Source organism: Protopterus annectens, chromosome 6.part1 (genome assembly GCF_019279795.1).
Source record: "Protopterus annectens isolate FY-2018-M chromosome 6.part1, PAN1.0, whole genome shotgun sequence".
NCBI lineage: Eukaryota > Metazoa > Chordata > Ceratodontiformes > Protopteridae > Protopterus > Protopterus annectens.
The window spans coordinates 291,823,035-291,967,213 of NC_056738.1; the positions used below are offsets into that span (position 1 = coordinate 291,823,035).

Consider the following 144,179-nt stretch of genomic DNA (forward strand, 5'->3'; position numbering starts at 1 on the left):
TCTGATATAGCTACTATTACTTCTCGTAGTAAAACTGAAAAAGCACACTCGGCTTATCAAACTTTGCTTTCCTTTCTCACCAAAGAGAATTGCAGCTTGTGGGTTTCTACATATCACTCTCACCTGATGCAGTTGGAGGAGCAGTTCAGGATCGTCATATAGATCACCTGACCGCAACCTCCAATTGCATCTCCGAAACGTCTTTCACTGGAAAAAAAAGTTTGCAAGTTGAAAGGGAAAAGCGCACCATTTTGGTGGCATATTTTCCAATTAAAACAAAATGGTGCAGTGCATTTTTTCTAATAAGAGTTCCAAGCAGCTTTAAAAAGGGGGCGGCACACACCCCTGCACCAATGCCTAAATCCGCCACTGACTGATAAGTTCACAGCCTAAGGCATAAGGGGAGGTAATATATACTTCCTCCATAATCTGTCTAATTTATGATGATTGTGCATCCCTCTTTTTATTTAACCATAGTGAGCCCCAGCTGCCCTGACCATCTTAGGTCCTTGGGTTCATGTTTGAATAGGTTCTATTTATAGATCATACTGACTTTCCTATCCTGCTTATCAGTGCATTGATACTTTCTTTTCAATAGAATCATGAACAAATCATTGATTGCTTTAATGATAGTACTATCTCAGATATACAGCTATTAGGGCATCTCCAGATTTTTTTTCCATATGTTAAACCTACATTCACACTAGTTCATTAATCCTGCTATCTTCATGGATGTATCTTTCTGCTCAGATACGTTTCATCTTTGCCTTATGTCTCTGGGCCTTGTATTGGTCTGATGTGCAAGTACTACTGGAAAATCTATTTCTGCCACATCAACCTAACTCTCCTAAATTTAGCCGGGTTCCTCAAATTTGAGGTGGGACTCACGAGTCACTCTGCCCGACAGCTTTCCTTATGTCTCATCACAGCAGTATATGAACCAGTCTACAAGAGCCATACAAATGAATTAGAATTTTACCTTAAGTTTAATCTGCAGGAGATATATATATATATATATATATATATATATATATATATATATATATATATATACACACACACACACACACACACTTATATATATATATATATATATATATATATATATATATATATATATATATATATATACACAAATGGGTCTACTTTAGAACCTCAAATTTACACAACGTTGAGCTTCATAAAGCTGGGACCAGAATGTCGGAAGCTCAATACATTGAAAAGACATTACACTGAGTGACAGAACAACGAAACAGTGAAGTCAGAAAGTTGAAAATAACATTGACTTACACAACATTGAAACTGTTAATGGAATAGTATGTGTTATAAATAGCTCAATGTAACTTTAAAAAGTCATACCAAGTACCTGCAACATGGCAGAAGTTACATTTGAAAGTCCTGGAGTGCTAGGATGGCTATATACAGCTACAAAATCCCAGAAGGGTAAGGACATCCTAATCATGGATGGATATGTTTACAGCTTGGAAGAACAATAAATAACAAAAAGTACTGGTGCTGCAAAAGAAAACATACAGAGAAATGTAAAGGTAGAACAATTATGATATCTCTCTCTCTAATGGCGAAGAGCTATGTAAATCTTCTCCGCAGCATCATACAGGTAGTCCAGCAGAGGTAGAAAAGTACCTAATGAGTTATGAATGAAAGCAAAAGGCTGAAATGTCTAGAGACACTCCTTGTTTAATTGTGCATGATATTATGGTGTCTACATCTGTAGAGTTTGTGTCAAGCTTACCTAACCAAAAAGCATTGCTCCAGGAAGTGGGTAGAATTCGTAGAAAATGTAGCAGAGGTCAGGCTGATAAGAATTTAACTATAGAGAATGTAAACTTGACTGAGTTCCTTTGAAGGATGGTGAATTTATTGAGAAACGTGTGATAGACTCTGCAAGTGATTTAACTGTGTTAGTGTGTACAACTGTTTGTAACCTGTATGATTTAAGCGGTGCTGCCATTTGGCTTATGGATGGAACATTCTTTTGCAAAGGCAAAATATTCAAACAATTATACAGCATTCATGGTATTGTGCAGTACGGCGGATATGACAAAACGGTTCCACTGCTTTATTGTTTAATGTCTAAAAAATCCTTGCAGTCTTATAATGTTATGTGGAACAGTATTTTTCAACTTTTACATGGACATGAGTTTGAGCCATCCATAAAGTATGTTATGTGCAATTTTGAAATTGCTGCTATAAAGAGTTTGCGCAGCAATATTTCTGGTGTTACTCCCAAAGGTTGCTTTTTTCACTTTGGGCATAATATTTGGTGTAAGGTGCAGGCTTTAGGCTTATCTACCTTGTGTAATTCTTGCCAGGAATTTCAAGTCGCTGTTATGTCTAGTGGCATTAGCTTTCTTAGAAGAGGAGGAGGTTATCTCTGGATTCAATGCATTAAGGGAAGTGTTTCCTGTGGAAGGCAGAGACCCGTTGAAGTATTTTAGCAACTGGTACCTATTCGGTAAGCAGGAGCGGCCTTAGAACAACTGGTGCCCTGGGCAAATGAGCTTCACAGCAACCCCATCACACCACCCAGTGCCCCCATCCTGATCTACCTACACCAAATAAACACTGAAAAAGCACCCCTGCTAGAGAGGCGTCCTAGGCGGCTGCCTAGTTGGCCTATGCATAAGGTCAGCTATGTCGGTAAGGCAAGGAAGTTTACCACTAGAAATACACCTTTTGCCCACTTTCCGCCACTATTCCCTGTTAGCTTTTGGAAGGTATCTGAGTTGAATAACTTATGTCTGCCTAGAACACAAAATAGTATAGAGGCGTGGCATAGGAAACTTAAAATTCTACTTGGGACTCGGGCGCAACGGATTTAGCTGTTTTACTATTTACACTTGCACAAGAACAAGACAGGGTTGAGGAATTGAGAATTTGTTTAGCTGCAGGATTTCCTCCTTCACTTAAAAAAGAGAAAACTTGTTGTACGGCACTAACAATTTCAACATGTATTAAATAACAAGGCCTCCTATTCTATGGTTAACTTTTTGAAGGCAATCAGAAATCTGCTGAAATTGTAATGTATATAGTTGTTATCACAGTGTTGTAGAGCGTGGTATGGACACAATTTGTTTGCTATGGATGTCAGAATGTTTAAGTTTCACATGTTCAGTTCCATTATTATGGACAAAAATTTTGTGTATATTGATGGGACCTGCACGGGTGTTACTATTCTCCTGTTCCTAGGTTCAGGAGCTGGCACTTCAAGTTGTTGTTCTGGTTTGATGTTTAAGTTTTTAGAGTTCTACACAATTTCTTTTACAGTATGCACAACTGGAAGGACTACAATGTAACTTATGCTTGTTTAAATTCAACATTTTGCATTTTAGCATTTTAGTCTTTAGTTTTTGTTGTTTTGTCACTCGATGTAATATCTTTTCAATGTATTGAGCTTCCGATGTTCTGGTCTCGGCTTTATGAAGCTCGACATTGTGTAAATTCAAGGTTTTAAAGTAGACCCATATATATATATATATATATATATATATATACATATATATATATATATCTATATCTATATATATATATATATATATATATATATATATATCTATATATATCTATAATTTCATTCAGTTATAATGATGGATCAGATGAATATAACTGTATCAACCTTTGAACAGCATCAGCAATCAAGACCATAGCAACTTGACTTATGATGTTATGAGTTTGTTAATGGTAGTATTTCTATAACAATTACGTACACTGGGTCATGGAAAATTGAAGCACGGATGGCCAGTTATCATTGTTTGTGCCTACATGCACAGCTGTGGTGAAAAACCAAACAGATTAAACTAGAAATATTACTCACCTAAAATGAAACTAGCTATGTTATTTTTTGTTCATACAGTGAGTTCATGAGACTCAGTATGACTCTTCTTTCAGATATGTTGTGATGCTACAGTCAAACTTAATGTATTGAGGGGGGACTTCTAGGTCAGTGCATCAGGCACTGAGTTCTCAGCTGCATATATTTACTGAAAATGCTTAGACTGCAGCTTAAGCAAATGGGGAGAATTAAGAACTATGAATACTCGTGTCAAAATTAGTTTAAATGTAGTCTAAATTGAGTCTCTGTATACCTGCATTTGTTTTTGCAAATTGCAGGAATTTCACAATGTGTTTATGGTGTTCAGTCAATAGTAATACATTTCTGCATCTTTGCATGGAGCCATGGCTTGTGATGATGAACTCAGGATGCTTGTAATTGTCATCTGTGTTAACCCCATTTAGTGGGTTCAGTAAACTCTGAAGTCTTCCAGGGCAGCCGCGGTGGTGCAGCGAGACGTGTTGCCACCTCACAACAAGAGGTTCTACGGTTTGATGCTTGGCTGCCTTCTGTGCAGAGTCTGCATGTCCTCCCTGTGGTCGCGTGGGTTTCCTCTGGGTGATCCAGTTTCCTCCCACATTCCAAAGATATGCTGTAGGTGAACTGGACACTCTAAATTGGCCCTAGGTGTGAGTAGCGTGTGTGTGTGTGCCTTCTGTGGAAGGTTGGGCACCAGGCTGGCAACTCGACACAGTAAAACTCCACTGCCAATCATGAGAAGACAGGTGATCCGCTGTGGTGACCCCTAATTGGGAAAAGCTGAAAGAAGAAGAAGTAAACTCTGAAGTCTTCTAAGTTTACTTTGTCAAAATGCTTGGATGTAGTAATGGTGAAGGAAAACTCAACATTTATTGATGGGCACAACAGTAAACTAGCTGACACTGCAAGTCCCATTCAGGAGAGCTATTTCATTTATCCTGGGAAGGCCTCTGACTGGTGATGCTGCTGTTGCTGGGGATAATGGCACTAGTCCATCTGAGTCAATATTTTCAAGTAGCAGGGGTGGTCAATATGAACTGTTTGTTGCTGCAAATGATCTCATGGCTAAGGAGATTAATCATCTCATGGCAGGAACTGCAGTGACTGGATAGCAGACAAAAGCCCTTCTAGTAGAGTCACTTGCAAAAAGACTCTGCATTACATTCATAAATTGAGCAAAAAACTTGAAACTGGGCAAGACGTAAGTCTCACATTTTGGTTATTAAGGCATCAGAAGACAATGTCCTGCAATGCCTACATTTTATGAACACGATATTTGCTGCACAGAAATAGAAGTAGTAATTAGGGATTTGGGGACCCAAGTAGATAGCAATCTCTCCTTTGACAATCACGTTGCCAAAGTGGTTAGAAAGACCTTCTATATAGCCCACATTATCATGAAAGGGTTCACATCTAGATCAAGAGAGGTCATTGTGCCCCTCTACTCATCACTCATCAGGCCCATAATTGAATACATTGCCCCATTTGGGATGTACCTTACCCGACACCTGCAGCAACTGGAAAGACCCCAAAAGTACCTCACCAAGAGGATCAAGGGACTCAAATAGATGCCCTACGCAGTTAGGCTAAAGAAACTCCAGCTCTACTCAGTTGCTTACCGCCTACTCAGAGGCGATCTGTGCCTGACGTATAAAGCCATGTCCAACCCAGAATTAATGGACATGCTCCACCTCAGAAAATCCAAATCCCTTAGAGCTACACGCTCCAGGGACTTAAACCTCAGCACAGAAATAAATAGGACATGCTGGAGGGACAGATTCATATCCCAGAGGCTCCCCTCACTCTGGAACAAAATCCCAATCCATGTTAGGCAGAGCCCCTCAATGACCCTCTTCAAGAGAAATCTTGACGAGTGTATGGGAGATCATAGGTTTACCCCTTGGATCTCTTCTGTGTCCCTACTAGACAGAGGCACAGTAAACTAACCTTAAAAGGGCTATCTTCTGTGACCTACTATACAGTGGCACAGTCAGCTAATCTAAAAGGGTGGCGAAAGCCAAACACACTCTGGCTAGGCTTATAAATGCCCTAGGACAACCTATGAACCTATGAACCTAAGAACATTCTTATTGATGCTTGGGTGTTGGACTCTGATTATGGACCTCTGCAGCAAGCATGTGATATAACAGGAGGTTTATACTTGAAGATTCTGCAGATGCATCCCCTCTGCAATATTTACTGTGGGTGTTCTACCAGATCCAGACCAAATTTCCCCAGCTGGTACTTCCACCACCTGTCCATGTTGACTCTTGATCAGCTTGTTTCTACCGCAAGAAACTTATTGAAATTAGTTATGTCTATTCATTGTGCTTGTCAGTTGTTTGCAGTTTCAGTCTTAACTGCAGCATGTGTGAGACTGCCTTTAAAATCACTCTGCCACCTGTCTTTAAAGCTAAGAAAAAGAAAAATGAAGTAAATTACTTAATGCAGTTTACCCTCCCCCACTTGCCTGAACATCATTTTTAAAGCTGCAGATGGAGTGCTGCTTGCTGACACAGTATAAAGGACACTGGTTTGCTTATGTTTTGATAGAATTACAGAGTTTGAGGAAATTAGATAAACATCTATTTCTATGCCTTCAACCCAATGATTGCACAGTTGTATGAATGATTGTTTTTGGACATCTCTTCTTACTGTTACAGCTGAACTGTGTTGAGAACATCTATAGGCTGTTCATAAAATTCAATACTGCAGCTAGCTAAACTTAAATATTTCTGATATAAGTATACAAAAAGTTTGATAATTAAATGCATCTATTCTTACATTTGCAGTATTGGAGAAATGTCTGAAGCTGACCGGTATTTGGCAGTATTGTAATTGGTAAAATTTAGTTTCAAAAACTAAAATACTGTATTTTGAAAGGAAATGCTTATGAAAATACATAGGAAAATATAGCATTTATCCTTTAAATAATAAATGATGTATGTTGGTCAACATTTGACTCATTTTATTTATGTAATATATTAGAGATTTAATAGAATTTCTTAATATTTATTCAATATTTATTGTGTTTTTGCTAACTCATCCATTTAGAAAGTTTATCATATAGTAAAACATTTCTGTGGTGGTGCAGTGGTAGCATTGTTGCCTCACAGCAAGAGGTTCTCCTATTCGATTCTCGGCTTGGGTTGGGAGTGCCTACTGTGTGGAGTCTGCATGTCCTCCCCGTGGTCAAGTGGGCGTTCGAAAGACATGCGTTGAATGGGCATGCCTTCGTTGAAGGTTGGGCGTCGGGCTGGCAACTCGACACCATAAAAACCAACTGCCAATCATTAGCGGACCGGAGTTCCACTGTGGCGACCCCTAACCGGGAAAAGCCGAAAGACAAACAACAACATCATATAGTAAAGCATCATGAGTAGCACAAAAAGCAAGATTTATTTTTAATTGGTCTGTTTAAAAGAGTAATAAATTGCAATATTTTCTGAAGTACTAAGAAACAATCAGTAGCAAATAAATGAAGACTAAAATGAGCTAAAGGCATAAAGACGATACCCACCGAAGGAGGATTGCTTAGTGAGTGGTTTATATCTAGAATAGCAAAATACATGTTCCGCTATTTAAGGCTGAAAATTAGATGGTTACAGAAAAAAACATCCTTTTGAAATGGTAAAATCACTTCCTCCCAATCATCATTCCTTCCATTTAACCCTTTCATCTCCACCCTCCCTCTTAAATCCTACTAATACATTTATCTAACCCCTTTCTGAAGATGTTCCTGGACAAATTGATTCGTAGCCAAACCTCATTTATTTGGTTTGGGGGTTGGGAGTTAACTTAAGGGAGTAGACAGTTGGCTTAATGGTTAAGGTGTTTATCACAAAGACACAAGGGGCAAGGTTTGATTCTCACTTAGGAAAGAATAGCTAGGCATAAATAGATCCTGGGGACATTAGCCTAGTAATCACCCTAAAATCTTGCATAAATCGAGTTGCTAGTTATGTGCAGAGCAGCTAATTCCTTAAAAACATTTGCACAATGTGTTAGGAGATTTTCTGACATGAGCAAAATAGTCGATATGCTATTTTCCAAAGAGGAAGGTTTTACATTTTTCTGTTATAAGACTCTATGAGTAAGTCAAGGTTGATATTGCTTATTATAAGGAGAAAGAACCCAAAATGTTTATTTGATTGAGTTTGCAAAATGATTAATTTTATCTGTGAGATCTAAAGATAATTAATGTCATCTTGGAAAATAAAGACAATACTGCACAAGGAAGGGATACAGTTATTCCTGCAAGTGGTCATGCAGTATGAAGTGTCTAAAATATCTCAGGATGAATAGATAGTAATACAAAATAGTACCATTAGAGCAAACCACTGGTTGCATTACTTTTTATTCACAATTGTTTTACTTATTACTGTTCTGCTGACTCTAATCATTCGTCTGTCTTTACAAGTTCATTGATGAAAATTCATGGAAGACTTTATTTTTTCTAACTTAAGTTCTTTTCTATGTTTTGTGTGGTTTTGTGTCAAACTCAGACTGTTTACATGTGTGGATCAAGGACTATCACTCTCACATTAAAGGTATTACACCTCTGTTAAAATAGTGTTCTGATGTATAAAGTGCTTGAAGTAATTGAAGGAATCTAGGTAACTTCACACTCACAAGTCAGATATGACTCTTATAGAACCGTATAAACTGCCATTGCTATCTATGGAGTTTAAAGTGCATGCTATGAGGACATTTGTTGTGTCACATCTTACCGCAAGATGAAGAGGCAGAGTGGACAGCTTACCCCTTATTAACGGAAACAGTTCTGTTTGAAGCACAGGCCAAGTAGGCAGGCATGCAATTTGGCTGAAGAAATGGGTCTCTTTACTGCATACAAGAGTCTTGTGACATAAAAGAACTGGAAAATTCTACAACTAAACTGGAGAGGAGTTTTATGGAGAGGGGCAGCCTTCTATGGAAATGAAGTTTTGAAAAAATATGGGTAGGAGACTGCAACTCTGAAGAGATCATGGTTATCTTCTGGGACCCAAGTATGCAAGAAGACTACAGCAAAAGACCATGGTTATAGCTACAATATGACCAAGTGCAGAAGTCAGAAAACTATTGGAATTAGCAGTTAGTATTGCTGTTAGGTGTAAATGCATTGACAATCAAATGTATTGTTCTAAATGCATGTGAACATTAAAACTCAGGATAAGGGATCAAGTTAGGAAACTATGACATTATGAGACGGTAGTGACAGACTCTGTAGTTAAGAATAACCTGAACAGGCTTGGATGGCAAGCTGAAAGCAAGAGAGTTCTTGAGCTCTGTAGTCTTCATTTTTCCTGACAGGATTTTTTATTTAATTTCTCCAACAAAGACCTAAAACTACTAAACTCAGATTCTGGAATTTGTAAGCTACAAATTGGTGTCATTTTTAAGCTAAATTTTCATATTTTCTTGTCAAACGTTCAAATAGAAGGAACATTGAAACCACATTCACAAAGGAAGATGAGCAGCTCCAAATTTTTTCAGCAAGAAACTCCAATGAAGAAAGAAATACAGGCAATCCATACTACATTTCAAGACTTGGTGGGTAAAATAGACAAATTAAACTTAAAAGTGGACAATATAAAAGAAGATTCCACGATACAACATTATTAAATTAAGTCCTTAAAACACAAACTTCCCAGATTCTATAACACATATAGACTACAGGTTAACAGAAAGAGATAAAAACATGGACTTTCTTCTTCAAGAAAACACCAGACTCATTGAAAAGATAGACAACATTGAGAATAGAACCAGGAGAAACAACATAAGAATCTATGGCATCCCAGAGCAGATGGAGCAGGACAATATAATTCATTTTCTGACTTCTTGGATTCCTAAAATCCTAAACTTACCTGAAGCACTATCCTTCAGGATAGAAAGGACAAACAGGTCTTTAACTACAACTTCTGTATCCAGTAAAAACAACTGTCCAAGATCTATTATGTAAGCTTTATCTCCACTCAGGACAAAGACCTTGTTTTAAGAACTGCCTGGTCCCTTGCTCCATTAAAAATTGGTGACCAAACTACCAGATTTGACAACAACTTTACACCCCTTGTAATGTCCAAAAGAAGAGCATGCATTCCTCTAATATAATCATTAGAAAAGGAAGGAATCAAAGCACAACTCATATTCCCAGCAAGAATAAGACTATCCTTGCCAGAAGGAAAGAAAACATTTGACTCTCGAAGAAGCATCCACATTTGTCCAAAAAAAGAACCTTTTTAAGTCAACTTGGACCCATGGATTCTTCAATAAACTTAAAAAGACAATCTTCAAAAAATAAGTGGACTGTTAAAAAAAGAAACCCAGAGACAAATGATTATACATAACTTTGCATTTCATGCGAGTTTTTGTTTTCTCCATTCTAAGTAATGTGGAACCATACACAGAAGGTAATGTAATTTTTTCTCTCCTATTATCTTTCCCACAATAATGCTAACTGTATGGATAATATGTATTACTCAAAATTCAAGTAAATTAAAATCTTATCCAACTACAAACTGCTATTTTATACTTTTCTCTCTTTATATACATGGCATAGCACTTGTGAAATGGTATAAAACCACTTACTAATTTAATATATTTATTTTGTATCCTATACTGATTTCATCATGTATGTGCCTTCCCTTTCTGTTTTAGTACTAGCATCATAGTATTTAATCACTGCAGGAGAGAGACATCCTTACTGTGTTACTGTTAAGTAATTAAAAAGTGGTGACATTTTATTATTATATATACATTTACTACTTAACTGAACTTCTGCAATGTACTCCATTTAGCTAATATATCTTATAACTGTGTATGATTGATAATTTGGAGCCTTTATTTTAAATCTTCATCATTTTATAAGTTCATAGGTAGGTACTAAGCTATCTGCCCGAAAGCATTTATAAGCCTAGCCAGAATGTGTTAGCTTTCGCCGTCCCCTTAGATTAATTCCCTGTGCCTCTGTCCAGCAGAGCCACTGAAGTGATCCCCGGGGTAAACTTTCTGTTTCCCATCCACTCGTCAAGGTTTCTCTTGAAGAGGGTCAGCGAGGAGCTCTGCCTAATGTAGATCGGAATATTGTTTCAGAGCATGTGAAGTCTCTGGGACAGGAATCTATCTTTTTTATTGTTGTGGTGAGGTTTAGATCCCTGGAGCGTGTGGCTCGAGGGGATATTGTTTTCTTAATAATAATAATAATAATTATTATTATTTATTATTATTATGTTTTTTTAAGTTATGTTTAAAAGCTTCACTTCAATAGAAAATGCCCACCTTACTTTTTGGATAGAAATTTGCCAACTTTTGTGAAAAGCTCAAGCTCCTAAAGGCTTCAGTTAGCTCACAGTCTCATGAGAAATGATCTGTGCTGTGATCCAAGAAGTAGGCATGACCTCTGAACCTGTTTCTCTTCACTGAACTCTAACAGCCAGTCAGATTCAAGAATAATTGTTTGAACCGTGTTTTCATTCATTTAGCAATTTTTTTTATCTAAAAAGTCTTATAAGCATATGTTTTACTGTAAATAGTGATTTATTTAATCTGAATTACATTTATATTTAAATAAGAATTACAAATATGTTTCTGACAGTGACAGTTTTAAATGCATTATTTTCCTGTCTGCTTTAATGACATTACAGTCCTGTATTTACTCATAGCAACAAACAATCAAGATTAACCAATTTATATTAGTCTGTTTAGATAAAAATAATTTTAAGAAATTGTATACAGCTTCATGTTCTTAGTTCATGCATACATAGTATGTTAAATTGAAAATTTCCTTTTGTATGTTTTTAATGTACATGCAGTTTCCCTTCTGCTTGTTATTAACCTGCAGTAGCTAGGAATTCCCACTAGATGTCATGAGAGGGTTAATTTGTGGCTTCTTTGAGAGCTATAGTAAATCTGGATATAGTATATTCACGCAGAATGTTATTAAAATATATAGTTTTATTTTCGAATTTAGAGTTTTTATATTGTCCATGACAGTTTTAAAAATGTATTTGTCATAATGAATCAAGGTAAGCACTTTTCAATGTTACTTATAATAGCAGTCTTCATCAAATGATAATATTTAAAATTATATCTATTAATGTCAGTGGGTTGAACAACCCCATGAAAAGGAGTAGTGTCAACAAATATTTAATGCTACATAAAGCAGATTTTTGCATTAATTCTGGAATCCCACTTAGTAACAGAAGATCTAAACAAATTAACCTTTAAGGATTATAAGATTTTGGTAAATTCAAAATGTAACCACAAAAGAAGAGGCATCCTAAATTTACACAGAAACTCAATGAGAATTCCAGAAATAGTTGACTCGTACTCAAGCAATGATGGTATGCTTGCTTTATTCATACTAGAGGTCGATAAAAAGATGTACATTTTTGCAAACATCTACTGGATACTGGGTATTGGGGCTGAAACTGTGAAACATTTAGACACCATAACATTAAAGTCTAAAGGTGAGTTACTGCTAGCTGGTGGTTGTAATTTTATCTTGCCCTGCACTGAGCCCTTTAAGATGTCCCCTGTTGGCAAGCACTTGAACAACTACATAAAAGACAGAAACCTAATTGACATTGACGGTATAAAAATATTATCCTCCCTGATGTATTCTCACTACTCCTACAGATTTGGTACACAGACCAATATAAACAAAGCCTTTGTAACCATTTCTTTACTGGCCAAAATTGATAGGGATTGATGTCAGCATTACATTATGGGCCGGATTCACAGAGTCTAAGAGCAGAGTAAGCCGGCAGACAGCCAATTTGTCTGCCGAGCGATCCAGCAACAGCGGGTAGGGGCATACATAAGAGCTCCTAAAACTACTCTTGCACGTCATGTTATGCAAATTACCTCATTTGCTGCTGAAAGCTATGCAAATGAGGTAATTATGCGATCCAGGAACACTAACCTGTCCGTGGAAGAGTAGATTTATTTGCAGAAATGTACTCCATTGGTAACGGAGTACCATTCTGTAAATAGCAGAACAGAGCTATGACAGCTCCAAATAAAGGATGCATCCAGTTGAGGAAGCATGCCAATGGCCAAATATAAGGCCATTAGCATTTTGATCATTTGAAAATTAATAAAAATCAAATTTTTTCCCCGATCCCCAATGTGTGGCACTTTAAAAAACAGAAAAAAAAAATAAAAAGCCAAAAATAGGCATTCTGATTACAAATATTCTTCTGCTATGCAGGTGAATGGCAGGCTGAAGACATCATGGCTACTGAGTAGTGGTTGCTAAGGGGGGAAGCTCAGTTTGAGAGATGTAACCAAGCATTAGTAGGCAATCCTATGCAAATGAGGATAAGGATAGTGAATCCCAATTTTCCTTGGCATGTGAGCCATGTCCCTGGAGTATAAGTGTAGGAGTGGGGGAGTAGTAGAGTAGAAGATAGGTAACATCATGAGGGGGTATGTATGAAAGACTGTAAGCTCACTGGAGCAGAGTGCCTTGTGTTTGCTGTGAGTTACTCATGATTGGAAGAGGCATGTCTACAGTAGTTTTAACTAAAACCCAGAAACAGAAGGTGTATGCCGTGGCTATCACTGAACTTTCTTGCAAACCTGCTTACACCGTGTGCGCGTCTGTAAACCCGTCTAAGTTTGTGTGCGCATGTGTGCACCCGCCTAAGCCTGTGTAAGCCTGTGTGCATGCGTGTGCGCGTGTCTGTGCATGTTTGCGCGGTGCTGCCTCCTGTGGAAACAGAAAGGGAAAAGGAAGGAAAAGAAGTAGTAGGAAGTTACTCAAGGAGAACTAGCAGAGCTGCCAGGTGAAATCAATCAGAATCAGCCAATTACACAGGCAGTACACTAGCCCAGCCCAGCCCAGCACTTAAAACTCTGCAAACAACATTCCCCCATGTTTTTCTCCGAAACACTGCAACACTGCAGTATACAAAGAGAGGGAAAACTTAAAAAGCTTAACTCAGACAAAAAATGTTAGGGGCTGCCATTGCTATTATAAGGCAACATATGCAAGATGCTGAGGGTGGTGCCATTGCAAATGCTGCTAAGCAACCCACAGTGAGGAGACGGAGAAGAGTGTAGAGACCCAGGGTAACCTACCAGGGGCAACATGAGCTGGAGATAGTGGAGTGATATAGAGTGGACAGAGACCTCCTGCAGCAAATTGCTGAGCTGCACAGGCCACGCCTCACACACAGAACCAACAGAGGGGAGCCCATCCCAATGGAAACCAAGGTATGTGTCGGCTTAAGAATACTAGCAACAGGTACCTTCCAGAGACCAACTGCTGATATGATGGGGATTTCACAGTCATCAGCATCCAGAGTACGGCACCAGTTCCTGAATGCCATGTCAGCAGATGTCAGTGATCATGTATATTTCCCCAATTCCCATGAGGCATTGGCCAGCAATATGCATCTCTTCCATCAAATAGCGGAATACCCTGAGGTAGTGGGTGCAATTGACTGTACGCAAATGCACATCAAAGCACCAGCCAGTGAGCAGTGTAGGGCCTACATCAACTGCAAGGGCTTCCCCTCCATCAGTTGCCAGGTTGTGTGTGATGCCAAGGGCATAATACTGAATGTGTGTGCTGGCTGCCCTGGAAGCTAACACAATTCCCATATCTGGCATCTGATGCAGCTGTACCAGATATTTTCCAATGGGGACATCCCAGATGGTCACCTAGTGGGGGATGCTGGATACGCACTGGAGCCGTGGCTAATGACAGCCATCAGAAATGCACACACAGCTGAACAAGAACACCATAATGAGGCACACGCACAAACACGAAATGTAATCGAGCGTGTGTTTGGGATGGTCAAGTCATGGTTCCGGTGCCTGGACACATCTGGTGGAGCCTTGCAGTACTCACCAACTACATGTACCCAAATTGTCATGGTATGTGCCATGCTACACAATATGATCCTGCAAAACCAGCTGCAGCAGGAACAGCATGAGGCAGGGCCAAACAGCCCCCCACCATTGCCAAGGCCATCACAGGCACAGCATGACTCGGATGAGGAACAACCTGAGCCTGCCCCAATAGGCAGAAGGAGGTGTGCCCAGTATGCCTTGGCCTTGGCAAAGAGGCAATGCATAGCACATACACTGGCTCAGTAGGAACCCTGGAAATGATACCTCTCTCTGACTCACACATAAAATAAAAGGGATGCCTAACTTGACACTACCTGTTTTCAAACATGTATAGGGAGTGTACCATGTGCATCCGACATAGGCAGTCCTGCAGCACCACCTGAGGCATGATTGCCATGTTTTAAGCAATATAAAACAATGCTAAGCAGCTTTTACCACTATTTTGTATATGTAAACAAAATTTCCTGTGCTAACTAGCGCAACATCGGGCAACATTGAGCAATGTTGGGCAAGGCTGAGCAAAGTCAGGTAAACATGCTCAAATTTGCAGTACTGTTCCTTAAGCAGTCTGGTCTGTCCAGCATGAAAATAAAAAGCAGTGACAGGGCTCAAACCCAGGATACTGTGCACTACAGTCACACTACTGAACCACTAAGCCATGACAGCATTACGCTGGGACAGACACAGCAGGACAATTGTACACTAATGCAAACAGAAAGAAATGTTGTATCATGACCCTAAAGAGGCATATGGGTAACCTCCCCCACAGGCCTATGCAGACAGAGAACAGCAGGCCAGGTGGTGTGATGTTGGGTTGGGTAGGCTATGAAGTCACAATCTAATATATGTGACATTGGATGCTAAGACCCGTAGTACTGTAGTATGCCTCAAGCCAGTACGATAGGCAACAGTACAGACTGAAATGGTGTACCTTACATAGCAGTGCAGGCCTAGCAAATGTGTATAAATGTCAGGTGAACCCCTCATCCTATGTACACCCACAGTAACAATCAGGTGTGCCCCCGGGTAGAAATGTACAAAGAATAGCTGTCCCTCCTGTATGTAGAAATGTTGATAAGTCTATGCAAAGTGTCTCATGGAAGCCCTGCAGGCACAGCATGATCCCTGTTGAGTTATGACACAAAGGTGAGACCTGCAGTAAAAATACAACTTGATTTTCCACACGCATATAGTATAAATGTGTATACAGGGCGTGCTCACACACTTAACAAATGTAGTGGATTTCATTCAGCAATACACTGAAAGGTCATACTGGGCATGCTCACACACTTCAATAAACGAAGCAAATGTCAGGCAACAACATACTGAAAGGTCATACTGGACATGCTCACACACTTAGGTCATGTCTGAGTACAGCAGTGGGCCACACATATCTGGCAGTTGCATGTTCCACCCCAGGAACCTGTCACTATTCACCAATCCTGCCTTGTGTACACAGTTATATGAAAACAGACACATATAATATATTGGAACCCTGTCATAATCAAACTATGTACCACAAGTACTTAAGTTGTTCACAGAAAGTGAAAAAGCAAAGAAGATCAATAAACCTGCAATCAGTATTATCAACAGTGTGCACTCCAAATATTATCCAATCCATGTTCTGGCAAAAGAATCTGTGAAGGCGTCCACAGAGAACCATGACGCTTCCTTCCATAATGTCATAAATAGCAATGTACACTCATATATGTCCTGAGTCAGTGCAAACTGTAAATGACTGACATTGCCAACATCCTGTCAGACAGGCCCATACATACATACCACCCTCTCACTGACAAAATGCCCTATCATCATACCTGGAGACTGTGAAAGCACAGATATCACATATAGAATGGGTAAACAGCTCCTTCCAAACCTGAAAACACGGCGTCTATGGGATTACATTGTTTCCCTCGCTGTGTCATAAGTGAACTCCAGAACAAACAGAGCCTGCACCTGAACAGTCTGTTGAGACTCACCCTCTGTACAGGATATGAAACTGTTGAATGTGTTACAGCAATGTGTGACACACTCCAGAAGTGTTGGTGCACAACAGAACATGGGAACTATTGTCTTATAAGCCTATTAAGCTTGATCTGCAAGGCTGTGGAATCCATCATGATGGAACTCATAAACAGAGCTATTGGGAGCCTACAAACACCCAACCCTACTAATTACGGTTTGGTCATCGGCAGATCATGGTTCCCAAACCTGCTAGACTGTTTACAAGGCAGTCACCCAGGACATACATCAATGAAATGAACTACACACATCCCACATAGACCTTGAAAAGCCCTTTGCCAACATCCCAGACACATGTCGTATCCACAAAATCAACAACCTGTGCATCTTTATGTCTGTCATCTGATGGATTGCCAACTGGGGCACAGATAGATCACACAAGGTAAGAATTGTGGTCTCCTTTACAAGCTGGTAACAACTGCTGTCCCCCATGGCTCAGTCCTGGGACCCCTCCTGTCTGGTGTATACTTTTCAGAAATACAGTCAAACACATGAGGGCTATGTTTAGCAACGTTTGTGGATGACTGCCAAAATGTTGTCATAATCGATGTTTGGGACAACAGATATATCCTTAAAAAGGTGTCAAATGTATGTCCTCGAGCTACAGTCATACAAATACCACATAGGTGCCAACACGCTAAATATGGAGGTGATAATAAAGGATCTATGGACAAATGTGGATAGTCATCTGTACTTCCAGAAACACATTCACAAAGTGGTCAGAAAATCATGCTATGTGTTCCCACAAACTGCCAAAGTCTTTGCATGTAGGTCAAAGGAGGTTTCCTCTACTCATCAGTCATCAGACCCGTCAGAGAGTACCACAACACACCTGCGAAGAATCTGACTAGGCACCTTCAGCAGCTGGAAAGACCAATGAAGTACCTCAAAAGAAGGATTACTAGCCACAAACAGTTGCCCCATGCAACAAGACTGAATTTAACTCAATCTGTACTCTGTTGCATACTGTCTACTCAGGAGATCTCTGCCCAACAGACAGGTCCATGTCATGGCACTCAGATCTGCTCTGAGTTACAGCTCAATGGCACTAAATATATAGACCCAACTGATATTGCCAACATCCTGGCAGATAGGATCAGTGTTAACCTTACCCCCTCTCACTCATGAAAGAGCACATCTCTATAATGGAAGACTGCAAAGTTGCTGTCATCACGGCTGCACAGGTAAAAAACACTCTTCAAAGCCAGTATCACAGCATTGATGGGACCAATCAACTTCCCAGGCTGTGTTCTACACAAACTACAGAACGAACAGGCACCACACCAATGTACCATGTTCAGTCATAGCCTCACCTCAGGCTTTGTACCTGCTGAATGGTGCACAGCGACAGTTATTCCACTACACAAGGGTGGAGACACCACAGACCCCAGGAACTAGCACCCCATTAGCCTGATGAGCCTGCTCTGCAAGGCCATGGAATGGATCATCATACAACTTATAAAAAAAGACATTGGTAAACTCCAAACTCTGGACCACGGCCATGTTGTGTTTGTAAAATGCAGATCATGTCTCCTAAACCTGACAGATGACATTGAAGCAGTCACCAGAACCGTAGACAAGGGTAAGGTGGTTCACATAGCCGATGTAGATCTTGCCACTGCTTTCAACACCATCCCACACTCTGGAATTATAGATAAACCCACTAAACTAGGTATAAATTGCTATGTCACAAGATGGGTTGCCAACTGGCTTACTGACAGAACACACACTGTAAAAGTAGCAGACTCCAAGTATGACTTTGGACCAATGACGAGTGCAGTACCTGTCCTGTTTTGTATCTACTTCCCTAAAGTAAACTTTACCATGGAAGGTCTGTGGCTAATGAAGTTTCCAGATGACTGCAAACTAGGAGCCATAATTGTAAATACTAAAGATGTGGACATCCTACAAAAGGGCCTCACTGAGACAGATGGCTGGTGTCAAAGCCATGGGCTCAATTTCAATGCCAGAAAGTGCATTGTCATCCCCTTTGGTAAAAACTCTGTAGCCATGAACTATAACATAGGCGGTAGTATACTTAACACTGAAAGTGTGATAAGAGACCTTGGGTCACAGGTGGACAGTGGACACACTTGTGATAATCACATCCCCACAGTAGTCAGGAAATCCTTCTATGTGGCACACCTCATCACAAAAGGTGTCTCATGCAGAATAGAAGAGGACATTGTTCCCCTCTACTCATCACTCACTAGATCCATAATGGAGTACAATGCCCCTTTTGCTATGTACCTCACAAGACATGTACAACAACTGGAAAGCCTGCAGCAATACCTCAGAAAGAGCATTAGCAGCCTGAAATACATGTCATACACAGACCATCTCAAAATGCTCCAGCTGTACTCTCTCGCATATCACCTACTCAGAGGTGATCTCTGCCTAACATACAAAGCTATGTCAAACACAGAGCTGTTGGACATTCTCCACATAAAACACTCACAAATTCTCTGATCTACGGACCCAAAACCATGAGTGAAATACAAAAGTAAGGGGTGTATCCATTTACCTTATGGATACCCACACCTTCAGGTTTGTGGCACAGCATGAGGTCTTGGAGACCATGCAAGTGCAACTAACACTGGGCAAAGCTGCTAATCAGATTGTAGCCTGCATCAGGAACCTCACTCAGTATTCCTGAGAACAGTGGAAAATATAAAATTCCTATCAAACACCACTATATGATGAGATTACAACTACCCAAACATTGGGTGGGAGAATTACTTGTGTACAATGTCCTTTGCCCAATGTTTCCTAGAGTTAAACGCCCTGGAACAGCTGGTCACCACGCCCACTAGAGGTGACAACATACTGGACCTGATCATCACCAACATAGGGTACCAGTGTTCCACGACAGAGATAAACCCCTCTCTGGTAATATCAGATCATAAAGTAATCACACTGGACATCCACATCCTGTCCCCCTCCCAGTCAAGGAAACCACTGTGAAGATAATGCTATACAATCTGCCAAATCATTTACAAGTGCATTCTATGAGCTTCTACAGGGATGCAGGGATCGAAACATGCCAAATAAAGACAAGATGCACTCCTCCAAAAACAAGAAACCAATCTGGTGGTTGTCGCCCATAAAAAAGCTATACAACAGAAGGAGGAAACGAACACATGATAGAGCAAACTTCACAAAAGGAAAGGCATCACTGATCATTATTAGGAGGACACAATGATCGGTCATAAAATAATCCAAGGCCAGTTTCTAAAGACAAATTGCCAAGGAATGTAAGAATAACAACCACAAATCCTTTGTTAGCTATACCAAACATTTAGGTGGCAACTTCCAAATACGCTGTCAGCTACTGACAAATGGCAAGAAATACACTGAACTAACTTACATTGGCCACATCCTGGGGGACAGGTTCAATGCAGTCTCCACCACCATCACCCCCAAAAGGGCCTGTGTCCATCCCGGAAGAATGCAGATCCTCAGACTTCATGGACATGCAGGTAAAGACAGCCCTCACCAAAGCTACAAACACCGCATCAATGGGACAGTATGGTGTTCCAGGCTGCGTCTTACACCAGCCCCAAAAGGAACTACACCTTCACATACATTCACTATCCAGACTAAACCTTACCACAGGCTATGTACCCAAAGAATGGCATACACCAACAGTCATCCAGCTCCACAAAGGGGGTGCCACAACAGAACCTGGAAACCATTGCCCTATAGGTCTACTCAGCCTGGTCTGCAAAGCTATGGAGCACATTATCATGGAACCCATAAACAGAGACATTGGGGACCTGCAGACACTGGACTATACCCAACTTGGCTTTGTTAAAGGCAGATCCTGCCTCCTAAATCTAGTTGACTCATTTGAAACAGTTACCAAGGACATAGATGGAGGTGAAAGTAATCCACACAGCCCACCTGGACCTCACAAAGGACTTTTGACACCATTCCCCACTCTGTCTTACCAGCTTGAACATTAACAGCTATGTCACAGGATGGGTGGGCAACTAGCTCACAGATCAAACACAGATGTTCAGAGTTGCGGGTGCCATGTCCGACTATAAATCAGTCATAAATGGCATTCCACAGGTCTTGGTCCTGGGACACCACCTGTTCAGTAGATACTGCTCAGAGGTACAGGCAAGCACAGGAGCAATATGGCTGAACAGGTTTGCAGATGACTGCTAACTGTGGTCCATAATTGACTCCATGGCTGACACAGACATCCTCCAGAAGGGTCTTACAGAGACAGATACCTGGTGTCAAAACAATGCCCTCAAGCAGAATGCCAAAGAATGCATAGTCATCCCCTTTGGATAAAACAAAGTGCACACAAATTACCACATAGGTGGTAATCCAGTATGTACGGAGAAAGTAATTATGGCCCTGGAGACCCAGGGAGATTGTAAACTCTCCTTTGATGATCACATGGCCAAGGTGTTTAGGAATTCCTTCTATGTAGCCCACCTAATGTCACCTAACGTAACCCACTTTGTCTAGTCTGATGATGTCAACATCCTGCAAATATACCTGTGGAAAGGAGAACTCACAGTAATGTGTATAGTGCATTGTGTAAATGCGTACTTTTCTAGTATATTAAAGTAATTAGGTAGGGGTTTGAATCCTGTTTTTGACAACTGTGTATGATCTCTTTTGAGAGTAGCGACCTTTTTGTAGACTACTAAAACACCTTAAAAGTGGTGTACTCATCTTTGTCAAGTCTGATGATGTCACTATCCTACAAATATACTTGTGTAAAGGAAAACCTCCAGTAATATATATAGCATGTTGTGTTAATGCGTACTCCTCTAGTATCATAAAGTAGTTAGGGAGGGGTTTGAATCCTGCACTTGACAGCTGTTTGTGTATGATCTCCTTGGAGAGGTGCAACCTTTTTGGAGAGTAGTAAAACATATTAAAAGTGGTATACTTATCTTTGTCACGTCTGATGATGTCACCATCCTACAATATACCTGTAGGAAAGAGAGCTCCCAGTAATGTGTATAGCATGTTGTGTTAATGCATACTCCTCTAGTATCATAAAGTAGTTAGGTAGGGATTTGAATCCTGCACTTGACAACTGTGTTTGTGTGTGATCTCCTGGGAAATCAGCAACCTTTTTGGAGAGTAGTAAAACACCTTAAAAGTGGTATACTTATCTTTGTCAAGTCTGATGATGTCACCATCCTACAAATATACCTGTGGAAAGAAAAACTTCCAGTAATGTGTATAGCACGTCGTGGTAATATGTACTGCTCTATTATCATACAGTAGTTAGGTAGGGGTTTGAATCCTGCATTTGGTGAGTGTGTGTGTGTGCTTTGTGTGTGTGACACTGTTGGTCAATGTGTTGTGGGTTTTGCTTTTACTACTGTATAACATATCAGTATGACAACAGTATGTGCATTGCACATGTCAGGTAGCTGTGTGGCAAACACATATACGTACATGTGACCTCAATTATTTCATAGGTGGGAACCCTGCTTTCTCCATGAACACATCTGTCATCTTTGCCAGATTGTGCTGCCACTTTCCAGACCTTATATCTGTATGCTTTTGACAAGCCCAACCACTGCAGTGATCTCTGGCCTAGGTCATCCATGTCACAAACACTAATTACAGTTTCTATTGCATAGTGTGAGTGAGGGTTTATGGCTGAGGTATATTTCAGACCTGTTCAAATGCAGCAAAATCTGTCAATGACGGCTATTCATTATAGGTGTAGAACAACCTTTGCGGATATGCATGCAGACCTCTTATTGCTTATGTAATCCACCAAGGGATTTCAAAATACCTTTGGAACTGTGATTACCAAAGGAGAGATGACGTAACACTTGGCTGCATGTACACATCAGTGCCTGTTCAACATGTTGGTGGCTACTACCTATGTTATACTGTGGGGATACTATGTTTTACAAAGGTGGATGACTATACTTTAGTTGGCTTATAGCTTTATAGCATGGGTTTGACAACAGGTATCTGTCTGTATGATACCCTTGTGGAGGATGTGTGTGTCATCTGGAGAATGCATTACAGGCCACAGTATGCTTAAAGGATCCAAATGTTACGTGTCCTATATCTGTGTGTCAGTTGTCAAGACATCATCTAACGATTGTGTATGGTCAGGCTGTTGAGGTTATGTATACTACCAGACTGCAAAACAATGTCAGATAGTAACAGTATCACCCACAGCACAGTGTCAAACCATGTCATACACACGTGTACTCAAGTTCCACAATGTGTGTAGTACAATGCATACTGGCCACCAATAGGAACTATGGAGTGTTACTGTGTAATACAGGGCATGTCACCCTGCCCATGTGTCCGCTATGTACGTAAATGAAGACAGTGCACCTCCACCATGTTCACAAATGTACACCTGCAAATCTGTGCTACACACATCCCACATGTACTGTCCACTCTCTAACACATGCTGCCAATACTACACACATCGGCCAAGTGGCACGTGGGTGGACAATACACTATTGGAACTAACACTGGTGTAAACAATACTACATTGACAATCATAGCTTTAATGCATCATGCCTGCTCAGCTACACCTTCAAGGATATCATTACACTTTACTGCTGACAACATGCTAACATTGCTATACTGCTATAAAGTCACCCTGTGCATCAGCACCATGGTAGCCTGCTCCTGCATCAATGTTACAGATGACAGGAGGTGGCACAGGTTTCATCATATGCACAGGGTGTGTTGTTGATTTGCCAGAGCCCTACATTGAGCCATACAATCGACATGTATGTGTGTGTGTGTGTGTGTGTGTGTGTGTGTGTGTGTGTGTGTGTGTGTGTGTGTGTGTGTGTGAGTAAGAGCCAAGAGTACTGCTATCGGCCAATGTTTATGTAATGTGTGTTGGTATGTGTTAGCCCTAGGTGTCTGGTTTCTGTGTGTGTGTGTGTGTCTGTCTGCATGCACACAGTTCCACCATGTGGCTGCCATATACAGGGATTTGTGGGACAGCCACAGACTGTACCTGCCAGGCTTTACAGATCACTGTCTCTGGCCATGGATACGGTACCTGTGCCTGGCAGGTGTGCTACTGACAGTATCAGGTACTAAGCCAGACTGGGTACTTTCCTCAGAGGTGGACAGATGTACACTGGACCCAGATCCCTGCTGGGTCTGTCCAGAGCCACGTGCACGTAGTCTTCTAGGACAGTCTATGGACAGCCCACCCCCAACATTGCTGGGGCTGGTACTGGCACTATGGGAGTGGCTGTGACATGAGGGACATCCGTGGTGACTGCCATCCCGCACTTTCTTGACACATGGACATGACATTGCGGAGGACATCTAATGTCTCACCCCAACGTCTATCAGTGACCTCAGTGTAATTACGGATGGCACCTGCTAGGTCACAGATACTTTTAATTACAGCGGTGTTATGTGCCCTCTGTGGCCTTAGTCCCTGTCTGGTGTACCGTTCCATACATGCCTGTGCCTCCATGACAGCCTGGAACATGCGTGAGGTTGTAAGACCTGTGGCACGTCTGCCAGGGGCATGATGAGTAGCAGTGCTCTGACGAGAACCCCTGGAAATCTGCCTATTTGGTACCTTTCCAGACATCTGAGTATGGCTGCTGTGTCGGGATGCATGTGCCATTGATACCACACTGTCCTTGCCAATGCCAACTGTACACTGTCCCTCAGCTAAGGGCCTCGGTGATGGATGTATTGGCAGTATGACTGTGTGCATGGATGGGGTGGACACTTGTGTACTGTCGATTGGTGGCCCAACGACAGACCCTGGCAAACATGCCTGTGCTTCAACACACCTATCATCATTATCACTATTTGGTTCAGTGACATCGGGTTCCCTGCTGCAGTGAACCAGCCCAACCTCAGCACCTGTGATAGGAAGATAGGAACACACACTTTACGACCTGTACATGATGTCGGAACACATGCACACATGCACACATGAACACATGCACACAAATACATGAACACATGCACACATGAACACAAACACACACACACACACACACACACACACACACACACACACACACACACACACACACACACACACACACACACACACACACACACACACACACACACACACACACCACCAGCAATCCAGAACATACTCAATAGCAGTTGATGGTGGGGTACAGTATCACAAGCCAAACAGTCATATCACACGTGTCAGCATGCAGGACATGTTTTGCTCAATAGCGTGCAGTGTGAGTGTAGACAGCCCTTGCTAATAACAGTATACATGGCTTTGATGCATGTGTGTTGTTGTTCAGTGATTGGCCTCACCCTGGAACTCAATGTGTACATGGACACAACATTGCTGTGCAAGTATTACAAGCTCTTCAATGTGCTGTGCACCATCACTCACAGGTACACATACCATGGCTGGATGTTTATTTGTGTGTCACATAGATATCCGTTACTGATTAGAGCATCTGTGTCTTTAGCAGATAATTGTGGACACAGGTTTAGCTCATGCATGCTATGTATACACACAGGATGAGTGGTGCTTGTATACCTGATGGAATACCATTGTTCAACATAGCCATTGTACAGTAGTTATGGTGGGTGTAGAACATATTGTGGACATGCCAGTACCAGCTATGACATGGCATGCTACAACACAACCGCAACATTAAATATCACACATACCCAATGTGTGTCATGTGACCTATACACTCAATAGCATTATAAGACATATATGTGTCACTTTGTGCAAATGGTGATTGCTATGCATATTGTGTATAGGTGCATATGTTTGCGCACACACAACATTGAGGTGTATAGTGATGAATGCTATGTGTAGTACTGTGGTTACTGTAACTGGGTGGGGTGTAGTACCATGAGCCATCATCATGCAGCATCATGTGGTCACTCAAGGCTACTAATGTGTGCCAGACCGGCACCTAGCATGCTGTACCTGAACTGCAGTACCATGGCTACAGTCACCATTTCACAGCCAGTTGTTACATGGGTTTGTAAGGTGCCAAATAGGGAGCATTGCCTAACATGAATGTGTTATGTGTTGAAGAGTGTCGCACAGCCCCATGATAGGCCTCTACACCTCAGGTATATTATGTGTGCTGTGTGGATGACATTTGGAATACTGGAGTGTGACTGTACAGCAGGTGTCTGAATACGCCATGTGTAGCATATTAACTTGTACTGCGTATGACAAAGTTGCGTATGTTGTGTGCATGTGTATCGACTCTGCCTATCCAATGTCCACTACAGTGTTGCCACAATTGTGTGGGATGTTCTGTGTATTGCATGTGTTTCAGGCAGCTACTCACGTTACTGAGATGTGCATAGTCTCACAGCAAACATGCACAGCATGCATTATGCATAGGTGTGTTACGTGTACATGGCCTATACCTCACCTATGACATGCACATTTAATTTGCAATATTAAATGTAGAGCACACTCACCAGCATGGAGCTGCTGCCTTGCTGTCACACCAGAGGGACCTACAAGGATATGAAACAGTTTGTCAGTGGCAACAACTGTGGCATTGCTACTGTGGGTTTGCAATCTTACAGTAGTACAATGGTTGACAGTCACAGGCCTACAGATTATGTTACAAATTATCAGTATTGCACAACACCAGGCTCCACATCTTCTAACTACACAGTACACATCTCACATATGCATGATCTACCAATAGAGGTAACAGTAGTCTACAGATATGCCATGTTACCTGCACGCTCCATGTCAACTCACTGGGTGGTTCTGGCCTCCATGATGATACATGTTTGCTGTTGTTGTTGTTGTTGGCCAGGAGGCACCAGACTCAGGAGCAGCTCCTCCACTCTGGTGAGGGGGGGATGGATGGCTACCACCTGTGGCAAGCTGTTGTCTATGGACATCAGACACATGCTGTCGGACATGTCTAAGTAAATCACTGCAGTGATGGCGTACCTGCTCATTGGTCTGGTTACGCATGCCTATGTCATTTACCCTACTGACAACATCTTGCCACAGTGCAGTCCGCTCATGCTGGTCCTGGCTGGTTCATGAGAGCAGCAGGTTGTAGTGCTGAACCAGGCTAGTTGTTATCACTTCATCCTCTGCCTGGCTATAGGTAGGGTTGCGATGGTAAGCCATGACCCTGGAAGACAATGAAACAATATGTGTGAGCAAGTCATGTGGCACACTTAACATTCTAAAGTACAAATATCACTGAACTGACATATATAACAACCTATTGGCTGTCAGAGGATACACACTTTCAATACCACATATCAGTGCTCAACCCACAACTGCCTGACCATACCTGGCACACTCTATATATCAAACCATCTTCTGCACAGCAACAAAGAGAAACCAGTATGTAAGACTATACAACAGTACATGGCACACTGTATGCGACACAATGCACCACCTAGACACAGGAGGTATATATCAAGCTAATGCATAAAGAAATATGTCATCCATTGCAATGATTATAAAGTCCAGTTACAGTATTACCAGTATACCACACTAGTTGTTGATGGCAACCCCCTGCCTAACATATGTGCACGTTCATTAATATGGGTGGCATACTACTGTACTAGACTATACATGTTGCTAGATATGCACTTATATCCTGTGACACACATATGACTGAGAGCATGTTACAGGCATACCCACACACACATCAGACATACATACAAGACACACAGGTATGGCAACCTAGATGAGCTTTACCTGTGTACCATACAGAACTGTCTGTCAGTACTTACAAAACCTTATGCCTGAGGTATGTAATCTGTGAGGACTACAGGGAACACACAAAACAGTGGTTACAAGCTATGTGGACATACACCATACTGTATTGTTTAGGCCTACAGCTTCAGGTAGTACTACAGTTCATACGGGATTTGGATTCATCAGCAGTACCAGTCAATAAGCATGCATGTACTGCTTTAGCCTACAATGGCACACCCCAGTCAACACCAAGGGACTACGTCAGACCGTATGCCATACAGCTTTTTCTGCCTAGCAATAGCATACACATCTTTTGCTGGGATCAGAGCTAGGACACAAAATACCATGACAGAAACAGTTTCCCACTAAGCTATCACACATATACAGAACTTTGACACATTCACCAACAAATTCACCATCACACTCAGTCAACCTCACATAGCAATTATTGCAACAAGTACATGTGGGTGTGTATCGGTTCATAGGTAGATAATAGGCTATTGGCCCTAGGGCCTATAGAAGCCTAGTCATATGCTACCTTGGCCTTTGACACACATGTAATTTAATTTCATGTGCCCCTGTCAAGCAGAGACACAGAGGTGATTCCCAGGGTGTATTTCCTATCTCCCATCCAATCATCAGGATTATTCATGATGACTGCTAATGAGGTGCTTTGTTTGCTATTGATAGGTGGTTTGTTCTAGAGTATAGGATGTCTCTGAGATAGGAATCTATCCCTCCAGCATGTTCTGTTTATTGAGGTGACAAGGTTAGGTCCCTAAAGCGAGTAGCTTGTAGGGACTGTGATCTGTTTATGTGGAGCATGTCCAACAGCTCTGGGTTTGACATAGCTGTGTATGTTAGGCAGAGGTCACCTCTGGGTAGGCGGTATGTGACACAGTCTAGCTGTGGTTTTGTGGGACGGTCTGCATAGGGCATCTGTTTGAGGCTGGTATTACTGTTTGTGTGGTATGTCTGTGGCCTTTCCAGTTGCTGTAGATGTCTTCTGAGGTACATACCAAATGGGGCATTGTACTCTATAATGGGTTTTATGGGTGATGAGTAGAGGGGAACACTGACCTATATTTCCCTGGATGAAACACCTTATGTGATGAGGTGTGCCCCGTAGACAGATTACATGACTAATGTGGCACTGTGATTATCACAGGGGAGACTGCTGTCCACCTGTGTCCCATGGTCTCTTATCACACTTTCAGTGTTAGGTACACTACCACCTATGTGGTAGTTCATGGGTACAGAGTTTTTGCCAGAAGGGATGCCAATGCAGCTTCAACATTGAGCTTGAGTCCATGGCTCTGTCACCAGGCATCTGTCACAGTAACTATGACCCTGTCTCTCTCTCTCTCTCTCTCCATATATATATATATATATATATATATATATATATATATATATATATATATATATATATACACACACACACACATACATATAAATATACATTGGTGTACATATAGATATACATATGGGCACATATACAGTCCACCACCTTTCATGGTGGGAATATCAATTATGCGAAGGTTGTGAGGTATACAGTTATGTAATAATATTGCACAGTCTTGTGCGGAATGCATTGAAGTTGTTCTCAGCCCATGTAGCTTTAGCAGGCCTCACTGGCTGCAACACTGCAAACCTGACAAATCATACCCACAGCGTTTAACCACCACATGTCATATACAAGCACTGTATGCTGTCTTGTTTGCCACACACTACAACCTACATAGAAATATACACATAACAACCTTCAACAACATATATATATATATGTCCCCCTTCACAAACAGTTGCAGTATGCCCCTTGCTCTATGCACATGTACAGATGGTAATATATCTGACACAGAAAGATCTCTCTGTATGTGTGTGCCATACACACACAAGGTCCACACTGTTGTACGTCCGTGGACCTCACGGCTGAACTGTTGGGCCTTGCTGCAACATGAACAGGTGTCACTTGTGAGCATACAGTAATATTAGAGGGTGTATATATAGCTGCAAATGCTAGATTAGCATACTAGCCTGGTACAGCAGTTGCCAATGCTAAGCTACATGTTAATTTGACTATCATGCATTTGTTACTCTGTCACATCCATGTTTTTATAGCTGTATGTGCTACTCCCCCAAACAGCCATTGTACACACTACTGTACAGAACACAGATAACATGGATCAGATGTTTGACATTTAATGCTGAGCTACATATGTCACAGTTATATCCCACTGCACAGAGCTACACACCGATTTGTCCATGGCAGTAGTTATGCAGGGCATCTGTGCATAGCTACATACTGCTGCCACATATGGATGATTCAAAGTATGTAGAGTACTCTTCAAAAACATCTACAACATGCCAGTAAATACATATCTGTTACATACCTTTCCTTTGTATGTGTTTGTAAATTTCAGTTCCGCGTGTCTTTTTTTTTTTTTTTGGTCTAATTATATATATATATATATTTTTTTTGGTTTAATTATATATATTTTTTTCTGTTGCTCTTGCTGTTGATGTGGATGTTGGTGTCTGTCTGTCTGTCACTGTCTCTGTCTCTCTCTGTCTCTCTCTCTCTGTACCAGCAATGGAATGATTGCATGTGTGGACAGCAAGTACAGCCTGCTTTTATAGGAATCTGCACATGTGCATGTGATGGCCTCTGCACAAATTGGTGGCCACCATTTAGTAATTGCATGCAGCCTGCTGTGTGGTGATTGCAGTACTCACTGTCATAGCAACCCAATGCTATAAATTGCTAAGTCAGGTAGGTGTAGCCCTTTCAGCTTTCCAAAGTGGGGCCCATGCTTGTCTGCTGTGGACACCATTGTGTAAGTCAGAAGGTTGGTATACATCTTATATCTGAAGCTAGGGGTGTAGCCAGTGATTTGAATGTTGTACTCAGACCTGAATGTTGCCACTTCCAGTACACAGTTATCAGTGTAGAATTGTACTCACCCTTACAAATGCTAACTCAAGATATGTGGTAGTATGTATTTTCTTTTCTACTTATACAATTAGCTGCCATACATAAGTAGTTATTGAGATTTTTTTCATTTGGCACATGTACTGTTTGTGAACTGCTATACTGTGAATATTAATGTACTCACTTCTGCATAGTTTCTGCTTTTTTATTGTTGACATTAGCACAGGATGCTCAAGAAAACTAGACAATTCCAGTACTGAGTATGCCTACCTACATCCTTGGTGGACCCTGAACACACAGGTATTTCATACATTTGGGTGGGGATTGTCCTGCTATGATACTGTGTGGGGGTTGTAAAGTGCTGCTGTAGCATTATTTACTGCTAGAATGGCTGCTTCTGTTATCACAGTCATGTAATGCAATTCCACAACAACTGCTGGTAAAGTTCCACAGAACAGGTTTAGTGTTATGGCATTCCTATCTTTCCTTTACATTCAGTCATTCTGATGCATGATATATCTATTTCAGCAACAACTTGCTGTATATCTGTTGTGGCTTAGTGGTACTTCATGCAGTCTAGTGTGTCCAAGGTCCAGGGTTTGAGACTGACAGAGGTGTTTTATTTTACTGCGAGCAGAACAAGGGCCCTCACATACAGGGTGACTAATGCACTTTTAGGCAGTTGTAAGTGGGTTTGTGTGGGTTTGGGCGATGCTTAGCAGTGCTTAGCTAAGTGCACACAAGTGCACACTCGCGCAAATCCGCTAACTACTGCTTAAAAGTGCTTACTCCCGCTAACCCCTGCGCTCATTTCTTTGAAAGAAAAGAAAATGGGGAGATAGGAAAGTGGTGAAAGAGGGGCACAAAAAGGGAAAGACAGTAGGGAAAACAGCTCGGGATGTGCAGGACTAGTGTAGGGAAGGTCTATAGCTCCCATTTCTTTAACAGCAACAGCTGTGCATATGCTACAAATTTGGAGGGAAATATAAAACCTTCCACCCCTGAGAGAGGGGTGAGGACAACAAAGTATGTTGTACTACCAATTAAATATCAGTTTATGTGTCCAGCGGACATGTTTGCAAAATGGGCAGCTATGTATGGGGCGTAATTTTTTTTGGGAGCAGATTGCCCTTTTTTTTCAGGTGAGAGTGGAATGTGTGGTAGGGGAAGTGGGTATATATGGGGAGGTAGAGTGGGGAGGTAAACAGACAAGACAAACAAGACTCATACAAGGGCGGAATATGACACATGTGGTGGGTGAACACCATTGACGGGGAAGGATGTTTGGAAATCACAAGCCCATGAACCCATAGATGGCAACAGTGGAACTGAGATCCCCACCCACGGGCAGTCACCACTGCACCTTCACAGAACAGAGGGTGGCTGTGCTGGGGGCTGTGTAGGAGGGGCAGGCTCACCCGTGAATCACGCCACACGTGCCTCAAGCTGGAGTAGAGGATCAACGACTGAACGCTCGATCTTCCTACGCACCACAGCCCGGACCATTCTGAGGGTGATAAATGGCTCTCCTCTGGCCATGCTTGCACAGGGGGATGAGCCCCATCTCCTGCAGTGCTTCCACCTGAAGGTGGCACAGGACCAATGGAGGAGGAGCTCCCGGGCTGGGCACCGGACCTGCTGTTGCCAGGTGCCATCGCCAGCTGAGGTGGGACAGGTGGGTCCGCTGGGACCAGCCTTCCCATACATTCTAAGTTTAGGAGGATTTAATGACAATATGGGTTGTTAGCCAACAGCATTCCAAATTATTTGTAACAGCATGCAGTAGTATTCCCATTAACCCAACACACCAGAGTTCCAACAGTTGAACAGCAAGCATAACACATGCATATATAGAACAACAATGGACATTCCAACAGCATGCAGGATTGATTGGTGGCAACAGGCCACCAAGACTGTGGTATTTGAACAGGGCACATGCATCAAAGTAAATGCAGATATTTTTGAACCAATAGGACATATGTCTCAACAAATATTTTGAGATTAGACATACCCATTGATGTGTGGAATTGAATTGTTTATGCACATACAGTAGGGTGTAAAAAGATACCTCCATTAACAACTTATATGTACTTATAGTTCACACTACATTCCTATTGACTGCAGGTATATATCCCCTACATGTATTATTACACTTGTCAATGTCCGTTAAATTGTGAAATGAGTTTTGCTAGTTCTTTATATACCTGACCTGTATCTGACATACAGACTGTCCAGGATGCAGATGTTACTGCTACATATTTATATATTTTATTTATATTTATATATCTACATATCTGGATGTGTTCAAGTGACATTATCAATTATATTTTAACAGCGTCCTATATTTCTAGCAGCACAGTGACATTTCTGGCGAACGCAATAACAGGCTACTCATGTGCCAGATTAACCTATACATGCCGGCCATTAACCAACTGTTGAGGACTGTATATATGCTTAACAGCTACTGGCACTCCCTTCTTCCACTTTATATGGACCTACCCAAGTGTGGGTTGACAGCGCTTAATACAACAGTAATATTTCTATAATGCAAGAGTACAACAACATATTGAAGAAAGTGACACAGACACACTCCAGGAATTATACCTTTATTAATTACATTACACACTTTTATAGAGGCTCTCTCATTTATTTGATATTACAGAGCATGCAGAAGACTTATTCAACAGTATTATACCTTTACTAATGGGTTACAACTCTTTTTTTCATGCTCTCTCACTTATTTTATGTAACAATACATGCAGAATAATTACTAACCTGCCTGGTGGCACAGCCTTAGAGCCTATCTGCATAAGCTTGCTGATTCGCAGCATGGACACCTGCAGCTGTGAGGTAAATGAAGTGATATTGAGATATATACCTATCCATAATATAGACTACAATAGCAATTCTTACATACTTCATTCCATGGCTACCTACTCAGTAGTGGGGCATTTTCCATCTCATGGGCCTCCTGTATCTGCTGGTTCAGTTGGTCCTGCTTCCGTCTCTTCAGGTCTGAGTAATTGTGTCTGACCTGCTCACCAGTCTGAGGGACACCTGTGGTTCTGGTGAGATCATGTGCTAGACAGTTCCAGGCTTCCACTTTGTATTCAGTGCCCTGGAACCGGCCCTGCAGGAGTCTGTCATCATGATTATGGATGAGGAGACAAACCATCACTTTTGACTCCTCAATGCCCCACCATTGCACTCGAAAGCAAGAGCCTCTCCAACACCAGTCGTGCTGCCTGCAGATGGGAGCTACAACCAGTTATGGCAAGTATTCCCACCTATGGGGCTTAAATATGCCTCATTTCCCGCAGTTATTTGTGATTGGCCAGTTTTGAAAATCTCAGCTGAAAGCACATCTGCTTAGCACTGGGTAAACTTTCATTGATATATATGTGTGTGTTGAAAGTGCATGCATATAAAAGCTGTCATGGCTTAGTGTTTCAGTACTGTGATTATGGTGCACAGTATCCCTGGTTCAAGGCCTGTCATTGCTTTTTATTTTACTACTGGCCAGACCGGCTAGGAGGTGTCGTTGTGTTTAGCCAACTTTGCTCAACTTTGCCCAACGTTGCTCTACATTGCTCTATGGTGCTCTACGTTGCTCGAAGTTGCACTAGTTAGCGCGGTGTGCAGCTACGCGCAAACATGTTTTGTTTGCGCTAGTTGGTGCGATGCGCAGCTCCGAACAAAGCTATTGCACTAGTTAAAGCAGTGCTAAGGTATGAGCAATTACACTTAAATGTGCTTAATACTGGTAAACTTTGCTTAGCAGTGCTTCACATTGCTTAAGATACGTTACTTATGCATTCATCAGTATGCATAACCATTTCGCCTTCTTATATATATATATATATATATATATATATATATATATATATATAAAATATCGTTCACTACTACATAGGCCATTTCAATGCTTTCTACTAATATTTAGAAGATAAATGTCAGGAATTATTTTTCTATACAGATTTCCTACAGAAAATAGAAAGGGGAGGGGTGGGACTTGAACCGGGAATGCCTCCGCTTTGTGCGAAGGCTCTACCACTAGGCTACTGCTATTTGGCTTAATTTGCATATAAGTTTCTTATTATCCTCTTTGGGCTCTAAACTGCTAACTGTAGCTAAGCATTGGGCAAACCCATGCAAACACACGCAAATGCGGGCAGCAATATCGGGAATAATAAAAAAAAAAAAAAAGGAAAGTTTTACATTTTGGAATTGTACAGGGATTTAGAATGTGGGGAGTGTAGTGTTCGGTATGTACACATTTGAGCGGACTCGCTCATTTCAGTTGACATTTGCAGATTGAGGGACTTGCAGGGGCGTGGATTTTTGGACTGCTCGGCAGTCCGACACGCCCTCTGCACTCGTGCATGCTCCGTGTTAGCCTTTTGAGTCAGTGCGCCCTCATGAATATGCATGGCACACTGACATCTTCCTCTTAGGCTGCAGTTTCCGTGTAAGACTTATTTAGTCTTACACGGAGGATTAGTGAATCCTGGCCTATGTCTTACCACAATGCTATCACCTTCAATGTAACACTTAATATTGACCCCTTAAGCATTTGCCAAAGACTACCTACTTATCTAGTTACAGTACATGGATTTAAATAATGGTTTCTAGATGAAATAAAGCTTTACTTAAATGCCAATAATAATTGAGAGGTTTCAGATATTATCCTGTGGGACACTTTAAAGGTAGTCTTACATGGTAAAATCAAAAGTTGGTGTATAAATAAAGGGAAAGAATAGGATTAAAAAAATTGGTAAAGAGACAAAAAGAAATTGATGAACTAAAACCAAAACTTACATCAAATGACAAATCTGCATTAGCTGACATGTGTAAACTGAACAAGGAATATAAGGATATCATGCAGCATAAAATATCAGTAAATGTGAAAAAAATCAGATTGCAATCCTACTCAGTCCTAAGCGTATGCACAGGATTGCAATTAGATCTAAATATTTAAATGAGAAAAGTCATATAAAAGAAATAATATACACTAGAAATAATCAGACTATCAAAGTTAGAGATCTAAAAAATATCTTACTGTGTTTTAAAAACCATTCCAAGAATATTAATAATAACTCATCTGCAAGTGATGAAAGTATAGAGAGCTTGCTTGCTAATAATATTCAAAAGAAGCTATCCATACACAATATTAATAACATAGATAAACCCTTTCCCTTTAAAGAATTTAAAGAACAAATAAAAAATCTTAAGACAAAAAAGGCACCAGGGCTGGATGGTCTTATTCCAGAACTTTTCAAACTCTTACCTGATAACACCTTGAAAATCTTACTCAGTGCATTCCAAGAAGTTAAAACTACAGCAAACATCTCTACCTCATGGAAATATTCTATTATCTCTCCCATCTTAAAACCAAATTAACAGCCCAACCTTTGCATATCATACAGGCTAATCTCTTTGCTTAACATTGACTATAAGATATTCATGTCTATCTTAGCAGACAGATTAAATAACATTCTTTCAGTATTAATTCATGAAGAACAAACTGTGTTTATCAAAAACAGAAAGGTACAAGAGAATGTAATTAGATTACTGTCCTTAATAGGCTTAGCAAATAAGAAAAAAAATGAGCTGTCTATTTTAAGCCTTGATATAGATAGAGCTTTCAACTCCCTATGTTGGCCATATCTGTTTAAAGCTCTGCAAAAATACAATTTCTCTCCAAACTTTAATGGATTAATTAAAAAACTATATGAAAAGTCCATAACCTATGTAAATATTGGATCTTATCTATCTAGCCCATTCAAAATATTAAGAGGTACTAAACAGGGGTGCCCCACTCCTCATTACTCTTTCCCCTAGCTATTGAGCCTCTTGCAAATTGTTAGAAATAATGACAGCATTAAAAGATATAAAGTGTCAGACAAATTATCCCCCAAGATGCAACTGTTTGCTCATGACCTATTAATAATTTCTAATTATATTGAAAATATTACATAATCTCGACTTCTTTGCAATCACCTCTGATCTAAACTTCAATCACAACAAAACTTAGGCACATCTAGTGAATAAAAATGTTACTATGAAATTTGGATCAAAAAGAGACATAAACTGGGAGGGCATGCATATTAAATATCTAGGTATCATTATTGAATCTAATTATAAAAAAATCACCCACATCTAATTATCAGCAACTTATAAACTCAATTACTAGTCTAATAGACAGTTGAAACAGACTCTTCTTCACATTTGAAGACAGACTAACTTTAATCAAAATGATACTGTTACCTAAAATTCATTGGCCAAGCTGTAATACTTCCCCCACCTGTCAAAATTAAACAGAAAATTAATAACTTATTACTTAACTTCTTTTGGTATCCCCCCCGACAAAAAAAAAAAAAAAAGAATTTCTCTTCTCTGGCACACTGCAAGCTGAGATGAAGAAGGTATAGGATTTCCAAATATTGATTTTTATTTAAACTTTGCATTTATTAACATAGAGCTGCTTTGGAATAATACTTCTTATACAGCATATTGGAAATCAATACATAAGACCTTACTTCTTAATAGTAATAGGACATTGCTTACACCATATACTCAAATACATACAAATCTGTTTATATGGATTTTAAAAATATACATTCAAAGTGAAAGGTCAAAAACCTGTTCTCACACCTCTTATAAATCAAATATTACTGTTAAAATGCTAATGTTTTCTAATCAATTAATTAAGAATTTATTAATAATTATGTTTCCTATTGCGTACACAAATGAATGATATCTTTTGATACTTAGAAAATGTTAGAATTTAAGAAGAGTGACCTATTATATTGGAATCAATTTCTCTCAGCTAATAAAGTAAGTTCTGCTGACAATATGATCAGCAGATATAATTTGCAAAATTGCAATTGGCTGGACATCCAAACTTGTAAGGATTTTATACATGCTAAGCTCGTACCCTCATTAAAGGCATGCAATAAAAGTAACTTGAAAATCTTGGACTTTATCTCAACAATTATTAACAGCTCACCAAAGAATACTTCATACATATCTGTTATTTATAAAATTCTCAGAAATGATTTTAGCAAAACAGATGTTTCTTTTTGAAATTATTCAAGTCAAGTTAATAGATAAAGGATTCTCAGAAAAAAGATAAAATAAAAACTTTGTTTACAGTCAGTGAAGGAATCCACATCTTCCCTGTTCTGGCATGTATACACATGGAAATTTTTAGATAATGTTTTTTCACTCCACATAGACTAGCAATAATGTACAAGAAAGATGAAATGAAATGCTGGAGATGTGGACACCCTGATGCTGACTAGATACAATTTCCTCATTTTGATTAGACTTTAAATATCTTTGCAGAGCTCTATGGAATGACAACTGTATAATTTCTGATTCTCTTATTCTTTTCAGTGATCCTGTTCCTGAAGTCATTCCTAAAAACCAAACATGTTTACTATGGTCTATTCTCTCTATAGCAAGGAACATTGTTACTAAAAATTGGAAATCCAATCTACTCCTGTCTTTAAAGTTGAGTTTATTCATCTTGTGAAATACATTTGTAAGAATGAGATTGCTACTATAAAAGCAAGGACTAACAATGTAACCCATCATTTAATTGCTTGGAAAAATTGTCTATTCTGTTAGAGAAATATTAAGTGTCCTATGTATATTGCTTTTTTTAATTGTTATGGACATTGTATATAGTTTATTTGTTTTATCTTGTTAATATACTGTTATTGTGTTATAAAATTAATAAAAACATTTTGGGAATAAACTAATACCCTGAACAATTCATATTGGAAGGAGAACACAAGTAATTTAAATAGGCTTTAAAATGGTGTAAGAACAAGTAACAAAGATAAAAAAAATTACCTACTATATGTAAATACTATTCCAAATTGTCTGAAATTCTTAAAAATGAAAACATTTTATTTTTTTATCCTTAACATTAGAGTGATTCTGCTAGGTGGACAAAGTAGTTATTATTTTTAATGGACCATCCTTTGCTTTGCGAGAAATGTATGAAAGAAGGTTGGTCAAGAGTAAATAAATGCAAAAGGGTATGTAACAAGCTAGTATTTGTGTATGTTAAAATAACCTGTATGATGAGTGTTATATAAACAAGACAGTTATTGTGATACTTGTTACTGGTATATTTTAAAATATTCCATGAGCAAATCTTTACATTTCTTTAAAGTTATTTAAAGAGGTATACATCTCATGGTAACCATTTGTGCTTGAGAGACCACTCTATCATTGTGTTTTAGCACAAAAACATTGAACACCAAGGTAGGCTATCCCTGTGGCTGTGATAAATCCTAGAGAGGAATATGCTAATTAGTCATACAGTCTCACCGGAAATGCCTGCAATAAGGCAATCACTCATCTGAATAAAGTAACATAGCCACTTATGGCTGCTTGTGTTCACCCATTGTAGTAGAGTTAAGTACCAGTGTGATTAACTGACAGGTAGTGTTAGGGAGTGTGTGCATGTGTGTCTGTGTTTGGCTGCATGTGTGAGTGTATGTATGAGTGTGTTCTGCCTCTGGGTTCTCAGTGGTGATGGTGATAGGTTAGGGTGATTTGTTTGTGTATACATTTTCAGTGTGTCTGTGACACAATTGGGTGTGGTTGAAGGCTGTGTGTGTGTGTGTGTGTGTGTGTGTGTGTGTACGTGTATGTGATGACTGTGTGTGTGTGGGTTGGACATCATACCTGCACACCTCCCAAGACTAACAAGCAATTCCTGCAAAATTGTAGGGGGTATGCAATATAACCATAAATATATTCTGCATATTGTACCTTAAAAGTACTTAGAAAACAACAAACTCTCAGGCATTTTCCAATACTAGACTTGCTGTCATATTAGTTACAAGTTGTGCTAGCGGAGTGGACAATGTTTTGCTTCATGTATTACACTAGTGGTTAGTCCAATATCATTAATAACTGCAGCTTCACACCTCTTGTATAGCTTACAGGGGAAGTGACTCACATTTCCACATCTGCCAGGTGCTGAGTACCCAACAGGGCTTTCAGCACAAAACTGGTCAGGTTAACCATCTGGTTTTGTGTACTGCTTCAGTTACTGTCTTAGAAGATAAGACCAGGGTTAATTTGTAGACTGCTAGAGAGGTGCTGTATTTTCTTTGCTTCTCTTGCTGACATATGGTTATGAGTATAATTAAAAGAAATAACTGGAACAGTCAGTCTCAGAGGGCATGAAAGTAACAAGTACCCATAACAGAAAAGAAAAAATAGCAGATAGTGTGATGATTAGTAACTTCTGATGGGTAAGAACTGCATGTTAACCAGTTCAGCAGTATGCCAGAAAGAGGTTTCTGCAGTCAGAGAGGGGACCCAAATAATCCAGAGAATTGAAATGCAAGGTGTGTGCAGAGTGATGGAAGGCATGGGTGGACAGAAAAATAATTTACTTAGCTTACAGTGGAAAACAGTAAAATAAACAGATTGACTCAAATATGTATAGCAGTATCATAGTTTGTTGGGGGGAATGTACTATAGCAAGTTGAACAAACTGAAGCTTTTCAGATTCGCCATTCAGCCATATGGGTTTTACTAATGCATCTAGATTTCATCCCACCTGCCAAAACATGATGAATGTCTCGGGACTGGTCTAGCTTATTCCTGCATGCAATCTTTATTGTTAAGCTTGTGAGCTTGTGACATGGCTGGAAATTATGTTCATATTTTAGTCCATTTACATGGTTTAACAAATAATTGAAAAATAAAAATAAACTTTGTAAGGCTAACATCTCTAAGGAGAGGCTTTAGATTATTGCTATTATCATTGTTGATCATTCTGAGTAACTTCAACAGCTTTGCGTGGGCATGTAGAAGTATATTGACTGTAAAAAGATATGAGAATTAATTTGGTAAGGAATTCCAGCCATTTAGAGCGGGTGAAGGAGATGAGTGGTAGTTTGTGAATGAAAAAGTGGATAATATGAGATCAGGATGTATGATCAAAGCTAAAGAAACATTTCATGCTGTTTTTGGGTCCCTAGTCTTTTCAAAACCATTAAGTTCAACTCCACTGACACATTTGTCCAGTACTTCCTGGCATCAGAGGACACTGGTCATGAAAGTGACAGCTGGGGACTGTTAAGAGCCAGAACATTTTACTAGGCTTCATGTTTAAGAAACAACTTCACCCTATTCTTGATAAAACTGGGCATGTGCTTTGAGATACTAAACATTTTTTCGGGAGTTTTACCCAATGGATGAATACTAGCTCTGTTGACGACTATTTATTGGTGACAATTGATGTACTCTTTGTTCACTTTCATTCCGAATGAGACTGGTATAGAGTATGTGAGACTATTCTTAACTAAGCATTTAGCATACACTACTGAGCAGATCTATTTGACTTGTTTTCTGCTTGATTTTATTTTTACTAGTAATTTATTTTTGTTCGCTGATAGATATATTCAAAAGGTAGGAGTAGCAATGGGCACCAAGTGTGTGAGTAGTTATGCTAACATGACGCTTGCCTACTGGGAATCCGGGTAGGTTCTTAATATTAGGAATAGTTTTTGGAGCTCACTTCTATATTACGCTCATTTTGTTGATGATGTTTTTCTTGTTTTATCTGGATCAGTGAAATCTCTGGATAGCTTCATTGATTATCTGCATGAAATGATTAGAGTCTTGAAATTTATTTTGGAGCATTCCAAAAGTGAGATTGATTTTTTTTGATGTATGCATCACTAGGACTATGAGAGGTATTGTGATGTTGGTGCATAAGAAATCATGCAACAAGAACAACCTGTTAAATGCCCATAGTATGCATCCTAAATATTTGAAAAGGAATGTTCTGAAAGGGCAGCTTTTTCGGAATGCCAGATTGCATAATATGGATAGTCAGATGTATTCTTCTTTAGATACTCTTTCTGGTGATTTTTGCCAGAGAGGGTACTGTGATTTTGAGATATCCTGGGCATAGAATGAAGTTTTCTCTCTTAGGCAAACTAGGGCTAGACCATATTCTATTAATGGAAGTGATGTTTCCCCTGAAGGTAGGGAGGCAAGGTCTGATTATTCAAATAAATCAAGCACATCCTTAAATTATGTGCATTCTGTCTGTAATATTATTAGGAAGCAGTGGGTGATACTTACATCTGATGAAAGGTGTAAGCATATACTTGGGAATTATCGCTCAATTAAACGGATGCTGTACCATAAACCTTTGACTAATGGCAGGAATAATTTTGCTGTGTCTGATTGAAAAGGGACTATTCCCTGTGGGGGGTGTAATATCTGTAGATACATTAAGGAAGGGGACAGTTTTATTCGCCCTGACTCTGGACAGTTGTTTAAATTTGATTTTTGTGTGGACTGTAGCCCTCAGAATGTTGTTTACCTTGCTATTTGTGAAATCTGTAATAGCTACTATGTAGGAAAGACCGAGCGCTGTCTTAGAGATAAGGTCAGGGAGCATCTATATAGTATCAGTAAAGGTGATGTTAGGAATGCCTTAGGTAATCATTTGGTTAAGTGCAGGTGGTTTTCGTGTTTTCAAATTTTTGGTGCTTGATCAGTATTTTACACAGCAAAGGGTGGAGATGTAAGACTTGAACAGAGAGCCTTGAGTAGATTTTGCTACTCCATTGGACTAAAGGTAAGGGGTTGAATGACTCTAACCCTTTAAGACCTGCTCTGAAGTCATGAGGTCTTAGGCACTACTTTTGAATGTATTTAAGTATTAGTTGATATTTTGTATTCTGATCTGATGAAGCACTTCGTCTTGGTGCAAAATCACTCATCAAGTTTACTATATTATTTTTGTGCGTTTTTAATGTTTTATTTTGCTAAGTTGTTTTATTAATCTTTAAAAATAAAGACTGCTAGTCAGTGACAAGGTGTGTTTGGTATTGGCTGCACCACCTCCCACAGAGGTGTGTGTAGAGTACTTAACTTACAAAGATATTTTTTAGTATTTTAATTAATTAATTCATTCATTTATTAATTTGTCTGTTTGAAGATTAACTAATATAAGCCACTGATCCACACAGACTATTTTTAGGCTTAGTAAAGTGTAAAACAGCCAATGAAACAGTCTGATCCACATCAGTGCAACAGGAGTAATGTAAGAACAAGCATGCATTGGGGTACAAATTAGGATAATATGTTGTACAAATGAACACCAACTCAAGTAGACTTATTACAAGAATTCAGTCAGTAAAATAGGTAAGAGTGCCTAAAACATCATATAGTATGATGTTTCTTTGGAGAAAATGTTATACAAAGAACAAAGGATTTATAGCATATGAAATTGAAGGGCAAGGGATCCAAATGAGAGTAAGGCATGAGCCAAATGAGGAAGAAGAAGGGGGAGGAGAGAGAGAAAAAAAGAGAATGTGTGGGGGAGGGGCAAGAGGAAAATGTGCAGCTAGTTCCTACCCTTGTTAGAAGAATCCAGGCAGAACTACAGACATTGGGGATATGTTTACTGGTAAACCAGGGTGCACCAACCTGATGAAGCACAATGTAGACAATGGAACATAGTCTCACATCAAACAGGCCCCTAACAGTGTGCCTGAGTTAAAGAACAGTGTGAGAACTAGAACAGAAGAGACATGTTGGATCTGTGGGTAAACTAGGAGTTCATTAGTTTTTCTGTTTTAAAATATTGTTTTAGTTTTAATACACAGTAATATACATTTCTGATACCTAATGTAAAGCTAAGTTCAAGAAATTAGCGAGGGGAGGAGTGGTGTGTGAGATAGGAAGACAGCTGAGGAGCCCCACAAAAATGTCTAAATTGGGCCCCACAATTGCCAAGACTGTCCCTGCTAAGTGAATGGAAGCGGTCAAATTAAGTTAATACTCTTTTATTCAAAATTCATTGCCATCTGTAATGGAAGTGAAGCTGAACTTGAGACTTTTTAGAAGAATAAAATCAAAATACTAAATAACTTGTGAAATCCATGGGATATATGGACAAAGCCTTGACTACAGGTTATGGACCATGATTCATTTAGTGGCTGTGGTGCAATTTGCGTCCAACCTGGAGAGTGGGCATGCACATGGGTATATCTTGTGTTTGATCTTCTGAACAGTTGTTACATTTGAATAGTGGTGCTGTCTTTAGGAAGGCAGGGTATTGGCTGAGTTTACATACAGGTAGGATAATATACCAGCATGCCCATTGCACATCCATCTTGAGAGAGAATATGTGCAGGTAAGGGTAGGGAATTTAAGGGAAAAAAATTCCTCAGGCAGCATATGTGATGCTGCTGTCAGGTGCCTCAATCTTCTCACGGGCCAGAAAAGGTCCCAAGGAGGTTTGTAGAATTGAATAATCACAGTAAATGAGGACTCAATCTTCTCATGGGCTGGAAAAGGCCCCAAGGAGGTTTGTAGAATTGAGCAATCACAGCGATTGAGGAGAGTCTCTTGGATTGCAGCTCATGGTTAGCTGCAAAGTGGGGGTGGGAGATAAAAAAATCAAAGTACTAACTTAGTTTCCTTTTCTGTGAATTACAGTACTTGAAAGGTCAGCTGTTTTACTGAAATATTCATAACAAAGCCACTATTTTTTAATGATGGTCAGGCTCAAAGCAACTACCTGATCACATCAAGGGAAATGCTATAAATAATAAAACTATACATTTAATCATGTTATCCTCTACTGATGTGTTTCTTGTCCTAAAATGTCTAAGTTAAAGTGGTGTTTTTTTGAGAGAGATGTAATATCCTTCAAGTTGTGCACTTGACTCCACACAATAAATGAAGATGGAAAGAAATGCATAATATCCCTGTACATTAAAAGATAAGTCAGCCCCTGCAGTGGTTATTCAATTATTTATTTCAATAAAAAACTTTAATAATGCTTTCTGTGTAGCATTTAGACAAAGAAAAGATGACATAAACTTTCCTGAAGTAAAGAAAACTTCCCAAGGTAATCTTAACTTGGTCCATAACCTTGGTGTGAGGTCTCAGTCTTTATAAATAAGAAAAGTTTCAACTTGAAACCAATACTGAGAATGATTATCAGAATCTACCAGTGCCTGTTATGACTATGCCTTCTGATCTGTTAAGTTGTCATGCAGCTTCTGTTAATATTGGCATTTTATTAACGGTGCAGCTTCTGTTAATATTGGCATTTTATTAACGGTGCTTTATGTAGAACTGCGGTGATGGTGCTGCGGTAGCGTTGTCGCCTCATAGCAAGACGTTGTCCCGTTCGATTCTTAGCTAGAGCATCTTCTGTGTGGAGGCATACATGAATGGGGCATGCCTTCGTTGAAGGTTGTGCATCAGGGCTGGTAACCCGGTACATAAAAATCCACTACCAATCATTAGCGGACCTGAGTTCCGCTGTGGTGACCCCTAACCGGGAAAAGCCGAAAGGCACAAACATTAACGGTGCTTTATGTCTTAGTTTGGCACATATGAACATGCCAAGAGGATATAAAAGAATATTTTGACTGTGAAGGTGCAGTGTATTTAGTAATCTGCTAAGCTGTGAATGCCTCTAAATGCCAAAAATGGCAAGGAAGGGCTTTAATAGAATTTATGAACACTGTTCTAGTTGTCAAATCTTTCAGAATTGCTATATGTGAACATTCGTTAAGTTCTGCTAGTTTCTCAAAAATTTTAGCCTGACTCTGTTGCGTAATGACTGGTTACATGGCAAAGAGAGGAAAATACCCTGACCATCACTTGCATGACTGAAGTTCAATTAGCAACTTAAGCAGTGGGATACACTGGTGGCAGAGGATGGAGAAGGCTCCCCAGTCTTGGGGAAGAGAGGTAGTTTATTTCACTGTGATATAGACTTATCATGCAGGAATGGTGTTCTGCGTGTAACAATAGTTGTGCTTAGTATCAGACAAGCAACACATGTTAGCCATCTTGTATTTTCTGCATGACGTCAATGGAAGGCTCTGCATACCTTCACATATGCAAATGTGCATCTAGCTGCCACTGGGAGCAGATAAGCCCATTTATAGTGAACTCCCAGATTACTGCCTGGATGACAATCTTCTACAATTTTCCCACCAGGGAATGATGGTTCCATTTTATCGATTTTTTCTGGTGGAGGGAGTTAATGATTAGCAGGCATTGGTGAAAAGAATGGCAAAAATGTGTTTTTGTGTATGTTAATGCATATGTGTTTGATAAGGATACAAAGTATTAAAAATGCATTGTCATTGCATTTATCAAGGCAATGTTGATTACATTGTTTACATTGTTTTCATTAATTTTAACATTTTTTTTTCTTGCAGAAGCAGAGCTTACTCTATTTTGTAAGGTTTTAGTGTGACTTTTTAACAAGATGATTATGCTCATTCTTTTTTCATGTGACTTGCGCAGATCTTATTTTAGCTTCATGTTTACAGTTTGTTTTGATGAAGCCTTTTGGAGTATTTAATAGTTAACACACACATTTATTTGTCCTAAGTGTCCTTTCTGTGTGTGCTTCCCCCTTCCCCTGATGGATGTTAGTTCTAATCATTCACTCCAATTTGCTTGAAATGTATTAAACTAGCTATTCTCAGCCAGAGCTGGTTGAAAATTGTATAAGAGGTATTCAGGTCAGAAGAAGCTTAGTCATAAAGCACAATGTTTCCTGTAAACTGCAACACTATTCGCCCATTTGAATATACATATTTTCTAAAAGGGTTCCCATGTCTTTCATTTCTTTTAATTCTTCTGTGGTTGGGTGCTCACCAATGAACCCATCAGAGCCCAAATTAGAGAGAATAATCCCTTTCACCACAAGTTTATTGTACCAGCTAAAGTTCTGGTGCTGAATCCTTTACAAATGGAGCAGCTTCTATTAATATGCTACTGTCCTAGACAAAAAAGATGAAAATCATGAGTCCTGAGGAGACAATTTATGTCTATACCTTTTTGCATTTTCTAAATCTTTGCTTTGGATTCTTTATTCATGCCTATCACCTTAACGTACTAGCAACAATTCTGCTGAGAAGTAGAGAGGAGTAAGTGAATAGGCTGTAGGCCTAAAAATTAGAATGGATTGGAAGGTTGTCAGAAAAATATGTATTAGTGTATGTAGTAGTTATATGCTTAGTGCATTTAAAGCTTGAAAAGGGTTAACACATTTATTTGGTTGTTTTTTTTAGCTATATGTTGCAATGGGGTTTACATAGCGAGACAGTTACAAAATAAGCAAACACATCCGCTGTTTATTTATTAACTATCTCGCCATGTTTAAACCCATTTAAATAAAAAAAAAAAAAATCTTGCTTTTCTTGCTTTTCTCCGCTGTTTTTTTGCTGCGCGGGCTGTAGTAGGCGAGCAGTACATCAGTGATGCCAGACATCCAGATGACTGCGATGCCAGAAGGGGCAGTAAACATATATTATATTAAATTATTATTTAAGAAAAGTAATTTTTCTTCAAAATAAAATCATAATATAAATACCTTGACGTGGGGGGTAATGTGATTACCCCCGGTTTGCTTTTTTTTTGGTCCTTGGTCAGGCCCAAACCACGCCAAACCCGTAACCGGTAAAACCGTGTACCATTAATTCAGCGGGGTTATTGCTATATTCTATTTCACACTGCATAAATCTGTGCAAGTTGCAGAAAGCTTTCTAACCTTGAATTGTCATGAAATACGCACAGCTATTGCTTATGCTTTTGGAAACTTACAAGGAAGCAGATAATTTCTGCTTGTGTCAGGAAAATAATGACTAGAACAATACCACTTGTATTAACATCATGAGACTTAAACAAGGAGTTGCGCTTGTGCTGTGAGAAAATACAGAACTGCAGAAGCTATAGATAATCAGAACAAAGACTGCTTGAAAATATGAACTGCAATCAGCATTTGCTTGTGTCTAAGTTAGAGAAGTACCTTGAAATGTAACACATGTATTAGAACTATACAATAGAAGCTTGTAACGGACTAGGGCCAACCAAGGCCAGGTTGTTTTTCTCAAAATATTTTTCATAATCCAATCATGCCAGCAGAAAATCTGAGTAACATCTGCTGTAAAACAATACTGAAAGTTGTGTTTGATTAAGCCAGCCATAGAAGGCCATGTCTTGTAAAATAGTATAAGAATAGCATACTTCCTGTTAGTAGTTAGGCAAAATCCTGTATTTGCATGTTTTTGCCTCCTTGCAGCAAGTTATTAAATGTGCCTTAACTGAACCTTACATGTATTGGTCTTTGAAGTTTTTTCCTTTAACAGATTAGTCCTTCAGACCGGAAACCCTCACTTCGCCTCGGATTAGATGGGCCAGGTGGCTTGAAACCGTACGGGGATGAAACCACATCGGTTCATCTTATTTGAAAAGCCATCCGACTGAATTGTCGTACAAAAGAGGCCAGCCACTTTCTGATCTGCGACTGAAGGACGGGTTTTCACGAACCAGGTGATCAATCAAGAAGGCTCAGGTAAGGTGAATCTACCTTTTTTTTTCTGTTTTAGATCAGGGACTAGATTTGTATTGTTTTTGTCAGGACTATATTATTATAAGTCAGGGACAAAAAAGATTAATGTCTTGTCATAGATCAGGGAAACAGAGCAGGTAGGCAGTCATTCTGAAGAGACTATAACAAAATCCGTGGTACCACGTTAAAAATAAGGAGTTACGTAAAGATTAAAATGGTAGAACAGAATGGGTAATAATTGCACAAAAAGACCCCAAAATCCGCCGTTAACCGAAGACGCAAAATACATGCAGTCACAGCGTGCTGATAATATTAAATACTATTCAAAATGGGTTAATAAGTATAAATTTGTCAGTAAATTAGAAAAATCCTTGCTTGTTAAACTTGTCAAACAGCTTAAAACTGATTCCAAAGGTCGGGTAAAAAAGCAGCGCCAATTAGGAATTCCTCAGGCACACAGGTGGATTGAGGAAGTAAACCGTAGGGAACAAAAAAGTAATAATTCAAAAGCTATGTTTTTAGATAAGGAGGACAATAACTTTGTAATAGCATCGGCCCCTCTGCCTCCCTTACCAGAATATGAAGCAAGTGAACAAGTTAGTCTGCCCCCGCGATATCTTACTGTTACCGTAAGCAGAGAAACTACAAAAGCAAAAACGTTTATTAGAGATCCCACCGAGACCAGGTCTCGAACACAGGCAGGTAATTCAAAAGGGGACATTGAATTATATCAAATGGGTAGAAATTCATGATATATGAGTGAAGAAGAAATATGCCCACTTATAGAAGTGCCTAATCCACAGGCAGGGCAAGAAGGTCAGGACCCAACTATTCTAGTGTATAGACCCTGGACTCTGGAAGACATCCGGAAAGCCACTGAGGGAATTCCCCATCCAAAAGTTAATTTCAGAAAGTTCTTAGAAGATTTACAAGGAATGAGGCTGAGTTATAATTTAAACAGAGAAGAGGTAGAAAAACTAGTCAGACAAATTGTGGGGCCAGATTGCCACATGATTAATTTAGTGGCAACTGGAATCCCCGTGACACTGCGCTCAGGCCCCTCCCACATAGCAGCGCAGAGTTAGACAACAGAGTAAAAGGTCATACAGACCGCATCTCTGAGAAATGGAAGCCTAGGGCAGACTGGACTTGCATTAATCAATGTATCCATCAAGAAGGTGAAACTATTGACAGATATTATGCCAGACTGTAAGAATGTTTTAATAACCATTGTGGAATGCAGGTTCCTGAAGATCAGACACACGATTCCCCATATAAGCAGCAGCTAAAGAATGCATTTTTGAAAGGCAGCATTGCACCCATAAGCAGTTTTATTACAAAGCATATGGTAGATCATCGTACAAGTAGGTTACAGTCATTACTTGAATATGCTAGGCATGCCGAAAGGCACTTTAATAGCAAAAAGAAAAAGAAAGCCCAAGTATTTTCTGTAGAAGATAGAGCAGAAGTTTATGTAGTACAGTCTGGGAAAAAGGGCAAGAGAAATGCCTAGGGAAACAAACAATCTGATCAGCGATCAGAGAACTTTGAAGGGAGAAAGAAAGGGGGTGAATGATTTAAATTTGGCAAAAAGTGACACTTGGCAAGGGATTGCAAGAAAAACAAGAAGGCAACCAATGAAGACAAGCAGGGTGAGGACTGACTATATGATAGTCAGGAATCACTAGAAGGGGATAGCAGAGAAATGACAAATGAGAATGTGATAGAGGGAGTAGAGGATGTGACAGAAGAAATAGAGGAAGTGCAGGAAGTTATGGATAGTGAAGAGAATGAAATATTGGATTTAGCTTTACTGAGCTTAGAGCTCTATTTAGCAGACATGAAACCAGAAGTTACACTCCTGGTAGAAGGGAGGGAAGTCAAATTCTTGTGTGACTCAGGGGCATCATGGACCCTGATACATCCCTCCAAACTGCCAGAGAATTCAGAGTCACTTGATTACATATTAGTGAAAGCAGCTAATGGACAGTTGTATCGGGAGCCCCTCTCCCATAATATTGCAATAACTGATCCTGTTTCAGGATTGACCCAGAAAAGCAAAATTGTTGTTTCTGCAAAGTGCCCAGTGAATTTCTTGGGCAGAGACCTTATGCAGCTATTTGGTATAGCAGTAGTTCTGACTATGCAGGGTATGGAAGCACAGCGACAAATTGATACCTTTGCAGTGCAATCGGAGGGTGAAATGTTTTACTGGTACAGCCAGGACTTGGTTACGACTGGTCCAGGGGCAGTGACCGAAGAGTTGATGAAAGTAGCCATCAGCAAGTTCCCCTCCCTTGACATTAATAAACAACATTTGTTGCACTGTACTCTGTATTATTGTAACACACCAGGACCTGATAAGGAATATGAGCAAGAATTGTTTAGAAATCGTGCAAACAGATTGATATTACGTAATCTGTACTGGGACATGGAAGGGAACAGTGTAGCCAGCTGTTCATTGCCCCAGGAGTTCTTTGCACTCTATAAATCTAATCAATTACCAGATGTTAGCTTAACTAAGGACAAGACTGTAAAATGGGTAGACCTAGGAGAAAAAGTCACGAGATGGGAGAAGCAGACAGAGTTAGAAATGTCAGAACAAGGAATACAAAGGCAGAAGTTGAATTGGATAACTCAGACCCACCCAGCTGTACACTTGCAGTCTAGCAAGGACAGCTGATTAGCACTCCTATTAAAGGAGGAATAGAATGCCTTACAGAATATACCAGAAACCCTTTGGTCAACAGGAAAGTCAGATGTAGGACTAATTCATACAGCGGGACCAGTTACTATCACGCCAAAATCAGCATTTAGACCACAGAAAAGACAGTATCCCTTAAGAAAAGATGCAGAGGTAGAAATCAAACCTATTATAGCAGCTTTACTTAAGGAAGGGGTGCTGGTGGAATCTCCTGATTCACCATGTAACACACCCTTATTTCCTGTTAAGAAAGCGAATGGAGAGTGGCGTATGGTCCAAGATTTACAAGCTGTAAATGACGCAATAATACCAAGGGCATCTACTGTGCCAGACCCACACACTCTCTTGAATGATTTAAAACCTCAACAGAAATATTTTTCTGTGGTAGATATCAACAATGCGTTCTTTTCAAAACCGATACACCCTGACAGCCAATACTGGTTTGCATTCACATTTCAGGGAAAAGGTATACATATACGTGACTACCGCAGGGATATTGTGAAAGTCCGACAATATTCTCACAAGAAATGGCAAGCAACTTGGTGGGATTTACCCCACCAAGAGGTAGTCAGATTTTACTTTATGTTGATGATATCCTGCTGGCGGCCCCCACCCAGCAAAATTGTAAAGAAGAAACCATAGCGCTATTACAATTTTTAGCCACTGAAGGACATAAAGAAAACAAAAATAAACTGCAGCTTTGGAGAAAACAAGTTAAATACTTAGGATATGTAATATCCAAAGAGGGTAGGACATTAGATGAAGACAGAAAAGTAGTGATTTTACAAGCGCCAAAACCCACTACCAAGAAGGAAATGATGTCCTTCCTGGGTCTGACTAATTTTTGCCGAAGCTGGATTCCAAACTATGCCTTGGAATCTGCACCACTGACTAACCTGATATATAAAAAGCCTATGGCAGCACAGGATTTGTTACAATGGACACCAGAAGCAGAATCTGCTTTCTGCAAACTGAAGCAGTTAATAGCGTCCTCATTAGTTTTAGGTTTACCAAAGTATCATAAACGTTTTTTCCAAACTGTAGATTGTAAGCAAGGTTATATGACATCAGTGTTAACACAGCAGCATGGGGACAAGCAACACCCTATTGCTGATTATTCATCACAACTAGACCCAGTGGCACGGTCTTTACCCCACTGTGTACAAGCAGTAGTTGCAGCTGCAATGGCAGTACAGGCTTCGGCCTCAGTAGTTTTGTTCCACCCTCTCACATTGAGAGTGCCTCATGCAGTCGCAATTATTTTACTGCAAGAGAAGGTAGCATATCTTTCCCCTGCTAGGCATCTTTCCTGTATGACTATATTGTTGAGCCAACCTCATATGACAATTGAACGATGTACAACTTTGAACCCTTCTACCTTGCTCCCAACCCCTGCAGATGGCACACCACACAGCTGCCTGCAGGCAATTGAGCAAATGACACTGCCTAGAAAAGATCTTACGGATGTCCCCTTGGATGATGCCGAGGTGGCATACTACATGGATGGCTCGTGCAAAAGGGGTCCTGCAGCACAGAACCTAGTAGGCTATGCAGTAGTTTCTGATACTGAGATTATAGAAGCGAAACCCTTACCACACAATTTATCTGCACAGGCAGAAGAATTGATTGCCTTGACACAGGCATGTACCTTAGCAAAGGGTAAATGTGTAAACATTTTTACTGACAGCCAGTATGCTTTTTCTACTGTGCATGTTTTTGTGCAACAGTGGAAAAATCGAGGAATGATAACATCTACTTGCAAACCAATCAATCATGCACAGTTTATTTTAGATCTTTTAGAATCTATTCAGTTACCTCAGAAAGTAGCTATTTGTAAATGCACAACTCATACAAGCAACAGGATAGGATTTCAAAAGGTAATGCAAGAGCTGATACAGCTGCAAAGCAGGCAGCTTCAGAAGTATTTAATTTGAATGAGGAATTACAACCCTCTGAGATTTTAAACTTAGAAATGCTAAAGACAATGCAGACACTTACTACGCAAGTTGAAAAACGAAGGTGGGTAAAACGAGGAGCAATTCTCGAAAAAGGGCTGTACATCTCTAAAGAGGGAAAACCAATATTACCATCTAATTTGTTTAGATATGCAGCCTTGTTGAGCCATGGGCAATGCCATGTCTCAACAGGGGGGATGGTACAGCTGGTAAACTGAGTGTTCACGACATATGGATTCTTAAATTACTCTAAAAAAGTTTGTTTGATGTGTCATGTTTGTAATAAACATCATGCACAAGGGGTGTTATAGCCCAAGCAAGGGAGTTTCCCTACACCACCGTATCCGTTTCATACTATCTGAATGGATTTCATAGAATTGAACAAATGTGAAAATAAGAAGTATTGTCTTGTCATTGTAGATATGTTTTCCAGATGGGTGGAAGCCTTTCCGACTAAAAATCCAGATGCGGCTACCATAGTGAAAATTCTCGTTAAAGAAATCATCCCTAGATTTGGCATTCCGGAAAGGATCTACAGTGACAACGGCACACACTTCGTAAACCAAACCATACAACAGTTAAGTAAACATTTTGGTATTTCTTTTAAAAATCATTGTGCATATCACCCGCAATCTGCAGGGCTAGTAGAGAGGCATAATGGGATTTTAAAGAGTAAGCTAAGGAAGTTAATAGAAGAAACACAGATAAATTGGGTGTACTGTCTGCCCCTGGCACTGTTGACTATGAGAACTGTTCCGAATGCAAAAGGATTGACTCCTTTTGAAAAATTATTTGGAAGGGCTTATTACGTACCTCAATGGAAACCTCTCATGCCCGCAGACCAGGAAGCTGACAGTACACTAGCAGAGTACATGAGAAATTTGTTAAATTCTAAACATCTGTTGCAGTCAAATTTTGTTTCAAATAAAGAACAAACCAGACCATCAGAAGTGGCAGTGGCCCCTGGTACCTGGATCTGGGTGAAGACAATAAAGAAAAAGAATTGGATGTCACCAAAGTGGGAGGGTCCATATCAAGTGCTTCTGTCAACATCCACTGCAGTCAAGATCGCAGAGCGTGCCTCGTGGATCCACCTGATGCACTGCAAACTAGTTAAGAACTTTGAACTGGACAAAAATCTTGTCACATGTCAAGAGCAAAAATGATAGAATCCAGAACAAAGAGGAATGCAGAACAACCATTTCCTCAGAAATATTGCATAATCATCCTGTTAACTGTACTAGTGACAATAATCTTTTTGCTGTGGCCTTTTCTTTTCCCAGTCATACAAACTGAACTGAATAAACGTGAAGCATTACTCATAGACTGGCATCCAAACTTCAACACTTACCAGGCAATTAAATATGTGTATGCTGAGACTTTCAATGTTTCGAATTGCTGGATTTGCACAGCTTTGCCAACAGCATACGGGGGGGTTATTAATGACTACAGTCCCCCTAGGGGTCAATGAGACCTGGGAAAACTTGATTTATGATACCTCAAGCATTACATCACAAGATAAAATAGCATTGCACTTGTCTGTTCCACAGAAGGGAATTGTGTGTTTTTATAAAAATGATACTATTCAGGTGGGTTGGAGCAATTGCAATGTAACTGATCCTTATAAATGTTACACTAAAGCTAACAATGCAGGTTCATATTGTAATACAAACTATGATTCATTTCTTGGATTAATGCACAAAACAATTAATGAAGTAAAACATAATTCTGTTCTTTATAAACAACTGTCTATAATTGATAGAAAAATGTTTCATGCAGGGCAAGTGTATATTCATAGCAAAGTTACTACTAAAGTAGAGGACTGTTATTTTGTGTGTGGCAGAAAGGCATACAAATGGTTACCTGAGAATTGGTCCGGCAGTTGTTTTTTGGGCTACCTGGTTCCGGCCATACGACACTGCAGTTTTGCCTCGAGGAAAAATTCAGAATGTCCAAGAAGTCATCAAGAAACCTGTAAATCCAGTGGGGCAAATTGATGTGCATTGGAAAAAACATCATTCTATAGGCAATGGACTGACACACATGGACTTGAGTGATAGTGTTATATCGTGGGCAGACATATTACCAGCATATGGAGCAGTGAAATCGATCTGGGAGCTTAGAAAACTGTCTAGACTTCTCGAAGTGATGAGCAATGCAACTTTTTCTGCTCTTGAATTGGTGACTGATGAACTGAATGCCATGAGAACTGTAGTGCTAAAAAAACGCATGGCTCTCGACTTCACCCTAGCAGCGAGAGGTGGTACTTGTGCTTTAATCCAAGAAGAGTGCTGTTTGTATATTCCTGACCATAAACACGAGATAGACAATCATCTTGAGGTAATTCAGCAAGTGTCGGCCATGACCAAACCAGGCCCAAACCCACTGATGGACTTTTTCCAGAAATGGTTTGGGGGTGGGGTACCATCCTAATGAACATCCTGATTGTCATTTGTGTAGGAATGCTCCTACTGGGAGTATGTGTTTGCTGTGGCATCCCCTGCATGAAAAGACTGATTAAAGACCTTATAGACATATCAGTTTCTGAAACCTTATATCAAAGTACTGAGTTTGAAGAGCTGTTAAAAGACTGAAAATGCTTTCATAAGTTTAAATTGAATGACTTTCTTAACTGCAAATCCTAAGTGGGAAGAGGTTAGGAGAAGAAAAACTGTTTATGCTTATTTTGAAAGTAGAATAAAAGTATTAAAAGGGGGGAAAATGTCAGAAAAATATGTATTAGTGAATGTATTAGTTATATGCTTAGTGCATTTAAAGCTTGAAAAGGGTTAACACATTTATTCTATTTCACACTGCATAAATCTGTACAAGTTGCAGAAAGCTTTCTAACCTTGAATTGTCATGAAATATGTGCAGCTATTGCTTACGCTTTTGGAAACTTACAAGGAAGCAGATAATTTCTGCTTGTGTCAGGAAAATAATGAATAGAACAATACCACTTGTATTAACATCATGAGACTTAGACAAGGAGTTCCGCTTGTGCTGTGAGAAAATACACAGCTGCAGAAGCTATAGATAATCAGAACAAAGACTGCTTGAAAATATGAACTGCAATCAGCATTTGCTTGTGCCTAAGTTAGAGAAGTACCTTGAAATGTAACACATGTATTAGAACTATACAATAGAAGCTTGTAACGGACTAGGGCCAACCAAGGCCAGGTTGTTTTTCTCAAAATGTTTTTCATAAATCCAATCATGTCAGCAGAAAATCTGAGTAACATCTGCTGTAAAACAATACTGAAAGTTGTGTTTGATTACGTCAGCCATAGAAGGCCATGTCTTGTAGAATAGTATAAGAATAGCATACTTCCTGTTAGTAGTTAGGCAAAATCCTGTATTTGCATGTTTTTGTCTCCTTGCAGCAAGTTATTAAATGTGCCTTAACTAAACCTTACGTGTATTGGTCTTTGACGTTTTTTCCTTTGACAAAGGTAAATAAGGTGAGATGGATAGGCTGGAAAAACAATGCATGAAGGTGAAGAATCCTCAATAGAAAGTTACAAAATAAGTAAAAAAAAAATCATTTAATTGTACTTACTTTGAATATAATCCCGCAAAAAGTTAAAATTCTTTGAATAATGCTTGAGCTCTGAGGAGACATTTTAATGCCAACAATGAGATCTGCAAGAATCTCCAACTGGAAAGACTGTAAGAATGAGCTTGTGCAGAGTTCATTGCTGTCACTAGAGGGTGCCAAAGGTACCAGGCCTGCTGTTCCATTGTCTATACAGGGCATGAGAAATTGAATTTTACAATCCCATGGTATCTTATAATTGTGGTGGTGGGGATTAATAAATATATGATTAGTTGACTAATAGTGGAGGATTGTTCAGTAATCATTACTTCAGACAAGGGTTTCACTCAGTCACAGATGGGTTTGTGGAAAAGGAATACTTTTATCAATAAACTATGAAAAAGTTAAATGGAGCATTGTAATTTTCTGATTACAGATTTGGGGAAACTGGTATACAACATGGTATGGTGAGTTCTGTCACATGAGGTGTGGTAGCATTTTGCCTTGGGCAATGAGCTGTGGTAGCATTATACCTCAGACATGAGCCTAATTCTTAAACAGTTCTCTGAGGCAACCACCATATCAGGAGCACTGATGAAAACAAATATAATAAGTTCAGAAGGCATATTGTTATAGGCAATAGATAATCACGTTATTTAAAACAGTTAAAAAAATAAAAGTAATTGTCACTTTGTCACAAAGGCCATAATCTAAAATAATAATAATAATAATAATAATAATAATAATAATAATAATAATAATAATAATAATAAAAAACAGAGTGGTGTGTTTGATCCTCCAGTACTTTGTTTTGTCACTATAAGTAAAAATTAGTTAAATAAAATGTAGAAAGCTTTATTGCGGGGGTCACATTAAGGCAATTAGACATTTTGTTTTCTTATTACAAAGAAAACATACTTAAAGTAAGATTGATTTAAGGTATGCTTCCTGTAAGGCTGTTTAAGATATACATGCAGTTAATTGATAAGAATTTGTCAATGTCTAGTCTTTTTTTATTATTGCAAAAGCTCCAGCTTTGCATAAAATATTAAAAATGGACTGGGAGGTTCAGAATTAGTGGGTCCTACAGAAGGGCACACATTAGTGTATATATTAGGAATGTAGTTTTCTTTGCAGATCAGTCTTTGCAATAGTTTTCTCTCAAATGCTACACAATCCTTTAGTAATTGTAAGATTCTCTATAACCACTAAGTGACCACTTAATGAATCTTATGGTTTTAAGATGGCAGGAGAATATTCCGCACTATTCCATGTAAAAATGCATCATCAGAGCATACTTGAATGCCCTGAGGTCTGAAATTGCATTCGTAATTTAAATATTTCCCAGGATTGTATTGCAAAATGCGATGTAGCCATTTTACTGGTAACTTGGGGGAAAAACAGTCTGCTATGCCATTTATGTGATCAGTTTTTCAAAATGAAGACTTAAAAATTCCCAAATATGTGGAGGGCCCCTGAAAGACTAATGAAGCTGCACACTTAAAATTAAAGATAATTCTGCAAGATGCAAAAAGAAAAGGATAATAACAAGCAAATAACAAGCAAATACACAAGAATTCATGTATACAGTATTAGGTCGTTAGGATGGATAATGATCACTGTGCATGTGTCTGTGTGTGCACAGGTAAGCCATTTGCTACAACTTTTCTGCTGAGTTTAGGTGAATGTATAGAAACATTTTTGGGCACAGTTTTGTGGTTATATAATTTATTCATTAATCTATCCATAACCCCCATTTCTCCAATTTTTGCACATGGGAAAGGGGTTGTACCAACGAAAGTCAATAGATCTTCATTTGAGAGTTTTAAAAGAAGGTGTTAAGCAGCCCAGCATATAAAATACATTTTCTCTGTTACCATGTTAAATTACTTGAAAACTGTAAGACATTTTAAAATTAGTATGACTGTTTCAGAAATTATTCATTTATATGACTAACAAAATAGATCCATTAGGGTGAAAAATATTAATATTAAAACTGGGAAATACAAACATTTATATTTTTAGTGGAGAAATATTTAGTTTTCCATTACTTGAACTCAGGAGGCACGAGATGTATTTCAGTCAAAATATAAATAAGCAATAATTAAAGTATAATGTGTTACATTAAGGACACTGCATAGCTCAATGCACTGCTAGGCTGACTGAAAATTAAGCTTGACAGTTTAAGCAAATAGCTTTTAGAAATATGAACATGTAGATGTCAGATTTAGTTTGAAAAATTAGTTTAAGCTATATACTTGCATTTCTGTATTAATTCTTAACATTTTACAAAAAAATGGTGTATGCGTTTACTATTATGTTCAAGGTAAATGATATAGTACTGAAAAAACAGAAAAATCCTTTATCTGTATTTTTCATCTCAAGACAGGAAGGATACTGTCCACTTAAATTTAGTTCTCACAAGAAGAGTGGGCAAAATGTTGTTGTCTTAATGCACATACATGATAAGGACTTTTATATGGGTGTCACTAGTTAAGTCAATGTAGTATTTAAAAAAAAAAAGGAAACCATGTCTCCAGATGAAATAGGCCAGTACAGGAGTAAGGTACAATGCTGTCCTTGCCAATAATCATGTAGTACCTAACTTAAATTATTGAAGATATTTTACCAAAAATGACAGCACCTGTATTATTATCAGGAGTTTTAGAGCAAAAGGTAGTTTCTCACAGATTTTATTCACAGTCCAAGTTCTTAATGGTGGTAAAACAACATTGTACCTGTAGTTTTTACAGTATTATTAGGCCCCGTTCCATCACCAAAGCATGTTTTTCTAATTAAGATATCATGCAACTGCCATAGAGAATATATGGGTGTACTTATTCCATTAAAGATTATTTCTGAATGCTTTAGGTAGGCATTCCTTATTGTTATCCTCATTTTTAAAGTTTTTGAATAGTATTGCTAATAATTATGACAATTTTTTTTGAGAAAAAAATGCTTTGATAATTTTATCTTAATGCCCCTCAGCCATATGGTTTGAACTAATCTATATCTGTTCAATTGTTTTTAAATTAAGGCTTCTCACTAAATAATAAGTATGTTTATTTATGCAATCAGCCTTTTAAAAATGACTGCTTCATCACAATATGTTTAAGCTTCTTGATCTGTCTGAGCTCCACTGCTCAACATCTGTTTGATTTTGATAGGTTGATTACTTTGAATTCAGTGACTCATTAGGATCCAGTGTTATCATATGGATGAGGTATTGTTTCGGTATGTCTGATTTCATCCATTTCCCTGAGGTTCAGTTAAAAAACATGCACACTCGCATACAGACAGTGTCATTTGCTTACGCACTAACTGAATCACAGAAGTGAAATGATAATGCAGCTCTCATTTAGGACTTGAACCAAGATCTCCAGCACAGTCAAACAAGCCTCTGGACAGATGAGGGAAAACTCAACACCTATCTGTGCAGAGGAACTTGTTTGTCAATACATTGTCAGCAGCATAGTATGCAGGAGATCTCTGGTTCAAGTCCCAAATGAGAGCTATATTTTCCTTTTACTTCTGTGGCTTTACTGATGATGTGCAACTTAGATCATTGACATATAATTCAGGGAGTGTGCACTCTGCACTACATACAGGACCAACTTGTTTGATGTTTTGCCAGTGCTATAACAATGGAGTCAATATGAAGTCAATCTCATCTTGTGATTTTAGCTTGGCTATTTATATCACTCTTGTTTTGACTGTGTTGTATTCTGAAGAAGTCTTCATATATTTTGAGACAGAAGTGCTAAGTAAACAAAGCAATGCTATTTGAAATTGTGGTCTTCTTTACAGCATTTTTTTGCCTTGGTTTTTAACTCTTTTACATTGTTTACTTTTTTGTTTTAAACTCCAATTTGCAGCAATGGGTAAAAAAATGTGCTACATTTGTTATGTAAGACAAATTGATTTTTCAAAAATATAGTTGGCAAAACAATGACACAAAATTGTATAGGGACTCAGAACTATCAAAGCTGACAGTTATTTTCCAGGAATTTGTTTTCATACCATGGACTGACAAAGCATGGTATGCTTTAAGTAGTTAGAAATAATGTGTAGTGATGGGCACTATGAGCCGAACCATTTAAATGGAGATCACCATACAGCATGGAATGGTATAGTTACCATTTTCCTCACTGTAGTGTGACCTTTGAACTGGTATATTTAATTAGCAGGGGGAGTGTGGAGAGTGTAAAAACAAAAAAAGATTTTTTTCTATTTACATTTTGAAGTTTGAAAACTTTGACTTTATGGTCGCGACCATAAAAAAAATGACGTTTTCAAACTTTGAAATTTAGATGTAGAACCATATATATAATATATATACATAGGCAGAGATATTCAAAACAATTTTACACAATGCCAACAAGACATTCTAAATATACACCGACAAAATAACAAGTCTTAGGCTACTAAAATGGAAAAACACTATTAAAATAGCACAAGTAAATGCTCTCGTCTATTCTAATTAAATAGATTTAATCAAAATAAATTTATGCACACTTCACTGGTGTTTTAAATGCTTACATTGTCACATAACTATTATATCCTTCCTATTTAATATACATTTTCTTTTATCATCATAATACAAATACATACAAAACTCTTTCTATTATAAAAACAGAAATTCTCAAGCTTCTAGGTTTTTTTTTTTTTTTAATTCTGCCTTAATGCTAGCTAGTTATTTTATCCTGTGGGAACGTATAATTCTAATCTAATCTGCAGTCTCATTTCTAATTTTTCTAACTCAGGTCTCATAAGTCTTTTATTTCATCTATATCTTTTTGATCCAGAATGAAACATACGAATATTAAATAATTCCTACACATTTCTTTATATTTGCATAATACATTATAATTGTCTTTAGTTTTTTTTTTATGGCATACAAGTAGTATCTAATTTGTAGTTAAACTTTTCTATCCATTTTACCTATAAAAAGACTTTTGCATGCATTACATTTAGCAAGGCAAACTGCTCTTTCTGTATTACAATTGTAATGCCCAAATGTACCAAAATATTTCTCCAAACACTACCAAAATATATTTACTTAGCTTGTGGTGAGTTGAAGTTAATCGCTAGGTGATGAGATAGAAAGTGGAATATCACTGACATTGCTGTAAAGAAAGAGAATGAGGTGAGAGTCAAAGACCAATACTAAGCTGCACCATGTGCTTTTGTCATTTCTCACTACTATTAGGGCATGCTAGAAAACTGCACATGAAGTGCTACAGCTGGTAAACGTAAGTCTGTTTGCTTATACAATGATATACTATAGAAATAGGCAACGTGGTTACATTACGGTATAAACGAGGAAGGAAATATGTTGTTGCAGTACAACGAGAAAGTCTGCTATGAGGAGACATCCATGTAATAGAGGCAATGGAGTTAAACAGCTGTACTATGGGTTATCAGTGCAAATAGAAATGTATCCAAAATAGAAACAACATTTAAATTATATTCAGCTGATTGCCCATGCAATTGCATATCTTGCAAGCTGCCTGAAGGTCTCTTGATCTCTGACATGAAATGAAGTTTATTTTTAATTTGATTGCCAGCTGACTGTTTTGATATTTTGTAATCCCATTGATTTAGATGTTTTAATTTATAGTGGGTCTTTTTCTTCCAGTGGTATACTTGCACTTGCTAGTCTAGGTGTCAGCTTATCTCCTCTCAGCTGGTTCCACAAAAAAGTTTTGTTACAGTAAAGTGCAAGTCACTATTTAATGCTACCATTTTAGTATTTTCAGCTGGTCCTTCAGTTCGATTGTCACAAAGAGCTGGCAATGAGAATTCATATGTTATTAGGATTAATAATGTCTCATTTAGGTGTCACTTGATTGGTCTACATTGATATGTAAATCCTTGGGATATCAGAGTAATAAAATAGTGACACTCCTGAAATTGCATATCATATAATAAAAGCAGATTTATTTCATAAAGGGGAGGACTTTTGCAGCCTGTGATGTGTGGGCATGTCAACACATTCCTGCTAGTAAACTTTTCTCTAAGAGAGCTAGAAGGCAAATGTAGTTCTACAAATGATCCTTTTGAAGATGTGATAGTGTAAAACAAAAGGAAAACTAAAACATTATCTCCTTCTCTTTTCCATCTTCACATTGCAGTCAGTGCATTGCCTAGACTGTCATGATCCTGTGTAATGTTGACTACAGGAAGCCTGTGACCTTACTGTTTCATTGTTCATATGCTATTTGCTGACTTCATAAGTGCAGTAAAAGTATGACTCCCTCCACATAGCCTATGAGTATTTTAAATGATACTAGTCCTTCAGAAAGGTTCTGTTGTAGATAAATACACACATTGTCAAAAGCTGAATTCTGGAATGGAATGCAAATACCAAACTTAAAAAAAGCATTTGTTTGTATGTGTGTATAAATATAAATAAATATATATATATATATATATATATATATATATATATATGTGTGTGTATATATATATATATATATATATTTATATATACACACACATATATGTGTGTGTGTGTGTGTGTGTGAGACTGACCTCTGAAACCACAAACAACTTTTCTTTTAACTCACATACGTCTCCATATTGTATTGCTTGAGGAGGTTGATGGCAGAAGAGTAGTATATAGGCAAAGTCAACTATAGTCCCAGCAGTAAGGCATTTTGTTCGTTGAAGTACTTGACAGGAAATCAGTACATTAGGGAACATGATTCATTGAACTGAGATCCATTGAATTATAGTAAATTCATTTAATTGCTAAAGGCAGTTGATAGAAATGCACATATAGACAGCATGACAAATTATTCTGCACCAGGAGGTAGAGTATGCACAGTAACAACTATATTTTTATTAGATACTGATAAGTAATTTTAGATCCTTTTGAACAACGCTCTATAATTTTACATAAACCTATGCAGAGTTTTAATTTAATCATATAAGATGTGTGTGCGTGTGTAAGTTTGTGTGTTGATGCTATGTAAATATAGCTGGAGAACTGGAGGGCTACATGTATGCACATCGACACAATCTTGTAGCTAGTAAGACTGTCTGCGAGACGGACACATAGGTATAATATATGGCCTTTGTTTTCTGTAGTTTATGTCTGATAGATTATTTGCATCTCCTTTTCCAGAATAAAAAAATCCAACTCTCTGAATGGAATCACTATTAAGAAGCAATAGAATTGTTAGCAGATAATTATGGGATGAAATATATATAAATATAAATTTAACACAAAAAAAGTATATATATATATATATATATATATATATATATATATATATATATATTTATATTTATATTTATATATGGGTCTACCTGAGATTACTGAAATCCCAGTTGACCGGCATTTAAAACACTGAGCCCACAACACTGACACTACGCAAAACCGACACCTCACATTCCCGACACACACACAACCCCAACACTACAAAAGCCCGACAATCCTCCCTACAATGTGCAAACAACACACACAAACAACATATACAAAAAAAACCCATAACATTACAAATAAAACTACCTACTTCCCCACACATACCCCACCCACCATCTAAACCAATCTAAGCCCTTATCATTAATACATAAAATACACTTTAAATAAAAAACCTTGTGTACAAACCTTCACATTTTCCTGCACCCCAAGACCCCCTGCTACTTATAGATACCAATGCTGAGATTGCATTACAATGTCCACAAGAGCGGATTTCCTGTTCCACCGAACTTGGATTGTCAAGCATTCAAAAGTCGTCATTCTGAAGTTTCACCCATGTGAAATGTCGAGCCTTTCAGCTCTGTGCTTTAAATGTCAGTCTACTGAGATTTCAGAAATCTCAATAGACCTATATATATATATATATATATATATATATATATATATATATATATATATATATATATATATATATTTATATATATATCTATATATATATATATATATATATATATATATATATATATAAAATGTGTGTGTGTGTGTGTGCACATATATATATTTTTTTTTACTATTCTTAAGTTGCTCATTAGGTTGAGAATTAAAGATGGTCTCTTATCAAAAATTTTCTACATGAATATACTGCTGATTAAATAAACTTTTCTGTAAACATCAGATTTTGATACCATGGCCTTGTCTGTCTTTTCTTTTCTTTCCTTTCTCTTTTGATTTTTTTTAAATGTTTGTTAAGCTTTTGAAATCTACAGTGAATGGAAAATTATGACATCAGTCCATCTACTTCCATTTTATTCCCTTATTAATGATTCATACAATCAAATATGAAACCACATAGGATAGATGTGCTTTTAAAAATTTGACAGTTATTGTTGCTGTTCTATTGTTATTTGTGGATTGGCATTACTGTGGTCAGATCAAATAATGTATGGATTGGCATTACTGTGGTCAGATCAAATACTGTAGTTTATTTCTTTAATTCATCTTTTCTTTTCTATGTATACTAAATTTCTTATCCTTACAACACAGAAAACAACTGAAATCCAATCATAGTGCATAGTTATCCCAGCTAACCAAACAGCAAATCCATAAAGAGAAAACATTTTGAGAAATAGGTGCAAACATAAAATCAGTAAAAAAAAATAAAATTAAATAGCAGGCTAAAAAATTTAACGAAGACCGTAGTCTTATCTAATAAAATACTGTACTAACTCAGGCCACTCACATAATAGGCCCCTTAGCAATTCTGAACTGCATTCAATCAGCTAACAAAAAAAAAATCAGGGAAATAATCCTAGCCAAATCCCTCCTCTTCTGACCTATGGTATCACTCTCAAATTCAAAAAACACTGCTGCATTCACACAGCCACAACTTTCCTCAAGTGATAGAATCTAACAATAACTTTTTTTTTTTTTTTTTAGTAAAACTAATCCACATTCGTTTAATCAAAATCTAAATAAGTCTCTAGCCACGTAAATGCTAAGAAACCACCTCTGTCTCATTTAAGCCTTTCTCTGTGTCCACAATTAAGAAGCTCTTTCTAAAACTAAAACCATCATCACTAGCTCCTGACAATTTGCTAGCAGAATCCATCAATCTGGAAGTAGATAGAATATCATAGTTTATAAAAATTCTGATAAATCACTCTGATTTAATAAAGCCTGCACTAAGTGTACTTCATGTGTATTTAAAAACATTCTTATCACATTTTATGTGCTTTCTAGTCACTCGGAAAGGTTACACTAAGTCTACATGTAGTCTACACTTTGTGGTAACTTTTATGAATCCCTGTCATAATTTACAGCTACAAGAATATCAGTAAGAAAACTAAAAATTTGGAGGAAGAAGGTGTCAATTATGTCTGTGTTGCTTGTTCATTTAGAATGGTGTACACCCAGTGTGCAGTCAGTGTTATTGAATCTGGGGCCATATCTATATTATCAATAATCTCAAAGTGCTAGAACAGTGTGTACATAAACAGTTCATCACATATTTGATGAACAACATGTCACCAGCATAACATAGCATTAGACTGTCTCATAACACAAAATCTGCCTTACTAGCATAATTAATTACAACATTATTTATTTATTGCTATTTGAAAACCAGGAAAAAAGCTCAATCACTGTCAATTAAAGACAGAAAGCAGTTAACATGCATAATCCAATTGAAAGACAAAGTATAAAAATATATAGTTGCAAGAGGTACATTAGCTGGTAGAGAATGTCCATACTTATTTACATTAGGATATTTTTAAAAAATATTTATGCAAATTATATAATAGTCATTAAACACAGAAAAAATTGGTTTTAAGAGGAGAGGGGATAACTTGAAAAGAGCACATTAAGTAGTTAATAGAGTAGTGGTAGACGCATTAGTTAGTGGTAGGGTAAATTATGAGATGTGTTGCATGAAGAAGTTCAAAGAGATTGACCTAATTTCTGTTTGTGGGATGCTGTACTATAGGCTCAGGGGTTTGAGGGATGAGCAGCTTAAGATTACAGTCGGTAGGATGTTAGAGGGAGGGTGTAAGATAAGTGGAGACATACCAGAGTCTTGTTCGAGGACAGCTTGTGAATTATATTTTCCTAGTTTTATCCATAAGTTTCAATATCATTTCACAGGAACTACTATTTAACCACTTATGGTACCTCAATTCAAACAACATGAGAAAATGTTCCTCTGACTAGCTGGTCCAAAGAATGAAATGAGGAAATGAGAAACTAACCTGTTTGACTCCTTACCTACATCTGCAGGAGTGCCTCAGGGTTATGTATTAGGCCCACAACTGTCTAACATCTTTAATAAAAGTAATGCTGAATAAATCAGCTAGTCATAATACAGTTAGCTAATGCTGGATGATAAATATTATTTTAACTGGTCTCAACCTACTATATTAAAATCAGAAGTAACATGAATGTTATGTTGAATTTAAACAGTTCTACAACTGTTCCTTCTAACTTTAAGATAGCACTGATCATCCAACATCATCTAACTGTATTATGAGTAATTGAGTTTATCCAGCATTATTTGATAGCACTGATAGTAAATGACTAATAAAGCACCAAAGTACAAATAAAATGCTGGATGTCTCCTTAGTTAAAAGTAAAATGGAGTATTTGTCCAAATGAAGAACAAAGCAAACTACAACTCAATGAATTCTTAGAATTATTTTTGAGGGAATTACTTTGTATAATTTGTTTCCTATTCTTAAGCTAACCAAGAAATACTGTACTACACTTTTAAGTTGAAAGCAGAATCCCAGCTATCCTAAATCGTGAACTTAAACAGTAAGTAATAAGGTACAGAATTTGTAATACACCAGACTACCTTCTTGTCAGCACTATATACTGTCTGCTAGACTCTCTACTAAGCCTGCTTAACCTCAGCCTCTTCAATGGATTTGTGCCACAGGAGTGGAGAAAAGTAGTAGTTATCCCTCCCCACCAGGAAGGGATCAACTACTGATCTGGAGACCTAAAATCCTCATCTGCAAATCAATGGAACACATCATTATGGAATTTAGAAAGGACATAGGTGGTCTACAAGCTGTGGAAATAAGCCAGTATGGGTTTGTTAAATGCATATCTGCTTCCTTAACCTAGTGGGTTTATTTGAGTCAGTGATGCATTAGACACGGGCAAATCAGTTCAGCATATATCACACTGTTAAGGTTTGGTAGTTCATTGGAGAGATCATTAACAGAGAGTGAAAAACATAGGGCCATGATACTGAGCTTTGGAGATCACCCATATTAGGTCCATAGGAAATTTAAAGGTAAATTTACAGGTCCAGGAGATCATTAGGGTGCCTATCCCAAATTCCCAATTGCCTCAAACCACTGTCTGGTTAAGTAACTTGCTCACAGTCATGCAATAGACAAGCTAAGGCTGAGGGACTCAAACTCACACTACAGGAAGTAGGTTTTTAACATCTTGTTGCCTTAATTCTCTGTGGTAACTAGCAGGCTGCTAAGAACTGTATTCCTAGGGAGTTTTTACTGTAAATTCAGAAGGTTCTGTCCTCAAGGTAATTTTTGAACCACTGTATTGTACTGCTGCTAAAATTTAACTTATGAATTTTGAGTAGTAATTCATGACTAAAATTTTCAAAAGCCCCCATCATATCTGTAAATAGACCAGCAGTTATAAGTCCCTCATTTATACTGTTCTAAATGGAATCAGTAGCATTAATAAAAGCTGTGAGAGTGCTGAAATATTTTGAAAACCATCCTGTATGTCAAACTAGGGCATAGCTGTTTGTTTATTTAAAAAAGCTGTTTATACATGAGCTTTTCAGACATTTTAGTAAGAGAGTAAATGTTTGAAATTGGTTGGTAGCCCTTAAAGTTAAACGAAGAAGTGCTTCTTGGGAGAGGGATTACAAAGGCATGTCTGAGAGGTGGGGGTACTATGTCAGTAGTGAGTGAAAGTTTATAAATGTGAGTAAGGGGCTTGGCTATTCTCTAAGTTGCTAGCCTGCGAAATGTAGAATGGAGCTTGCTGAACTTGTCACCTGAAGAAATAAGCTTCAGCAGGAATTTGAAATGTGACAGTTTTTTTCTTGAAACTCTTTTTCACATTCTTGTCTAAAGTTTTAGTGTCCCACCACTTCCCAATCCCATCACTTTTTCTCCAGCAGATACTGATTTTCATCCCTAAATCCCCATGCTGCCGATTTTGTCTTTGGTTCTTACATCTCTTGCACTATATACCACACAGTCATATGATCACTTGTTTTCCAACGGGGGCATCAACTGGATGTCACTGACTTAGTTTACATTGGTATGATATGTATACAAATATATTTTCTTTCTGAATTATTTCCACAACAACAACAGCCTAAATGCCCAGTGTCCCAAGACTGCATTAATGTGCGACTCCATCACCTGCTTGGAGCTTTTGATTCCAACTTTGATTTTGGCAGCTTTATGCATGTTTGAGTGAATCATGTGAACATAATGAATGCGGGACATGAGTTCCTCTATGGATGCAGCTTATCATCGAAGCTAGAGACAAATCAATTGCTACTGTGTGGTGGATGTTTAATCTGGGTTAAAACATGGAAAACTTTGACAGTGTTTTTGTTTAGATGATCAATGGGTGTTGCTGAAATGTCCTGCAAATAGTCTGGTGAAAAGCCTCATCAAATATTTACGGATATTGTAACCTGCAATAAATACAAATACCTGCTGTTATGTTGTTAATGCACAAAAACCGTGCTACAAAAAGGATGCTAGACTTTACTGCTAAGCTCATAGCAGTCACCGACTGCTGCTAAAAATAAAACACTGATAGAGAGTGCTTCCCAGACTTTGTTAGAAGAATTTGAGTGACAGCATGATATTGTTGAAAATATAGACCAGGACAGGGATATTAAATTAAGTAATATGCTTAGAGGTAAAGTTGCAGACAGGGAAGCTAATTTAAATATAAACATCTCTCTATCTCTCTGTTGGCTTTCTCAATTACTCTTAAAGACCATCCACATGAAGATGTCCACCAAAGGTTAAGTAAAACAATACTAGGAGCTTAAATTTACTGAGATGGGGTGAAAGTGGCATGTCTAATGAATGTGAGGTAGAAGCAGGGTTTGAAGTAATAAAATCAAGTAAGACAAACTGGATGATGAGAAAAAGAGCTTGTGTGTATGGGGATGGGGGGTGAGTCCTTTAGATACAGATGTATGTGTGGACAAGTCACTTAGCAACAGTGATGAAATAAGAACTGGGTAAATATGTAGGGTTCTCTGAGAGACAAGGATGTTTCTTCAAACCCTGTGATGCCCACAATAGTTGACACTCAAGACGGAGAATAAAGTATTTTTAATAGATAATTATGTATTAAAAGGGCTGAAAGTTTTCTTTCATATTTTGGATAAAACTAGAGTAGACATCTATTCCCTTGGAGGATATAGAAGAGGGTTTAATGAGTCTGATAAATAAAAATAAATATTCAAATTTGGTCATCCTTGGTGTCCACAATGATATAGGTAGGACTCCTACAGGCATCATATTAAAGGAGGTGGAATAAATTACAAACATGCTTATAGTCAGAATATCATTGGTAGACATCCTACCTGCCCAAGGTTTGGAAGGCAGCTACAGAATGTTGTAGGTAACATGAACAGGCTCATAAGGCGAATTTACTCCTAAATTTTGAACTTTAAAAACGTTGACTTTCTTATGGTCCAGACCATAAGATTGAAGTTTTGAAACTTCAAACCATTTAAATGGAGATTGCTGTATAGCACAGAATGATATATTTGCCATTTTACTCACTTTAGTGTGATCTTGGAGTTGGTATATTTAATTAGCAGGGGGTGTGGGGGTGCAAAAACGTAAAAAAAAAAAAGTTTTTTGTTTTTAATTTTTTATTTAAATTTCAAAGTTTCAAAACTTTGATCTTATGGTCTCGACCATAACAAAGTCAACTTTTAAAAGTTCAAAATTTAGAAGTAGACCTCATAAGGCATATTATGCTTAAGACTGCTAATAGTCACAGTTTGGAAAATAAGGTTGATAAGTACAGATATTTTACATACAAGTGATTACATTTAAACCATGTAGGTAATAAATTATTGAGTTCAGGATTACTGGAGTTACTTAATTATTTTCTAAACTTCAATGCAATGTGTTATAAATAAGCGGCATGCAGATTCACAGTTAACTTTTTCTCCTCTTTATTGTTTCACTTCTATAATTTCTCTTTAACACAAGAAATATTAATAATAACATTAACTTGTTGGAGGCAGCACTGCTTACACATGAAGTAAACATTGCAGCCATCACTGAAACTTGACATAGTGATGTGTCTTTATCTATTATCTTGATAGGGTATACAGGGTATCATAATCTTAAGTCACTTTTTGGAATAAATTTGTGCTAAATCTGAAATGATCTCAGTTAACCTGCTGAAGGTTTGGTTAAGTTTCACAGTAGGTGGATTTTAGAGGAGTCAAATTCTGAGGAGATTTAACAGGTTATGGCTAAATTTCCTAATCTTTATATTTCTAAATTTTGTCTGTACACAAGTGTCTAAAATGCCCCAGGAACTGAGAAGGACTTTTCTTTGTGTGTCTATACAGAACATTTGATGTTGGAAGCACTTAATTTTAGGATGTACATCATAATTTCCAGTATCCAGCTAGGATAAATACTATACTAGATGTACTGCTTACAGCAGTTTCCACTGATGTGAGGACATCTGACTTTGTGTCACACATTTAAGATCTTGCAATATTCATTTAGAAGCTAAATCTGGAATTTATATAATAGATCAATAACTGGCTACATCTGTAGTAACCTTAAAAGCAATGAGTCTTGATCTGTTTATGCTGACCAATGCTGTCAACCAGGGATGGGGATAAGGGTCCATTCCTGTTTTATGCATTTATGTCATCAAAACCTACAAGTCTCAAAACTGCCTGATGATGCCAAGATGGCCTGTATGGGAGTGTTGGTAGCTAATCAGAAGGCTGTTACAAGACCACATGGAGAAATTATGTATATGGGCAAATAAAGGTGAGATAGTGTTGAATAGCAATAAATGCAGAGTAATGCATATAGGATTCAATAATACTGGTTGCCCACTGCAAAAAATAACATTATCTCAGTATGTTCATCATTTAGTAATCTCTGTGTTACTGTTTCTGACAAATTAGACTTAAGTGAAAATGTATCTTTAGGAAATGTTTTTGAATACTAAGGGTGATTCTGCTTAATGTATCCTGTAAACACAGTCATTTTTCTCCATTTGTTTAAAAGCCTAATACAACCTGTTATGGAGTACGGAGTGTTTTTTTTCTTTGTGTGTTTAGTAGTAAGGATAAAGCAAAATTGAAACATGTTCAGGAATACTTTGCTAAACTGATTTAGGATATCAGACATTTGGTAATCATCTCATAAAACTAGCTAATTACAGTATTAGGTATTTAAGGGGAGACATACTATGGATACTTTTTAAGGTGTTGATGGGAGCTAGTTTTGTTAACCATCAGTATTTTACTAGTAGAAATTAATGGTAAGGCTGATCCAGTGGAAAGGAACTTATTTCATTGTAGGACAAAGAAGAGTTGGAAGACGACCCCCCCCCCCCCATCTTCTACAGCACATTTTAAATAGGTTTGAGAAAAAAATGCAACTCATTAACAAGCTATAATATACCTCTAATGGATGGAATATGACTTCTATTATCCTCTTATATGGCTCTTAACCCATATTGTGACATTGTATCAAATTCCCCATAGCTGTAACAATCATCTTCTTAACTCACTCCTTTATTCTTATTTTTTTAGGGTGAGGTACCCTTCATAACTTGTGGAATGGGGAGTTTTTATGTCTTCTGCCTTAGTAGTATGCAATTGAATGAGGTGATTATAATCACAGTAATTGTCTAATGGTGTTAGGACAATGTGTGTCTGACATAGTTTCTCAAAAGCATAATGTAATAACTTTTATCTGCTGCATAATGCTTATTTATATTTAATGTTTACTATTAAATATGATTCTGTCATATGAAAAGCTGGCTAATGGTTAAGTCTCCCTTCAGCAGATTATTTTTCCTTAACTATACCTCCTATTGTCTGCCAGCCATTGCCCCGTCACCCCAATTAATTAGACTGTTCCCTCATAGACTGAAAGATAATTGCAAGGATATTATTTTAGCAGTCAGCATTTTTCTTTCTTTAGTCCCAGCCCCATCCTACTGCAGCTGGTGTGCACACTGATAAATATAAGGGCCAGCAATCCATTCATTTGTCAACATGCACATTTCTATATCTGATTGCACTTGCCACAGCGAAGTCCATGTTGCCAGTCGATATGCTACATGCAATCCAAACTTTTGCCTGTAGTAGATGCCATAATGCAGAAAGACATGCCATTTCTACTCCTGCATGAGTGAGCCAGTGTTAACCACTCACCCCATCTTCTATAACTCCGCCCGCTCTTTAAAGCTCAAACCACTTACCGATCTTGTGTTGAATGTTATAGCTGGGGCTTCATTTCTCCACACCAACTAGCTGGGATCCAACCCTGGATTTCCTTGCTGTCATGAATAATAATAAAATATAAACCTATAACTCCATTTTTCTTTCCCCTCTTTTTTAGGCAATTCTCAGCAGCCATGTCATTTGTTGATTGACTTATGATGCTGACCTAATATCCTATATCTGTGTACGTAACATTTCCAGCTTGAAGCAACTGCACACTGTGACTCCTTAGCTATTCCTTATAAAATCTGTGTTTTTCTGGCAAATTGTTGGGGACAGCAGTCACTAAATAGTGACTGATATCAAAGCTTAATACTTGATATCCTTGTTCTAGCAATTTTCAGCATATAAAACAATGTCATTTAATGTCTGTTCCTGATTCTGGGGATTTGTCTCTGATTCTTGTACTAAGAGGTGAGACTCGTCCTTAGCATTATAATGCTATCCTCCTACTCTCTACTGTCCCTTAATTTGCTACAGTCATTGTACTTTTGGCAAATGTTTGATGGCAGCAGCCTTAGGTGGCATGGTGATGTTGCATAAATCTATATGGTAAATGTTTAAGCATTCTGTCATATGAAAAGCTGGCTAATGGTTAAGTCTCCCTTCAGCAGATTATTTTTCCTTAACTATACCTCCTATTGACTGCCAGCCATTGCCCCGCCACTACTGCTACTCCTCTGGCCTAGTGGGTAGGGAGATGGTTTTATGTGTGCAGATTACAGGGTTCAATCCCTGACTACAGTGAAAAGCAGGGAGGGAGGGTGGGTGGTCTAATGGTTAAGGTGTTTGCCTTACAAATGCAAGGTGCAGGATTTGAGTCTCACAAGGGATATTTGGCTAAGCTTAAAATGGCTCACAAGGGCAGTTAGGTTAGTACTAACCTATGTATTATACTCAAATGCTTCAATTTCATTCTACTGTCTTTTGACCAAAGAAAATCTGCCATTCTCTGGAATATGGTAGTTATAAGAGCACTGCATATACTACATGTGCAATTTCGACTTCATGTCATATGTACCAGCAAAGTATTTTATTTTCTGCTCTGAAATCGTTGAGATATGATGAACATAGTTGCTAAAGACATGCATATGAATCAGAATTTAAACACAGTGCACAGATTAATACAGCTACCAATTTATCTAGCACATATATAAATAAATGCAATAGAACAATGACAACCTGTAGAAAACCCTACTTTTCAGGTCGAAGAGAATTGCCTGATACGGTGATAGGTTGTTACTAGGTTTGCAGTTCAGCATACCATTGTAGTCCTTAATCCAGTTTCTGTAAATCGCTATCCAGTAAAGTGACACAGCAGGGAAACGGAATCACGCTGTGACATTTGGTTACAGGGAAAGTCTGGCTGGGATACTATCTCATTTTCAGTGGAGGCCCATGGACAAAATCTCCACATTGACATAATATGGCTACAGTTAAAGTTGTTGCAAAGACTAATTCAGAAGAATGACAATAGCTTAGTAACAATTTAGCTTCAGTTCATACAGTGTGAACCTATACTTACATAGTACAAATATTTGGGCAGCCATAACAAGCTGAAAAAGAACATTGTCATCTAAAGTATTCACAAGTTGCAGTTCATTGAGATGACATTAAACATGCAAGTACACTCTTTGGAAAAGACAGGACTAGATAATATAGCCTAGGCAAAAGTATATTTGATCTTTGTCTGAGAAATAAATTTTGCTTATTCCTTCTCTCAGAACATAGTCAAAGCATGCTGGTGGTATAAGGAGGAAGGGATTAGTTCAAACTGGGGTATTGCAGGAGCAGAGCCAGGTTTTATTTGGGTAGTCTTACAGGAAGCAACTCATTAAAAGCTCAAAGAATGAAACCTCCATGCAGATCTTCTGCTGTTTCCTTTTGCAAATTTGTTGGTAACACTGGTAACACTAACTCTTTCATGCACAGAGGTCATTTGTTAAGAAGTGAATAACATGTTTGCTGGTTTGGTAATTGGCTGTTTGACAGAACTCATACCATTAAGGGTGGGGGTATTGGCTCTAGACAGAACAATATCACTAGTAGTTTCTCACAAGGCTCTGTCCTAGGTCTTCTACTCTTTGATTTATATTTCTGTGATGTAAAAGCCAGTATCAAAGGACTTTGGCTTACCAGGTTTGATAATGATTGCATTCTAATACTCCAATTCTCCAGCAAGGGTAGGACCAAATGAATACTTGGCATACTAATCATGGTCGTATCCTTATTAACAAGGAATATGGCATAATTCATTTGGTACAGCCAGCATCACTACTGCTTACCATTTAGATAATATTCCATTTAAATTTGAATGGTCATCAAGCTGTTGGGTACATATGCTGTTAACAGACTCTCCTTTGACCATCATGTTTCTTTGGTGGTAAGAAAGTCTTTCTACATTTCACAGATTATCCTGTATGGCATCTCCTCAAGGTCCAAAGAAGTTATAGTCCCACTTTATTCATCCCTCATTAGGGCCATTATTGAAAGGAATGCACCCTTTGGATGTACCTCTCCAAGCACCTTAACCATCTTGAGAGACCTCAAAGTTACCTCACCAAAAACATCTCATGTCTCAGTCCCATTGTTTATGCTGCTAGACTAAAAGTTCTTGTCACTCTACTTAGTGTTGTATAGACTCCTGAGGGGTCATCTCTGCTTAGCTTTCTGTTCTATGCATGACCCAGAACTCTTTGAACTCCTTCACCTAAATAGAACTAGTTATAAACCAGACACCAGTTCTGGATACTTAAACGTACACTATCACAAGACCAAATGGCATGACAAGCACTTAAGCAAACATATAACCCATTTCTGGAAAGGGCTGCCTTGTCTGTCAAGCAGAGTACTTCTCTAGTAAGCTTTAAAACCTGTCAGGATGAATGGATGGGTGATCACAAATTTTAACTAGGAATAAATGGAGAAAATCTGCTTAATGGGAGGCACTGCTCATTTCTCACTTATACTAGCTGATGAGGCTGAGCTTCTTGATGGTCTGCCGTGGCTATAAGCTTAGCAAGAACCCTTGAACTGTACTTGAGCTGTTTATGCCATCAAACATAATTTACAGTAATTTCTTACAGTACAGTTGTGAGCCAATACCAACTCCTTTAACTCTAAATACAAAACAGTGAAGCAGGAAATTTATGTTAAACTTTTCATAGGGTTTCTTACGTATGCTTAGAAAGCTTACATTATTTTTTTCCCAAAATAGATGCACATGGTTTTAATGTATATATTCATTTTTTTCACCATTAGAAAAATGGAAACACTCATATGTGCTTAGTTAGCTAGATTATAACACTTTTGAAGAAGAGGGAGTAGTTGTATATCACTTAAAATCTGAGAATTAGTTTTGATGAATTCTAAGATATTTGTCTCCCTGCTGATGCAATACACTGTTACTAGATGCGTACACTGAATATGAATATAATAATTTTCTCTTCAGTTCAGCTGCACTAACTTAGCTGAATATATGAAGCAAAGCATAGCCTGGCAAGCATGTAAATATTTCTTTTGGGGTAAAGCATGCAAACAGCCTGAAAAATGTTCTTGTCTGCCAAAAGAAAGGATTCCAAGTAGAGAAGCACTCAAAGATGTTGAAAATGCGGCCAATTTATCATTTCTGTAAAGTGAATCTAGCTTCAGTTTTTTGTTGTCAATCTCTTTCTTTCTCACATTGCTTTTAGCAGTTGGCCTTTCTGAAAGCAATTCATCAGTACTGAATAGGTATTCCAGTTTTCTTCTCTGCAGCTTAAAGCTCATCTTGGTTGTAAACAATGTTAACCATGTTATCCTTACCTATCATCTGAAGACTTTGTACTCTTAAAATGCCATCGCACAGGAGTAAACAGTGCATTATTATTCTGCTAATGTTTCTGACTGAAGAGCGAGCAGATATTTTTCACTTCTAAATAAAGCAGTGAAACAAATGGGCAGGCGAATGCATGGCTACTGAAGCAAGGTGTATTGCCTCTAGTTTTATTGCAGAGCTGGAAACAAAGCAGTTATTTTTCTGTATCTTTAAAGAAAAACATGTTGTTTAAACTGTAGCATACTGATTCACAAAAATAATGCAGAAGCTTAGGTTTGTTTTTAAAATGAGGTTACACATTGCATAGCACTTTGCTTTTCTGTATACCTCTGTATTTGTAGAAGGAATCACTTAAGATGGGAATTTTCATCCAAATCCAGATGTCCTGGTTCTATAAATACTGAAACTATATTAATTAATGACTGGATATAAAGTGTTCAGACAGGCAGAGAATATGTAGCCTACCTTCCTCTTTAATGAATGGTGCTGTTCCTTGTTCTGAATTAGTCCTGAATATCATATTGCCCTTATATTTTATTAGTAGTACAAAGGAACCTTGCATTTTTGCAGTTCAGAATTTTGCTGCCATCATCAAAGCTGTTTGGATATCTTGACTACTTTGGCTGACAGACTAAACTAGATTTACGCTGTGACAGCCAGATTAAGGAGATGGTATACAAAGTGCAATCCTTCCATCCCCACATAAAAACTTGTAGCTGGAGAAAAAACTTTGATGTCAAAAAGCCTCAGGATTTCAGAATCTATCCTGAACCTGTTGCATTAGGCATAAAAAAATAAATATAAAACTAGTGTTTAATGGTACAGTGGCACAGAACTGCAAAAATGCCAAGTAAATTGAAGATCTTATAGCTTAAAATTGTATTTAATTTGTATTGTGCCTGAAGGGAAGAGCTAGCAGTCTGTTTGTGGTCAGTACAATTTTAAGTTTATAAGGTCTACAATTTGTTTGGCTTTTTCTGTAGTTTTGTAGTGTAGTATAGTTAATTGCTAGACTTAATTTGGTATTATAAAATTAGGCTGGTTTCATCATCTGCATTAGGTTTTCTGCTGATAGAAACTTTTGTATGCTTTTCTATAGTCATTTCTTTATTTGTTTTAAGAAAATATAATTTCTAATGGCTGTTTTTGCAGTATTAATGTTTTTTGTGTGCTTGCCTAAGGCTAAGGAAACGAGGTGAAAGTGTTTTCTGGATTAGCTTACTAATTTAGAAAAATATAACAAAATAAATACAGGCACAAATACACATGTAAATTTGTTATTGCTGAAAATATGGATGTCACTATTGTAGCCAGACTAAATGGTTAAGCTGAAAGACCAATGTGCAAATACTGAGAAATGCCATGCCTGGAAAACTGTATGTTGCAAGCGAAATGTTTCCTCATAATTTCAATAATTTTCAACATGATTATGGTAGCCTTTTTTCTAATATGAATACAAAATAGTGTAATGTCATAACAAGCAGTAAAGCTTGAGCTGTTTATATGCCTAAAAGGCATTGCGAGCTATGATGAGCTTTAAGGGCAAATGACTTACAGTCCCTGGAATTGTGGTAATATATGTATCACAACACCTCCCCCAGTTGCCTCAATGTACTTATAAAATGGGCATGTACATGATGCATATGTTTCATATGCATTTCTTTTTATAGCAGCATCTTTGATTTGATGTTGCATTTTAATATAAAATATTTGCTTAACCAAAGGGTTCAAATATTTTTGAGTAATATAAATGCATATGTCAGGATTGTAAAACTGACAGCTGTCAAATTTATTGTTGCTCTACAGAAGTTGGTTTACTGCAAGTTTTAAATCAAAATGATCAAAATACTGTGGACCAGATTCCAAAAGCCCTACTCTGGCAGGAAGTGTACAAGCCCTATGTACAAAGCAGGCTTACACCTGAGTAAGTAGATCAATGGAGAGCAAGCTTCTAGGAATCTGGCTTCATAACTGTTGAAATCATGAGTCATATGTTCATGAAACTAACTTTATTGTAGTATGTTTGGAAGCTGTAAATATTTTTCAAAAAATATTCAGCATACTCATATTATTGCTTCACCTGGTAACTATAACAATGCAATTGTAGCTTTCTAAGTCATTTTGCAGTTTCTGTGTGGAGATTTTGCAGTTAGTATGCACAATCATTTTTCTTGGTGGAATACTGTACTGTCACTGCACTTTTCTTGATGGAACAGAGTAGTGACAACATAATAGCTCACAAGCTGATGTCACATACGTGGCATGTTAAAATGTATTGCCTAATGCACTATTAATAAAACTAAAAAAAAAACTTTGAGAATTTGTGTTTTTGTTTATTTATTAATGAATTTTACAGTTTAATAACGGAATGGGTGGACTAGTTGACAGACACTTTTCAGACACAACCTGGGTCCTAAAGGGCAAAAATAGGAGCTTAAAACATTGAGATGTAAAACATGTAGAACAGGAACAGTTAAATATAAGATTTACAACTAAGAAGTTATCATCAGAAGAAGATATAGGTTATTGACATTAATTAACAATGAAATCTTCTAGCACATTTGCAGCATGTACACTTCTAGCTATATAAATTATAATTACATAGTGAGGGGTACAAAACACAAAAGTATTTAATTAAGCCAGTACAAAATACATGCTGTAGCAATCATCTATAGCAGATGCATCTGTTAACCATTGTATTTTGAAACAATTGCAACCTGAATCTTTGAGCATATCCTTTTTCAATTCACTTTTGAACTTGTGCAGAACAGGTCCTTTCATAATATTTGCTGGTGTTTTGTGTTGTCATGAATCTGGGTCTTAGAAGGGATGATATTTCTTCTGGGACATATTGATGAATAACTTGTGCTGTCTAAATTGCATTGATTTTCATAGGGTTAGCACTGGCCCAATTTCAAGATCTGTAGTATTTGGGTGTCTAGTTATAGTGTTGTTCATTCATTGATAGGCAACTTATTGAATTGTTCAAGATGCTGGCAGTGGTGAGTTCTTTGAAAGGCTTGAAACATGAATTTGCAGATTCTGCTGATAGCTGTCTGAATTCTTCATGTGTATAATTCTCTGTAGAATGATTATTGACAATCCACATTCAGTTTTTGATTTATTCTTGGTGCATAGTGTGCTGGGGGAGAAAGAAAATGTGTGATTTTGTAGCATGGTTTAAATTCCTGAATAGATGTTTTTTAATGGTGATGCCTGTGTGATTATTGAAGTTTAAGGAAGGGTCTATGCCAGTCCTAGGTATTTTTATTAAGAGGCAACTGGTAAGACAAGACCATGTCGGTCTGTAATGTTAATGTAATGTTAATATTGATGATTTTGGGTAGTCTTTGTGGAGTCCGAGAGATCATAATGCTCAAGTGCAGTGTGTTGAACAGTCTGATGGAGTGTGTCCATCAGTCAAGAGCAGCGAAACTATCTTGTAATTTCCGCAGTAGGTGTGCTTGTGTCCTTACTAGATTTGAAGAGGAGGATAATTTCAGCAGACTTAATTATTTTAAGGTTTGAAAGGTCAGAGGTAAGGTCATCATTTATAAAAAGTGAGGAAAAACAGCAGTCCAAATACTGATCCTTGGGAGACACCTATATTTAAAGTACTCTGGAAAGAGAGTTGCTTCTTTGCATTCGCTGAAAGGACCTGTTTTATTCATAGGTTCATAGGTTCATAGGTTCATATTTAGTTTGAAGAAGACTATGCCTATTATTTTGCTGTGCCTCTGTCAAGCAGTGACACTGGTGGGCTTGTGAAGTGGGACCACAGCATATCTGGGGTTTGCCTTGGATGATTTGTCTTGAACCACTGCACTGTACACTGATTACAGTGGAATCTGCTTAGTTCATGGAGCAAGCAAGTCATGAATAACAGTCCTTGTAAACTCTGGTCATGTCAAAGAAGAGGGTCCCTGTTAAGTGGGACTCATTCATTTTGTTGAAAATAATATTTGTGGTGGTGAGTAAGATGGATATTATGCTAGAGGAGTTATGAACTTCATGATGACCATCCCACATCAGGGTGCATCTGTCTATGTGGTCAAAGAGTTGTCTATAACTTTTTGAAATATTTTAAGAGGACACAAGCTAGCAATAGGTCTAACATCATTGTAATCTGTAATATGCGTTTTCTTATGGAAAGGGATTCATTACTGTATTCTTAAATGCTTTGAGGAATATGACAGACAGGGAGAGCCTGCATATGTAGGCAAGTGGTCCTGCAATGTGCTTGTCATACAATCTTTGAAATGAGTGGTGACGTTTTGAGAATCATGTTGTACATTTAATGCCTTGCTTAAGGACACAGCCTTCCTAATTTGTCTAGAAAAATAGGAGGAGGGTACATAGGCAACCAGTATGTAAAGGTGGAGATGATTGTGGTTGTGAATATTGGGTATATTGTTAATTTGTTGAGGTGGTGTGTGCACAGAGAAGTGTTTTGAGATGTCCTGGATTATTTCAACTAGGAAGTCTGCAAAGTTTTAAGCACCTGTTTTAAGGTAACTGTTAGATTGTTTAGAGTCCATTATGTTACCAATTAGTGATGTAAATTCTGCCCAAGATTGTTTTGATCTTTTGTTTAATGCTTCTTGCCTTTTTCTGAGGCATGAAGCTTTATCTGAGTTTGTTGCTGGTGTTGCTTGTTTTCATATCTCCATTATGGCCTCATGCAGCTAGCTGTGTGCTTGTTTGTTGCCATTTCCTGGGCTTCCAAGCTTTGCCCCTGGCTATGAGAAACCTCTTGACTTCAGGTGTCATCCAGCAGCATTGCTACCCTGTCAGGCATCTGGTTACTAAATAGGATTCTTTGGGATTCCTTGGAGAAGATGTCTAGAAATAGTTATTTGAGGATAGTTACTGATGATGGGGAACAAATGTTGTACAGATGTGCAATTGAGTGTAGTTTGTTTTTTGCTAATATCCAGTTATTGTTATTCATTTTGAAGTCACTAGTTCTAATATTGTGATTATGACAGAGAAACTTTGGTTGCCTGAGTGCCACTTCATCTTCTTTATTACAGGGTCTATTGTAGTAGAGCAAGGTGAAGTTGTACTTATACATTGGGAAGAGCAATTTATGTTTTTGAGAAGTACTTTGTATGTGAGTTTGTTCAGTATTTAACCATTCTATAAGGCCTGACCTCCTGCATGAAGTGTGTAGAATTTCCCTGATTATCTTCCAATGTCTGATAAGATGCTCTCATTACACTTACTGTTGGACATTGCCACACCAACTCTGTAAGTAAAGCAGGCAAAGACTCTGACATTATAGAATACATGTGAGATATTTCTCTGTGTTCTGTTTCTGACCTTGCTTTTTTGATGCGTTCTGTCATGGAGGATGCAAGGATCCACAAGCCACATTCACTGACTTTTTTGGTAACATATTGGGTGCCTTAACAACAACTGACACAGCATAGGCTGCATCATGTTAGTGTGTAGAGGTGTACTATGATGACACTTCTTACATTTTAAACCAAGAAAGAAGAGAACAAACAAACTTTACAAAACCAAATGACTGCAGTGGAATCTCACAGGTAGCTCACCAAGTAGTCCAAGAAAAATAAATCCAAGACGTGACCTCAAAATAATCACTCTGGTAGTATTATCCAAACAGTCTAATTAAGCGCTTTTTGTCTCCAATCATACAAAGACTTCATCAGTTTGTTTGTTCACTTCCTACATTTTCAGAAAACCTGATGTAACAGAGAAGAAAAACAGCTTCGTTTTTGATGGGAAATAAATTAATAATAAGTATCAAGCAGAAAACAAACTGTCAAATTTTAAAATCATCTTATTTAGAGCTTGAACCAGTTAGGAGTTTTAAACACTGTTTCTGTTCTACAGTTCTCACCACCCAAATAAGCATTAAGTTTAGAAAAATGGATATCCTTCAATGTACCCACCCTGGTTCCACTCCATAGCCCATGAAGCTGCAAACTGATTCTCTTTAAAAATAAACTCCCATACCCCCTGCAACTACTGCATTGGTTTACATTTCTAAGTCATTGTTGCCTACTCAGTCATCCTGCCAAAAGGAGGTGTCATAGAAATCTTTAGAAATTCTCAGATTTCTAGAAGATCTTTGACGCAGCTATGAAGACTAACTCTATGATGATTCTGCCCATTGTCTTTCATCAGTGCTGCCAGAAATATGGGGAATGTCATGTAGGCTCCTATTGCTATGCATATAAATTTCAGCAGCATAGCTCTTAACCAATCAGGAACAAATCCACAAATAATCATGGACAGTCCGGGACACTTTTAAAATATTAGTATTATTAACTCGGCACATTGAAAGAATAAGAGAATGTGAATTAATATACAGTTTCTGAAGTCAAAGAAATCCATAACTCCAATTACTGTCATTATTTATTAAGTGTAATTCACCCCCTTTTCTCTAAAAATCACCAGTTTTAAGAGGGACAAAGTTAAAATTTGAGTTAAAATCGGGGACAGTTGAGATGTATGCTCAACAGCTGTAGTAATGACACATCACCCACCCTGTACTTTCCTATGCTAAACATATAATCAGATTATCTGTTTTGTCATTTAGTACCACCAGCAGATTCCCCTGAGCCATAACACTAAAGCCTCAAACCAAAACCTGAGGAGCAAAAAAATTCTTAGTTCCACTGCTTGGTAATTGCAGTCTAGGCACATGTGCAGTACCATAGCAGTTTAAATGTATCATTAAATTACACTTGCATATGATCAGTAATTATTAAACATTGCTTGTCATGTCTGCTGACAGCTTATGCCCAGAGAAGCTACTCCTTTTTCCCACCCTAGGTTCACTGCTGCTTTCCCTGTAGTAAATGAAAAAAACAAAGCAGGAATGTTCATTGCAAACCCTAGAAACAATTCCTTAGCCATTACCTAAGCAGTTGGTAACAGAATTCCAAGTTCCTTATGTAATTGCTGCATTGAAATAATTCCTTCATCTTCCTTTTGCCCTCTGTCACCATTAAGAACTCATCCAACTACCATATTGGTCTTCTTCCCTAGCTCCATTTCCCCCAGAAATTGCACTAAATTTCCCAAAATGGAACATATCACACACAGCACAGCCTAAAAGCATGACCTTATAATAAAGCTAATAGTTCCCCTCTAAGCACATGCCTTACAAGTGCAAATCCTGATATCATACCAGCAACAGATGAAAAATTGATTTTATGTCCAGTTTCACATGCTACAGGTTATGGATTGCTTTGTTGAGCTAAGGCATATCATCCGGGGAAGCATGTTGCATTTTGTGGACTCATCAGTGATGTCATTGAATCATCCACCTGTTGGATAAAACAAGTTGTGAATCAGTAAACTATCTTTCATGCTTTTTTTGGCATAAACACCAACGGAAAATATCTTGGAAGCTTGAAAGGGGGGGATTGCAACTGTGCCAGCCATCATCTTAGTTGCAAGTTTTACACCACAGTGCCTTCTTTCTCCTTCTGTGACTTCAATTTTTTGAAAGACATCCCTGCAATGGACTGATTAGCCCATAAGGGTATCCACCACCTAAATCTTTCCACTAAAGTACTTTTCTGCCTCTCTGTTTGGGGGGCATACCCAGATATAACTTTTCACAAGGGCATCAGACAACTAGGAATGTAATATGAACACACCTTCAAACTTCAGACCATATTTATTTAATGTATTTAATCATCCCAGGAAGGATGAATAACAGAGGCACAAGGAATACTTAAAGTCATTAAACAAATTCTGGGATTTCACCTCCGTGGATAGAGGTGTGTTAACATATCTAGGTATGCGTGAAAAATGGAAACCATTTTATATTCTGAGACTTGTGCAAGTCCCAGAACAGTGATACTGAATGATTTACATATATTAAGTTGTATTCTATGAAATGATAATCTTAGAGGTGCTATATAATTTCAGAGGTGCAGAGGATGGCTTGAATCCTGCAAAAAAGCTTTTTTGAAGAACATCTACCTTCAACATGTACTGTTCTCCTGTATTTTTGGCCTTTTTTGTAATTCCAGGGCTTGCAGTTACAAGTCCCAGAATTTCAGTAGAGAGCCCAGAATTTTCCAATCTGTAGACACTACATCTGTGAAATCCCACCCTCCCCAGTCTCAAAAGGATACTTGTCCACTACCCTCACATTCGCAAAATGAATCCCCTTTATGCCATCCAGAGCTAGTCTTTACTACTGTCAAAACCTTACAGTTGCACTCCTTTTAAAAGTTTGAGTCCTAAAAGGAGTCATCCACATGAGGCACATACATGAGTAGATCAACAGCTTTAGTATAATTTCATTTAGGGTCATGAAAAGAAGAGAACTGATTGGTTTGTCTTGGTTTTGAACTTTGTGATCTTACCCATGTTGGTGGAAATCCTTGCTCAGTCTTGACTGCCAACTACATATATGGGAGAGACAAATCATGCCTAAGGTTCTTAACAGTTGCCATCAACTTCCTAAATATCTGATTATGTAATAGCCATGCCAGGCCACCTCTCATTCTCTGAGCATCTGTTAAAATACTGTACTTGCCCACAATATTTCTTGCTACCTCAGATGTTTTCTCAGGCATGACCAATCTCAGACACACACAATCTGGTAGCCAATTATCCAAAGACCTGACCCTGCACCTGGATGGTCAACGTTTGCTGAAAGCTGCCAGGACCACTTCAAGGTCTTTTGTTCAAGCCCATCATTCCATCATGCAATTGGTTCCAGCGGGAAGTCCCTTGTTACTGTCTGTGGCTTGTATCACATTAGGTTTACTTATCCTCTTTCCCTTCCCTTCCTTTCCTGTCTCCATATGATCATAGTCTACCTTTAATAAGCAGTTACCACCATTATTTATACAATTTCCAAACAGGCATGTCCTAGTGGTTCCAAAAAGATAGCCAAATATTTATCTAAGCTGTCAATTAACAGTTCATCATAACCATGTTACCGTTCTGACCAAGCAGTTGCAGCCCACTGCCATTACCATTAGGTGGTATGTACTCCCTTCCCTATGCTCTGTGCATTCTTGGTCATTCTGATCTTCCGCCTTGCATTCTCTTTAATTATCTTTCCTCCTACTACTGGCCCGTTGCTGCTTTCCATTTCATGTCTTTCTGTACCACTTTCCTTACTTTTATCCAACAGATCACTCGTAGCTTGCTTAACTCACAATGCCTGTTACATCTGTCATGGTACTAAGCTAATAATGTATGTTAATATGGGGCAAAGAATATGCTTACAGAAAATACGTCCATTAACACTTGAACATATCTCCCTGTCACATGCACTAACGCTTTACAAATAGTTCCTTTACCGATCTTCACTGTGTGCTTACTCTCCATATTCCTACTCAATACCTGGGTATAGCATCACACCCTTTTAAATAGAATTGTATTATTATATTATTGCATTTTGATGTGCTCCTCAAAACTGAGAGTACAACAAAGGGGGGATCTAGCAGCTCTCCACATGCAGGTGAACTCCAAACTCTATCCCGTCATCTTCATTTTTCAAATAAGGTTAGTAAACCTCTTCCCCTTTCTTCTCCATTTCCAGTAAATGAAAGCTACTTTCTATTTTTCTTTACTAGAATCATAGTAAAGAAACAATTTTCACAAGAGTATTTATGCCTTGTCAATACCTTCTAGAGAAGGGTAAAGCACATTAGCCCCAGAGTAAGTTTATGGGTACCCATCTAGTCATCCATGCTTAACTTGAAGGATGCTAGGGTGTCACTTTGGCATAAACTTCCCCTGTAAGTTAAACAGAGGAGCAGTGATAGTAGGTAATAAATTTGTCTCTACAGTATATTTACTTTTATGTACTGGTGAAGACTTAAGGCAGTACTTCTGGTGTTAGTGATATTTTTTTGGAGAGATACAGGAAACCTAGGAGGATTGGATCCATAATGGTGTGGAACACAAGTCATGGATCACTATGCAGGAGCCTATAAGAAGGAGTAAATGGATAATGCATCAAACCTTTCCAGGGACTTTAAGCCTGTTTAATAATCTTCTTGTTTAGGAACCTCTGGAGCCTTTCCAGTTGCTTAATATGTCTAAAAAGGTAAATCCCAATGGGGATTGTTGTACTCAATAACTGGCCTAAGAAGGGCTGCATAAAGAGGGATGGTAGTTTGTTCTGACCCAAATGATACGCCTTTATTTATTACTTGTTCTAAATAGAAGGATTGTCTTAACTATAGATGCTACATGGTAGTCAAAGTAAAGGAATTATCAACTAAGGTTCCAAGATCCCTGACCACATTATCATTTTAGAGTGTGGAGTACTGACTATACTTAGGTTCATAGGTTCATAGGTAAATACTAGGCTATTTGCCTGTAGGCATCTATAAGTCTAGCCAGAATGTGTTGGCTTTTGCCGCACCCTTAGAATAGTTCCCTGTGCCTCAGTCCAACAGAGCCATTAGTTCCCTGTGCATCTGTCCAGCAGAGCCACTGCAGTGATCCCCGGGGTAAATTTTCTGTTTCCCATCCATTTGTCAAGGTTTCTCTTGAAGAGGGGCTCTGCCTAATGTAGATTGGAATCCTGTTCCAAAGCATGGGGGAGTCTCTGGGGCAGAAATCTATTCCTCCAGCACATCCTATTTGTCGTTGTGGTGAGGTTTAGATCCCTACAGCGTGTGGCTCTTGGGGATTTGTTTTTTTTAGGTGGAGCATGTCCATGAATTCTGGGTTGGACATGGCCTTGTATGTCAGGCAGAGATCACCTCTGAGTAAGCGGTATGCAACCAAGTACAGCTGGAGTTTCTTCAGTCGGGCTGCATAGGACATATGTCTGTGGCCAGTAATCCTCTTGGTGAGGTGTTGCAGGTGCCTTGTAAAGTACATCCCAAATGGGGCATTGTACTCTATGATGGGTCTGATGAATGATGAGTAATTGCATATTGAGGGAGAGAATAGTTTACCAAATATGAGAATACATTCCCTCCATTTAATTATATCTTTTTTTTTTGTTTGCATGCCATCTGTTTGCAAGGCTCATTTCCTGCTGTCATGCCCACTTTTGCAATCATCTGTAAACTTAGTTGTCCAAAGGGCTTGATTTCTTGTATGGCTATCAGAGAAATGGGCACAAAAATGTAGGGGCCCAGTACTAAACCAGGTATACAACGCTAGTTACCTTCATACTTAATGAGTCAGTTCCATCTTCCAGCCAGTTGGCAATCTAGCTCACCATGTATAATCTACTTTTTAAGGCATTTGGTTTACTCATGAAGCCAGCATGGGGTAGTATCAAATGCTTTGGCCAGATCAAAGCAAGTCCTTTGAAAAAAAAATGACCATCGTGTACACCTTGCGTGACCTTCTCAAAGAAACTAACTAAATGAGTAGTCTGGCTCTCCCTTTGACAAAGCCAAGCTGATATGGGTCTGGCCTGACAAGGGGTTTTGGATATAATAGTTTGAGTTTTTTTTTAAGAGCTCTTTGCTATGTGTGCCGATGAAAATAGGAGGAATAGGCATTTAAAGAATTTGTGGAATTAAGGTGGTTGCCTCAGGGGTAAAGTTTGCTTTATGTTTGTATGCTAATATATTTGCCATGCCTACTGTACCTAAGCAGGTGGTAATATCTGAATAAATTTAAAACGGTACTAGACATCAGTTACTTAATTAACCAAATAATGGCTTATAATTATTCTTGGATTGTGATGCTAATTGCAATTATTTTTGATTTTAGGAAATGATTTAAATAATTTATGATCAGCCTTACTTTCCCTAGTAGCTTTTAGCTCATTGTTGATATTCTCAATATACTCTTTGTATATGAGGGATTTTAGACATTTTGTATGAGTTAAGGTGCTCTTTATCTAGTTACAGGGAGTATTTAGATGGAGGACAGCCAGGCTGCAGTATCAATGATCAGATCAAGGCACTTATCTGTGTGAGAATAGAATTACTTGGTATAAATAATAGCTGTGCTGGCCTAGGTTCTGGCAATGCAAAATAGTGAACTTTGATGGCTCATCATAGTGTAGGAGATTTATCTATTTAACTGCAGAGGATTTAGAGATTTTGAAAGAAAAGGTTACAAGTTTATGGTCAGACAGAACCATAGAGATGGAGAAACCACAGTGCTGGTGTATTTAGTGGATATATTATTAGGACCTGGTGAAGAATATTATGTGATGTAGCTGGTTTATAAACTGTCTGTTCCAAAGAATTATTTATCACATTTATACTATCTATGGGTGTACACAGTTTTAGAGGTATAGGTGCTGAAGTCTGAAGAGTAATTGAAATTTCCCAGTATGAGACAATTTTTGGGTAGTTTTCCACTATAAATGTATTTGTAGTAATTTTTCTATTTTTATATTGACTTTGCAGTAGCACACAATACTTTTGCAGAGTTCTGTCTGTATTTACCACAGCCAAGAGTCCTTTCAGCTCAGATTGTCCCTCAATAACTTACCACTTTCTGAAATCCTGAAAATGTTTGTACAACTGTGCTCTGTCCTTAGCAAATATATCATTGCCTTTAGCTATATTTACTGCTGCTTCTAAGATAATTTTGCTAAATTAAGACTAACCACCCAATGTAGGTCCTATCCACAACTAAACTCTTCATACATCTAGGAAAACTTAATTTGTTTCCATTAAAAATAATGGCAACTTTCAAATTCCATTTGGAAAAAGACACACGATGGAAGCCACCTGTGAGTTCAGCTCACTTCCTGTGACATTTTGTGTTCAGCACTAAAATGTTTCCTACCTTCTGTATACTTATCTCAAACTGGTCACTATACCTTTTGAAACACCAATATAGTAGCTACTAGTGTGTATGCCAGGTTAAAGTAGTCTTTTCAGCTTATAAACAAAGAAAAACACTGCCAAAGCATTACGCTTCTTCTTCTCTCTCATTCAGGTAACTAACTAGTTCGATACTGCAAAAGATGCTAGTCAAACAAAACAGGAATATTTAATTTTTTGCAGTAACAGAATCAACCACTGTTCAAGAGCAAATGAACAACGTTCTAGCACAGTGACCACCCAGTTTCTAAAACTTTGAAAAAGCCACATGTCTATACCTTTTCCTCCCGTTTTTCTTCTCTGTGGTTACTTACACATATATTAGTTATTCCCTTTCTACCCATCTTCCAGCACTGCATACCCTGAAAGGTGATTATAATTAGCATGGTACTACCATCATGCAGGTATCCACATCTCTGCTATTTGCATAAATATATATAATTATTCTTTACTTCTTTATTGTAGTGCACTATTCATTTTCATCAAACCAACAATTGGTATCACAACAAATAACATACACATTCTTCTACACTTCTTTATATCAGTAACATATAGTATTTTAACTTCCTGACTTTTACACATCTAAATTGCAAATTTTCAATGGATCATGGCCTCATTAATAGTTGCATTTGGAAATGGACCCAAACTAGAGACTTTATATTTCTTTTGTTTATATTTAACACCTGAGTTTTTAAAGGTGCTGTTCATTGTTTTGTTTAGATGACGGATATTATTTTGCCTTTTGGGCAAAACCAGATTTGCATTTATGTTCTGTAAAATAAAACTGTTTTCAGAGCAAATACATGCCTATCACCTGCTTTAGTCCTCCTGAATTACAATATTCCTCCTACACACACACACACACACACACACACACACACACACACACACACACACACACACACACACACACACACATTCATTATCTCCAGTGATACATTTTCTGCCAAAATAGTAGCAGCAAAATGGGCAAACTAATTTCAACTGAAGGCTTTTATAGTGTTAAAAATGTATATTCTGATCATCTGCATATGCTGCAGATTGTTTTGATTGTTCACCATACCCTCGATGGGTAATTTTGTCTATGCATTTTGTGGTAGTACTCAGTGTTCATATATTACATGCATACATACATACATGCACACATATATAATATATGAATGTGCATGTATATCTGGTCTTGCATGGTGCTGCTCCTACTGCATTCATTTTAACCATGTACTATACAGATGCAGGTAATAAAAACTTTTTTTGACAGCATCAACAATGAATACCAGTAATAAATAAAAAAAACGCTGCTAAGCCATGCCAGGAGACTGTAGTCATGAAGTCACAAAGCAACCATCAGCAGTAATATTTTAGTGTTTTCATTCATTTTATTACAGAACATCAGAAATGTAACAAATTCAAACATCCCAACTTATATACACACCCTTTTCATATTAATTAACCAATTGCCCATTCACAAACATTATTCGCTACCCAATCCCATTCCAAAACATTCTGTGGGACCCTTTCTAAAATAAATAATGAAACTGTTTTAAAATCTTTGCAATCAATACTGTGCCTATACAGTGTATTTCTACTGTCTCAAGGCCCTCTGTCTTTCCAACATAAAATGCATCACATGTTAAACATTGGGCCAAGTAAACAACCCCTTCAGTGTTGCAATTAAACTTTACCCTTCAAGTTAACAAGAAAGAATGGAGTCTCTTGGGTACTTGGATATATAGAAAAGAAGTTAAAAGGAACACTTTATTACATAAATCAAGTACACATCCTGCATGTATCAGCAGGAATGTGTTGAGAGGGCAATTCTTTAGAGCTATGAGACTTCATGATGATGATGTTGAACTTCATACAGTTTTTTCTAGACTAAAAACTGAGTTTTTGAACAGGGGCTATAGTGTTAGAGTGATAGATTCATGTATTGATGAAGTGCTAAGAACTAGAAATGGAAGGGGGAGACCCTACATTTCCAGGAGCACAGAGGAGGGTCAATCCTTTGTAATGAGAACAGCTGATATAGTTAGGAACAGACCTGTTCTTACATTTTCAAATGGTGTTAGTATTATATGTGATATTTTCAGCAAACATTGGTCGATCTTGTTGGCTGATCCAGATACCAGGAAGATTATTGACATTCAACCTAGAGTTAGCTTTAGAAATAATCATTCCTTAAAAACAACAATTGTGTTACAGACATTCAAATTCTAAAATACAAATGCATTCACAGTTTAATGGTACATTTCAATGTGGTTCATGCTCTGCTTGCAATTATATTGTGTCTTGTATTTCTTATGTAAATGTTACTGAGATTGCTTTAGATTTTGTTTATTGCTAATTGTAGAACTAAGAATATTGTTTATTATGCAGGGTGTTCATCATGTAACACATTTTATATAGGTAAGGGAAACCAAGCATTTAAAGGTAGTTTCTTGGAACATCTGAATGATATATCTAAAGGTAGAGAGAGTAATGCTTTAACGAAACACATTAAAAACTATGATTCACAACATATGTTTAAGTTTTTTATACTGGAAATTATTAATGAAAGTGATAGGGAAATTGACATAAAGAATAAAACTGAATGTGCTAAACAAAGATGGATTTTACTATTAAAAACATTTGTAGAACCAGGTTTAAATGACAGGATATCTTTAAAACCTGTTTTAAAGGCACAGCCATTACAAGATTGAGTCAGGGGCCTGGCAGTTTAAGGCATTTTCATTGGTGCATATTGAGGTGACATAATTACTGCTGCAATGCTTTTTAAATTGTCATGTGATTTTAATGTCTGTATTTGATTGGATTGCCTTGCATTTAAAAGTTTGCCTACTTTGTTATTTTTGCTATGGTCTGATGAAGCAGTATTGTACACTGTGAAAGTGCTTACCAGTTCTTTATTAAAGTTAGTTGCTTGAACACTGTGGCAGCCTGGAATTTCCTTGGCTTTTTACCCTTTAACACCCTTGGAAAGGAGGTTACCATAACACCCACACCACACTTTTAATCTCAAGCATATTTTCAAATTTCTTCCTTTCTTGTACACAAATTTTGGCTGGTCACCAGATTTGTTCAACAAACCAGTACAACCAAACACTCCATCCCAATTCTTACTAACACTATTCTGTAATTGTGGGTTCATTCCATGATAAGTTAAAACCATAGCTAAACAAAAATCACTGTTACTTTCATTGTCTTTTCCATTTCCACAAAGTCCCCCATTTAAAATAGTTTTAGACCACCCTTGTCTTTCATTAAGTACTTGACTTATAACTTTATCTACTAATGATTCAGAATACACTTTCCAAGAAGATCCTCCTCTACTTCTTAATCTCACTCACTAATTCATAATCATCAGAAACCATTCTAGAAACCAATATTTGTGTACAAGAAAGGAAGACATTTGAAAAACATGTTTGAGATGAAAAATGCTTTTTATAAAGGTGAGGCCAAGAATGTAAATATTGATCCTGTTCACAGTGGCAGTATATTTATGAAGGTGTGAATGTTACAGCAGCCTCCTTTTTATTTTAGAAAAGGTTCCACAGAATGTTTTTGTAGGGGATTGGGAATTGTTCCTTGAAAAAAAGGGAGTTTGGCAGCTTAAATTATATGTCACCCACCCCCTGGTATCAATTACAAAGTTTTAATCAGCAGTATTTTGTGACTGAGAACAGGGAAGTTATGATTGTTTGAATATAAAAATGCTTTACCCTAGATATGTTTTTTTAATTGTGTTTAACATAGTGGACTAAATATTGTATAAAGCAGTTTATAAAATAATTTAAGAAAGTATTTTATTATTAATTAGTCTTTTGGAGTTTTAGGATTTTTTTAGAATTTTGGAATAAAGTTTGTGATTGGATAATTGGATAATTAATTTGAAAAGGGAGTGTGTGTGTATATAAGTTGAGTGTTTGAATTTGTTGTGTTTCTGATGAAGTTCTGTAATAAAATGAATAAAAGCACTAAAATATTCCTACTGATGGTTACACACACAGGTAATTAGAGCCATAACTTTCTTTATCACCTACTCCAGAAATTCTGAGCATATTTAATAGTCAATTATAGTGCAAAGTGACTTGCTGTTTTTTGTGTCTAGACCTGTATTCTTCATTATTGACAGGCAGCAGTACAGTTAAGTCCCTCCTAATCTCTTATGCATTACTTCCCTCTATCCCACAGCAGTAAGTAAATGGAACAATGGATCTGCACCTTTCAACCCTTTCTGTTGCCACTTTTATTGAAATGGGCATCCTGAGACAATATAATAATTGTCTCACATTCACTGGCAGCCACTTACTGCTTTAACAGTTTTCCACAGTGTGTGAGAGATGGAGTTATATAATATTGTTACTGGAGGCAAAGCTCTTAAATGAAGCTGCTGTAAATAATAAAGTTGTCAGCACCACAAAACAACACACTTAAAACAATTTCAAAACACCTCACACTAAACACATACCTCTTCATATATTGAAAATCTTAGGTGTAACCAAACAAAACCTCAGATGCCTTCTAAATGGAACTAAAGAAATAAATACCCTCTCTAATCTCACAAACATACCACAGACAACACCCACCAAGGTACATATATCCCTCAGACTCTGTCCAAATGCCCATAAGGCAAACCACCATATATACCAATATCTTTGTCACGCCACAGTAGGACACATAGATGCACCACTCACCAGGCTGTGTGGAGGGAAGAGTCACTGTTAACTCCCTATCAGGCACCAGGATTCACTACATCACACAAGCACTCAGTACCCTGTACCACGAGTATACACATGACACAGCCATAGTGCATATGGCTTTAAATGAGTTGAGATATTCATCCCTGGACTATATGAATAAAGAAGTGGTGGACCTTTCAGAATATGTGTCTGAGGCAGATATCAACAGTATTCTACCATTACCAAGAATGATGCCCAATGCAGTCAAATGATAACTGACTTCAGCAATTGGGTTAGATTCTGATGTCATTCTTGTGGGTGGGGGGTTACAACAAATATAAACCTGAGTAGAGATTGTAGACTGTCCGAACTGCTTTGCCAGGGATGGCCTGCACCCATACATCTCAGTCTGTAATAGCTAGAAATCTAAACAAAGTCAACAAATAATGGGGTTACAAAGGCACAAAATCAGGGACAATTTTTAAATATTGCTGTTTTAAATGTAGTTACTAGAATAACAGGTTTTGCCTTAGCATGCATTTTCTGATGGGCATGAAATCTTGAACTCAGAAAGAGAATATAAAGTATTCAATATACCATAGATGTCTACAGACAATTGAAATGTTACCTGAACTAGAGATTTCTGGATGTCTAACTAAAGTGTTGTTGTATTATTTGATGGCCAAAAAAAAACGCAGTTTCAAAACAAAACATCAGTAGATGATAGTCTCGGGCAAGAAATGTTGTTGCTCTCACCACATATAAAGCCTAACTCAGTAAGTCAGGGTTCACTATACCAGAGCTGTGGCTACTTGTGAGGCTTTTTGGAAAGGGGAAGACTGTAGGTCTTTCCTAGATGTGGCTACTTTGTCATCTGTGCACCCCTTTAGTAGGCACTGCAAACTATATTTAGTCTCCAGAGCTAGACCTGGATTTGGAAATTAAATCCTTCATGGACTTCTAGAGTCTGATACTTCTTCATCCATACTTTCATCCTAAACTATGACAATTGTCCTACATTTGTCCAAATCGTTATGGCTACTGCAACAATGATGTAATGGAAAACATACTACAATTGCATATGATAACTCTTTGTAACAGCAGATGCTTGGATAGATCACAATTGCAGTAATATCACTCTTCCACCTTTCCCTTGTCTTCTTGCTCTTGTTCATGGTTGAGTGCCCTTTCTTTTGCCTTCCCGACATGTCAGTCTGTGTTGGTTTTGGCCTTCTTATTAAATAGATTTAGGCTTCAGTGTCCACTTTGGGCAAAGAATCTCTGTTTTTCTGCCTGTAAGTCCCTCTTACACTGGCATACTCACTCATGCTAAGGATGGATGTAGAGTGTGTGAAGAAGGAGCCCAAAGCTTTCTAGGCTGGTCAGACATCCAAAACATTGCAGTATAAGTCCTCTATAATTCCATCCACTGTAACTGTTATCTATTCAAACATCTACTAATTGGTAAGTTAACTTGCACAAGTAGACTTGTTTATTTATATTCATATGTAATTTTTTTAAAAATATAGCTATACATCTTTTACTGTCCCCTGATTCCTACAGATTCCTGCAAAAATTAAAACACTTTTGCTGTAGCACAACTAAACCTACAGATTACTGTTCTATCCTTTCTATTTTGTCTTTTCTTTAAACCTATTTCTTGGAACTAATCCCAGAGCTAAAAGCTACAGTGGAATCAGTCAATAATATATCCCAGTGCTGTTTATTCCAAATGTCCAGTCTTACTTGGTACCAGATAATAATCAGTAGAATGTATTACATTCATATCATCATTGATCTTGGCTTGTTTTAGAAGCAAACATTTCTATTCATGAGTGACATCTTTTCATTATATGAATTCAAATGTAATGGAAAGGAGCGTTATAATTGTTTAGATGAGGTGAAGAATATTAATGAAAGACCTGCAAAAGAAATGCTGCTTGTTACAAAATTAATTAAATGAATAAGCCACATTTTCCTTTTGGCTCATATGAATTACAATATAATCATTTTGTTCACTATTCAGTAATCTTTTATCTGCACAATGTTTCTCTCCATAGAATGGCCATTACCTAGAATTGCAAAGAATATAGCTACACTGTGAGCTAGGTGCTAAAACAGTTGTTTGCCATGTAAGTCTGCTCTGATTCCAAAAGCCTTGGTCTCAGTATAAATCACTTACCCTGCTGTAAGGCCTATCTGTGATTAGTCTTGTACAGGGGACCCAGATTCCAAAAGACCTATTCTGAGTGTAAGTTTTGGAATCGGGCCCTGTGTTAGTTTTGCTAATGAAATAATGTGTTACTTTTTTGACTTATCCTGTGGATTATTTTCATTTCTAGTCATAGCAAATGCTGCTAAGTCAAACACATTATAAACACATACAACTGCAGTCTCTGAAAAGATCATATTGATGAGCCACACACATTAATGAATACCACAAAGCTAAACATCACAAATACATTAAAAAGGATAATATTCTCATATTTTAGAGGACGACATCTAACTAATTCAAGCTTAGTTAGTTATTTGGTTAGCTTGATAAGCAGAAAATTCCAGTCTTGGTAGAACATGTTTTTTTTCTGGAGGTGTTGGTAAAAAAGCTTTGGTTAAAATAGAAAATGTAGTACCAAATTATATATATAAAAAAAACACCAAGATAAATGCATAAACATTAATAACTGCTGAAGCAACAAGTTATTAACAAATAAGGAAAGTTCAAAAGTAATTCAGTATTAATTTATACTTGGTAAACGTATGATGAGGGGGGGGTGGCACAATGGTTAAGATGTTTACCTTACAGACACAAGGTGCAAGGTTTGATTCTCACATGGGGTAATTAACTAGGCTTAAAATGACCCCAAGGGCACTTAGCCTAGCACTAATCTATGAACCCATGATAAAATCATTTCTACATAATATTTTTGGTACCCCAACACTGATCTAAATCATAACTTGTTTTTCCTTCTCAATGGTTTTAGCCATTTCCATGAGTTGGCATGACCATACATTTTGTTTTACAAACTACGGATGTTTTTAGGGTAATGCTCCCACATGAGAATTTAGAGGACCAAGCCTGCCCTCTCCAACATTAAAAAAATAAAGATTAATGAGTTTTGACTTAGACAAGTTGTGGTGCAGCCAACGTTTAAATCAAGAGAAAGCATTTAATAAATGGGAATATAAAGAAATGAAAAATGAGCAACAAATATGAATGTTCTTTATATTAGGTAGGCCAACAGGTGTGTGTGTGTGTGTATATATATATATATATATATACACACTGTGTGTGCACACACACACACACACACACACACACACACACACACACACACACACACACACACACACACACACACACACACACACACACACACACACACACACACACACACACTATCTTGGCAGTTATTTAGCAAATAGAACACAATCAGTGTAAATGCTTATTTTCTGTATATATAGACTTTTCTGTTTCTTTTACTAAATAAGCTCTGTAAAGTTGTTTTATTGCATTCCTGCCTGTATTTCTGAGGTTTTTTTTTTTGCACCTTTAAAGTTTGTTTTTGCTTAGTTTAATTGGTAGGCTACACACTGTGTTTCTGTACCTAATTCTGCTACTTGTAAAAAAAAAAAATATTTTGTTCCCCGCCTTTACTGAACTAGAATAGTCTAGTCTAGCCCAGTGACCTTTCTAACCCCTGTTTAAAGCCAGCTTGTAGCCTGTTAGCCTGTGTCACATATTTACTGCATTTTCCTGCTATTTGTTGAAAAAAAATCAAATACAGGCTTTGCTTTCCTGTGTTGCCATTTCCTTTCTTGGATTAAGGGAGGCTTCTTTGTTCACCAGTGGCAGTGGGGAGCAGCTCTTTCAAGTCCACCTTCAATTATAAAGGAATTCCCAATACTATTCTAGCATGTCCAAGACACATGTGAGAGATGCAACCATATAGCCAAAAAATCTGCCAACACACATGATACACTTGTAATAGGTGACTCTATCATCTCACCAGGCTGAACATAACACAAGCACTCGTGTGAATGACCTGAAAGACACATAGAGGAGCTCTCTGAGCATGTAGCCCAGGTCGGTATGACCCTGATCTTGAGTAGCATCTTACCCTCACCAAGAATGATGCCAAGACAAGATTATCAATTTCAACAATTGGCTTCAGTATTGGTGTCATTCAAATGCCTGTCATCCTGGGATGGACTGCTTGCACCTGTCACCCTGGTCTTGCTACCCCATAGTGCCTTTTTAGGCAAGGCTCAAAAGACAAACCCACCTCCATAGGGGATATAAGAAACTAAGAGTAATGCTACTCATGCCCAGAAAGTCTAAAAACCTCAATATGCGCTTTCGAAACTCTCCTTAGCATGGAGGACGCCGATATCTGTGCAGTAGAAACCTGGAGCACTACCAGGTTATACCTCATACCATGCTTTTAAACTTGGACCGAACCACAAAAGGAGGGAGTATCAATATAGATACCCACACCTCCAGGTTGGTGGCACAGCACGAAGCATCAGAAGAGACTATCCATGCAACAGTGGGGGTAAAACTGCCTTCCAGTATAGCCATAGCCTACAGACCACCCAAACCCAGGAACCCCACTCAGCCTTCCTGAGACACACAGAAAAAAATGAAGGTCTATCCAAACACCATTATATTGGGTGACTTCAACTACCCAACCATAGACTGGGAGCATTACTCTAGCTCCAACACCCTAGCCCAAAGGTTCCTAGAATTTATAAACTCAAATGCTATGGAACAACTGGACCTGATCATCACCAACATGGGGACTCTATGCTCCAGACCAGAAGTGTATCCCTCACTGGTAAGTTCAGACCATAAACTAATCTCACTGGATATTCACATCCCAACCCCACCCCATGCCCAGAAAAAAGCAAATTTCACACTCCTCAAAACCGAGGTTGAATCCTTCAAAGCCCCCCCAGACCAAAAATCCTTTATAAATGCATTCTATGAACACCTTCAGGAATGCATGGATCATGCAATCCCAAATAAAACCAAGACCCAATCCTCCAAAGGCAGACGTCCTGTCTAGTGGACCCCAGCCATAAACAAACTATAATAATAGAAGGAGGAGCTACTACATGATAAAGCAAAATCCCAAAAAGGGAAGGCATCTCTGATCAGTATTAGCAAAAAACTATCATCTAAAGCCAGCTGAGAGAAAAATTGCACAGGACACTAAGGATAATCACAAGGCTTTCTTTAGTTATGTTAGGAACCTGGGTGGGAATTCCCAGATATGCTCAGAATTAGTCCAAAATGACAAAAATACACCGAACCCACAGACATTGCCAACATCCTAGCTGACAGGTTCAGCGCAAACTTCTCCAAAGGGCTAATATCTATCCCAGCAGAGTGCTGCCCCTGACATCTCAGATGCTCAGGTATCTCCAAAGCAAGAAACACAGCATCAATGGGACCAGATGGTGTCCATGAACTCCAAGAAGAGCTAAACCCAAACCTAAAACTACTGTTCAGTCTCAGCCTTACTACAGGATATGTACCCAAACAGCAACAGTGGTTCCTCTCCACAAAGGTGGTGCCTCAACGGATCCTGGAAACTATCGCCCCATAAGTCTCAATAGCTTGGTCTGCAAAGCTATGGAAAGGATCATCATGGACCTAATAAATAAAGATATCGGGGACCTACAGACACTGGATCCTACCCAGTTCGGCTTTGTTAAGGGCAGATCCTGCCTCTTAAACCTGGTCGATTTCTTTGAAACAGTCACCAAGGCCAATGACAAGGGGAAGGTGGTCCACACAGCCTACCTGGACCTCGCAAAAGCCTTCAATACAATACCGGCATTATAGATAAGCTCACCAGCTTAAATATAAACCCCTATGTCACTAGATGGGTTGCAAACTGGCTCAAGGACAGAACCCACATGGTTAGAATTGCTGGAGCCATGTCAGACTCCAAACCAGTTACAAGTGGCATCCCACAAGGCTCAGTCTTGGGACCTCTCTTGTTCGGTATATATTTCGGAGGTACAGGCCAACATGGAAGGACTGTGGCTGACCAAGTTTGCAGATGACTGCAAACTGTAATAGACTCTCCAGCCGACACAAGCATCCTCCAAAAGGGCCTCATAGAAACAGACAACTGGTGCCAGAGCCATGGCCTCAAGCTAAACACCAAAAGTGTATAGTCATCCCTTGGCAAAACAAAGTGCCCACAAATTACCAAATAGGTGGTAATCCATTAAGTACAGAAGAAGTAATTAGGGACCTGGGGACCCAAGTTGATAGCAATCTCTCATTTGACAGCCAAAGTGGTTAGAAAACATTTTATATAGCCCACCTAATCATGAAGGGATTCACATCTAGATCAGGGAGGTCATCGTGCCTCTTTACTCATCCCTCATCAGGCCCATAATTGAGTACAATGCCCCTTTTGGGATGTACCTTACCAGACACCTGCAGCAACTGGAAAGACCCAAAGTACCTCACCAAGAGGATCAGGGCTCAAACAGATGCTGTATGCTGCCCGGTTAAAGAAACTCCAGCTCTACTCAGTGGCATACCGCCTGCTCAGAGGCGATCTGTGCCTGACGATAAAGCCATGTCCAACCGGAATTAATGGACATGTTGCACCTCAGAAAATCCAAATCCCATCGGGGACTTAAACCTCAGCACTGAAATAAATAGGACATGCTGGAGGGACAGATTCATAACCCAGAGACTCCCTTCACTCTGGAATAAAATCCCAGTCCAGGTTAGGCAGAGTCCCTCATTGACTCTCTTCAAGAGGAATCTTGATGAGTGGATGGGAGATCGTATCACTTCTGTGTCACTGTTAGACAGAGGCACAGTATACTAACCTTGAAAAGGGCATAGCAAAATTAATTTAAAATGGGTGGCGAAAGCCAAACACACTCTGGCTAGGCTTATAAATGCCCTAGGGCAGATAGCCTAGTATGAACCTATGAACCTATGAATAGGTTCAGATGGAGAAAATAGGAAAACTGGACAGTGGGATAATAGATGGAGGCAAAAATAAGGGGGGAGAAAAAGCAAGTGACATCAGAGAAGGAAATAAAGAATGGTATACTGAGATCAGTAATAAGGTAAGATGAAGGGAGGATAGAGGAGAAGAATAGCACAGACAGAACAAAAGAATAGAAAATATGACTACTGGCTCACGTTGAAAAAAATAAACAAATACATTTCCAACAAATTTCTAAATTAGGAGAATGAAGAGAGAAGCCCAAAGTCAATGACAACTTATTCTACCACCATTCAGACATACTGAAGGAAAATAAACCTTGTGCAAGACAATATTAAATGACTTCAGAAAATGTGAAAAAAAAAAAAAACATTTTATGGAATTAATCATGTTATGGCTATAAAGGAGATGTGCTCTGCAAAGATCTTTCAGTTAGCACAATATATTAATGTTATGAGCTACTGACAAGCTGCTTAATATGGCCCAGAGTTTGATTCCCTCAACCTCCATTTGCATATTGTGTAACAATCATTTAACCAGGCAGTGCTCACAGGTTGAATGAAAATAAGTAAAAAGTGGCCGCAAATTTTCCCTCTGCTAAAACACTATAGTGCAAAGCTGATTTGACACGTTGGTGGAGTCGGTGTTAAACTTTACTTAATATAACTGAACACAGGATTAGATAAGCTATGAACAGGCAAATGTGCGAATAAATGGCAAATATATAGCTAAGATGGTAAGATAACTGCTTGAGAGGTGTTCATTTTTGTAACGTTAATAACTCAAAACAAAACCTTATTCAAATGCATACATAAATACCAAGATTCAAGATTCACTTTATTGTTATTCAACTGCATGCACCCACAAGTGCGCAGCTGAATGAAATTTCGTTCCTCCAAGCTCAACATTAACCAGCAACATTACATATAAATACAAAACATTACACATTAACAAGGAAAAAAATAAACATAGAAAACAACAGCATGAGCCAACCGACGGTGACAAAACTACAACCGCTGCAATTCCACTCCAGCACCAATACATTCCAGTTGTAGTCCAACTTCAGGCACAAAAATATCAGTTGCCACATCCCCACATTCCACTCAGCATCACACAGAAACCAGCAATTTAAAAAAGCACTCCATAGATGTACTTTGCAGTCAACCGCAGGTCCCAGTGGTCACATCCACACTACTACCACCTACTACTACTACAAGGCAAGCAGCTAAGTTAATTTAATCTAAATACAGTACCAAAATAACTCCTTACTTTTTGTCAGAAATGTCACAAGCTTGTTCGTTTTGATCCAAGAAAAAGGTTTATTCCAAAGGAGAAAGCATCCAAATAAGAATAAGATGAATTATTTTGCCAAGATTAAATGAGGTTCGTCAGATCTAAAGAAACTTTCTGAACAGTGTATCTGGTGGGGCTTAATTTGTATTGTTCTCTGAAGTGTTTATTGCAAGATTAGGGTTCATCATGGCCTTCTGATTGGTGGAGGAAAGGAGTTAGGTCTAAGGGGAATCATTTAATTGGTATCTTGGTAGCATCTTAATTTGCATGGGATTTATGATTAGTTGAGAGAGAGGACTATTGCTCAGCCAGGTCATTCTGTAAACAGCATTTGTATTATAGAACTTGAAACTGTTGTGCATATTTTGCATTAATGTGCACCTTTCTTTGTCAAAAGAGCATGTTTTGCCTTTCTTCAGCTACTCATTAGGACATAATTACTTTTAAGAATTCAGGAGCTTAGTGTCCACAAACATTCCTGTGTGTGTAGCACTGTAGTGACAGTCAAGCAAGTAAGACATGTAGAATAGTGTATTGTAGTCTGTTTAGATTTCTGCTTCTGCCATGTATTCAGACATTTGGTAGAAAAGCTATGATATTGAATGGTTTTAAGTATTACCATTTTAGGACAAATTGCAGCCATTATTTTTGTGGATTGGCCAGCGTCAGTATGTGAGGTATAGTACAAAATGAAATTCAGCCTGGACAATTAGCAGCTGGAAGTGACACTGGCAAAGTGAATGTAGAGATCTTTTGCTAGTGTTACATTGGAGATCAGCCTGGCAGAGCTATTTTCAATTTCACTGTAATCTAGATTCAGGGTTGTTTGGGGATTAAGGAATCTGGGCAGTAGAATGGAGTTTATGTATACTGGATTACTTTAGTAACGCTGCTGAACTCAATGCTGATATCAGTTGATAATTTTTTTTTTTTATGAATAATGATTTCTGTACATTTAAGATGGAATTGAATTGAAACTTGACTAATTACTTTCTCTATAAGAATGTTGGGAATGTTTTAAACTGATTGACTTATTGGAATGTCTTAAGGCCGATGCTAGAAATTTTGAATAAAATTAAAGTTTTAAACAATAAAAGTTGTATGCACTGATTTTATTTCTGAAAATACAAAACAGAATGTGACCCAGCATTTACCCTTGATAAGTACTAGAATATGGAAAGCCCAATTATACAGAGTTTTTCTGGAAATGTATCTACTAAACCATGCTAACATGGGTTCCTATTTGATGACCGAAGAACAAATTCTTTTGAATGCATCTTGGTCAAACTTGAAATTATGAAAAGGCAAAATGATGAAGCGGCATATAAGCAAATTCTTTCCCCTGGGAAAAAAATCGCTTTGCCGCGTCTGTTACTTTGCCATTTTTGTCACTGTAGTATGATCTTGGATTTGGTATATTTAAGTAGGGGGGTTGGGGGGTGAAGCCCACCACTTTGTTATGTTTTAAATGTGTTTTTTTTTTTTTTTTGGAACAGCGATTTTTTTTTCCCTTGGAAAAAAAAAAATTGCTGTTCTGAGCATTCGAGTTTGTAAGCATTTCTAAGCATCGTTCACTTTTCTAAGCATTCGATGATTTAATATAGACCCTGCTAAGGCAGGTAGTGGAATCTGAAGGAAGTAAAATAGTAAAGGACAAGGGGGAAATTAACCATAACAAGCATTATTGAAACTCTTGAAGTAATGGCACAATAACATTAACTGAGCTGAGATTGAAGTAAATTCACTCTGTGCTAACAAGGACAGTACTGTACTGTACTCTGATTAGCTTTTAAGTACATGCTGAGAGTTTTTTAAGAATGATGCCCATGGATGAAATGATGATAACCGATTCCTCCATAACGTTTTAAAGGGGACAAAGAATCACCATAGAATGATAAATGTAAAGCTGTACAAATTTCTTCACTTCGTTTGGTGAGAAAAATATGCCTTCCTTTTCAACCTAGGTTCATATCCTTCACACATACCTGTGAGAATAACAGTAGTAAGTGAACAATAACTGGTAAGAAAGAAGGAAGTAACTGTATTTGACACAAGTGAGTATTCAGTTACCATGTTAACACCATGAATCTGTACATTTTTACTAACAGCTTTCCCATACAGATGGTCACTGAATTGTGCGTCTTGTCACATTAGCCCTGCTGCCAATCTGTAAAGGTCATTACACACAGTATGACAGTATTCTGGCATCCGACTTTATCACTGTTTATTTAGTAGACTTGCATTTTGTGACTATATTCTGTATCTGATCTGTGTGCTCATATTTGTATTTAGCAGCTGCTCATGTTTAACAGGTGGTGCTCTGACTACTTGCCATTGGAAGATACTTGATTCCCCCCAATAAACTTCAACCAGAGCATACGTGCAATAAGTCAACTTTCAAAATGCAGAAAGTGATGTGCTTTGTTGTGCAAATTTGCTGTTTAGACAATGAATTTCACAGACTTTAACATGGCACTTCTGACTTTGACATTAGGGACAATATTTTTACTGAACTATGATTACAAATTACTCATATCAAAACTTACAAGAAGATTGGTCTCATGTCTCCCACTGTAAATGACATGTATCTTTGTATGTGGGGGGGTAAGCAAACATTTGACAGCATATTGAAACCTGAATTACTGATGAAGATTGTGCAGTTAATCTAAATTAAATTACTATTTCTGAGTTTAGATGCAGAAATGGCCTGTGAGAGAGTGTTAGCCATTTTAGAGTTTGGATTACCTATAGAATGTATGGATTTTTAATTATAGTCAATCATAAAGCTTTTACTATGGTGAAACTACACTCCATTGTCATTTTGACTGACAAGAGAGCAAGAAACGTTTATCCTTTGTCCACTGTTTTATTTGCTTTATACATGTGGCAAGGCATTCACATTTACAAGGGTATTAATTAGGCAGGAGAAAGTGAATATGACTTTGCAGATATATTTGTACATACATAGCAAAGCCAGAGAGAGAATTATTGAAATTCTGTTTCAATTACTGGATATATTTGGTGTGTTTAGAGATTATAAGATCAATAAGACAACGACACAAATAATTGCAATGAATTTTAGACTGTTTGCCTCACAGCTAAATTATTCTTATTTATTGAAGGAAAAGTAGCTTAAATATTTGGGAATATAGGTAGAGTAAAATCTTGAACATTTTATAAATAGGACTTAGGATGAATTTTAAAAAGCCAAAGGATGAATATTGCAAAAAGAAATGCTTGGAGTGCGTTCTGCAGATATAAACTTTGGGTTTCTTTGTTTTCCCTTTTGTTTGTTTTTTAGGCATTTCCCACAGGACTGTTGGTAATTTTTAAAAGATGGTAAAAAATATGATGTGCAGCATGATAGAACATAGGTAGGGCTAAATCATGAATATTCTATAAACGGGACTTAGGAATTGAAAAAAATAGTTAAGGAATGAATTTTACAACTAGGACATACTTGGCTTAGAGTTTGTTCAGCAGATACAAACGTTACCTTTCTTTGTTTGTTCCATTTGTTTTTATTCAGCAGTTAAAAGCTTTGCATTTCTTTTTCCATTTTGTTTTTGCATAACTTTTAGGCATTTTCTGAAGGAACGTAAGTACATTTTTCAAAGGCAGTTAAAATGTGATGTGCAAGATGATGGAAAAGGCTTTTTTTTCTTGTTATGAAGTGTTATTGCAAGGACTGAGGGTAGATTACATTTTCCCAAGCTCAGTCATGTTATGAAGCTGTTCGGCTTGCTAAAGTTAGCTTAAATAAGAAGTGGAAAAAGTTAGTGCAATTAATTTTTTTGAAAAAAATTGAAAGTTATGAAATGTACTCCTTGCAGAAATACTATAATAGGAGAACGTATGTTATAAATAAGAATGTAATGTTCTTATGTAACATTGGAAAGGATGATGTCTTACATGGAAAGGATGATGTCTTAATAGACTGTCATCTGCAGTCTATTAGGAATAATAACCATGTTTGCAAGAAGACACTGGAATAAGAAGTTGGAAAGCATGGGTAGTACCTGTTGCAATTTAATTTACCTTGTAGACTTAAGTGAAACCGAGTTATTGGAAAGGCTTTATCTTTGCTGTCAGAAGTGTTACTGGGTGCTTCTCCCATTAAGTGATAAATATATACTAGAAGCTAGATATGAATCTCCAGTAAATGAAGGATTAATTATCTGGGCATAAAAAGTATTGCATGTTCAAGATTTTGAGACACTGAGTAAAAAAAAAGTGGGACTGGAGACAGATGAAGATTTGACAGCTTTTCAGATATGCCACAAAATCTACAGGGGTTAGATTTTTTTCTTGAAATTGGCTTAATAGGTATATTGCAAAGACTAAAGAAAACGTTCTTGACTGTGAGTTCATATTGCTGGTGATGTGAGGAAAGGGACTGATTCAAGGGAACATGTTTATGGTCATGTCAACAATTAGGCCCATTTGTTAAAGAACTTGAAAATTTATTGACAGGAGAAATATTGGACTTACTAGGGTATTGATACTCTTACAATATGATAAAATTATAAGCTGGCAAACAGTACAAAATAAGCATGTTCTGTGTCTGTGTTGATGTTAGTAGCTAAAATAATTCTGTCACAGTGAAATGCAAATCAAAAACTTTATGAAGTTAGAGAAATTATGGATGAGCATGACAAAGGAGAACCTCACTTAGTCAAGAAAATTTCGGGGACAAATATGTACCATGATTGCTGTCATGGAGATGTGATAGAACAAGTGGTCAGTAAAATATGATTGGCTAGACTGTCTTCCAGTTTTAGCCGAATGAGACTACCAAAATTGTCATCCTGCTGGTTTTCTTGTATCTTTTTGAGCATTAGTGATAGCTTATCAAAATATTAACAGACCTACTTTGTTTGTCACTGTTTGTAGCTGATAGAAATATTAAAACCATTGTTAAGCTAGATGTGCTAAATATTCTGTAGAGTTTTATATGGTTAAATATATGAGTGCTTATTGAAGTGCTTGTGTTTAATTCTTACTGTAAATTACAAACATTTCTCTTCTGCTCTCCAGCTCCAATGCATAATTTCCTATCACACTTGCAGATCTGCATAGGCTGACTGGCTCTGCACAGCAAGAGATGTCAACCTGCTTTTTTATATTCCCACCCACTATTCTGTGCCCCCTGTCTAACCAATAAATATATAAAGTCATAAGAACCCATACACACAATCTGCTCATGTAAGGCAACAGTGCCAGTCTTCATATTTCCTACCATTCCTACAAACTAATATGTGTTCTTTCCCTTCTAGGAATTTTCACTATTGTTTGTATATCCAAATATCATTACAAGCTTAACAATTGAAATACCATTTTTCACTCTATTATCACTTTTCTTTTCACAGCATGTTTTCCTCCAGAAGCATACACCATCTTCTCTCTAGAATATTTGTATCCCAGTGATAACATCTTAAACTCCATAACCCCCAAATTACCTACTACTTTTACAGTGGTTTCAAATATATCTGCAAACTATCACAACACTGCAAATAAAACTGTTTATCAATAACTTTCCACTCTTTTTAAACTCTTGCATTTACATTTTACTTTAAACTACAGTTAAAGTTGGTTATACTAGTCATAGTGTAAATCAGCAGAGAACAGTAGTGATTATTCAGTGTCAGGGGTTACTTTACTTCTGTTTATAAGGGGTAGATACTACAGTCTGGAGACGTAGTTACTTTGTTACTAGCTCTTTTGATTTAGCTTCTCAGTTGAGCAGCAGTTGCAGCCATCTCCTATTGTCTTTTTCCCAAGAATCCTGGAGAAAAAGCTAAACGTGTTGAAAGAATATTTTTCTAGCATTATCTACATTTAAACTCCTCATGTTAACCAAAAAAAAAAAGTCATTTTGTTGCACTTAAATTCTTTTTAGTAGTAGTTTTCAATATTTTCCGTTTATTTTATTGAATCTGGACAACTTGTTTTCACTGTTTGTATGATTTAAAATTACACTGAACAGCTACATGGCCATTTATAAATCTGTCAGTAATTTGTTCCAGTTAGTGAAAGTGTTTTTCTTTCTAATTTTGCACATTTTTCCACTTTTATGTAGCAATTTATTATTATCAGTAAAAGGTACTTGTATGCATTCATTAGTTTCCTGACCACTTGTGCATTTAATTGATCCTCCATCTTGTCACACTGAGTGTTTTTCCCATGAGAATTCATTAGACTACATTCCCATACTGCTCATAAAACTGCTTTACCTCCAACTCTCCACTCTTTTTAGACTCTTGCATTTAGTTTTTACTTTAAAGTACAAATAAGTTGGATTTCTAGTCAATGTGTAAAACTTCTTGAGAGCAGTAGTGGCAAGGGTTAATTTACTGCAGTTTCTAAGGAGTAGATGTTAAGGCTGCAGATACAGCTTCTTTCTTTTTGATTATTTTGATTTAGCTTCTCGGCTTAACAGTGATGGATTGGGCTCCATTCAGCAGTGTATAACAATGTATTCAACAGACACAGGCACTTTCATTTTCAAATTCTCTCTTAGGAACCTTAGTTAACTCTATTTTCCAGTTCTAGCTGTAGAAACTGCAAAGTTAAGAAAAGGTACATCATTGCATATCTGTAGCAGCTGCTCTGGCATGTTTAGAGAGATTAACAGACAGATGCTGGATATTGCTGCTGAAGTCAGATCTTGTCTATCCACACCTGCGCTCCAAACCAAATACCACAACTATGAGTCAAAACTCTTGTAGTTGCACAAAGAGCCTCTGCTTTGCATCAAGAGTTGAGTGTTCTTTATGTGCAGCCTTACACTGTTTACTTTTAGACAGATAACACTCGGGTGAATTTACTTCAAACCTCTTAGATGCTATTTCCACTTTATCCATATTGTAAGCTGTGGTCTTGCACTTTTAAACTGTCTTTGTAGCCACTTTAGTTGAAAAGGACATTATGAGACAATGCCCCAGTTGACTCATATGTAATGACAACCACCTACTACTAAAACTGTGTGTGTGTGTGAGATGCAGTTATATAATGTTACTAGAGGCAAAGATCTCATGCAAAGCCACTATAAACAAGAAGCAGGTTGTCAGTACCACACCAACATATGGAATGAAATGCATGCAGCTGAGGTCAAACACATAGACCTACATATACTAGGAGGGGTTCCATTGGTTTGCTTGAAATAATTTAATTGACCACATTTGGTTGACCATACAAATGAGAGACAGGTGTGTGAGATCATCAATCCCTGGGTAGGGGAGTATTCTTTTTTCCTGGAGTTTGTGCAGTCTCTGAGTTATTATATATAATTAGTGGGAGGTGCAGGGGGGAGGTTGCCCTCTGCAAAAGCTAATGTTTTTGTGTGTTTTTTCTGTTTTTTTTTTTCTGGGGAGGGGGGGGGTTGGTTGCATGCTCCATGGTTGCTTTTTGGTGTATGAGCAGAAGGACAACAGCTTTTTCATTCTCAAGATAACATGGTTTGCCTTTTAGATGTCAACGTTTGTGTTTGTCAGTCAGCTGAAGGTAAGCCACTCGGAGAACTCTTCTTCATGACAGAAAATCTGAGGCAACACTCACTATGAAACATAGATCCAAAAGTCTCACTGCCTCAAGTCAGAAGCCCAAGTCAACATCCTCTACAAAATGCAATATCGTTGTTATAGGTGACTTCATAGTATGATACACCGATGTGCCATTCACTTCATAGTATGACACACTGATGTACCATTTATCAGACTCTACCAGGAGTGGGTCACAAACAGTTGCCTATCAGGTTCTAGGATTTGCCACATCATGCATACACTCATGCCTTTGCACCACAAGCACACAAATGACATAGTCATAGGGCCCATGAGTGTAGATGACTGGACATACCTCCCTGGACTACATGAAGAGACATGATTGGACTCTTGGAATATGTATCTGAGGTAGCTATGAATATAGCCTTAAGCAGCATTATACCATCACTAAGAATGATACTGCAATTTGAACAAAAGATTATTGACTTCAATAACTGATTTAGCTTCTGGTGTCCTTTGATGAGTTACAACATGTATATCTATCAGCCTGGTAGGTTATGGTAGACAGTCCTAACTGCTTTGGCAAGATGGTCTGCACCTATTCTGACCCCCCTCACTCCAAGGCTGTCATATGTTGGCTAAATCCTTGTCCAGCCCTATAGTGCCTTTTTAGGCAATGTCAGACTGTTAAAGCCTCCAATACAACCAAATAGAATCTGGATAACATAAAGGTATTGTTGCTGAATGCTAGCAGCCTTAACAAAAATAATCCACTCCCTGCAAGCAGTGCACACTCTAAAAAACATTGATATATATGTTGTCACAGAGACCTGGTGCACAACCAATGAGGTCACTCCATCAGTGCAGGATTTTGATACCTACCCCACATACAGGCCTACTGCACTAGATGATGTCTGTAAAGGCAGTAGTATTTCCATATTAAGAAAGTATTTTACTTCTAGTATAGTTAGACAAGATAATGGCTTGGAACACTTCCACATCCAACTTGCTGTTACCATATCCTAGCTAAGTATAACCCCCCCCCCCTTCTGTCCTTCTCAACCAATATCTCCTACCTAACTAGTAGCTAGTCCTTATGAATTAAACCAGACATCATTCTCTTAGACTTCACACACTCATCCATTATATAGGAGACTTGTACAATCTCAAACAATATAGCAAAAACAAAAATGAAGCCATGAACCCTTTATACCCATAAATACAAATCCAATAATCTCAGGTAAATCCTAATGGAAATAAATGATGGGATTCTCCAAAATGTAGTACAGAAAAAAAAACTGATGGAATTTGAGAGCAGGGCAATCCATGGAAATTGGTGGCTACTATACAACTTCATTGATAAGGTGCAAAAACAAAACATACAAGAATTGGTTGTAGTACTCTTTGACTATAAAAAATACTTAAGAATCCTTGACGTTATGAGAATATGCCAAGATTTTAAAAGGTAGATAAAGGCCATTTACAGGTAAACCAAGTTAAAGTCCTGGTCAACAGGGAATTAACTGTAGATTTAGGGGAGATGGTTTGATCCTAGGGTGCCCTTTGTCACCCAATCTGTTGCTTTTTGAAAAAGTGGTTTCAGAAAGGATTATCAGGACACAATTACAAAACAAAGTCAGGAATTGATCGGTACCTTTCATATTTTTAATTTTTTTGCAGATGACCATATCCTGATAGCACTACATCTAGATTCCATTAATTTTAAGAATGTGAGAAATTCTGAATATTTTTTGAGATGTAACAAGACTTTGAATTTAACATGAAATGACAGTGGTGATACTCTTGGGAGGGCAGACTGTGATGGAAGGGAAGAAGACCACTGAAGGGATGGTGGTCCAGCAAGGGGCTGAATATCTGAGTTTGAATGCATGGGGTAGGTTCATAGGTAGTTATTAGACTTGTAGTCCAGGGGACCATTGAACATCCTAACTGAAATTCTCAGTTTCACCCAAGCACTGTCTGGTTAAGTGATTTGTTCAAGGTCAACCAGCAGGCAAATAAAGGCAGAGAGAATCAATCCCTGTATCACAGGAACTACAGTTCACAGCCTTAACCCTCTGTGCCAAATACCAGAATAGGAGTATTCTGAAGGAGACATGAACAACAACCTACAAGTGAAAACAGAAAGCTTATGGCTCCAAAAACAAATCAAAATGGGAGGGTAAGTGTTCAATTAGGGAGTGTGAGCATGACTGACATGATAGTGAATTCATTAACAAATGGTTTTCTAGAAAGTACTTTACTACTCGGAAGAAGAAGAAGTTCAGAGAAATCCAGAAGATTTGATTCGTACATGCTTGGAAAGCAAAATGAGTGAAGACAGCAAAGACCAGAAAGAGAGGAATGGAAAAGAAATGGGATATTAGTACAAAAGCTTGAATGGGTATGAATCATCATGTATCATCATCCAATGGTTGAAGAAGGAAGACATGAAATCAATCAAGTGCCTGTTTTCAGAAAATAGAATGGGGAAGTTTCATGAGAAATAAGGGTGAGGGAAGTCAAAAGAGGTAAGGAATGGAAAATGAAGAAGAGCTCCAGTGTAGATTATGGGATAGAATCTGAGAGATAAGATGAGGTGAGGACCCCATAGTCAGAAAAAGGGGTCTATATTAGAATCGCAAAAGCTAACTATCATGAATACAAGTTCATCGACACATAAATGTCGAAGAACTAATACAGCGAAGTACAAAAAAAGCGAACTGCAGATTGCCAAACTATTTTTTTCTTGGCCAGCAGGATGATCGTGGAGATGAGGAAATAAATCCTTTTCCCCACTGTAGTGCAGTCTCGGAGTTGGTATATTTAAGTAGGGGGGTGAGGGGTGCAGGGGGGCTTGCCTCCCTGCAAAAACATTAGAAAAAGTGTTTAACATTAGGTTTGTTCCGTTAGGTTTACCTTACCTGTATGGCGCTGTTGCTTCCAGGAATGCATTCACTGTTTTAATTTTTGCTTTTAAGTTCTTCGACATTTATGTGTCGATGAACTTGTATTCATGAAAGTAAGCTTTTGTGATTATAATGTAGACCCAAAAAAAGAATGGAAGTCATATGTAGAAACTAGAAGGGATAACTCAGGGCAAGGCCTAAGAAACATACACCTAGCTGAGAATCCAGAGGAATATTGAGGTGCAGATACATTTTTGAACAGTTGTGCAAAAAAGGAGGAAAGGAATGAGGAGGGTAAGGAAGATACAAAAACACAAAGAAAAAAAAAAATAACAAAAAAAACAAATCAAGTAAGAAACTGGAGAGGATGAAGGGACAAAAAAGGGCAGGACTTGTATACCATGGCATGCAGAAGTGAAAAAGCAAGAAAGGCTATAAGCTGTTAATGAGCTTCAGTCTATAGTCTTGGCTTTGATTCCATCAGTTTCTACCCATAAACCCTGTGATCCTGAAAAAGTGAATTACTCAAGCAGTGATTCAGTTTTACCCCAAAACACGTGTCCAGTGGACATGTCTGGTTAAAAACTAAAAACTGAAAAAGAAATGGGCAGTTTACAGGACCAATGACTGATGAGAAAATGTAATAAGTGGAAGAGATGGACAAGGGAGGTGATTATACACATCCTTTGTAGCTAAGGGGAAATAGCCTAAGAGATGATTATACACAGATATGATACCAGGCTCCCAGTGCTCTGCATAAATGCAGTCAAAATAAAGATGGCATATTTATTTATTTATTTTTATTTATTTTACATTTGTTGAGCGGGCTAGTCTGGCTGGATACATGTCCATTTCCAGCAGAGGCCCGAGGAGAAAAGCTCCACTATATACTAGTAAATAAAACAGCACAGTAAGAGACTAAAATGTAAGTAACTATAAAACTATACCAGAAATTTAACAGAACAGTAGCAATTTAACAGAAAAAAATACAACGAGGATCCCTAATCCCATACTCTTTACAGTAGCAGGAATTGTAATGAAAAAAATAAACAGACACTAGAGTCTATACAATATTTACAATATTAACAGATATAATAAACATTTTGTGTCAGAGCAAATAGTTTTAAGACCCAGACTTGTACAGTAGGAATCAAAATACAAGGTTTAAATAGAAGGTGAGATAACAGGTTGCAGTAATATATCTAGTGTAAATGAGAAAGTGACATCATAGAAATAGTAATATCCATGTGGATGCCAGGAGAGCTGCAGAGGAGGAGTAGTAATAATGAGAGACAAGTAGAAAAGATGGATGTATAGCAACAGGCAAAGGAGAGAACTATAATGGAAGTTGGATGCTGGGGTCAGTCAGGATTTGAGCAAGGGCAAAGCCAGTGCGATTTGAAATAGTTCTTTAATTGTTTCTTAAAAAGTTGTGATGAGACTAAAGTAGTCAGTTCAATGGGAAGTTTATTCCAGTATGAGCCAACAACATTTGTGAACAAGGAGTCACCAGATTTATTGTGTGATTTGAGAGTAGCTACTAGCAGTTTGTTAGCTGAGTGAAGGGAAGTAAGATTCCTGTAAGGAGCAACAAGGTTGTTAAGTATGGGTGTATTAGTAGGGTAATAGAGAATTTTATGGGTGATAACTAATTGATGTAGAAGAATAAGATTTTGAAGTTCAAGCCAGCCAAGTTTTTTGAGATTAACACAATGATGGGTACGAAATCGGGAGCCTGTGGCAAACCTGGCAATGCTATGGTAGGATGTGGCTAGTTTCTGAATGTAAGATTTTGAAAGGTTGATAAAAGATGGAGAGGCATACAATAATGTAGAGATGAAATGAGTTTGGGCTAGAGACACCCTGGTAATTGCTGAAAGAAAGGGTTTAAGTCTGTAGAGGGCACCTATCTTTTTATTAACAGCTTTGATGGTTAGGTTGATGTGGGAATCAAAGTTTAGTTGATTATCTATTGTAAACCCTAGTAGTTTAGTGGAACAATCAGGTGTTATGATAGTGCCATTGTCAGAGACAATAGAAAAGGAGAGAGGAGCAGACTTAAGGGTTGGAGAAAAAAGTAGTAATTTGTTTTTTTGGGATTAAGGAGGAGACAGATATATTGGAACCAATTTTCTGCTGCTGTAAAGACTTTTTGGGTGGAAAAATGAAGTTCAGCCGGAGATACAGCAGTACAGATGAGTGTTGAATCATCTGCATACTGAATGCATGTGGATGTTGGGAGGGAAGTAGACAGGTTATTTATAAAAATGGAGAAGAGAAGGGGACCTAAGATGGATCCTTGGGGGATCCCGATGGTGACTGGGAGCTGAGAGGATAAATGGCTGTCCCAAAGTACTGCTTGTCTTCTGTCTTTCAAATAGGAGTTAAACCAGTGCAATGCCAAAGAGTCAAGAGAAAGAGATTTCAAAGTGTCTAGCAGAAGGTGATGGTTCACCATATCAAAGGCTTTAGAGAGGTCGAGAAATAAAGCAGAGGAGAATAGGTTGTTATTGCGATTTTTGTTGATGGAATCTGTAAAGGAGAGAAGAGCAGTGGAAGTGCTATGGAAAGGTTTAAAACCATGTTGGGAGTCTGCAAGTAGGTTATTATGTAGAAGATGATTCAAAAGTTGATGGTGTATACATATACTGGTGACATGATAGACATGCTGTGGAAAATTGGCTGAGTAGATGGAGAGGGTGGTAAAAGAATTTGTGAGAATATGTGGATTAAGGTTGAGAAAACTTTGTGAGCACTGCTTGTTCAGTCTACCCATGAAGAAATCTCCAGGGGTCAAGCCAAAAAATCAGTTGTTTATGCTAGCAAGTTTGATAAAATGTCATGTCATGAAACAACAGGAAAAAACAAGAAATTTCCCTAGCCCATACAAGTGTGAACACAACGCAGCACCAAAGATAGAAAGTCATGCAAAAAGTAAGATCGGGCCTAGGGGGTAAAGGGAATGAAAAAATAGAAAGTAGTTAAAAAGTGTTACCTAGAGGGAAAGGAGAGAGAAATGTTTCATTAAAGTGTGTTATGCAGAGGATAAGTGACATAATACAATGAGTTCATGGGAGGGAATAGGAGTCTTATGACATGACATAAAAGGGATGACAGGAAAGAAAAAAAAAATTAGGATAGGATCCTGCAGGACTGGAGAGAGAGGGGGGGTGAAAGGGTGATCAGAATAGTAACTGCAGATCAGACTCACCAAAACAAATAATGGAAGGAAGTACCTACTTGGGATTTTGCGGAATGTGAGAGCAGAAAGGGAGGGGGTACCCACAATGCACGTTTCCTGCATTGACAGAAATCTACTTAGTGCATGCATGTATTTTTCTTGGGGTGGGCTGTAGAAGCAACTGTTTGCCTCCCTCTTTATGGAATCAATTCTGTGACTGTGATTGCCAAGGTTTTTATGCCCAGCTGAGGGCCCTCCAGTCATTTATTCCATGAGAGGTGATTTCTTTAATCCCTCTTACCAGAGGTGAAATCAGGTCGAAGAGAGCAGGTTGGTCCTCAAATCCTGTGATCTCTAAGAACACCTCCCATAGTGGCTTGCATGCTCCACTGTGAAATGTTTCCATGAGGTATATAAATGCTACCACACATGCCAAGTGTTACACCACTTTTGCAGCATGTGCAAACTAGGCTGCATGCTGCAGGTAATAAATCTACACTAATGCAGGTGCATTAAAGCAGCAAGCCAATCCACCATCATCCCTTGGATAGCTAAGCCAGCATTAAGCATTAATTTCTAGCCTCCCCTGCTTGGTCCCTCCAGCCTCTATGCAATGGTTGAAAATAAGTCATCTGGTTAGCAGTAAAGCATATGTCTCAACTGTCCAGATTTTCACCTCATATTTTTGGTCTGTTCCTCCTATTTTGTGGTGTTCTAGGAAATCACTGAGGACTGAGCTCACTATATAATAACATACATCCGAGTTTTACACTTCGCATTCTTCAAAAAATGCATGCTAACACAAATATTGTCTTTCTAGCAACTTTTTTTTAAGTTGATGAGGGCAATACTTAAACATTTTCCTTATTTTTGAATCCTTTGCCCCCCCCACCATTATTTTAAGCTTTGTCCAGATTTATTTATTTTATTTACTGACATTTGATTACAGGGAAAGTCTGACTGGGTAGAAGCCCATTTTAGTGCCAGCCCAAGGAGAACACCTACGCGTTTGCAGGGAATACTGTAAGGGCTTTATCTGTTAACCTTAGAGTCAGGTTTTGTACATATATGTAAACTTTAAGCTGCCTGCATGAATGAAACTAAGTTGTATACACAGTAATTAAAAAAATAAGTGAAGAGCACCAGCTGGAATTGTAGTGCAATATGGTTTGCTAACTGATAATCCAGTATAATAATAATAATAATAATAATAATAATAATAATAATAATAATAATAATAATAATTTCTGATATTTGAATGCATTTACTTTTTGTACAAGTTCAAATCTGCCATTTAAATATACTTGAAAATATTTGCTATATCAATAGGTAGAAAATTACAGTTTTGCACACAATTTCTGTCTTTCTACGAGAAGCCTTCCAGAAAGCTTAATGCACATTCATTGCCATAACAGCTCATTTTATAATACGGTAACTTCCATTAGCAGAAACTCATCTCACCTTAAAAAGCAACCTGCATTTAGAGACCATGTCGGTTATTTTATACTAGCATGGTTACTGCAACCCTTCATAAATCTTACCTGCATCATGAAGCATTGAAGTGACTGATTGAAAATAGGCAGTATGGTCTAATCATTAAGGTGTAGGACCAGGAGACAGGCTGTGCTGGCCTGAATATTACATTTGAGAGTTATTCATGAAATGACCTTGTATAAATCCTTGGGCTATGCTTACATATACAGACTTTGTGTACATATTTGAGTTATGCTGGCTAATACTTTCAAAATATAGTACTTTGCATACATTTTGACAAGGGTATATGTATTTGTCATTGCATATTTATTTATAAATGGCTTATAGTATTAGAAATCTAACACAAGTTATTAAATTTTCCTTCTGATCCTTTGGTTTTTAGCTACCTGTTTGTGATATCCTTATATTTAAAAGAAAATTATCCATTTATATTTTACACATTTAAATGTCTGTACGTATTATAGTAATCAATAGTTTATGCTTCACTTTAATTAATGTGCAAAAGATCTCTAGTATGCCATTATACCATATCTAATATATACAAAGGATTTTCATTTTCACTCTAGGATGATGGTTTACATGCTTTGTAGTGACTGAATGATTGTAGTTCCTTTTAATTTATTTATTGTAGGTATTTATTTGTGTGTTATTTGTGTGCCCTCAGCTTTTGCTCTCCATTTTAGCAAGCAATTGAAACACCAAAACTTGCACTTCTTTAAGTCTGCAGCAGCATTGTAAACAATAATATACTATAGTTAGAGATAAGCAAAATAATATAAAGCCTGGAAATTTCATGACAGATTATTCAGCATATGATGCTTGTATAAATTTCCATCTGATGTACAGGAATTAATCTCAGCTGTTGGTGTTTGTATCTGGTGTACAGAAAGGAATAAGGATGCAAATATAATATCCTGACAGGACAACAATTTGAGTAACTGGGTCCTGATGTACCTTGTTAAGAACACACATGTGGCATGATTAGACACACAGGTAAGACTAGGCTAGCTGCCCTTGTGGGCAATTTTAAGTCTATCACATTTGCCTTTCCAAGATGAGAATGAAACTGAATGAAACCTTGTGAGTGTGAGGTAATACCTTAGCCATTACACCAACCCCCATCATACTCCTTTTTATTTATCCATAATCAGAGGTATGACAAGGGACAATAAGATAACACCTGCTGTGGTTGTCTTTGCCCACTGTTAGAGTGATCTCACTGGAGGAATGATTAATCCAACCCTCTCACACTGTGCAGTTTGTTTACCTGTTAGTTAGGCTTCAGTATATTGTTTGGTATTCATTTTTCCCCAGAGGATTTTGTCAGGCAATCCTAACTTTATAATCTCTTCCTTATGTTTAATAAACGTGTTTGCTTTCTAACATTGGAGGATCACAAAGAAAAATGAAAAATTATGCTTTTATAAATTGCAGTAGTGCAGTATGAAAAAAAATCACATGCCCATTTATAGACACGCACCCACACATACATATTTTTCATTATTATATAGGGTAAAAAGAATTCCTTGATTCATCACTGCAACACAAATTCTTACGTGCACACAGACTTGCACATTGCTCAGACAGTGCACACACATGCACAGACACTCAGGGACACACCTTTCATCATCAAGTAGATTAAGAAGATTTCCTTGATATGTCATTGCAACACACATAGACGCACACACGTTCAATATCCAGAAGGCAAAAAAAGATTCCCTTGGTCCATCACAATCTTTTATCTTTCCCAAATAGTAGTGTTAGAATTTGAAGTAAAAAAAAAAAAATCAGGCTCAGTGTTTTCTCATTTTACAGTAGAAGGCTGGTATTCCTGTGTTGCTTATGTTGCACAAGTCTTATATGCCAAATTTAAACAAGACTTAAGAAATAACATGAGATCCAGATTCATGAACTGTTTCTTCTTACCTGCTTTCTCCTTTTGCATTAGGACATGCAAAATATCATTAAGCATTGCCACCTCACAGCAAGAGGTTCTCTGGTTCGATTCTCGGCTGAGGTGCCTCCTGTGCAGAGTCTGCATGTCCTCCTTGTGGTCGCGTGGGTTTCCTCTGGGTACTTCGGTTTCCTCCCACATCCCAAGGGCATGCAGTAGGTGGATTGAACACTCTAAAAGTCGCCCTAGGTGTGATTGTGTGCATGTGTCTGCCTTCTGTGGAAGGTTGGGTGCCGGGCTGGCAACTCGACACCGTAAAACTCCTCTGCCAATCATGAGCGGACAGATGATCTGCTGTGGCACCCCCTAACTGGGAAAAGCCGAAAGAAGAAGAAGAAGATATGCAGTTTGTAAAGGTGTTTATCTTCCGGGCACAACTGCTTCAGGCAGAGTAGCATACATTTTTAAATACAACTTACCTTCTTACCCTCTCCAAACAGTGGACATTGCACACTATCAGTACAACAGGTAGACTGCACACTAACCGCTGGTTTCATGATATTGCTATCTACCAGCTCTCATAGACAGGTGCCTCATTTCCTTTGAGTGGTGATTAAACAAACCTGTTTGTCTAATGTCAAAAATAACCCTTCCTGCCTTCTTTCACACTCCCTTCAACTGTTGAATCTCCTAGCCTTCATATTAGTACACTGGTAAAGGGCATGGCCACTTGTCTGCCTCCTTTACTTTTCACCAGCAATCAGTCACCTTCTTTCATATGTGGATAATAAGTGACCAGTGTCAGTGGTTTTCTCCAGTTAGCAGTTCATGTAATGTACAGGTCACTTCTTCCTACCTGTCAGTCCTTGAGGTCTGTAGTTTACTTCACCTACCTGTCATGAATGAGATCCCGTAAACTCCTCCAGTACCCTGTCAATGAGCTCTTTGGTATAAAATCCTTCCTAGAAGTGAACATAAGACTCTTAGCATTGCAGTTAACCCCACCATTGGTCTACAGTCCGTCAAATCCCTTATTTGCACTATACTTAACACATATCACTGCAGTATGTCCTCCAGGTTTCTACATTAGACACCGTTTGCCTCACCACTTTGTTAATGATATAGATGAGCCCGCTGAAGACCTGTTTCTCAATACCATAGTAGTGTGGCTGATTCTGTGTGTCTGTCATACACAGCTGCAGTTTTCTACTCTTGAAATTTTATTACCGAATTAATAATCAGTTTTCTGATACTGGCATAATTTCTGCAGGAGTAAAATTTAAACTGTTATTTTATTTATTTGTTTATTCATTCAATTTAGAATTCACTGAGTATTTTCTCCGATTATTATGTAGTTCATGGTTACAGGGGAGCAGGAGCCTTTTCTGATAGCTGAATTGGCAATCAGACTGTCTATAGGTGTGCATGCCATATGTGCCTGTATGTGTATTCTTTTGACTGGCACCCTGTCTATGATCAGTCTCTCTGCCTTATGCTCAGAGAGTACTCTTATACCATGTTAAGTTAAATGCATTTACTAACTAAAAAATGCTGATGTTGTGGAAGCACAATCTGTAACTGTATTTGATGATTTTTTTAATTATTATTGCTATTAATGAAGCCTTTATGTAACTGCTTACTTTATAAGCTGTTCACTGAGATGGTATAGTAATAATGGAATGTAATATCCCCTTCCAGACATACTAATCCCCACATCTCAATGAAACATATTCAAACATTCAAATGCCCATGGTTGTACTTTGGATACACTGATCCATAAATTACAGCATCAGAGATGTAAGAATAGAGCACATGTTAAAATTCACTGCTAAAAATATACACTGTACTTGAACTTTTTTGGATAGACATTTATTGATATAGGGCATAATCAAGTGTGTGTGTGTGTGTGTGTGTGTGTGTGCGTGTGTGTGTGTGTGTGTGTGTGTGTGTGTGTGTGTGTGTGTGTGTGTGTGTGTGTGTGTGTGTGTGTGTGTGCATGCGTGCCTACCTGTAAGAAAGTGGTATATTCCTTTATGAAACTATAGCTATCATTTCTGTTCAGTCTGGGTTGTGATACACATGGGATTGACAAAAAGAGCTACATTTTCCCTGCTTGAAAAGCTTAGTGTTTCTTGAGTTGGACAAGATTTTTCAGGGAATTATTTCATGGGCGTAAAATACCTTTTAAAGAAAACAAAATAATGCTTTATGCTCACTCATTTTCTTCACTGTTTTGTTATGTTTACCTGTACGTATCAAAAGATGACCAATGCCAAGGTGGCCACTCTGCACAAATCATAAAATAAGTGTCTCAGGGATACCACAGCTCAGCACACTAAAATTTTAATTTGAATAATACAATAAAAAAGCATGTTCGCCATTCCCCAAACCTTTATTGACAGTTAAGCACTTCCTCCATGGGAACTTCTTCAGAACTAAAACCTATCATAGCCTCTTCCCTCTTTATACATGAGGTCAAAGTTTACATTAGAAACATAATTAATTCAATATTTAAGCAATTAATTCTAAATTCATTCACCAAACTTACATAAATAAATGGGTCTATAGTAGATTGGCAAAATGGCATTACAGCAAATGCCGTTTCACTGGCACATGTAGACCGAAATCTGAAAATAGTGAAGGATCAGGTCAGCGATTTTTTTCCCCAGAGAAAAAAAAAATCACTTGGCTTAAGTCATGACATTGCCCCTTACCCCACTGTAGGGAGATATTGTGTGTATGTGTTTTTGGTGCTAGAGATTTCTTTCCCAGGGAAAGAAATCACTAATTTGAACATTCGTGGTTTAGTGCTGTCGGTGTTTACATCTCGCTGAAGACGTGTTAGATTTAATGCCTCTTCGAGCTTTTAATATAGATCCAAATAAATAAATTCACAAACCCACATCAACATTATATGACTCAATAAAACTTTGTAAAATGCTATATAGGACATTGAAGTTATCCATAAAAACTGCATTATAAAATAATGTAATCAGTATAATTTCCTTGTAATGATAGCCATTCACTTTATAAATTCCTGGAACATATGAACTGAAATATGAAAATGAGTCATCCATAAAAACTGAACATTACAAGGGAGTTATATTGGCTATATTGTTTTATAATGACAGTCATTCACTTCATATGTCAGTTCATCTAGTCAGAGAGAATAAGTATTAAATTCTTATTCCATTTTGTAATACTAAGCAGGTATAAAGGGTACAATAAACCCTGATGGTGTACATCAATAATGATAATTCATTGTTGTACAGTCTATATTATCTCTGCCCTTAATTTCTATAACTAGTGCACTATTATTTTCTCGTTAATCCTTGGAAATTCGTTAGCTTCTAATAATACTTGCCAGAGTAATTCCCTGTATTCCAAGTAGATTTCCCAGTTGCCACCCCTCTCATTTCAATAAACCTTCTCCAAACATAGAATAAAAACCTTATGAAGCCCTCAGAGCCCCTTGCATGTTTGCTAAATGAATTATCGTCATCCTGTTTTTTAATGCCCTGTACATGCTGGTAAACTCTCTTTCTGACGGGCCATTCATTTTTACAATATAAAAAGGTTGGTATGTCAAACAGGTGGCAACATTAACCATCCCTTTGGTGTTTCAGTTATGTCTACCCAAAAATAATCTCTATGAATGGAAATCTCCAATCACTGTGCTCGGACCATTGGAAATGTACCTGCACTGGGGGCACCCACCACATTTAAATGTTGTGGTGTTATTGTTGATATAATTACCAACCCTGTCTTGTTTTCTAAGGGAGCTATCAACTAAAACTTGAAGTTAAATCAAAACTATGGAATACCCCATTACATTTTTTTCCCAAAGTATCTCTCACCTCCTTAAAATTCCATCCATGTGGTAAGATCATTGCTCTTGAAAAAAAACTCTTTTGTTCTCTGCTGTGTGTCCTAACCTGATCTGGCAACCTCATAAGTGGCCAAAAACTAGAAGAACCTTCCTAATTATTTCAGCACTGGGGTTATCCAGGAAATCTTCTGGATAATTTCTAACTCTGAACATTTGCTTTAGCACTTCAAAAAAAACTATCAAAACATGTGTCCTTGGAAAGCAACCTCTATAGTCAGACCATTTGACCCTATACTAAATTTCTTTTTTTTTTTGCCACTTAGGGTGATTGCTGTGGTAATATAAATAACTATTAGAAAGTTATTTGTTTATTGCATTTGTTTACCAGGATGGACTGATATCCAACTGGGTAGATTTGCTGCCCCTTTTCAGTGGATGTCTATGGAGAAAAGCTCCACATAAAATAAGGCTACAATAAAAGTACCTACTACAAATCAGTATAGTAAACACTAGTACACTTTAAGATGACATAAAGTAGTTACAGTTGCTTTAAATGTTTGACACATAAATAAAAATAGTGCACTATATAAAAATATATACAGTGTTAAATCTGAAGACAGTATAACTGATGCTTACAATTTACAGATAGTTACAATCCGTTACAATACTTTATGACTAAAATGTTGTGTAAGGTTAGATAATATGCATATGAGACTGAATTAGCAGAACTGGTATTCTAGGGTAGTCTTTATGTCTGGAGAGGGAGTGAGCCCTTTAGAAAGTAGAGAGACTTAGGAAAGTGGGTGATTGATAGGCAACAATTAGGTTAGTCTGGAGATGTGTATGAACATAGCTAAGGGTTCTATAAGTAATGTTTTAGCTGTAGTTTGAAGGACTTCACATGCTGTGTGTGTGTGTGTGTGTGTGTGTGTGTGTGTGTGTGTGTGTGTGTGTGTGTGTGTGTGTGTATGTAGGTATATGTTTGTATGTGTGTGTGTGTGTGTGTGTGTGTGTGTGTGTGTGTGTGTGTGTGTGTGTGTGTGTGTGTGTGTGTGTGTGTGTGTGTGTGTGTGTAGGCATATGTTTGTGTGTGTATGTGTGTGTGTGTGTGTGTGTGTGTGTGTGTGTGTGTGTGTGTGTGTGTGTGTGTGTGTGTGTGCATGTATATGTAGGTTTATGTTTTTGTGTGTGTGTGTGTGTGTGTGTGTGTGTGTGTGTGTGTGTGTGTGTGTGTGTGTGTGTGTGTGTGAGAGGAGTATAAGGAGTCTTCAGTATTGCTTGGTTTGGTTACAGTTAGCAACATCTTGTCAGTAGACCATGCTGATCTACTAGGACAGTAGTGTTGGAGAACAGTTTTTAGACTTGCACATTTGTCTAGTTTATGTATGTGCTTAGGAATGTAAGGCTAAGAAGAGACGAGCTGATGCTTATCCTAGCATTGTCTGTCAGGTGATATTTCTCTGTGTAGATAGCTCTTAATTTTTGATGCGTTTTCTGCCTATTTTATTCGTTGTTCAAAATTTTAGATTTTCATTAATGATTACCCCTTGCAGTGTGGTATGAGTTAACATTTCTATCTTTGTGTTTGAGGAGAGAATTGAGAATGCTATTGGATGAGTAAGATCAGTTTGGATTTTGAGGGGTTTAGGGGGAATATGTGTCTGTTATTCAAGTCCTGACCTGTGAGTCAACTTCTTGGGTGTACTCTTGTATTTTATCCATGTTCTTGGCAGAGCAGATGATTGTTGAATTGGCTGCATATTGGAGGAATATAGTGAAAAACATGTACATAAAACTGAACCTTGAGGGACACCCATGGTTACTGGAATAAAGGAAAAGTTGTTGTTTTGCCACTTTGCTATAGAAAAGGCAAATTGAATAGTAATGTTTGATGTGACACCATGTCTAAGACTTTGAACAGATCGATTAATATAGAAGAGGCTAGATTATTTTTTTCTGTTTTGTTTTACTGTAGTAGTGGTGCTATGATGTGAATATAAGTCATGCTGTGTAGGAGAAAGTAGTGAGTTGTCAGTAATATAGACAAGAACTTGAGCTTGAATCCATTTCTCAATTATTTTAGATTGACAATATGGACCTATAATGAGGGAGGTCATGCGAGCTACCACCATTGTGTAAGGGAAGTAATATTTTTTTCCACAGAGTGGGAACATAGTATTCCTTGGTGGAATGGTTTTATTAAGATGGATACTAGACAAAGCAGAGCATCTGCAGCTTCTGTAATATATTCAGCCTGTAAGCTGTCAGGGGCAAGGGTGGTGGTTTTCAGGGTTTTAAGTAGTTTTTGGGTAGTGGATGTTGGGATGGTTTAAAGTTTGAGCTTGAGAGTATGGTAGGGGATCCAGTGGCAGGGTACTAACTATTGGGTTTGTAAAGAGAGGCAAAAGAATTTACAAAGTTAGATTTAGAGTTAAATTGATTAGCTATGAAAACTCCTGGGGTTAGTTGGGTAGTTTGGGTAGGATGTAGTAGTTGGTTATTGATGGACCAGACTATTTTATGTGTTTCTCTGATCTGTAGATTGTAATTTTTTTTGTCAAACTTGTTTTTGGTTTTAGTGGTACTTCTGAGTTGTTTGTATCTTTGGTTGTCGGCATCAGAATTATTTTGCATCCATGTTCTCCAAACTTTATCCCTGTTTTTTATAGTTTCCTTTCAAAGTCAGGATGTAGGGTTTGACTTGACTTTTTGGCCCTTATGGGTGTTGCCTCATTTAGCTTTTTTTGAGATATAGAGTTAAACAGTGCTACAGCTTCATCTCAACTGACTGTATTTATAACTTCCCAGTTATCTAATTTTAAGTTGGAGATGAAAGTGTCTTTATTAAAGAAGGGGAGATTGCAATCAAGGTTACAGCATGTTTATTTTGCTTATGAGTGTGCTGTCTTATTGCAAAAATTGTCAGGTGGTCACTTAGGGTCTTTACAATAGTATTTGTATAGGTAATTTTATTTGGGTTATTTCCAAGAATCCTGTCTGTAGTGGAAGTTCTTTTGGAAGAGTGAGTAAACCCAAATTAAGTTTTTATGGCATTTGTGAGATTTTTCAGTAGTTACTGTTTGGCAATTGATATTTGTTAATATTACAGTTTCCCGAGAGATATTAGTTGATATCTTAGAAAGAAATTCTTTGGACATGTTTATGATCTTTCCATGGGGTATGTAGACACATATTTAACAAAGATTCTTGTGGGTATTAATTTTAAGAGAGAAAATAGATACAAATATTTCAGCATTAAGGCATGAAGGTAGGGTTTAAGAGTTGTGAGAGATTTAAATTATTTTTCTAGATGATGGCTACTCCTCTGTGTATTTTACAGATCATGTTTATCTATATTGTATGCAGGTGGTAAGATTTCATTTCCTTCATATCTTGTGTGAGCCTGGTGTCAGTAATAATTAGTGTGTCTGTATTGTGTTATGCTATCCATGCATGTAAATCTGGAAATTTGTTAGGAATACTTCTTAGGTTACTTGAAAAAAGGTGTTGGCCAGAGAGTTTTTTTTTTTTCAGGGAGTAGTTTTTTTTTTTGCCTAGAGAGGAGTTGTGGTATTGTATGAGGAAGTCAGGAGTGGCAGAGAAGTATGTAAGAGTGGTACAGGATATGTATGAAGGTGGTGTGACAGTGGTGAAGTCTGCAGTGGGAGTGACAGATCCGTTTAAGGTGGAGGTGGGATTACATCAAGGATCAGCTCTGAGCCCTTATTTGCAAAAGTGATGGACAGGTTGACAGATGAGATCAGACAGGAGTCCCCATGGACTATGATGTTTGCAGATGGCATTGTGATCTGTAGTGAGAGTAGGGATCAGGTTGAGGAGACCCTGGAGAGGTGGAGATATGCTCTAGAGAGGAGAGGAATGAAGGTCAGCAGGACTGAAACAGAATATGTGTGTGTGAATGAGAGGGAGGATAGAGGAATGGTGAGGATGCAGGGAGTAGAGTTGGCTAAGGTGGATGAGTTTAAGTATTTGAGATCAACAGTTCAGAGTAATGGTGAGTGTGGAAGAGAGGTGAAGAAGAGAGCACAGGCAGGGTGGAATGGGTGGAGAAGAGAGTCAGGAGTGATTTGGGACAGATGGGTACCAGTAAGAGTGAAAGCGAAGGTCTACAAGAGGGTAGTGAGACCAACTATGTTGTATGGGTTGGAGACAGTGGCATTGACAAAAAGGCAGGAGTCAGAGCTGGAAGTGGCAGAGTTAAAGATGTTAAGATTTGCACTAGGTGTAACAAGGATGGACAGGATTAGGAATCAGTATATTAGAAGGTCAGCTCAGGTTGGATGCTTTGGAGACAAAGTCAGAGAGGTGAGATTGCATTGGTTTGGACATGTGCTGAGGAGGGATGATGGGCGTATTGGGAAAAGGATGCTAAAGATGGAGCTGCCAGGTAAGAGGAAAAGAGGGAGGCCTAAGATAAGGTTTATGGATGTGGTGAGAGAAGACATGCAGACGGTTAGTGTGACAGAGCAAGATGCAGAGGACAGGAAGAAATGAAAACAGATGATCTGCTGTGGCGACCCCTAATGGGAACAGCCAAAAGAGAAGTTTTTTCTTTTTTTTTTGAAAGATATCTAGGAAAAGTGTTTGGGCTTGGATTTAGGTGACTGACACCAATTTAGAAAGTAATATTAAAATAATTAAACAAGGTAATTGTTGTATATACCCAAAAAGCCTGTTTAAGCTGGGATACAAGGAGCCAGGTTACATGGATGAAAAGGCAACTTAGTTGACATTCCTGCACATATTCACTTTTGGTGTAACTTAAAATGCAGTCCTCAGAATTTGAAGAGGCACCCTCATTCACAGTCCCCATTACCACTGCCTCCCCCATCTTCCCTTCGAGCTATTTTTCAGACACATTATTAGATATTTGCCACTCCTAGTACTTGAAATTTGTTAAGCAACCTTCTACATTGTACTGAAACAAAGGGCTAGTTGCTGTCAAGGTAAACTATATCACCTAGGTTGCTCATGTCCATTTCTATATTGTTATAGGAGTTGTATTCTACAAACCCCGGTTGTCTATTATCCTGGAGCTTTTGTGCCATCATTAAATCAACTGCTCTTTGTCTCACAACCTCAATTTTGTTTCCTTTCCAAGACTTTTTGCCACAACCATTCATTAAAAATGAAGCTCTGAAATAATCATATCTATTTATTTATGGTGTTCGCCTCTAAACCACGAACATTCCCCTTCATTCACTTTCTTCCTTTCTTCACAGCTTTGTGCTCTTAACTCAGCTGTCTATAAAACAAAATGCATGTATGACACCAACAGACAGCTTCTGTTCCTTACATCCTTGTGTATGTTTGCTACTACATTGTTGTAAATATATGCCATTGTTATGACGAGACATTTGATATTCTACTGTAGCTCACCAAATCAAATTCAAAGAAACAGAATTTTGAGGGACACTAGATAATACACATTTACTTAGAACATGGAAGAGAGAATAAAGAAAGACTGAAATGAAGCAAAGGTGTACTTTAGCTGCTGTATTACTAATGCATTGGATTACAAGATTTACAAGGATATGTGACCAGAGGCCAGGCGCGCCTTGCCAGTAAACATCCACTGAAGTCTTGCCATCCCTTTCAAGGTGGACAAGACCTGTGAGACCAGGGCTGTGCTTGACAGTACTTATGCAGTTTTCCAGTCTAGATTTAAATATCATGGGGGAGTCACTGAACTTTATACGTAGGGGGTGCTTGTACCATTATAATGGGAGGCACTATGTGATGAATCTTTCCCTCTGTTCTGTTTTATTTATGACCTGGTGCATAACTTTTGGCTGAACTGTTGGATAGATGAAGGTAAAGAAGGTCCAAGACAATGGGGCCCCTGAGTGCACAGAATGTGAGGCAGAGGTCTGCTTCCTTAGGAGCCCGTGCAACATGGAGTAGAGGGATAAAGATTCCTGCATCTTCTGGTAAGTAATATTCTTAAGGCCATTGAATCTTTTTGTTAGACTAGAGAAACCAAAGAGTTTCCTATCAGTGTGTTTAACTGGATACATACCAAAGGGTGCATTATACCCTATTATAAGTCTAACCAGTGCATGAATACAAGGAAACAATAAATTAATTAATGTTGAATGAAGTGCCTTATAGCAACTAGGTGAGAGACGTTAAATGATATACTTAGTCTGGAAGCCATATGATGATCAAAGGAGAGGGAGTTATTGACCAAGGTGCCAAAGTCCCTAATCACTGTCTCTGAAGATAATGGTATGCCGTTAACATAATACATAATAAATTTTAGCAATATTGCATTTACTGAAGGAAATGGTATCATATTTGTTTGCACTAAATTTAAACCCTTCTGGGATACACCACATTGAGATTTAAAAAGGTACCACAATGTGTGCACTTCGGTGTAAACATCACAGTAACTTTTTGCTCCAACACTGTACTGCACAGTCCTCTAACACAAAGACATGCAACACCATATAGGGCTGGCTCTGTGGATGTGCTGAATGCTAATGAGGCATTCTGAGGGGAAATACATATATATATATATATATATATATATATATATATATATATATATATATATGTACGCAAATTAGCCATGTGCTTTCTCTAAGGCACCACATTGATGACTTCTTGAATTGGTCTGCGGTGTGGATAGCATGGTTCACAACACCATGTTGCAGTACTGAACATGGTAAAAAGGCTGTGTTCAACCACCTGCCCCAAACTTGAGGAGAGTCAGTAGACAACTAGGAAATAATTCTGAAGAGCTGTAATGCCACTATGGCAGTATGGGGGTAGGGTGGGGAATGAACTAGACCACCAGTGCATAATATATAAGTGCCATAATGGCAGTTCAAATACCACAGGGGATGAGGGAAAAATAGGAAGGAAGGCAGGTTAGGGTGTGTGTGTGTGTGTGTGTGTGTGTGTGTGTGTGTGTGTGTGTGTGTGTGTGTGTGTGTGTGTGTGTGTGTGTGTGTGTGTGTGTGTGTGTGTGAGACTGCGTGTGTGTACGGGAGAGGGTTGGAGGTTGGGGGAATACCAGTACATCAGCAGCTGTTTACTACCATGATGTTCAGATCAGCAATGATCTGTGCATCAAAGTAGTAAATGAATTTCAGAGACACGTAGGTTAGCCAATAATGATGTCTTACCTCATTGCAGATTACGTCTCTGAATTGCAAATGGGTACATCATGGGACAAGAGCCTTTTTAGCACCAGCTGTATAGCTTGTAGTAGCCACTTCAATGAATTCTTGGGTATAAATTCACATGTTATAATACATTTTGAAGGGCACATGTGTCAGCTGAAGACTTTATACAACAAATTCCAGGTTACGGTCCAGAGCAAATGTTATCATCCAGAGGTATTTCTTATTAAATTTAAGGTCAGAGAAATAAATGCCAAAGAGGAGAGGACCAAGTACTGATTCCTGGGGATGCCACTGGTCATAAACATAAAGAAAGAAAGTCAGCACCTTGGAAGCATGAAGATTTATTAGAACCAGGTTTCAGCATAAACCTGTCATCAGCGGTACATCTCAAATAGCAGTAATAACCCTGCAATAAATGTTGTTTTTGTGTCTTTCGGCTTTACCTGATTGGGGGTCACCACAGTGGAACTCCGGTCCACTAATGATTGGTAGTTGATTTTTACATGCTGAGTTACCAGCTCTGATGCACAACCTTCAACGAAGGTACACCCATTCACGCATGTGTCCACACAGAAGACGCTCTAGCTGAGAAACCCTGCAAAAAAACAAAAACAATCTAATTAGGTATCCATGACATCATTTCCTGACACAACAAAATTATTCTGATACCAAATAGGCACAAAAAACAATGTGGAACCACATAAAAATCCATGTGGAATAACTCTTTTATTCCCCTTTATGCTTTTCATTAATATTTTAATATACTGTTTGTTGTTCTCTGTTTAAGAACTGTAGTGCTCTTGATATAAACCACAAAGTACTGAATCATACCTAATGGTATCCAACTCATGATAGGAAGGGAAAATGTTATAATTTATCATTTAATCCAGGTGGAAATAGACCACCCAATTTTACAATCCATTTCCTTTCCTTCATGTTTAATATATTATGCCACCATTTTAACAGATCTATTGCCTGATATTTTGTCAATGACTGTAAAAGTAAATTCCGCTGTATGGTGAATCTATGAATGTATGTAAAGAGCATTAGTGGCTCTGGCATTCCTCATATCCCCTGAATGTTCTGACATTCGAAATCTAAATTGTCTAGAAGTTTGGCCCACATAGAAAGCTTGACAAGTGCAAGTGGCCAAATATATGACCTAATCTGTTCCACAGCTGGCGAATTAGTTAATATTGTACACCTGTCCAGTGTTTTTGCTGGTAAAGGTTTTCGTTTTGAAAACATGTTTGCAGAAGGTGCAATGTCCATAAGGGTAAGAACCAACCAATTTCTCCCCTGTTAGTGTTGTTTGGTGATAAGTTGCATCCTGATGCATGATTTTTTTGTAGTGAGAAAAATGGGATCCTAAAGTTTTTCTACGCCTGTAAGAAAATAGGCATTTGTCCCCCAAAAGGTCATCCAGTTGTTCATTGGTCTTCAAAATGTTCCAATGTTTGTCAATAACATCGACAAGACAAGGGCGACACAGTAGTGCAGCGGTTAACATTGTCGCCTCACAGCAAGAGGTTCTCCAGTTCGATTCTCGGCTGAGGTGCCTTCTGTGTGGAGTTTGCATGTTCTCCCTGTGTTCGCGTGGGTTTCCTCCGGGTACTCCGGTTTCCTCCCACATTCCAAAGACATGCATCTGGAGCATTTCTCCCTGGCCCTCTGCTGAAAACAGGCTCTGTGGAACCTAGTCGGACATTCCCAGTCAACAAATGTTAAATAAATAAAAAAAGATGTGCTGTATTTCTACCAAATGTGGTGACCATTCTCAAGGTGTCTTTGTTATCCTTCCTAGGTTGATGTTTATATTCTAATAAGGTATTCCTGGATTGGTTTTTAGCCCATTGCATGGCCGAGTTAACATTCTGTTTGCCATATCCCCTAGCTAGAAATCTGTTAGCTAAATCATGATGTGATTGTGTAAGATCCTGCTGTGAAGAGCAAATTCTCTTCAAATGCAAAAAAAATTAGATTTTGGAATGCTATTAATGGTATGTTTGGGGTTTAGACTGGTGGCATGTAACAGGCTGCTGTATTGTGGATATTTTCGGGAAACAGTGGTTCGTAATGTATTGTCTGCTTGACACTGTAGATGAACATCCAGAAAGTGAATCTCATTTATGTGATGACTTACTGTAAATTCAGCCCTCCATTTATCTGCATTGAGATATTCAATGAATTCCTCCAGATATTTACTGCCTCCTTTCCATACAAGCCAACAGTCATCCAGAAATCGTCTCCATATGTCTATCTCTGGCAAATACAGATTATTTAGTTCATTGTATATGATGTGCTCCTCCACATATCCCATATATAAATCAGCATATATTGGTGCAAAAGATGCCCCCATTGCTGTGCCTTGAATTTGCCAGTAGCACTCATGTTGAAAATAGAAGACATTTTTGGTAATGACATGCTCGGCCATACAAATGAGCAATGTGTTGAAACCTGGGCTATAGATGTTAGTCTTGTTTAGCCAAAATTCTAATGCTGTTAGTCCAGCCCAATGTGGGATGCTGGTATAGAGTGATTTAACATTCAGGGTACACATCAACCAATGCGGTTCCAATTGAGACTCAGATACAATTTGTAAAAATTCTGTCGTATCCTTTAATCTGGCTCTGACATATGGCAAAAGTGGTTTCAAGTATTCAGTCAAAAATGCTGAGAATGGCTCCATGAGGGTGTCTATGCCCAACACAATAGGCCTGCCTGGTGGCGTATTCAAAGATTTGTGAATTTTGGGCAGTAAGTACAGTATATTAAAATATTAATTAAAAGCATAAAGGGGAATAAAAGAGTTATTCCACATGGATTTTTATGTTGTTCCACATTGTTTTTTGTGCCTATTATTTGGTATCAGAATAATTTTGTTTTGACAGGAAATGATGTCATGGATACCTAATTAGATTACGTTTTTATTGCAGGATTATTACTGCTATTTGAGATGTATCAATGATGAAAGCTTTATGCTGAAACTGGTCTGGTTCTAATAAATCTTCATGCTTCCAAGGTGCTGGCTTTCTTTGTTTATGTTTGCTACAGTTTGTCTGGCCCGTGCACCTACTGTACTTGTTAGCCTGCCTCTCCTTGACTACATGTTATTTGCTGGCTGTTGGTGTTGGGAGTACTGAATCAGGAGCCATTTTAGTGGCATTTGATGTCAGTAGAGGAGGATTCCTCGCTGTTTTGTTTACAACTTATTAGTTTCATCGCTAATGCTACTGGCAAATTCAAGGCACAGCATTGGGGGCATCTTTTACCCCAATATATGCTGATTTATATATGGGATATGTGGAGGAGCACATGATATACAATGAACTACATAATCTGTATTTGCCAGAGATAGACATATGGAGACGATTTTTGGATGACTGTTGGCTTGTATGGAAAGGAGGCAGTGAATATCTGGAGGAATTCATCGAATATCTCAATGCAAATAAATGGGGGGCTGAATTTACAGTAAGTCATCACATAAATGAGATTCACTTTCTGGATGTTCATCAACAGCATCAAGCAGACAATACATTATGAACCACTGTTTACCAAAAATATCCACAACAGCCTGTTACATGCCACCAGTCTCCACCCCAAACATATCATTAATAACATTCCAAAATCTCAGTTTTTGCATTTGATGAGAATTTGCTCTTCACAGCAGGATCTTACATAATCCCATCATGATTTAGCTAACACATTTCTAGCTAGGGGATATGGCAAACAGAATGTTAACTCGGCCATGCAATGGGCTAAAAACCAATCCAGGAATACCTTATTAGAATATAAACATCAACCTAGGAAGGATAACAAAGACACATTGAGAATGGTCACCACATTTGGTAGAAACACAGCACATCTTGTCGATGTTATTGACAAACATTGGAACATTTTGAAGACCAATGAACAACTGTATGACCTTTTGGGGGACAAATGCCTATTTTCTTACAGGCGGAGAAAAACTTTAGGATCCCATTTTTCTCACTACAAAAAAATCATGCATCAGGATGCAACTTATCACCAAACAACACTAACGGGAGAAATTGGTTGGTTCTTACCCTTGCAGACATTGCACCTTCTGCAAGCATGTTTTCAAAATGAAAACCTTTGCCAGCAAAAACACTGGACAGGTGTACAATATTAACTGCTTTGCCAGCTGTGGAACAGATTGGGTCATATATTTGGCCACTTGCACTTGTTAAGCTTTCTATGTGAGCCAAACTTCTAGACAATTTAGATTTCAAATGTCAGAACATTTAGGGGATATTAGGAATGCCAGAGCCACTAATGCTCTTTACATACATTCACAGATTCACCATACAGCGGAATTTACTTTTACTGTCATTGACAAAACATCAGGCAATAGATCCGTTAAAATGGTGGCATAATATATTAAACATGAAGGAAAGGAAATGGATTGTAAAATTGGGTGGTCTATTTCCACCTGGATTAAATGATAAATTGTAACATTTTCCCTTCCTATCATGAGTTGGATACCATTAGGTATGATTCAGTTCTTTGTGGTATATCAAGAGCACAACAGTTCTTAAACAGAGAAGAACAAACAGTATATTAAAATATTAATGAAAAGCATAAAGGGGAATAAAAGTTATTCCACATGGATTTTTATGTGGTTCCACATTGTTTTTGTGCCTATTATTTGGTATCAGAATAATTTTGTTTTGACAAGAAATTATGCCATGGATACTTAATTAGATTAAGTATTTATTGCAGGGTTATTACTGCTATTTGAGATGTACCACTGATGAAAGCTTTATGCTGAAACCGGTCTGGTTGTAATAAATCTTCATGCTTCCAATGTGTTGGCTTTCTTTGTTTATGTTTGCTACAGTTTGTATGGCCCATGCATCTACCGTACTTGCTAGCCTGCTTCTCTTTGATGCCACTGGTCACCATTTCCATAGATGAGAAGCACTACTGACTGTGACAGTGCTTCTGGCCTTGAGCCAATTTGCAATCCATCTCACCACATATGGATTAAAGGACATTAGGTGTTTTAATGATTCCACTTTTTGGGATTTCTTTGAATACTTTCATCAGATCTAAGTAAGCAATATGGACAGTGTGATGACTGTCCATGGCTTGGGTGACTTTCTTTTTTTGTAAAGATGCTCACAAGGTTCAAAAGACATGATCTACCCTTATAAAGCCAAACTTTTGCATGCCAAGACTGTTTATTTTTGCAATGTCATTATTTAAGAGGTCTGTGATAGCTTCCATATCTTTAAGACCTGAGGATTATGGGTCTGTAATTTAAGGGGGCTGTAGAGGATCCATTTTTGTAAAAAGAACATCACCACTGCAGTTCTCCAGGCGTCATGACCCTATCCCGTGACCAGGTTTAGACTGAGCAACTTAAGAAGAGTGTCAGCAAGACCATGATTTACACTCCTGATTAAATCATCTTTCACTGTCTGTGGGCCCATGGAGATAGTGATGTTGGTTTTCGAGAGTACCTTAAGAATCTGGTCTTTGGTCAATTGGAAGGGCAGTTAATGATATGAATGTCTGGATAGTAGTCCAGGGGAGAAGTTAGTTAAAATCTGCTTTCAACAATGTTAGCAATATTGAATGGATTTGAGTATGAGGTATAATTTAGGAGGTGTTCCGAGTAGAGGAAATAATAAATTATGCATAGCTTTAACTATCCCAGCTTGTTGTAATGAAAAAACACTGCTTACAATGTTTTCAGAAGCAACCCCTCCTACATCCCATGGTGGTGGGGGTGGGGGTGCATATAACCCATTCACATTTATACAAATTCTGAGGCCATACCAATTCAGTGAAGATTTCTTTGTAACAAACTCCTGAAGTGTCCTTTACTCCATGGGAGTGCAGTCAGAGTTTAGAAAACAAAGTCTGTCGATAGTATAAATACCACCACATGTCTCCCCTGAAAATAGGCTACCACCATAGTGGAACTAACCTGGTCAACACAAGATAAATAAATGAAAATAAATTTCAAATTTCTCTTGACATAAAGTATTTGCTGAAGGCTTGCACTCTGAAAACGAAGTACTAGTCAGTATAACCTTGTGCAGCATGTCTTAATTTAATGTCTTACAATTCAATGCAGGTCTGTCTTTCAGTATCAGAGCTGTGTAGCAGAATGCTGCAAAAATTGTCTGTGAAAAGCTAATTAATATAACCATTTTTCTGCATCTCACATTGTCCTAGTAAGTTCATTTTAGCATGTGCATTTTCAAGTGAAAAAAATATTAATCAGCAATTCTTCCACTACTGTAGTTTTTGGTATTAATATCTCTGAAATTTTCAGATTTAGAAATGTGAATTATATTATACTTTACTGAATATTGTAATGTGTGCATGAAAATTTACTGTTACTCATGGAGCTTTTCTCCCTGGGCTTCTGCTGAAAAAGGACCTGTGTCCAGTCGGACTTTCCCAGTAAACAAATGTTAAGTAAATAAATAAAATGTATTTGGCTAATTATATGTCAGCTCTACTAGTATTGATATTTGAAGCAGACTGTTCCAAATGTAATATAAATTCCTGCTTGTTGTTCCCATTTGTTTTTTACACTATTTTAAACATTAACATGGTAGGTTGCTTTCATTAGAGTTTCACAAAATTGTGCATATATAGTCCAGACTTTTATATTACTGCTAAGGTTTATTTCCTAAGTGTGAATAGCCCTGGGGGTCTACAGAAAAAAAATGTATCTTGGTTAACTTGTACCTGTCTAACACATAAGAGTATTTAAATTTTAGGAGTTGAAATGTCTGAGAGAAAAGTTTTCGTCTGGGAATTTAATTTTTCTAAAATAAGGCCTCATGCTGTGCTTGGTTAACTTATCTGTTTAACTCATATAGCACTCTTGACTGAATACACTTTGCAAAGCATGGTCACCCCCACAACACCCATAGCTGTCACAGATTTTGTAAAAAGTCCCTGATTTATTTTCTTTATTTTCTGGTATATCACGGGGGATTATAATTAGTCAGTAAAGACATTATAGCTTCATACTTTCTGTTGTTGTTGTTCAGATAATGTGCATTGATTAAAAAAAGCATTTTCAGATCAGAATTCTTGAGAAAAGAATTGAAGAGGTATGCATGCTCCTTCTCTATCATGTAAAAACACAGAATTAATTCCTTTATTTTTCCTTCGCTAAGTATGGCATTTCTAAAATGCACACAGTGAGGTTTAAATAAAGCAGCACATCTATATAACTGCTATTTTAGTCACTTTTTATTATTATTTTACTCTTGCTAAAAGCAATCCTTGTTTAGGGTAGTGTAAAAATGGTGGTAGCCATTTTTTTTTCAGTCCCTACTTCATGGTACTTCAATACGCTGCTGTGGAGTAATGGACTTATTTTTACTAAGCTTTACCTGTATATTAACTCCCACTAAGAGAACATTAGTTCAGCAATCAGGGTGTAGAAGTACATTTTCCAATTGTGTAAGGTATTTTGGAGAACCAGTTTGCATGGTGCTAATCCGATGTGGTCACATCAACAGAAATGTGGAGAGGAATCTCCTATGTCTCTCTATTAACTGTTACTTTGCTTTCCCCAGTAATCCTTAATTTATGTGTTATATAGGTGAGAGATGGCCTATGCATTTTAGTTTTGGCAGAAGTCTCTGATGCCATAAATAGTAAATATATTCAGGGTAGCTCTTGTGGTATAAGAGCCTAGACAGCTCATTGTTTTAATGCCCTGTAGAGTTCACTTTTATGTAGTCTAAATAGTAGCTGTGGAGTGATTCCACAGGGCAACAATGCAGAGGTAAGATTCACAGAGGATTACTTAAAACAATTATTTTGCTATAATACTGTCTTGCATATGGTCACTGACAAAGGAAAAGCCAAACATAACTCATTCAGCATGCCAGAAACATTAATTTTACCTCCTTATACCAGCAATATTCCTCTTTGGAATAAATATTTTACTTAGTCTAATGAGCAAAACATTAGAATTACCTTTGTTCATAGTTACTTGGAATTATGAAACCCAAATACTTGCTTAACCTTTGTTTGGGAGATGCATTTAGAGGATCCATCAGTCTTTGCATTACTGCACCTGTGCACTAATGATGCTGTTTCACATGAATAATCTGTGGTCCAGCTTTAATGTTTGCAACCAACACCTGCGGACAATGATTTGTTTGTGTCAAGATAATTAGAGTGATCTTTTAGTAATACCATTGTCTTTGCATGAATTATGATGCCAAGTTGTTGAGCTGTCTGCATAAAATGGTGCACAAACAGTTAATAATTAGTAATTGTAGCAAATCAAGATTTCTCTCACAGTAGGCGGGGGACAGTGAGTCAGTGGTTTAGTTTAACACTTGTAACATTCATTGTAGCTTGTGCTCATTGGCAGGAAGATGCATCACTCAGTTCATGGTGCCAATGATAAACTATCAGTCTTCCGGAGGCATTCTTTTACTAGACATGCAACTCAACATATTATTGATATCCCTAGAGCTACTTAAACTGTAGGTGGATTCATTGGGTTATGTGTGAAGATGCTTGCGGATAGCATGCAATTCTGGCCTGCACTGTTTGTCATACAGCATTTTATCTAAGAAATGAAAAGGAAAGAAAATTGTTGCAGCTATATCACTGATGCAGTCCAGATATAATTTTATTTCAGATAATACCTTCTGAAGCAACAAATAGAAAATATTCCCTAAATTTCATTTGCACTGAAAAGTGATAGATATATTATAGACAAAAATTGTACCATAGAGACACTGCACTCAATTCATACCTCTCAACTGTACAGATTTTCGCAGAATGTTCAGATTTATGCCTTATATTTTTGGTCCGTTTTTCATAAAATTGTGGCTTTCTGGCAAATTAGTGACAAATCGTTAAAGATTGAAGTTAGAAAATAATGATAGACGTTTGAGTTTTAGACTTCATACCCTTCAGAAAATTCATGCTAATGCAAAACCTGTTATTCTATCAACTTTCTAAGTTTGTAGAAGCAATATTTAAAAATTGCCCCTATTTATACCACTTTGTTCTTGGCTTTGTCCAGATTTCTTATTCTAAGAGGTTGAGAGGAATGGCACTCATGGCAACATAATGCTGTGAATTGACTGTAAATACATGATCATAAAATGAGGTTTTGTATTATTCTTAACTTTCCTTAGCCATATACAACTTAATGAGCGCTCACATTTATGCAATTGTCATCATGAAAATCACACCGGAACATTCTGTTTATATAAGATTAAATATTTTCTATTCAGTTTTCTTCCGAGTATTAAGATTATACCAATATCTTTCCCATTTTAACATTCTCTGGTTTAGCTGCTTTCAGCATATTACTATCACCAAAGGCAATAGTGCAACATTCGTACACTGACTTCATTCATACCTAAGGCAGTGTTTTCTTAGAAACCATGCTTGACATTTATTATATATCTAATATCTAAACATATTTTGATATAGTTGTGCAGACAAATTCAACATACATATAATAAGCAAGTGTATTGAAGTTACCTACATAACAATAGCATAGCATTACTAAAATTTACCATGAGGTATATTTATACTGAACTAAAAATCACTAGATATATACCTCAGGACAAATATAACTACTTCAGGGATTTAGGAAGAAACCCAGCAGTCTTGATAAGGTTGCTATAAAAAGGCTCTGTTTCTGCTTTGTGGTAGTATCATGTTCAGAGAGACATTAGCTTCAATGAGAAAATACCACATTGGCTAATTTGCATGTCTCCGAAGTGGCAGGTGCAATAACTGAAGATCACCACTTTCCTGCAGTAGTTAACAGTGACTGCCACTGTACCCCCCCCCGATTTGCACACCTACACCCAGTACTTGCATTCAAACACATGCTCCTAACCTCTCTCAGTGTTGTCAGAATGTCCCAGATGTCTCCTTTTTTGTGCCCTAGTAAATCAGAAATGATTAATCAATCATTAATGCCAGACATCAACGTTTCACACTTTGTATCCTTCAGTCAATGCATGATAGTACAAAGCCTGCTATACTAGCAAATTTCTAAGTTTGAAGAAAGAATAAAGTTGAGAGGTAATCTTCGTTCCCTGTTCCTCACAATTATTGAAGGCATTGAATATAGGCCAAAATCCTGTTTGTAAGCTCTTTAGAGTGGTTAAAATTTTATTGACTTAATTTTTTTTGCACTTTTAATGCAGCAAGATTTTTTTAACAACTTCGGGCTTACTCTTTAGTACAAATGATGTGTACCTTCAGCAATGACAGGTACAAGTTATTTTTATCTTCCATGTTTTGTGTCAGTGAAATGCAAAAGGGCCAGATATTTCCTAATCACTATATTCATGGTATTGGTTATTCATCCTCAGAACAGATGCATATCTATCCATAATAAACCTTGATGCACTTCAAGATTGTTTTATTAATGCTGTCAGCATCACTTGATTGGAATGGACATAATTTATTCAGAACCTGAGGCAATCATAAATATTGAGTAAACACCCATATTAATTTCATTATTAGAGATGAACTGACTTCAGGGCATGACACCAGTAGAAGGCAATCATCTGAAAATTGTCTGAGTGTAAACATTTTTTTCTAATAATAATAATAAGTTGCTTATTGCATACTTGCCATCAAAAAATAAAATAAGGATTTCCACTGCAAGAGCCAGGAGAGAAGGGAACAAATAGCATCCTTGATTTATGCAACTTTACAGCAAGATTAGCAGAGAAAAAATGTTGTTTGCCAATTAAATCTGCAGTTATGGCAATGTATAATACATTTTAAGTTGTGTCCACAGAAAGTTTCTTTTTGAATAACTACATGCTTTTGTAAAGTTTAAAAATAATGGTAGTCCAACTGACTTCTTCTCTGGGGCCTGTTTGTAGTCAACAAGTCTGTCTAAAATCGTACTTTATTTCCACAGTCGCGGTGATGCAGTGGTAGCGTTGTCGCCTCACAACAAGAGGTTCGATTCTCAGCTGGAGCGCCTTCTGTGTGGAGTCTGCATGTCCTCCCAGCGGTCGAGTGGCATTCGAAAGACATGCATGAATGGGCGTGCCTTGGTTGGGCGTTGGGCTGGCACCTCGGCACCGTAAACACCTACTGCCGATCATTAGCAGACCGGAGTTCCACTGTGGCGAACCCTAACCAGGAAAAGCCGAAAGAAAAACAACATTTCTATATCTCTGACAAAGCCTATTTTGGTGCATTTTACTAGACATGGTAAACATTGGTGCAAGTAGGTCACTAATGCTTTTAACAATATATTTATTTTTTTTTTTTTCCACAAACACCAAGCAAGATAGCCAATGGACAGTTTAGCCTGTTCATATTTTGTTTGCTTCTGGGAATAGAAGAATCAGACCTATCCATGTTGACTGTGAAAAAGTATACTCAGTGATTCTGAACAGTCGGCATAGTGCTTGCTTTGAGGCTTTAGTCTATTTTATAAGACTTTCAAAAACAGCATAACTTCATTGGGTTTTCCTTTCTTTAATTAACAAAATGACCTAAAGTGACTGTAATAGTAAAAAAAAAAAAAAAAAAAAAAATATATATATATATATATATATATATATATATATTTCTTCTACCACCACAGCAAGACATCTTCCAGTGAGTAATAAACAAACACACAAAACAAATCATATCTTCTGTAATACTCCAACAAAAGCCTAAATCTGTTGGACAGATGGACAAAGTCCTAACAATGAACCAATTGACCTGCGTTTGAATATTGACTCAGGAGAGGTAAGAGCCATGTGAGAAAGAAATATTTGCCAACTTGCCCATTATGTGGCAAGGGAGATGAGGATCTCAAGCAAGTCAACCTGTTTGCCTGTTAGTTGTGGCTTGCACATTATCAATGACTACAGGGCCAGTAGATGTATAATTTTCTTTTCAAATACCTTTAATGTATTTATCACGTGTGATATAGGCATATTTACATTCATATAAAACTAATCAAACTATATTAGCATAACAAACATTATACTTCACATATATTACCATATATCATGAAACCTAAGCAGTATTACATAAATTATTCAATCCCTGCCTTTTTTAAATAAGAAACATCTTTATTAAAACATCACTTACTACATAGGCAATCATGCATTTATATAAATGAAAACAAATCACACTGAGAAAATCCTAGTTGCAAGCATTTTAAATCACAAACCATACTGATACTACCAGTTGTAAATATTATACATCACTTATCTACCAAATCTTTCTCACTCAAGGATTACATAGCTCATTTAAGTCCTGCTGCCTTTTAGAAGTCATTCCTCCCTTGTTTGTATTATGTACTTGTCAATCCTAAGTTGCTGATGGCAGCTCTGATGTGTGTGTGTGTGTGTGTGTGTGTGTGTGTGTGTGTGTGTGTGTGTGTGTGTGTGTGTGTGTGTGTGTGTGTGTGTGTGTGTATGTGTGTATAGAAGCAGGACCACACAGGAGGATGTAGTAAGAGGTCTCCCCGGAGATGTGGGTTTACATGTCAACCACTAGGGCTGAGGTTAGGGCATAAGGAACATATTCATTGTTGGAATGTTGGATAATGCGCAGACAAATCCATGGCTATCTGTATGATACCACACTCATGGAAAAATACCCAGTGTGAGGTTATTAGTGGGCTTTGCTTATAGTTGGAGTGTTTTTCGCCAGCAAGAGTGATGGGAAAAGGTACACAGAAGAAAATACCCCATTGAGCATCCTCCAACCACAAACAAGGAAATTGGGTGGGGGTGTATGATTACTCCTGGGCAAGGCCAATATTTAATGGATGGGCAGAGCAGAAAATTAAAGCTAAGAAACATATAAAGGAAGGATATCCTTTAAGTACAATGTTATGTAGACTAATTCTGAATGGTGTTATAGGAAAAGTGAAACCAGAGAAGAGTGGAGCTGAAGTAGATCACTTAGGCCACATCAAGATTCCTTTTATAAAGAATTACTGTTGTGATATAGTAATTATAGTAAAGAACAAAAGCTGAGTGATTGAAGTAATACATTGTCCGGTAGCTGAATTAAAGAAAGTGGTAGTGAGTATCAACAAAGAAGAAAGTAAAGGATACAGGGATGTAATTAAAATATATGGCATTTACTTTACAAAAAAAATGGTTATGGGTATGCATTTTGCAAAAGAAGTTAGGAAAGCACACTCTGAGTATTTGCAACACATAATAAAATGTTGGAAATGTATAACATATCTTTTAAGAAAGGAATATATTTACTGCATTCCATTTTTCTAGGAAAGTTCAGTTATATTGGATATGTGCACATGTTGCCGAAAAAGTTAGAAATAGAAGTATTATAACTTTATTTTATGGCATATAATATTCTGTTTTAAACCTCATTAAAACAATTATTTTATACAATAAAGATGAATGAGTTACTTAAGTTAACAAGACTCTTCTTTTTTTCTATATTTCTTAAACTTAAATACACCCCAGGGATCATTCCAGTGGCTTTACTCGACAGAGGCACTGGGAACTAAAGTCAGGTGGCACGATGCCAGGGTAATCCTGTGGGTTAGGTTTGTAAAGGCTCCAGGGCTATTAGCCTAGTACACACCTATGAACCTATGAACTTATTTGGGGTATTGCAACAGACTAAAAATGGGTCAGTATCAATTTTAGGACAAATTCTGAATATTAAGTATGGAGCTTATTTATGAAAAAGAATAAAAAAAAAGATAGAAGTAGAAGAAGGAATGGAATGCTATGATAGGATGAAGGAATGGGAAATAAATTGAGTCAACACAGAAAATCACAGGACAGGATGGTGCAAAACCATAATCAAAACATTTTATTGAATTGATCCATGAGGTAATTTAAGTATAAATATTGAAGACGGTATAATGAGATGAATGAAAATATTCCATGTTTATAAAGGTAAGGATTCTTTATCTTTAAAGGAAATCCTTCTCCTTCCTATGTTGCAATATGTCTCAGCAATATTCACAAATCTGAACTCTTCCACCAAACAGAAATAGAAAGCACCTACAACAAAACTGGTAAATTTGTCTGCAGCCCCCCAAACTGCTGTCATCACTCCACAGCTGTTACCCTCTTACAGTTATTCACAGCACACAAAATGCTTCACCATCCACTTAAAACACACTCACTGTCAAATCTCATCAAGTGGCGTATACCAAATAGAACCCTAAGATCCTCAGGACTTAAACATTTGCTAATAAAACTAGTAATTATTACAGTCAGTCATTGTTCTCTGCTACCATCTCTAAGGCATGGAGCAAACTTCCAAACACACCAAGCTTTTAAATAAACCTTCAGAAATTTAAATCAACTTTTAAATATCACCTGACAACTAGTAAACTATGCAACTGGACCACACCTGCAGTTTGATGTA

The 144,179-nt window shown here is 37.8% G+C and overlaps 1 pseudogene; it reads left to right on the top strand.

Annotated features, from left to right (window-relative positions):
* Positions 1-2,655: 2,655 nt before the first annotated feature.
* LOC122805278 lies at positions 2,656-111,747 on the top strand (annotated as a pseudogene).
* The last annotated feature ends 32,432 nt before the right edge of the window (positions 111,748-144,179 follow it).